The following is a 144,179-nucleotide window of genomic DNA, read 5'->3' as shown; positions in this document are numbered from 1 at the left end:
GAAAACCAAAGGAGCCCTTGGATGGCTTTTCAACTAAAGCACTGTCTTGGTTTGAAAAGACAGGCGTCTGCTAAAGACAGGAGCGTCCCTTGAGATGGAGAATGTAAACCCCCTCCCTCCAAATTATTATATTTTTGAAATTAAGGGGTTCTCAGGCAAAGATATGGCAGTAGGAAGAACAGTTCTTTATTAGGGGAAGAATAAAAATAAAATAAATATGCAGTAATACAAAACAACACTGACAGAGTCAGAATTGCACCTGACACCCTGTGGGTGAGTGTGTTGGTAGCAGTCCAATTGGGATTGTGGCTGCAAACCTCTTGGAGGGTCAAATGTGGTTCTGTTGAAGCAGCGAGCCTGTAGAAGGGTGTAGTTTTCCTCTGAAGATCCAGTGGTGGTGTAGATGACCCTGGTCTTCCTCTGAGAATCCAGTGGAAAAAGAAAGCTGTTCCTCTGGGAATGCAGTGGTGAAAGGCTGCTTCTGATGTTCGATGTTCCAAGTCTCAGATTATATCCAGGTAGGATGCTTGGCTTCTCCCCCTGGGTGGAGCATGTCACAGTGGGATGATGTCCTTTTACCAGTCATCCGGTGACACTCAATGGCCCATTAACAGAAGATATCTCCCCAGAGGGAGGACTGGTTATGGAAGATGTAAAGAAAACTGCCCCACCTGGTTTTAGCAGGTGGTCCAATTAACAGAATATAACTGTCCCACCTCTAACAGATGGCAATAGAATACATGCCCCCAACCACATTTCCAACACAAGATAAGCACCAAGCAGATTCATGGAGGAGTGCTGAAGCTTAGGAAAATCTCAGTCTACCACTGTGTCTAACAGGGGCTTAATTGTTGCTTTTTTGGGCTACTTTTCTTATGTAAAGATCTCAAATATTTATAGTGGTGTTTATTCTGTCAAAAGGAAGAGAACAGGTGGTAGGAAGCATCTACTGGTTCTCATATATTAGCTCTGAACTTCATCACACATTTTTAGTGTATGCAAAGATTGTAAGAAACTTATTCAGAGCAAAGAGAAGGTGAGGATGCAAGAGATGCCTGTTACCTGTCCTTGCAGCATACAGGAGTGCAAGCTGCCAGTGGAGCATATTTGTTTTCATCTAGTCATGGTTGTGTTTTCTACCAGCATATAGTGGAACAGCTAAGGACTGATTAATATCTCCTGGCAAAGGCTGCTGAGACCAGCTTAAAAAGCAATGATATTTGAGTCATCACAAAATGCTACACAAGCAGAGAGGACTCTTGTTGCTTCATAGCAGTGCATAAGAGCAAAAGTAATTATTCCTGAAATAAGTTTTAAACAGTATTCCTTTTGCCATCTTCTGCACTAGCTTGGGTTGTTTGGAGTTGGGAAGTTTGTCTTGAACTTACAGTTGAGTGTTTTTCAGTGCATGGGTACTGAGAACTTTCAAAAAACTCCCAAGACCTCAGGCTGAATTCAGTGTTGAGTTTTCCTGCAAATACACTTTTATGTCTTTATGTCACTTACTTTATTATGTTTGGGGACCAGGATCACTATTTTACTAATTTATGAAATGTATTCCTGGTGTATTTTTGTTTTGCAACAGTTGAAACCCTACCAGATGGCTCACTCTGTCTCTTGCTGCATAGCTGGGAGAGGTTTTTGAGATAATCTACTCCCCACGTTTTCCTTTTCAGGTCTACAAAGAACTGCTATTTTTAGGGAGGATGTGAGAGAGGACAGGTTTACATGCTATGCATGGGGACAGGTTGTTAAAAGCATAAAATTTTATCTATCATCCCTTGTCTTCATTTGGTGGCTGATGTCAACCTAGTGATTTTCAAAAGGCCAGAGATCCGTGTCAGTGTCACCTCCTTGTCATTTCCTATGTCCCAGACACTCTTCCATCCCATTCACCATTCAAGGCGCTACTGAGGCTGAAGAGGGAGACACCACCAAAAAGGAGGAACTGCTCCCAAATCAGGGCAGTTATTTGATGATTTCCAGAAATTGTGTGGATCGTGGTTCTGCTTTGCCAGAACGGGCTTCTCTGGCTGAGCCTGTCCAACTTTCTCTCCTTCATTGCTGCTGGTGTGTGTCTCTATTGAAACACCATGTGAATTCTGAGACCTTGTGCTATTCAGGGCACAAGATGTAATCAGGCTTAAAAGAGAAAGAGATTTTCCAGTTTCCTAAAATTTGTCTGTCGAGACCCACACAGCAATTGTTAAAACTTTGCATTGTGATTCTGGGCTATGAAACAGTTGTCACTGTGTTAAATGTGGCCAAGAAGAAGGAGCAACTGCAAGAGAAGCATAATAGTGTGTTCTGTAAAAAGGTGAGACTCATTTAGCATAGCCGTTTTTTATTCCATTTAGCATAACCATTTTTTATTCCATAATGAGGAGACACCCTGGGTTACAGAACTATGAACTTATTCTTTTGAAAATAGAGTTAGAGATGGTTCTTTTATCATTATTTCCTTATCTTTTTAGGGATGCCTGATGTGCCTGTGTATAAAAAAGATAAAACTGGTTTTACCTGCCCCAACAGAGCTAGCTGCAAGTATGTGAAATAGGTGGTGTTTGCAATGTGACAGCAGATCTTTTTCTTGCCTTTTGTAAACACGAAAAATAAGGTTCTACTGGTTTATCAGTGCTAAATATAAGTAAATTCCTGATTCTGATGTATCTCAAAATCTTCCTTGTGTCAGCCATTTTTCATGAGAAAAACACATGTACAATCCAGGTGCAGTTCCTAAAGAAATCATGTTTTATAGCCTTATGTGTCTATGTTACCTTGTGCAAGTGGATATTTCCAGCTCCAGTAAAAGTTCCTTAAGAACACTCTAGTCACCTCTTATTTTGGATCTCTGAAGTGAAAATGCGAACAAAAACTAAAATAATGAAAAAATCTGAATTCCAAAGTTCCCAATTTGGGATTTGCATTAAATCCCTGAATAAAAGGACCCTTCCCCTTTACTTCAGTAGTGTCTAGATATGAACTCTGTAATATATGGCTGTTAGGGTATCTTTTCCTGTGTCAAATAATAATATTAATAATGAATAGTCACCTCCAATACATATTGAGGTGTTAGAGGATGTCACCATAAATGTGGATGTTATTCATAAAAAGATTTAGACATGCATGTGTGCTGTGGGCTTCAGTTCCAGTAAAAAGAATGAAGGAACTTCTATGTGATTAGTAAATGAATGTTGATATTTTTTTATTTAGAAAATGTTGTGCAATTTCCAGCTCAGGCTCACTGATGTCCTAAATAGTTGCAAACATTTGAAATGCTGTGTTAAACAATCAAATACCACTTTAATATCTCTGAAGTTTTATAGCTGATCACAATCAATGTACTAATCACTGTTAGAAAATATAACATTTCCTCTTCAAAATGTTACCTGATTATTAACATAATCAATACCACAGGTAGCTGTAACAACTGATTATAATGAAAGAACATCTAGCACTTGTGGAGTAGTGTGTAACTGCAGATTTGGTGCAAACATTTGCCTCTTGAACTAAAGCACTAGTTCTTTTGAATTTTGTTGGGGTTTTTTAATTAGTTTATTTTCCAAAGGTCATAGCCCTCCACTTTTCTGCCTCCTGTTCACCCCAGGCAGAAGGGTAGAGAGGAAAATAAAAGCTGATATGGAGTTTTTTACCCCTTCTCATTTTCCAGCACAGTTTCTGACTAACTCATTATTCATACTTCCTGGGACTGAAACATTAGATTTTGGGAGGGAATTTTTCAACCCTTGGGCTTTCCACAACAGGTGAGTTTTGATTGAAATCATTAAGAGAAATCCTCGCTCTCTGTATGGCAATAGCTGGTAACTCCCTGTCTGAACTCTAGTGCCACTGGGGCAAGGTCCATACAAATAGAAGATTTGGTGTGTCCTAGAGAAACTCACAGACTTGTCTGGATAGTTCAGACTGAAGTCAATGGCAGCATTTTCCACTTGTGTCTAACCTAAAATGTGTTGAAACCTTAGTATTCTTTCTTCCAAGCATTTAAGAATTATCAAGAAAGACATTTTGTTTACATGCAGAGATTAAAATATTCTTTTCCTGTTGTTGGACTTGCACTTTGGAGTCTCTGCTTCCTTCAGTGAGATGATATCTGATATTGCCATGTGAGCAGAAGCATAAAATCCTTTCATGAGATCAAATAGCACATATCTGTAGGTAGCATTAGGTTTATTGGATTTTTCTCAGTTAATACATTTTCCTCTCTCTTTCCTGTTGCTTACTGTGGAGTGGAAAATGCGCTGATTCAACACCCATTCACGTAATGGTTGTTATATTCCCTGATATTATAATTGGCAAAATAATTAAGTTATGCTTGTTACAGAATTACACCAGGGTGAAAATCACCTTAAAATTTAGCATTAGGATGCAGGAAAGGAGCTGACACTCAATGTTCCTTCTTCGGTGGAACACCTACCTACCTCTGCACACCTACCTTTGCACACCTACCTCTGCAACACTCGAAAAAGTTCTCCAAAAATGCATGGTACTTTTGAGGACTGTGGAGAAAATTAGGGACTGTATCCTGTATTTGTTTTGGGATTCATGAAAGCATAGGGGAGGCAACAGCCTCATGGTGCCAGGGAAGGGGGAGAGCCTGGTTTCTCCCCACAGTACCTGCTAGGGGCATGGAACTTCACACCAGTGGGACACACTATAGAGACAACTTGCTCAATAATGGATTCAACATCCAGGCTAAGGGTAGTGCAGGAACAGCAGCAGAGAGGAACTCTCTGACCCCTTCCTGCCCATGATTTTCCAGCAGGTCTCAGCTCCTGCCTCAGAGACTCCTCTAAGTAGAGAGGTCTTCATGAATCACCAAGTGTCAAGGGCATGGTTAGAGCTCAGTAAATAATAAATGGTCCTTGTAATATTTAGATCATTTGGGGAAGTCTGAATATTTTGTTACACTAGGGATGGAAATGGATTAGTAAAAGGATTTAGAGGACTTTGAGTATTTGATTTCTCTGTAGCCCCTGTAAAATAAATGCAGTAGTCCCAAGAGGCGCATGAATTCCCACATGATTTCAGTTTCAAATGTTAGGATGGTCCTACATTTGATCTGTAAAAAAACTATCTGATGTCCTATAGTTCCTTCTGCGACTTTTAGTGTTAATGGCTGGAGGACATAAAACATCTATTTAACCACATCACACTTGTAATAGACCTCTGGCTAAAGTTTAATTCTGCATGAAAGGAATTGCATTGGACACTCCTCGCATTTTCCAAATTGGTTTCTTTGTCCTTATTAAATAATCATTCTAATTTTTCTCAGTAGTATCAGAGGTAAAACTAGGCACTATTTGGAGGTATCAAGAGGAAAAGGGATGGTCTAGGGTATTTATATAATGTAAATTTGTGTAAATAACAGGATTTGAGTCTTCCTCTGGCAATTTTGCTGCATGCTTTCCAATAGCTCCAGCAGGAGAATGTAACTGAGTTAGGAGAACTAGGAGAACAATTTGCTGCTTAGAAAGGGAGTCAAGAGAAGTTACAAGCCACCAGGCATTGGCATCAGATTTGGATAAGACTCATGAAAACATTATGATGATCAAAGAAGCTGCAGAATGAACCACTCATTCCTCTCAATTTCTGCAGCATGGTGGGTGAGGCACATTTTTTTCTGTATAGGCAGCAAAAGTTTTGCTTTCCTACATGGCTGAGTGGGTGGAGAAAAGACCTGGGTGGTGTGACATTCAGCTCTGTGACTGTAGCTGCCAAATACTTTAGGTCAGATACTCTACCTAATAATTCAAAGTCTTGCATTGCTGTGTTCTCTGAAAATAATTCAAGCCTTGTTGTATGGGGTGTAACAGCTGCAATAATAGAGTCCTTTCAATGAGCTCAATTGAAGATGATGACGGTGATTAAGTGAATGCAATAGAAGAGATGAAGCAACTCTACTCAAGATAGTAACATCAGCTACAGACACCAGGTCTCCTGGCTCCCAGCCCCAGCCCTTCTCACCAGACACCAGGCAATAAATGTCAGTCACGCAGGCAGGGCTAATGGCTGGGATAAATTAAATGACTGTCAGAAAGAAATTTTCATGCTGAATTTGCATAGTGTTGAGGACAAACAATTGACAACAAAATGGGGCAACACAACCCCAGTCTCAGAGACTTTAAAGTTAAAAAAGTAAGCTAGACCATTGAGGCTTACTTGCAGAAGACAGACTGCTACCTTTTCATGTAGGTTACCCAGTATGGAGTTTAAAGTTAGTTTTGATTAATTTTCAGTTTTCAGTTTTAAACTTTCATTTAGCCATCCCAAATTTGAGTTCTCCTTTTGGATCAAAGCAGAATCTGTGTGATTTCTTAGAAAGACATACAGATTTCCCTGTCTTCCTGGTGATAAAATCTGTTCTTTTAAGGAGCATGACCCATTTACAAACAGAGACCTTCCACAGTGATGGTGAGAGCTTAGCTGACTTTGCAGGTCCTGGCTAAGCTGCAAGTTAATGCCTTGTTCTCCTTGTGCCTTGGAGCAAACTCCTGAGTGTACCATTATCAGTATTCTTCTGCCCAAAGGCAACAGATAAGGATTGTCTGTTTTCTGGGATTACTCACTGTCTGAATAGCAAAAATATTTGGAACATTTTTCTTCTGCTGCTGGTGAGCCTGAGTTGCCAGAACCCAGTCAGTAAGGAAACAGAAATCAGATTTCTAGAGAGCAAACTCCACAACATCAAACCCTCAGGTAGCCTGATGAAATAGTTAGAGGGTGTTGCATCCACATTAGTGTTTGATGACTGGGGAGATGAGTGGGTATTGGTTAATCCTTGTATCTGGCTTCTTCTAAATGTTCTCTGTGGATAAAATCTTGACCTCAATAAAGATGGAGCCATCTTTGCCTGATGCTGAATGATGTCCAGCCCTGCATACTGATCAGTGCAGAGATCACCCTCAAATGTCTCCATCTTCCTGCAAGACCCATAGCTGGAACATCACAGTGTGACAGGAGTGCTCTCATTAGGTGCGTAGAGCATGGATCCTCAGTAGCCAGCTCACACTTAGCAGTGGTCCAAGGTAGTGCCACACTGATAGGAACAGGCAGGTGCCTGTGAAAAGCCCTGCATCTGCCTGTTCCTCTGCTCAACAGACACTCTTGTCTCCACAGCAGCTCACCTTCCATGTTCCAGCAAAATCCCTCTTGTTTCCTTCTTTGCATGAAAAACCCTGAGACGTTTTTCTTGGAAACTCAACTTGTTTATTACTTTTCAAAATGTCTATTTATTTGGTTAAATACAAATAATAAGTAATCTCTATAGCAAAGAGAGAAAAGGCATTCCAGCTTCCTGAAAACCCTGAAAAGGAGTAAAAAGAACTTAAAGTGCTTTCTTAAATTGCATTCGTGGCAATGGATCCTTGTGCATATTATCATGGGTAACATAATGCAAATTGCCAAGGCTGACAAAGCTGCTGTAGAGCCAGAAGCTTTGTGCTTTCAATCCTCAAGTGGAATGGAGATTGATCTGAGCTCCCAGCTTAGCAATTAAACAGATTTTGTGAATCTTTTTGTTCTTATCAAATCAAAATGAGAACGACACATTCCATTATAATAATTTAGAAATGTAAATATATATAAATTTCAAGTATAACCAAATTAATTACTCTAAATGGAAGCATAATACCAAGTAAATACATAAGGAAACAAAATCATTAATTGATTTGGCTTCTTATTATAGTGAAACTGTTTGCAAGGATTAACAGCTCCTTTCTGAAACACTGAACTCTGACACGATGTTTACATTTCCATATATTTTTAATGATCACATAGTTTATCGTTTGAATAAAACAGCACCATATGCTTTAGCTGTATTAAATTCTTCAAACATTGAACACTAAATATGGAATAAATTATCATATAAAGATCATTAATATTGGCAAGCCCCTCTAATATGCCATGTCACTTTAATTTTAATTTGCCAGGACTTTGCCAAAATGAAATGCCTCTTTTTATTTACTACAAAGTAAAACTGTTTAATAGAAACTCATGGAAAAAAAGCATAGACTAGACACAAATGTCTTAATTTTGTTTAAAAAAGAGGAAGAACTTTTATACTTTCTAATACAAATAGAATCATTTTCATAGCTTGGATATGCAGCAGGATTATTTTTTTTTTCATGTAAAAGTGGAAAACTATGTTATTTAGATCTACTTTCAGAGCAAGGAAGAGAAATATGCAATAATGAATGCAGCATAGACTGGCTGTACTTTGACAGCTAGGATAGGCTCTCTAGGTTCACTGAAGCATCCGAAGGAGTTAACCTGCTAGAAAGGTACTGAGAAGCCAGTTTCTTTAATAGCAGGCTATAAATGGAATTATTTTTCTTGACTGAGTCTAATAGTGATAGTGCCTTTAATTTTAGAGTTAGCCAACACAGCCCAGAAACTATTTGCAATAGATGATCAAGAGACTTGCATGTCTACAGGACTCCAGGGGCAGACTTTGGTGAAAAATCATTTATCTGGCACTCTTCTGTTAATGACTTTATTCTTGTCAATCTCCTGGCTTTTGTGGTTTGGCCCTTGGATCGCCAGTTAGTGAGAACATTTTATGGGATGGGTTAGGAAGTCTGGGGCTCTGTTCAGTTTCTTCTGAAACCTCCAAGCAGACCTTGACATCAAATATGTCTTTCAAAGAAATGACACTTAAACCAAAAGCTTGATCTGTAATGGGATACTATCTAAATCCTATAATGGAAGTAATTTACCAGATTGGTTTGGAGGCATATTAAGGCAATATAGGAACCATGGTCTGCATCACTGATAATGTTATCCATGCACTTGCTAGTCCATTAGCAGAGTGATTCATCTGAGACCTGCAAAAGGGCCAGTCCACACTCCCAAGCATGCAAACATCCAGACAAAATAGATCACAGAAGCAACTGAGCAGCTGTTCCCTTTCCTGCCATACCTGCTGCTGGTGTATGCTGGAGCAAATGGCCATTTGGGTTCCTGCTTTTAACAAGATTGTATGTGCCTCTTAGAAAAGTGTCTTTTGAGATGGATGTGTTTTCCTAGTAGATACTACATGTAGCTGCATTCCCCAGGCTTGCTTTTCAATTAAGGACAAATCTCAAACAAACTATGTAGCTGCAACCTAGTGAACTTAACCTGGCATTAGCCAGCATTAGAAAGGCACGCTCTGATAACTTCAGCAAGCAGAGGAGGTTATTTAAGGGAATGCCTTCTCCATCTCACATAATCACTGAGATTATTCCTTGCTATCTTTTCTCTGTACTCTCCACCCAGAATCCAACTGCAGCTGCCGAAACACCAGCTGTGTTGGCAGGGGCAGGCACAGCTCGGGGCTGCTGTGAGGAGGGGGGTGCAAGAGGCTGAGATGGGGAGCAGGGTCAAGGCTTGCATCACCAATTCCCTGCTGGACTAGCATGCAGGTTTTAAGGTCAGTGTCCAGTTCAGCCGCGGTTCAGGGGTAAGTAGCCTGAAGGAGGCTGATTTCTTTCAGTGCCTGGTTTATAACCCATTGTGTCAGTGCAATATGAATTTGTGTGTAATACAATAAACAAGTTCAGTCTGTTCAAAGTGAGGGCTTTTTAAAGGTACAGTCAGAAATAAGAACAGTTCATCAGCCTGAGTACATTTTTAAACTCTGCTTCAAATCCATATAAATAGCAATGCTCAAATAATCCCTGAAGTGCCTGTAGTTTATTGAGTCCTCTTGAGTATCACCATCCCTGTGGCCAGGTAGAGATAAGTGGATTAGTTCTGGATATGAGCATCTGAACTTATATTTCACTGCTCAAATTCATACCTGCTGAATTTGAGTTTATGATCCTGTTGTAGGGCTCAGCTATCTAAATTTGCTATGGTTTAAGATATGGTCTAAGATATTTTAAGTGAACAAAGAAAACAAATCCAGCTGGGGGGGAAGAAGATGTTCTTTATGTTTGATAGAGCGAGGCACCCTCCTCTAATATCTGGTAATGTTTTTGCTGTTCATATCTGTTTTCAACTATCAAGAAACACTGCCTCATTTGGTGTGGTCAGAGTGCTGACTCTCATATTAATAGGTTTTGTTCTGCCTGTCTCTATTCATCTGCATGCCCCTGGTAATTCTGACATTGGTTTCAACAGTGTGGGCAGGTTTTCTATCTGCTTCTCATGGAAGAAAAAGAAGTGACAAACTGCCTTCATCTATATGGTTCCACAGAACTATTAAATGCAGATATGGATCTGACTTGGTATTCTGCATTGCTTCACTTTTTATTTTCTACTAAATACTTGGGTGGCTGATAATGAGCATTTCCTTGTTTAATCTTTTTGTTTTCCTGCTAAAAATTAATATCTAGTAAATTTAGCACATTGACAACTGTTACTATGTCGAGAATATGATATCGAGATAAAATAGATATGATAATCTCTATTTTTGTGCCAGGTTCTTCTTCTAATGCTTTCTCTTAACGAGAGGTAAATTCGTACACCAAAAAAAGTACATCTCTGCCTTGTTTGGTCAAAAAAAGTTTTGCTTTGCCACCAGACAGAACATTTTTGCTTGTTTCAGATTATATCCTAATCTTATTTTCTTCCTGAATACTGGACATAGGTTTGGCGGTTGATTTTCTCTACAGTTGTCTGCAAATTCATCTTCTGCTTATTGTGGAATCTGCCTTTGATTTTGCATATTTGTCCCTGCTTGCTTCTTGCCTGTAGTATGGAATCCTCTGTCACATCATTCACTGGCCTCAAGCTGGATTACACTGCCCTTCTGAACAGGAAAAGCCTGAAAGTTGCTTCAAATTCTAAACCACAACTTTGTGTGTTTTGAGTCATCTGGCCATTTAGGCCATGTCAGCTACAAAAATAGCCAGTGACCAGATTTGAGGAGAATGAAATCTGTCATGTCCTGACACAGCTCTTTGCATAGCGATACAAGCAGCCCACAGTGTTGCTCAAGCAGGTGCCATCAAGGCCGAGGTGGCCCTGTGCACTAAGCTTGACCTTGCCTTCTGGCCAGTATCAGCATCAGCCAGATGTGTGCTAGGAGATGCTTTGGGCAGGATTCCTTTCCAAGGCAGTCCGCCTTCAGCAGCACCTCTGCTCTCTCAAAGTGTGCAACACAACAGGAGGGTTTGGGGCACATGAGCCCCACACGCAGTGAGCAGTGCCTGGCAAGGGTGCAGGTCATGCTGGAAACCCTGTGTTCCACCTCAAGACAGGTTTGAGCTCTTCTGTCTCTCTTCTGGTACCTGCCTGTTTTCAACCACACCTTGTTCACAACCACACCTTGTTCACTTTCAGGCAAAGTGCTTCAAATTCTTGCATTAACATTTCACCGTCAGTTACACCTGCCTTAACTGGAAACTGTTAAAAACAGTAACTGCTCCAGAACCTGCTATTGTCATTTATCAAGGTACTTCCTGGCAGTACTCTGTGGTATTCCCATGCCCTCTGAACAGAGAGAAGCAGAGAAAAGAATGATCAAAACAATTCTTATCTCATTTTCTGCTCCTGTGTTTGTGCACAAGTAGAATGTATTCTGGAGATTGTTTACCCGAGGTGACCAACTGGATCCACATGTGTGGGTCAGGACTGTCCGCTGTCATTCACGACTTGTTCATTTAGTTGGAAGTTAGAAATAAGTATAATATAATATGTATCTCTTTAATATAGTATACTATAATAATGTAATTAATTAGCCTTCTGATATCATGGAGTCAGATGAGCATCATTCTTCCCTGCACTGGGGTCATCATAAATCCAACAGTCCTCCTTTTGGCAGGTCTCTTAGGTCAGCAGGTACTTACAGATTTCCATGCTGTTTCAGCTCTGGGTTAGCTTTTAAAGGCTATGCACTGTTTGAAATTGCTTGGAGCAGCAGCTGCAGTGTCTGGCACACAAGCCTGAGGAGGCTGTGGCTGAGGCAGTTCTGATGGCTGATCAGCTGAGGCACCACCCCAGAGTGAGCTAGCCCACAAGGAGGAGGTTCTGGAGCCTGCAAGGCTATTGGCAGCTCCTGGTTTCTGTCTGAGAACAAGCTGAGTGCTTTGCGTCTTCCTCTAGTTTCTTTTCTAAAATCCCAGCTTTGGTGTCAGCTGTTGTGTGCATCCCACACAATGGGAGCCCTCATGCAAAGCTCCAGCTGGTTCTTCTGGGCTTTGGATGGATTTCCCTGAAGATAAAGCTGCTCATTGAGAGATATGTCTTTACTCAGGATTTGGAAAAGTCAATAAAAGAAATTTCTTTCAGAAAAAATGCTTTTGGTTATAAGATTTCCCAAAAAATTGGAAACAAAATTTTCATTGCAACTCTACAGAGGTTGAAAACAATGTGTTCCACCATCTGCCCCATGTTCCCTTCTGGAAGGAAAGATCCACAGCCTTTGTCACACACGAAGATTCTATGTGGTGCTGCAGCCAGTATCTGTAAATGCAACTGTAAACAGCTGAGCTAGTCCAAGGCTGCTTCTCATTGGCACCAGCAAAGTTTACGTGGAGAGCCCAAGGAGGACATGCCATATGAAACATGGGGGAAGATAAAGGGTTGATGGGGTGAGAGAATTAAGGAGCAGCAGGACTGTGTTCATGTGGTGATCTCCAGCCATTTGCTTCCCAGGTGATGGCCAGGTCCTCAGTTTTAGTGAGGTATGTTCTGTGCACGACCCAGGAACAGTGACAGAGAGAATGGAGCAGTCTCTACAAGGTACTTTGTCTCTTCATTTCAAAGAAAGGACGAAGTGGAAGGGGGATGGTCTATATGATTATTCTGGATTTTCCACTGTGTTGTGATGACACGGGCCTTGCAGGTGCCAGAATCTGAACAAATGAGAAAAAATTTCTCACTGCTATCAGGATACCCAAACCATCTGTCTGAGCTGTGGGGTTGAGAAATAATGTGGGGTTGTGATTCATCAGAATCACAGAATTTTTAGTTTTGTAAGGGACCTCTGCAGCTCATTGAGTGCAAGTCCCCTGCTAAGGCAAGGTCACCTGGAACAGTTGACACAGGAATGAATTCAGGTGAGTTTTGAACATCTCCAGAGAGGGAGACTCCATGATCTCCCTGAGTGTTCTGCCACCCTCAATGTCAAAAAGTTCCTCCTTACACTGAAGTGAAACTTTTTGTGTTTTAGTTTATGGCCATTGCTCCTTGTCCTGTCATGGTGCATGAGTGAAAAAAGTCTGGCACCATCTTCTTTATAAAGGGCCATGCCCGTTCAGCTTTTGTCAGCACTCCTTCTCTCTCTAAAAGAAAATGACAATCTTGATATCTTTACACTTCTGGGCCTCCACTAATATCAAGATTTCCAGAGAGAAGATCAAAAATATTAATTGAAATTAATTCTATTGTGTGTATTTAGCCATCAAAACCAATAGAGTTACTTCAGATTTCTGGGAAATAGATATTCTGATTTATTTTAGCTGTCTGGGCAATGATTTACTGGCTGATCACAATTGAATGATTCTCAGCTTGAGCTACTGATGGGAATTTCTCATTACAGTCACAAGTCAGGGAGGGAATTTACATTCTTAAGCATACTGATATTAACCAAGCCCAAAGCTTGCATTGGTATTAGAGCAACAGGGCTGACAGCTGCCTGGAGATCCCTTTCCCCAGCAGCCTCCTGCCCACAGTCTCCAGTGCTGTCTGGAGCACTGCAAGCCCAACCCTGCCACGCTGTGCTGGGAAGCTGCCTCTTGTGAAACAGGAGCACCTGGCAGGAGCTGTGCAGGCACATGCAAACCAGGAACCAACATGTGAGAACTTGTTAAACCACCGTGAGGTTAACATTTTTTCCCCTTCCTCTTAAGAAAAACAAGTTTTACCTTTTTGTGAAGTCTGATGGGTAGTAGAGACAAGATGTCAGTTTTATCCAAATGAGAGTGACAGGTGTAATTGTAGCTATGGGCCATGATTTTCCTGTGCAGCACTGATTACTGTAAATAATGCAGCGTCACGTGTAAGCCTTATGTTTAGTTGCTGACACTTAGATCTGTGCACTGTGAACACTATGAACATGGTGACATTAGCACATGGCAGAGTGCTGAGAGTACGAGCATTTCTGAATTTTTATGTGCTGAAGTGTAAGCATTTTTGCCCCATAGATTTAAAATAGATTTACCTGTGCTTTGGCTTCTGAAGGCCCAAAGATTGCTTTTATGGTTGAATAGGAGGGTTTTGGTAATCAAGAACTTTCCAAGGCTAAGTGTATTTGCATTTCCACATGGTATTTCAAGTACAGTAACTAACCCAGAGTAGTTTGTTATTGCTGAGACAGCCAAATGAAGGGCCATCATGCTGATGGTCAGATAACACCCTGTGGAGGGTCACCACACATATGTATATTAGTATGTGTATTGCACATAGTTACCTTTGGGAAATTTGGTTACTTAGTTGAAATCCAGTATTGCAGAGCTCTTGTACTGTTTTAAAATGGGTATTAGCGCTGATGCAGTAAATTCAGCCATATGCTCTGTCCATATGTTCTGTCTGTAGTTTACAGCTGCTTAGAGTACCTATAGGATTCAGTCATTTACTTTTTCATGTCTTATAACTTTTTTGATAACTTTGGTAGTGAGATGTTTTTGGGTTTTTTGGTTTTTTTTTTCTTTTGAAGTCTCAGTGGCAGAAAGAATTTCCTCCTCACTTTTGGAAAACCAGAACAACTGAGGAGTTGGGTTTTTACCATTTGGCAGGAGAGCAAAGAGCCCAGCCACCACAATTAGAAACGGCTGTAGTCAATCTTGTCGAAGGGTGATCCTGAGGAAGATCCTGGAAGGTCCAAGGCTGTAAGTCTCTGTTTCTGTCAATACTATGAACAGTTTTAGCATTAAGTTTCTGATATTGGGTTTTTTATTTACCAGCTAATAAGTAGCTGTAAAGGGTAGCCCAAACTCTCCAGAAAGAAAATTTCTATCTAGAATACTAAGCTCTATGCAAACTGCAGGGCAGTGCCATGTTGAGGTCCTGTGCCTGGGTGCAGCACAGGCTGAAATCATGCATTTCTAAAATCAGAAAAAGAGGATGTGTACTTGACAGCTGTGCACGTCTGTTCCTTCCCCTGGCAGCCTGACCAGAAAGCATCTGCTGAACAGAAAGGTAGCCCTGTGTTGATGCATCCCCCAGCCTTACTGTCACCAAGCCTTTACTTTCTAGGAAGACTCACCTGCTTGCCTTTCTTTCTCAGTAGTTTTGCCACTTCTTGCTGCATCACACCTTTCTGCCCCTGCCCACTTCCTATTGCCCAAGTTCTCCTCTTTGGCACTCCCACTTCTTGACAGCCTGAGCCTGCAGCTCACATCAAAGGCCCTTCCTGAGGCCTGAGAGGGGCTGGTGTCACCACTGTCTCGGCCCTGCTGTGACCTCCCACTATTGCAGGGCTTAAAGTGCAGAGAAGGGGAGGTGACTGGGAGAGATGAAATCCAGAGACCACTGTTTTCCCTCCATTCACAAAAAGCTCCACCTCTAAATAAATGAAGAGTGGCCTTGCAGCTATGGATCAAGGTTAAAAGGCAGAGTATGCAAATGAAAAATATCTCAACTTAATGCTTTCCAGCACTGACCAGATGCTCTTCCTGTATAGCACAGAGTTATATGAAGTTTCTGACCTGTAGGGAATAAAACCTGGCAAAGCCATGAACCAAGGTTATTGGGTCCCTGAAATTGAAATCTTGTTTGAAAAGGCTTTTTCTTAATAAATTCTTTTGAAAACAAGCAAGAAAAAAAAAATTCATAGTTCAATTTACAAAGGTTCTAGTGTAGCTCTATGTCTGAAATTGTGATTTCTTTGCATTGGAGAGGCACTGTTCACTGCAGTTGTCTAGATGTAATGAAATACCAATGAAAATGGGCAGCGTTTGGAGTCTGTTCCTCCCCTTGTAAAATCAGGCAAATGATCTTCAAGAAATGCAAAAGTTAAAACTAAATTCTTAACTTGCTGTTATTTCCAGCAATAACAACGACATTAAGAATAATCCCAAATGCCTTCAGAGGGTCAGTTCAAATAAGCAACCAAAAGTTCATTTGATACAATCTGAAAAGTTTATCTAAACCTCTTGTGTCTGCATAATTGAGTTTGAAATCTTGCAAGCACAGCCTTGTTCCATATAACATATAGTATATCTTCTACATGTCTGTAGTTTCCAAAATGTTAATCTCCAAGGACCCAGAATGAGTCAACAACATTCACAGTCATGTGTAACTCTAGCTCTGTTGAAATGTGTCATTCCTGCTGCCTTTATAAATGGCACTGCCACAGCACAAACCTGGAATGAGGATTCAAGATGCAATAACCTTTTATGCTTCTTGGCTTAGACAGTATCTTCTGATGTCCTGCATAGCACATAACACCAGGTTTCAAGTTACTAGTTTTAATGAACTGATCGATGGGATAATCAAAGTTTGGCCTCAATTCAAATACCAGAGTATCAAATATTATATTCACTTCAAACTCCAAACTCATATTAACCTCACCTGTTGTTTTGTAGAGTTTATTTTCCCGAGTTTCCTTTGGAAACACATGGTAGTTTTTTGTCTCAAAGAGCTTGAAACTAATTAATTCTTTCTAGCACACACATCAATAAAATTAATCATAACCTCATCTTACAAAGACACTGTTCTTTTCATGATCACAGGTCTCTATTGATGCACAAGTGCTAAACCAAGGGCATACACATAGATGCATAGAAGGCTTGGGTTGAAAGTGACCTTAAAAATCATTGAGTTCCCACTCATCTGCCATGGCCAGGGATATCCTCCACTAGACCAGGTTGCTCAGAGACCCATCCAAACTAGCCTTGAACGCTTCCAGGGATGGGGCATCCACAGCTTCTCTGGGCAATATGTTCCAGTGCCTCACCACCCTCACAGTAAATAATTTCTTCCTGACTTCTAATGTAAACCTACTCTCTTCCAATTTGAATCCATTACCTCTGGACCTATCACTACATGCTCTTCCCAAAAGTCTCTCCCCATTTTTCTTGTAGAAACCCTCTTCATGTGCTTGGAGGCCTAAAAGTCACTCTGAAACATTCTCTTCTCTAGGCTGAACAATCCAAATTTTCTCAGCCTTTCTTCATAGGACAAGTTCTCTATTCCTCTAATCACTACCTGGCCCTCCACTGGACTCACTGCAGGATGTCAATGTCCTTCCTTTGCTGGGATCCCAGAGCTGGATGCAGCCTTCCAGGTGGAGTCTCATGACTAAGTGGCCTTCCTTCTCTGTGCTCATAGACATCATGACCTCTCCCTTGCACTGAAACTGGATAGTTTGGAACCAAGATATTTCTCAAATGGGCAGAGGAACCTGCCAGTGCCCTGCTACCTGGTGGAGGTTTCTGCCTTTGATTAGACAGCATCATGTTGCCTGTGCTTCCAAGAGATTGCCAGGAGACTGTTTGCTTACTGAAGTGGTACCTGAAAAGGATTTCCACAGGCCAGTCAGCAGAGTAGGGGGTTGCTAATGTAAAGGAGGAGGGAGGGAAAACAGGTTTCAGACTGTTGAGCCCCTGCCTTGCCTAGCTTGATCAAACAAGTCTGCCAAAAAACCCATTTCGCAACACCTGGAACTGGCAATTCTTCCAGGCATGCCTTGTGTTGGTCATGTACCATCTCTTTTTGTCCCTGCATCCCCAGTATCCTTGTGCCAAGCTCTGTGTGTCTGTCAGTGGTACTCTGCCTTCTCTTATCCATCTGCAAGGTGAGACAGGCATTTCAAGTGCATGCGGTGTGCTTGACTCCTGTGAGACACTCCAGTTTTAAAACCCCTTTTGGCAGCTTCAACAACATCCTCCTAAACTGTTTATTAGGTGCTGAAAGATGGTGGCATTTGTGAAGCTGCTTTTAAAATGTTTACTCACAGCAGCATAGGCGCCTCTGCTTGTTATTATCATCCAGCTCTCAAAATGGAAAATGTCAGTAGCATCTGCTTGATGGACTTATCTGCCTGATTCTGTGCCTAAAGTAACAAGCAGCAGATTTAAATGGAATTTAAGTGGTGCATAAAGAAAACACAGCAAGACCACTAATATTTGCAGGAATCCTCTTCAGTTACCTAGAGAATTAGAGCCTTTTGATATGGGGAGAAAGAACAAGTTGCTGTGCACACCTCCACCCACACCAAGTCCTTTGGAAGGAAGAAGGCAAGTGTGCCAGTGTATTTGGGCAGCTTGCAGTAGGGACAGTGTATTTACACCATGCTGGGTCGCCCTCTGGCTAACAGCCCTGAAGAAGCAGCGCACAGCAGAGCTGTGGCCTGGTGAGGCCCTGTCTTGTCACAAGGAGTGATTGCCTGCTGCTGTTGGATGACATCTTCCTCCTTTTCAAAACACTCTACCAGAAGGACTGAAGGACTGGAACTGGCTGCACCCTGCTCTGCCACCTTCTTTCCACCAGGTGTAGCCCAGGACTCCCATCCTCCCTCCCTGGTTCTGCAGCCAGGGTCTGCACACATTCCTCAGATATGTGTTCAACCTTACTAGCTTAAAAGCAGGGTGGGAAGAGGATGCTACAAATTTTTTCCACCCTTCCTTATAATAAAAGCTAGGAAAGGCATAGAAGATCATTGAGCTCATTTCTACTGTTTAGTGAAGGATGTAAACTCAGATAGAAAGTATGTCAGCTGATATGAAGCACACCTCCTGACACTGAGTTTCCTCTTAACAAGGCTGACTAAGAGGAACTGACAGCTACGCAGAAGTATGCTCACTCTTTAAATTAACTGAGAAGTATTTACAGGAAGAGTGGAGTTGTATAAATAACCTGGAAAAAGTAGTATTTTTTTGTTTGTTTCTACCAAGTATAAGTCATATTTTCTCCTCTTTATGATTTTTTTAAAATTCAGATTAAAAAAGTGACATTTGCAGGGACTTTTCTTTTTCCAAGGGAATGAATACATAAGATATTGCCTAAGTTGGATCTATGGGTGCTACTGACTAGCCTGAAAGTTATTTTGTTGTATGAGGCAGAGAATTTCTTCACAAAATGCTGTTTCATAAATCCAGTTAACAGCCAGCTAAGTTACTCTCATGTGGCATGAAGATTCCGATTGGGGTTTGCTAGCTGAAGCAAGTTAGGAAAGCTTGGATATTTTTAAAGGACATGAAAGGGAGTAGAAGATTACTGCATTGCTTAAAATCCTAATTGATTTTACAAGACTGAATACCTTTTTTCCTGTTTAAAGATAAGTGTAATGTGTGGAAAGTCACAAAGGAAATACAGTGATAAGGAGCCATTTTTACAAGATGGGCTCTTTTATTTCCTCTGCTGAAAAGAGAGCTGAGCAATACTATTTACAATATTATAATTGGTATTCCTGTGTTATTTTAAAGAGCTTTAAAGGATGAAAGCTGATCTGCTAGAGAAAAGTATTGCACTTGCCAAACAGGACACACATGCCTTAGCTTTGCAGAGAAGAATTTGCCTTTGTATTTTTGTTAAAGGCATTAAATATTCTGCGTGTGTGCTGGACACAGCATTACATTTAAGGCAGCAATTTTCAGGTCTTGATCACACCATCTAGTGTATAGCTCCCAGTCCATGTAAAGCAAAGGTGAGATTGTCAGAGAATTGGCACAAGCCCTGGGGCTTTATATTTCTCCAGGGGGTCCATCAGCAAGGGGAAAGGGAGGCACAGTTTATACACCAGTTTTCCATCTGGGAACATGGTGGTGGTAAATGCAATACACAGGAAAGTCAAGTCTCAAGCTAATTTTTCATCCAGAGAAAAGACTGCACCATGGCCCCATATTTGCAATCTTCTGCTCTAACTGATAAGTGGCTATGGTGGCCTGAAGGGGACAAGGACCCTTTGTGAGAGCCCTTCCAGGTGCCAGCTGGTGCCCTGAGAAAGCAGCAGCAAGTGGGAGCCGTGCCTAGGGCAGAGGGAACCACTGGGTTTGGCAGCTTCCCAGGATGGCCATGAGGCTGAACACAAGCAGCAGCTCTGCTTTCCAACCTGTCCCTGGCCAAATTCTGCATGTACAGGGCCACTGCACAGTAGTTTGGGCACTTTTCCCATGTGCACTGAGGTATCCAAGGCAGCTGATGCCTTTCTTGCAGGGCTCACTGTGCTCCTGAGTAGCTCTGGCCAAGGAGGCCTCTGCTGCCAGCGCTCCTGTGCTCTCCCAGGGTTGTGTGTTGTTTGGTTTGTTTTTTTTTCCTTTCCCTCTATAACCTTAAATACTCTAGAAGGGTGGAGCACCCCTCGTGCCAAGACAGTCTGAGGGAGTTGGATTTGTTCTACCTGGAGAAGAGAAGACTCTGGGGAGACCTTAAGAAGCCTTCCAGTACCTGAAGGGACCTACAGGAGAGCTGGAGAGGCACTTTTTACAAGGCCATAAAATGATAAAACAAAGGGCAGTGGTTTTAAACTAAAAGGTGAGATTTACATGAGATGTTAGGAAGAAATTCTTTACTGTGAGGGTGATGAGGCTCTGGAACAGGCCACAGCACAGAGAAGCTGTGAATGCCCCAACACTGGAAGTGTCCAAGGCCAGGATGGATGGGGCTTTGAGCAGCCTGGTCAGGTGGGAGATGTCCCTGCCAATGGCAGGGGGTTGGAAGCAGGTGATCTCCAAGATCCTTTTCAACCCAAGACATTCTATGATTCTATTAAACACAAGTTATTGTCTGGCTCTGTCCTATATATAAAATTACAGTAAAGCTACAAAGAGAAGAGAGGGAGTAGAATAAAGAAGTGAGAATACTAGAAAATATGGACCTCAAAACTGCCTGGGAGGTCCTTTAGTTAACGCATTTTATGCTTTCTGTTACCTCATGGTTAAGAACTGGAAGTTTTGATGGAGTACCTTATAAATTAGATCACTTTTTCATGTGTAATGGAGAGAAATTTAGATCTAAAAATAAGTGACTGACTGAGTAGCTCGAAACCGTTGAGCTATGGGCTGAAAGGACCTCTGAAATGTAATATATAATTAAGTCTTCTTTCTCTGACATGTTCCAGTCCTTTTCCCACAGACACTTGCACGTTTAAATGATAAATTGTAAAGTATGCTTCATTCTGTAACTCAGCCTTATTTTTTTCACAATCAGCAAAACCAGTAAAAATATTGATTAAAAATGCTGATTAACCTGCTGCTATGATAAGGATCTGCAGGTTCTTGAACGTGGGGAAGGGGACCACTTCCTCGTTTATATCTAAAAACAAAAATGAAAACTTGTGTTTCAAATTGTAGCTTGAATTACTTGTCATTATGTTTCTATTTTTTTCTCTTGCCTTTGAGATCTGAACTCTTTATGAAATATCAAGTAAAAGGAACTTGGTGTAACTGCATCATATAAAGCACTCATATTATCTTATGAAAAGAAATCAAACTATGACCGACTAAAGATACTTTAACTTATAAAATAGAAATGTGTGGGGAGAAAAAAGACATGGTACTTAGATATTAATTTCCACCATTGCTTCTTTCTGTACATTAGTCTTCTTCTTGTTTGTTCAAGATTGCATGCATGTTTTCCATTACTATCTGTATGGCTGATTACCTTGTCAAGTGGGCAGTTTGCCTTATCTCTCTCTTTGAATGACCACATTCACACCTCCATCGGGAGGGGACCTCCGCTGATAACAGACTATTGAATATCACTGCATGACTGATAAGAACTATAACATCCCATTGTGAGATGCTCCGCCCAGAGGGAGGAGCCAAGCACTGCTACCCCGATATAGTCTGAGATTCTGAAACTCCAGCACGGCTTTTCTCCACGGGATTCCCCAGAGGAACAGCAGCTGCCTCTTCCTCCACTGGATCTTCAGAGGAAGACTACATCCTTCTCTACAGATCCTCCTTGCTCCAACAGAACCACACCTGATACTTCAGAGGACTGCAGCCACATTTTCAATCGGACTGCCACCAACACCCTGACCAACAGGGTGTCAGGTTGGGTTCTGACTCTGTCAGTGTTGTTCTAGTGGACTGCATTGTTTATTTTATTCTTTTTTTCCTCCCTATTAAAGAACTGTTATTTCCTGCTCCCATATTTTTGCCTGAGAGCCCCTTAATTTAAAATTGCAGCAATTCGGAGGGGTGGGGAGGGTTTACATTCTCCATTTCAAGGGAGGCTCCTGCCTTCCTTAGCAGACTCCTGTCTTTCCAAACCAAGACATTGTTTTATCCACTGATTACAGAAGTCAAACATTTTAAAACAAATACAGAAATTTTAAAGACAAACCTGCCAAGTTGAACAGTTGGAGGTCTGGAATTTGATTCCAAAAATAATGATATTTGTTTAAAATTCCAGCAATTTATAGGCTTTTTTACACCTGCACCCACACTGTGCCATAAGAAAAAATCTTTGTTTCAAGATATTCAGAATGGTTCACAAAGTCTGTGACACTTCAGCTGGTAATTGCCCTTTGAGGTAAACTAGTTGATCAAATCAGTGAGGGAACCATAAGATTCTAAAGATGATATTTTTATGAAGTCCAATTACAGCTCTGATTCACTCTTGTTCTTAAGGAAAATTTTGTTAAAGTCTGTCTTTGTCATCTGACAACAAACCAAAGCATACAACAACAGACATTTCCAGAACATGTGTAAGGTGAAACAGACCAGTCCCAGGTACTGATGAAAGACCTGGATTAACAAAAATAAGCACGCCATCAGTAATGCAAAGCCCTACATTCCCAAGATATACAAACATATTTGCCTCATGGCATTAGAACCCTGACCTGAAAAAAAATCTTTCCCTGGGATTTAGCATTACATAAGTAAGAAAATTATTAAGGCCTTTGAGGGGTCTGCACTGGGGTAGGCAGGAATAGCAGAAGTGAAATCTGTGGAGCTACCTGAACAGAAATTGGTATGAGAACTGGGGCATAGGATCCTGAGGGTATGTCTGTACCACTAAGGAGAAGTGCTCAGGGAGGGAGAGCCTGCACTCTTGTTGTCCCCGCTCCTTTGTTAGCCAGCTCATCCCCTGGCTCCCCTTTGAACTATTCCAAATATTTGTTTCCAAGACAAATCTGCCACAGAAAGCTTTCTGCCCCTGGGGCCCGAGATCTGTTTGTGGCTGGCTTTTATTTAGTCATATCAACATAACCTGATTGACCAGTGCATTCAATTATGTGCTCTTATTTATCCCTTGCCAAGGAAGCACTCAAATTCCTACCTAGCTTTAGGCACAGAATTCAGTCCTCCTGAAACTTTTTGCATGCAAGATAAAAATGCATTCCAGTAACCTGGAGTCAAGACATGTATGTTTTAATGTATATATGTATTTTACATATGTAACATATGTTTGAAGTGCTACTCAAGTTGTGATATTCCTTAATGAAGGCAGAAGCCAGAGGTCTTAAACATTTAAAGCAAAGCAGATGTTATTTTGCTAACTCAAGATCATTGTTTACACTTTCCTCTGAAGTATTTAACATTAACTGGTATAAAAAGAAAGATACTACGATATATGGATCCTGGCTTGTTTGGGTAGAAAATTCCTTGGCTGCTAAGGAAACTGTCCCACTGCCTTGCAGACATAAGGATTATAGTGTTCAATGAAAGTTCACCAGTGGGACTGTGGTGAGCTGAGCACACAGGATAGTTTGTAGAGACTGCTACACCTTTCCAACACACAGTAATGCTACACGTGGCATTTCCTGAAGCTGCTTCCTTTTTAACTTTCTGGAGCACGGGAGTGAATCTTAAGGAAGGTCACATGTGAGACAGAGGATACCCAAGGCTGGTAGCTCCTGCTGTGTTAAGTCACAAGAGGCTGTGGAAAGGAGACAAAACTCACAAATTCAGAATGAATATTAAAATTAATCTCAACTCGACTCATTAAAAATGCTTACAGTCTGGTTTCCAATGACTGTGGGTTTTGGAACCACTTTGATTTTTTTTTTAAGCTTAAAAAAGGTCTTACATGTATGCAGTTATTCACAATATTTTGTACATTTTGTTAAGTCTAGAAAAAGTTGCAAGTCTGCTATATAGGGATTGTATTTGAGAACCTAAAGAGGATGTCTATTTTTTTAAAATCCTGAACTATAGCAAAAGGTGATGTGTACATAAATCATAATTAACATGGTTTTGAACAGTGGAGTAATGTAACTGATAATGGGTCAGAATAGAGTATTCTCCCTTTTCCCTCTAACCAGGTTATTTTTACTTCTTTGGAGGATTGTGGTTTTTTGGTTTTTTTTCCCCAAACTCCAAAAATATTATCAACTGACATATAGTTTGGCAATACTACGAATTTTAGTTTTGATACCCTTGCAGATCTTGGGAAAAGACACATATCATCTAAAATTTTGAGGGACATTTTGGTGGATATATGTATTTGAAAACATGTAAGTTTATGCTTCGGGTAGATTATTAAAAATCTACTCCTATGACAGAAGTAACAGAAAAAGCAGGAATATTTTGGATTCAAGGAAACTGTGCTAAATTCATTGTTTGTCCACCTGGATGGATCAAAGCTGAAAGACAGCAAGATAAAGGATGCCCAGCCAGTACACGATCCCACTGGAGCAGTGGGGTGGCAGGAGGCATTATTAGGATTATTCCAGACAGCTGCTGGAATAATCACATGAAATCCAGAGGGAGAGAGGGTGGCAGACTCTGTCTTGACTCCCCAGCCCCTCTTCCCAGTGCAACACTGGACTCAGAGGGGGTATGTGACTACACTCCTAACACCTCAGTATTAAGAGAAGTCTGGAAACTTCCTTGTTCACTGTTACAGTGGCTCTTGGCAGGAACGATGCCCCAGGTTATCAGATTTGTTTGAGTTAGGGAGGACTGTGCTCATTTAAATCCCTGAGGGGAATTCCTCCCCTGACACAAGGATGTGTTACAGAGAGGCTACAGGACAAAATCAGGCAAACAAATTCCTAACATATGATTCTCCTCTCCTTTGTATGGTGGTAAATAGTGATGTCTAGTGATGTCTTTTCATTCCTTGAAGAGGACTTGGGGTTCTCTCCTTACATGCAGTTGAACAGCATTACTGGGTAAACTACACGAGAATAAGGTCTCTATGAGCATGTCATAGGTCACAGGATGCTTGGGGTTGGGAGGGACCTTAAGAATCATCTAGTTACAGCAGCCCTGCCATGGGCAAGAATGCCACCCACTAGACCAGGCTGCTCAGAGTCCCCTCCAGGGGGCATCCCCTTGAACACCTCCAGGAACGGGGCATCCACAGGTTTTCTGGGCAATCTGTGCCAGCCCCTCACCCTGCATATGGTCAAATTTAGGGTAGTGAAAAATGCGTTGCCATGTAAAACCAGACAAACATCTCCTCAATGCCACCACATCTTGAGAAGGTGGAGGAAGGCCTCCTTTCCATCCAAAACATACATGTGGTGAGGCATTACCTTTTATCTCATGTTTCCCATGTGGAGTCTTTTTGTCCCCAGGTCTGATTGCTGTCGGGGCTCTGCTTCTCCCCTTGGGCTGCTGGCTGGTGTGGGGTGGCTGAGGTGCCTTTGCAGTGGGTGGTGGCTGCAGTCCTGGGGCAGGGCTGCTCTGGGACCCCCAGTGCCCCGTGACACCACCCAGGGCTGGGCCAGGCTGGGCCAACCAAGCCCGAAACCAGACTTGCTTTGCACTTCTGGGATGCCTGTGCAAGAATGGGCATGGAAACACCCAAGTCAGTAAGCTCACAATGAAACCAGGTAGGAAGAATTCTCTGCCATTTTTTTTTTACAGTATCCTGGGGGGAAATGGTGTTTTAGAGGCTTCAGGGGCATTCACTGTGTCCTGACATCTTCCGTACTCCATGGATTTATATCATTCTGTAAAAATGAATTATTTAAATCAATCTTCCCATAAGTTAATCGATGAATTTCTCTCTTTAAATATTTGAAGAACAGTCTTGAGCCTTTATCTAGCAAACAAAACATAAATTGAGATATTTACCTTTCCATAAAAAAAAAAATAAAGGATCCTGTAAAATCCAAATAACAATTTTACAAGTTCTGGTAGGACAGCAACCTTGAAACCAAAATGCACAATAGCATCTGTTTTTCATTAATCCCTCTGTAAAATGGGGGAAAAGGAGAGGATGGGGAAAATCCGAGTGCTGGGGTGACTCTCTCTGCCTGCATGCAGCTGAGGGTTGTAAAAATTTGTCAGGTGCCTCTGACAGGCAAACATTTACAGTTTTATAACCTCAGTATTTGCAACATTTAAGGCATTTCCTGTCTTAAGTATTGGGAAGTACAAGTAAATATTACCTGTTCTGAGGTTAACTGCTCTGCTTAGTAGGCTTTTCATGGTCAGAACCAAAGAGCAGGGAAACCACAAAAATCCCAAAGCTGCTGTCACGTTTTTAATTCATTAGTAACAACTCATACCTATTCCCAGAGCTACCTTTAATAGTGGGGCTTTTCTGAACCACAGGGAGTTTTGCTCATATGTAGAAAATCTGAGCCCGGTAAGACAGTCCTGGCTTGATGCTGAAATGCTCAGAACAAAATTTCTCCAAGTCTTCCCTTTATAAGGAAAAGGGGAAACTCATTTGTTTTGTTCCCTTTTTTCCTTTTGTTTCAAAAGCTATGCTGAATTTCCCTATGCTACCTCATATGCAAATTTAGTAGATATCTCTGAACCTTTGCATTTCTCATCTCAGGCTGGCAGCCCAGACAGCCTGCTGGAAAGCAGGGAGGGTGTGAAAATGGGTGGGCTCAGAGCAGCGGCTGGAGTACGTCTCGGCAATTGCTCCATTGAAGCCGGCAGAGCTTGATCGATTTAAGGCCAGATTTGGCTCATGATTGAATTTTTTATGTCTTCAGAGCCAACATTGTGCATAGCACATGAAGAAAAACAGATTACGGTTGCTGCTTTTCATCTCAATCTATTTCTTGCTCTTCCAGAATTAAGAGATAATGAAAAGCAAGTACATATGTGCCTGCACACACATACACACACAAATCCTTTTCTTATAAAATTATCAATGCTTCTTTTTTTTGCACACTCAGGAGTTCTGGATAGTTCAGATAAAGCATCAGAGAAGTGTATTGAGATTTAGATACTTATTTTAACCAGCCTGAACTTGGATTTTTCCCATGGCTCAGGGAAAGCTTTCCCTGGGGAAGCCTGCTTAGGGGGCAGCATCCATGCAGGGAACTAACTGGGTTCAGAGCTGTGGCTGTGAAACATCCATTACTTTGGGGAAGAAAGCTCACCATATGGCTGTTTTGTTTCCAGTAGCTATAATGTAATTGAATCAATTGCCCTCACATGATATGGGTGTACTAACTGCACATACATCATTTCTTTCTGGGTTTTGAGGCTTGTAAAGAGTGGAGAGTAAGGCCCATGAGGATAAATCAGTCTAGTTTGTCTTCAAGAAAAATGGGTTTAAATCTGACCTGTGGTACAGGCACAAATCAATTCAGTGCTTCTGACAGTCCCATGTGGATACTTTCCTCATTTGGAAATTATCCTCTGATGAAGGTTGCTGTCAGTCTACACAGCAAGGCTACTAAAAGCAGATCTCTTCTGAAGTGAAGGTCATCAGTAAATAACATGCAAAATTCAAGTACAGCTAACCTAAGCTAGGTAAAGGGATAGCAGCAATTCTCATGATACCGCCAGAAAGTAAATCATGACGTGAGAGGAAAGAGAAGAGGAGGATGCCAAAGGCAGATTTCTCATGATGCTGAGATGTCCAGCAACTAATGCAGTGGGCTGTGCCTCTCTCCCATTTTCCCATTGCAGCAGGACCCAGGTCAGTGATCAGTGTCTAAACCTGCTGTGCCCTAGTTCTCCCAGTCCTCCACTGCTTCATCTCAGCTCCTCTCAGTAGGATAACTGGGGTCTGTGGTTTTCTGCTTTGTCTCTGCTCTCCTCCAGGTCTGTACCAAGAGCTGGGGTAAAAGCATTGCTCTGATCTCTCTGGCCAGGCATCGATACTGCTGCCTGCTTTGTGTCTGCTTCAAGCTCTGTGAATCATTCCAAGCAAAACCAAAGTGAACTTCACTGATTTTTCATTCATTGAAAAGACAAAATTTACACCTGCAGAGAAACAAGGCCAAATCCCAAGAAAAGATGGGACAGCTTTTGGAGGGTGAAGAAATGAAATGTCTAAACGTGTCTTATCTAAGCTAAGCACCTGGGCCTTGGGCAGTAGGCAGCATGGGATGAGTTTCTTCCTGCAGGTGCATTTTTATTGAGGTGGGACAATGTGCCTCCTGGCAGTGCCCATTTCTTTCTATTTACAATTAATCCTGGATGGCTAGCTTCACAAAGTGCTGGCTAAACAGTTGGGCTAGTTGCATATATCTTGTGGTTGCTGATAAAGAGGTTATTCTTTGAAGTCAAATCATGATTTCATGGAATTTTTGTTCTAAAGGTGAAGAAAGAAATCTGGGCTTAAATTTTCATATCCCCTTCTTTAGCATTTAAGGGACTCCAAATTTAGAGTGGACCATTTCAGATCTGGAGACCATTTATCAGCAATTCATCACATTGCCAGAGTTTAGAAAATGTTTTTCAGATCTTTCAGCTATTTTTGTGACCAAAGGACTGTTTTCTGCAGAATGTATCCTGAAGTAGAGTTTGAAAATCTGTTCTTTCAGTGCTATTATTGAGTCTGTCCTGCCTTTTAATTTGTTGGTATTCTTGCTTTCATATATGAGATCTGGCAAAAACCCATCTTATTTTTCTCAGCTCTTCTATGCACCTCGCTGTTTAAGTACACTTCTTCCATTTCTTGCTTCTTTCCTGCCCTGGTTAATTCCTTTCAGACCTTTGAGTTTTGTAGCCCAACAGCAGCAATTTGCCAACTGGCAAATATCTGTACAGCACAGAAGTCCTTACAGAAAAAAAAGTTCAAGGTCATTGTGGAGAAGAGACAGCATTTCTGAAGAGATGGGATTGAAATACCAGCATATGGACAACCTCTGGCTTGGCACACAGCTGGTGCTGCAAAGCTGCAGAGTAGGAGAAGACAGAAGCAGGGGAAGACAGAGCCAGACCCTCTGCAAGCTTGTGGAAGGCTTAATTCCAAGGTCATACCCTACTTCAGGTCAAGCTAATTTTGGTTGCGCCTTCTTGGTAAATTTATGCCTTCACACTATTTCTTACTTTTATTTCTCCATTTCACTTTCCACCAAATTGAATTTTTTTCCTATTTCTGCTTCTTGGAAACTTAATTTTCTGCAATCTAATACCATTTTAGTGCAATCTCTGTACAGACACATTAGGTCAGAGTAGAATTACACAGATGCCAGACATAAAACCTATATCAAAAAATTCCATTCTAGCTGGCTGTGGACAAAATATGTTGATTTAAGGAAACAGAAAAGAAGTCCAGTACCAACTCATGGCAGTAAAAGGTGTGTTATTACTAAAAATTGCACACTGCAAAATTTTCTGATTTTGTGCAATTTGTTGGTTGTTTTTTTTTTTTTTTTTTTAACAAAAGGCAACATTTTCCTTTGAAACACCTTCCCTTTTCTTCATCTTTTCTGTCCTGTTTTTTGTCCAGAGCAGCTCAGACTGTATCTCTCCTAATAGGCCTCAAACCCATCCCCAGTCTCACTTCAAGACACTCACCTGAAGTGTCATTGTTCACAATCACTTATTTGAAGCTGCACTCTAATTCATCTTTGCTCGTTTGTTCCCTACCTATTGATAAGGAGTAGAACAAGGGGTGGCTTCTTTCCCAAGAGCAAGCAAATAATACTTCAAAATCAGGCCTGCATGGCTTCAAAGTCTTTTCTGGCCAGGGATCCTTGATGTGCACCAGGGTATTGACTGCAGACTTGAAATGTAGAGTTTTCTCAGAGGGGTGAAATAAAAAGATGGATTCATTGTTTTTTGGGGGGATCTGAGTGTTAACTGGCTCCTTTAAAACATAATCTAGTTAAATGCTATATTCATGCAATACTACTTTGCTTAGTAGTATAGCAATGAAATGTAAGAATTTTTGAAGGCACTCTTCTAAGCTGACTGTGCTTCAAGATCATTAATTGAAATTAGGAAAATAACACATACCAAAAAAATTTTAAAAATCACAAATTTTCAGCTGTTCTTTATAGACAAAGTTACAAAGATTAACTCACCTGATTGGAAAGGAAGTGTCCCACTGAACAATGGGTTTCTTTGTCTGAAGCATCAGGTTTGGCAACCACTTCCTTTGGAAAGCCTCACACTTCTAAAGCTGCAAGGAACAATTTTAAAACTATTGAAATATATTGAGCAAATATGTAGTGGTTTTATGTACATTTTGGTGGGTTTATAGACATTCTAGATGGTTTTATAGATGTTATAAACTTTTGGAAACATAGTTTTAAAGCAAAACACAAACATTCCCATTCTCTGCTGTTTATTTTTTGCGGCTCATGTTTGGCTTTTGTCTTCATGTACAGCAGTTCTTTTGACATTGATCATCCCAGGATCACTTAACATTCTGTGTAATTGTTTTCTAAATGTTTGTATTTATCCCATTCGTAATCCTGTGCTAGAAACCCTTGTCCATACTAGGTTATATTCTAATATTGATTTTGTTTCCCTTTCTTGTGGTCTTAGTTACAAATTACACCGTCCTTTTTGCTTGGAATGTTTTAGGGTGATTGATTACTGAATTAATCAAGCGCACCCACAAGTTGAAGCTTGATTTAATCCCCTTAGTGCCAGGGATTTCAGAGCATACAAACTGAAATTATAGCACCCTCTGTAAATAAAGGGCAGTGGATGTTTTTCCTGGATGTTGGAGAGCTGTGCCTCTGAGTTCACCACTTGGGCTCAAGTTCCCTTCAAGGGAACAGAGCTGAACCAGAGTTTCTGTCATGTCAGTGGATTTCTGTGGCTGTCAGAAGAGAATGAGGTGCTTGTTTGCAACTCTGTGGGAAGGAAGGAAGTGGCGGAAGGAAGGAAGTGGCGGAAGGAAGGAAGTGGCGGAAGGAAGGAAGTGGCGGAAGGAAGTGGCGGAAGGAAGTGGCGGAAGGAAGTGGCGGAAGGAAGGAAGGAAGGAAGGAAGGAAGGAAGGAAGGAAGGAAGGAAGGAAGGAAGGAAGGAAGGAAGGAAGGAAGGAAGGAAGGAAGGAAGGAAGGAAGGAAGGAAGGAAGGAAGGAAGGAAGGAAGGAAGGAAGGAAGGAAGGAAGGAAGGAAGGCGTATGTATATGAAACAGTGACTTGGGATCAGTGGGAAAAACTTGGCTCCAGTTCTCGTTGAATTATCCCCAGAAGTCCCTCCCCAAAGAAAACTCTGCTTGCTTTTATGCAAAGGAAGTCACTGTGACCTGGACATTGCAAACAATGCATTTGGAAGCACTCAGTCTGCTTCCAACCTTTGTTGTGAGGTGGGGGACAAAACCACTGTGTGCTGAGGAGGACTAGATCAGACACACAGGGATATGCAGCTCTCTCTGAACCTGAGCTCACAGGGAGGCTTGGATGCAGAGGCAGGAATTACCTGGGGAATCCATTACTGTGGTTTCTGTGCTGCAGCGTGTGAAAGTAGAGGACTGCAAACAGCACAGCTTGTGGGGACTTGTTGCTGATATCCCTTTCATTCCTGTGGCTTGGCAGACTCTTAAAAATGTCATGTAATGTGCATGCCTTTTCCTAGCCTTTGGCTTGTTGTAACCGCGTTGTACTGAACCTTCAGTTGCAAGTGTCATAATTATCTCCATCTCCTCCTGCTGCTGCAAATGAGCAGAGAGGAAAAGTTCATTAGTCAATTATCTGAATTTTGGAGAAAACCAGAGCTGTGATAATCTCCTGTTTCCTGGAGATTTGAAATACGCCTCCTTCCTTTGGAAGCAGATGCAGCCCCAGCTTAAACAGGGAGTGGGCAGAAAAAGGAAGGGGAGAGCAGAGGGTGACACACTTGACCTGGCGTCTTGCAAAATGCTAGGACAGAGAAAGGCCTGAAACTACCCTATTGTGAAATATATTTCTCACAAAAAATCTGATGTGTGGATACATGGATGAGAGAAAGATCTTAGGAAATAAAACATCTCTGAAGAGCTTTCATCTTGTTACACCTGATGACCTGCCTTTGGGACTGGTTTTATGCATTTTACTTGCCAAAGCCTCTTGAACTTGGTGGCTTGGGAAGCTCAGCTTATTTTACTGGTTCTGTGAGTACTTTATACAACCATTTCCCAGACCATTTCTCTCCTCTCAGCTGCTTTCTCTACCATTTGGCTTTGATGTTGTGTTCCCACTTTTCCTTTGGTGCCCATTGTTGTGCTCCAGCCTGGTTGTAATGTCCTGGCCTGCTTTGGCTCCTCCACAGCACCCCAAGGATGCATTTATTGTGGAGGGTTTTGAGAAGTTGGAAAACTGCAGCTAAAAATTCAAATGGGCAATCTCAACGAAGAAGTTAGGAAGAATTAGGATATTTATGTATCTCCATTTAAGAAGAACATACTAAAGCACTTCAGTGGGATTTCTGATTTTAGAGTAATATTTAAGGCCACAGTCCAGCACACTGGGACTGGAGGCAATGACAAGTACATTAATCAATACTAACAGCAACAAGCTAAAGTAAAATACAGTGATTACTACTTAGTCCAAGTTTTAATGCAGCAAAATGCATAAGTTAAGCATGTGGTTAAGCCCTGTAGGGCTTTAGCCAGTGCTAAGATAGGCACATTTTAGTGATAGGTTGAATTGATGGCTATAATAGGTACCTGCAGATACCAAATTCTGCTTTTTTGTCTCTCACTATGTTTCTGCAGAGTCTAAATCCCCTTTATATTACATATCAGTAAATGTGATTAGGCTACACAGTTAGTTACAGAGAAGTTGTAGAGAAAATTCTCTTTTTTCATCCAATCATTTTACTGTTACTGAAATAGGAAGAAATACAGTGCACTATAAAGTGACAAAACATTATGTGCCTTAGTACTTTATATGGACTAAGGAACAAACTTCAAGTCTAAATACAAGAAGAAGGAGCTAGTAGAGAGGGTGCAGTGGAGGCTACAAAGATGATTTTGGGAGCACCTCTCTTATGAGAAGAGACTGTGGCAGCCGGGCCTGTTTAGTCCAGAGAAGGGAAGGCTGGGAGGGGATGTCATCAGTGCATATAAACCTCTCAAAGGCATTTGTCAAAAAGGTTGTGACAGACTAATTAATGTCAGTGGTGCCCAGTGACAGACAAGGAGAAATGGCCATAAACTAAAACACAAAGTTTCACCTCAACGTGAGGAAGAACTTTATGCTGAGGCTGGCTGAACACTGGAACAGGCGGCTCAGGCAGGTTGTGGAGTCTTCCTCTCTGGAGACATTCCAAACCCTCTTGGACAGCTTCCTGTTCTAGGTGACCCTGCCTTGGCAGGGATGATCGCCAGATCCAGCCTTAACATTTCAGTGTTTCTGATTCTTATTTTCATAAGTTTTAATCTCTCTAGTTCCTAAGTTTATCTTATTTTCATAGAACTATATGAGAGAATGAAAGTAACTAATTTAAATTACATAAATATGCATAGCTATTAACTAGAAGACTTTTTGCGGATAGAGCTAAAATATCAGCCTTAAATTTCAAATATTTCATAAGTGTACAGTAGTGAGTTCATATAGGGTTTATTTTTCTTATGTAAAATTCTTCAAATATTTTATTCTCTCTATCAAATAGATCACTACATCTTCAACACTTAATTATTTGCACTAAAGAAAGAAATCCCACTTAACAGTTGAGAAAATATTTAAACAGCTTTTTTTTGTTGTTATTATAAATGAACCAAAACACAATGTATGATGTATAAGGTAATCTATTGATGTATACATGGAGGTCCAAATAAGAATAAGAGAAATGTGCTTTCTCTGATCTTTGCAAATTTTCATTCCATTTTTGCATCATTTTATGCATGGTTTGGGAATCCAGACAGATTTAGTTACATGAATTTATTTGCAGAGTCACGCCATTACAAAATGGTAGCTACATTTCTTTATTCTTACAGAAGAATATAGGTCTGTTAGACCTAACATGAATACCAGTTTCTCATTCCTGAAGTCATAAGCAGAAGCTTTTGAAGTTGGTGAGAATGGGATCCTTACCTAAGTCTGTGGTGAGACAGGAGAGCTTTTTCAGTTCAGATATTCTTGGAGGAACCGAAGCTGTTTGCTTCCCCTGGGAAGCGGAGGAGACTGATCTGAATAGGAGTAGGACAGAAAAGTGGAACTTAATTTTTTCTATGTGAAATCTATTGTTAGAGATATCTTAAGGAGACTGTGGTAGAAATATTTTTTTGGGATGTAGCTTAGTTCTAGTGTTTAAGGTATTTAACATATTTAAGTTAGATTTGCTAAGAGTCTGAGATGAGTGGAACATCAGCGAAACTTCTGGGAAGTTTCCCAAGATACACTGTGATTGTTCAGCCAGATTTCTTTGTTTCCTTCAGAAGTGAATGACCTCTCCATGCTGAGTATATCCTCATCAGCAGGAGAAGGATTTCCTGTTTAACCTGCTGTGTAACCATTTCTATAGTTCCTGGCATTCCCTCTCCTTGGCACAAACCTTTCCTGTGTAAAATGCAAAGCACAGGAGTGGGTCACAGGGAATCACTGGTGGCCCTTTCCACATTTCCAGATGTGACAGAGGATCCCACATTGGCTTGGAGTGGCTGTGGCGATGTATTTAAAAGAAGTGCTCGCTGTCCAACAGGATGTCAGAAAGATAGACTTGCACACACCAAAGAAAACTTTTAAAAAGTTTGGAGATGAAAGTATGTGAAATTTGATCTGTGGACAGTGAGAGCAAGTGGGGGTTTTGACATAAATTCAGTTTTCCAAAGAACCATGCATATCCTCTGAGAAAAACCTGCCTGTGCATATGAATTTTGATTTCTGTGCTTTCCTAGTTCTGCATAAATCAGGTGTCAGTTTATCTGGGGTAGACAAGAAGAGAAAATGCTAGAAAGAGGTTAACTGTGAGAGCTTCAGGCTGTGTCCTCCCAGTGCCTCCCACAACAGCACCTGTGCAATATGGGGAGAGGCTTCCCACTGCTGCTTGACTCGAGGTGTGGGCAGACAGGTAAAGATGTGCCCACAGCAAGCTGAGAAAGTGGTGGGCATTCTCCCTCTTCATAGCTCTGCATCCCACTCTGTGGGTTGGGACATGTCCCAGCAGAGCAGAGGCTGCTGGAGGAAAGGGATTTCCACATTCTCACACAGATTGCACTCACTTATGGGAGCAACCAGTGCCCAAATATAGTTCTGTAATGTATTATGAAGTTGCGTGGGGGTTTGTGTTGGAACACCCTCCCCTGGAGAGCTCTGAAGCACAAACTATGAGTGTTCTTGAAGACCTGTTACTGAGCAGGCTTTGCTATGATGTCTGATGACTCCCTGGCATGTAATGTGTGGGGCAGACTTGCCCACATGGGGTAACACAGCCCCCTTTTCTTGCCCTATAGACTGGTGCCCAGGAGCAGGAGGCAGCTTTATTAAAACACCACTCCTTGCTGTGGGACATCCTTGTGAGTACTGAAATACTCTAGGTAGATTTAAGCCACAGGGAGCCTGACACATCTTTTACTACACAGAGCATGGGGGGCAGCCTGGGGAGTCCTCTGGGATGCTTTTCTCCTCCTCTCTGCCTCCAGTGGTGTGTGCTGGTGTGTGTGACCTGCTGTTAATGCCCCTCCTCAGGGGACAGCAGGAGAGGTAGGATGACACTGGGTAAAGCTGCCTCAGAGGGAAGCTGCACTTGGAGAAGTGCTTTGGCACAGCACTGGCAGTGAGTGACTTGCTGGCCTGGAGACAAGGGAGAGTGGAAAAGGCAGGGGACTGGCAGGAAGGGAACAGAGAGGTAAGTGTCATGCAGCAAGGAAGAGACTTGACAGATCTGTGCTGGCATTTTGTGTTTATAAGCCATACTGTGACTGATGAGCTCCACAATAAAATCCCTTCTGACTGCAGAGGGTGCAGAAATGACCCTTTTTGTTGGGGGAAAGAAAGCACAGACAAAAGAAGGAGGGGGTGAACTAATATTTCTCAACTTTTCATGTGAGAAAAGTCTCCAATGCATTCTTATGAAAGAAAAAGCTCTCCATCACTCAGTGCTGCAGTGGCTCACCATGACACAGAGTGAAGGTGACCAGTGCAGGAAGAGCCATTCAGCATTTCAGAGCCCCAAGGAATTTCTCTATAGGCCATTTTCTGTGTAAGGCCAGAGAGGAAGGGAAGGGGAGGGGTCAGAGGTGAGCACAGTCTCATTTCCAACAAGCTGCAAGGATGGCCTCTACCAGTTGTATCATGATGGGATTTAAATTGGGGAGTAGCTCTGGGATCTCACATCTCATGATCAGCAGTGATAGATCATCCCTACTCACAGGGGCATTTCTGAGAGAAATTAAATTTGTGTTTGTTCAAACAAGTACCAGAGAGGGAGGTGTTACTGCCATGCTGGAGAAGACATCTTCACCTCCATCTTCACCTCCATCTTCAGTGGCCATCCTGAAGCATCATCCAAACCAGCTGCTCCACTCCCAAATGCAGGGGTCATTCTGAGGACCAGGGATTCAGGGAGGCATCCTGAGGAACCAGTGAAAGAGCAGCAGTCACAGTTCCTCTGAGCAGTTGATCTGTCTCCCAGTCACTACCCTGGAGGCAAAATCCCCTTCCTCTGACTCCAGGGCAGAGCTAAGTTACACTAATGCCTTTGCTCTGCCATCAGAAGGGAAAGAACTGTGTCAACACAGAAAATGCTATTTGCTGACAGGTTGTTGGAGACAAAAGAGATGCAGTCAAGAGCAAGAATAAAAATAGAAGTTCTCAAGTAAAAATATGTGAGAAAAGAGAGAAGATTGATTGTTTAAGTCACAAAAGACAGAAAAATGAAGGGAAAAGTAAAAAGACTATTAAATCAAATATGCCTGCCCTTTAGAATAGCATTGATAAAGACTGTGGATGTGAAGTGTAAAGGCTGAGACACATCTGAGGGTCTCATCTGATAATTTATGGTTAGAGAATAAATAGATCATTTGGTTGAAGTGGATATTGTTTCTAGACTAGCAGATATTACAGGGCTGGAAGGAACACATCACTAGAAACATGAAGCAGGTGTCTGAAGACATTCCAGCTATGGAAAAAAACCTTTTTGCTTTTATTCCTTTGCTTGCTTTCCTGCCCCCCCCCCTTGCTGCAGAGAAGTCAGCTCAAAACTAAATAATGCAATGCAGATTTTGCGTTCCCCATTACAACTGGCAATATGAGAAAAAACACTTTAATGATGTCTTGGATTTCTAATAAAGATGCCTGTTAAGATTTATGGTATAAGTGCAAAAAATATATCGGGGTGTTCCTTCTTCAAATATAGCAGGTCATCCTGGGTCAGAGAAGACTGAGTGCAATTAAAAGAAGCAAAAATTATTGGAAAAACCTGGATAGAGACAGAAGTAATCAAGAAAAGGATGATTATGCTGAATGAGCAGACTCCTCTATATAGATATATTAATATTGTAAATGGTGTCAGCCTGTGCAGTGGCCCAGCCTCTTGGTAGCTGCATCTGTTTCTTTTCTGTCAGCTGCAGAATCAAATACTGTCATCAGGAAACAGACACATGCACTGTCATTTCCAGAGTGCATTGTACCATACTGGCTGGAGCCCACCAAAATAGCTGGATCATTCCCTCATTTTCTCACAGTTCCCTAAATCTCCCCAGTTTTTTTGCCTGCCCCTATTCAAGTCTGCACATACCTGCTCTCCAAATCAAACACAACTTTTCCTTGGATTGCTTTTTTTTTACTGGAGTGTTTTCTTTGAGGCCTATTCTATGCAATCCCTTCATCCCATCAAATAGAGAGAAAAGTGCAAACCTCAGAGTGTAATTTACAAAGACAGACTGTTGAATCCTTCTCTAAGCTCTTTTGCTTGAAGCCTATAATTGTATTCTCTAGAAAGCCAAACTGATTTTGCTCACCCTGCCCTGGAGAGCACTGTGTTGTAAAATATCAAATCAGATTTCAGCAGTTGATAAGGGGAATAACTTTCTTTACCTGATGTAGAAGAGATTTATATTATGTAATGCATGTGATTACTATGAAATTATGTAATTATAATATGGGAATTCAGAGCCTTCTATGAGACACTTCCATTACAGCTTTTCCAGACTCTCTCAATTGTTTGTTTTGGAGAAAGTATTGAGCATGTTATTCTTTTAGCCAAGGTCCCAGCATCACAGAAAGAAACAGACTGTAATTAAATGGAAATGTGTACTCCTTGTCATCACTGAAGACACTGGGGTGGTGTTGGGGATTCTGCAACAGCTTGTCTTTACAAACTCATGGAGGAAAGCCTGATGGATATGTAAAACACATGACCTAGTGGACTGAACTAGCCTCTTATCCAGATACAGCAATGATTCCCTATGTGGCAATATTTGTGTGTAATTACACCTCTCTAAATTGGTACTGTGGTTTCTCACCTTCTTACAGCTCTGAGAAGGACAGGGAAACACTCTGACCTCTACGAGTGCTTGGTGTTATTGATAAAGGCAGAGCCTCTACACTCCTGAGTTAAGGGCTCTTCCCTAAGGCCCTGAGCAGTAGGTGATGCTCATGATATCTCTGTCTGACTAGCACTGCACTGAAGGGTGCTATAGCTCAACACTGCACATGGGCACCCTTCTGCATTGAAGGATTAAGTGTTTGCTACCATTTATACCAGTTTGATCCAAAGAAACAGAAGTGTGTATGTATAAACCCTGTATTAGTTTGCAGATTCGTGCATGCATGTGTGTGTAAGACAGAGAAGTGAAGTTTAGCACATCCTTCTTCCTTGGATGACTCTAAGGGTTTTCTGCATAATCTTCTGGAGTGACTGTGAACTTTCACATTTCAGAGTTGGGATTTACACGGTGGTCAGTGGCTTTTACTTGTTAGTCCTCTGGATTTTCTTTTCTCTTTTCATTAGATGGCAGACTCTCTGTTCTCTTTTCTTTCTCTTCACTTACAAACAGCAGGGCTAACAGCCAGAAATTGCCTGAAAACTTGGGTCTTCCTGAACTAGTCCAAAAAAATCAATGTATTGGCTAATCACCACTAAGGTATATATATATATTTTTTTTTTTTTCCATTCCTTGAGGCCTAAAAGTAATCTGACTTCTCAGCACAGGTTAATTCTCCTAGCACATAAACTTCTTACTTGATCTTAGCTCTGGCCAGTTTGGTGCGACAGATATTTGTTGCAGGAAAAAACCCTTGGTTTCCTGGATTTTATGAAGTTGGGCCAATTTCACTGAAAATACCTCCCAAAGGAAATTATTCTCTTCCTCCTGAATTCTTTATTTCAGCTATGACTCGTTCACCTCCGGGAACCCATTGTTCCCAATGTTGGAAATTTTGGCATCTTTCAAGCTATTTCATGCTTTCGAAAGCAGCAACTCCCCTTCCTTCACTCTGCTTCTAGGACTTACCCTGTGAAATTCCTAGTGGCTTCGTCCACTTGCATCATTGTTGTCCCGTCGCAAGGGAGTTCTCAGCTGCTGTGTTAACTTGCTTTGAGTTATTATGTGCTTCCCAGTATGAACTGGGTTTGTGTCTCAGGGAAATAGTGCAAGACCTCTAGAGAAAAGAGGAACCTGCCTAAGGCATGATGCCAAAGTCAGTGGCCTTTATTTCCAAATAAATAAGAAAAGGAAAGAAAACAAACCCAAAGCCACTGCAGAGAAACCACAAGCCAGCCAGCTCTGAACTGTGTGAGAAAGAGAACTACAATTTCAGAGGGGGATGGAGTGACACCCTGACTACTGGTTGCAGCTTCTTTCAGCATGGGAGGGAGGTGTTACTTGTCATTCAATCATAAGTGATAGCTCAAAAATATATGTTGCAGTTTCAACTCTTTTGTGATGAAAAACTCGTGACTGAATAATATCTCCTGGTGATACAAGCCAGGCACCAAGAAGCTCCCATTATGTATTTGTGCTCTGAGGTCAAATGTTTGGGTTATTTCATCCTTGAACTTCTTTACCACTTTCAGTACTGACAGACACATTTTTCTGCTCAAATCTTTGTCCTCCTACAGCCTTTTCCCACAATATGCCTGTCCTCCTCTCCATTCCTCCTCTTCTGTGGCCTTACCTCTTGCTCACCACTGGAATCTCAACAGCCCTTCACCCGCATCGACTTCATGATATCCTAGTACTGGAGCATCTCAGACCTCTATGGGAGTGCATTTCAAATTACTTTCCCACTTCTGCCTCACTCCCTCCCTAATGTCTGCCTTTCTAGATGCTCTGCCTTTCGAGTTACTGTTGCCAGTCACTTCATTGTGGCAAAAAACATGTTCCTTATTCATAATCCTCACACTCTTTACATGCATTACCTTGATGTTTCCCCTCTCTTTAACTCTACACCTTCAGGACACTGCTAAATCCTAATCCCCATTTTTTTACAACTAAAAATTGCCTTTCTGCTCCCTGCTCCCCACTCTACTTCCAAAACTCACTGTTTCAGTCTGGTGTTTCTCAGGGTAAGGATTTTTAAGCAATATTTTTTTCTAGAAACATAGAACAAAGTGTTTGGGTGTGCCTTTTGTGGAACCCCAGAAAGAATCTTCAGATTACTAATTAGAAGGAAATTGTAATAAAATAAAATATAAAACAGAAAACTTTTTCATTTGAACACAAATTAAATATAATCCAGCATTAGAAAAAATCCCACAATGTAATTTTGGAGTTCTTCTTTATAACACAGGGTCTTGTAATAGTTACAACCCCATTCCCAATAATAAACTGTGCAACAGATGGATGTACCATAAGAAAGAATGGGGAAGCTGCTTTTTCTCATTCACACTAGCTCAGTTTGAACTGTGCCCCAAGGCCTCAGTTCCTATGCCAGCAGATGTGCAGGTCACTGCCAGATAGCTCTGGGTCTGGTTGCTTGTTGCATTGTGCCATATGTCAGCTGCTGTGCCTGTGCAAAAGCTGATGCAGGCTTTTGGTCTCTCTTAATGCCTCCAAGGTAGTTCTCCCCTTATGCCAACTATGTTTAGCTGCTATTTCACTGTTGAGCTTTGCAAAATTGTGCGGATGAGAAGGAAAAAAATTAAAAAGAAGGTGGTAGTCAAGTCAAATGGGAAGTAGTAAACAACAAGGAAAATATCCCTGTCTCCTATTATGTCCAAATGCAGATGAAGGCTCTGAGGCTGGTGTAGAAACAGGAGTGAAATTAATGCCTGGGGATTATGCTAAAGGCCAGCAGTGCAGCATGCCTGTGGATGCTGTTCTGAGCTTCCCAGAGAGACAAATCTCTGATAATCACCTCTGCTTTGTACTTTCAAGGTCAGTTGTTTGGTCTTGAGATGGGGTTTGAAGCAGAACACGAGGCAGGGTTTGCCAGCAAACAGGTTAAGGTGGGAACTGCAATGTACTTGGCTCTGAAAGGGACTTGAACATTCCTGGGGCTGGGAGATGTGAAGAAGAGGGAAAAGCAGCAGTTAACTGAGTCATTACTGCTTGGAAAATGCTTGGTTAGGAGAAGGCAATCCTCACTCTGCTTGCTAATGTGTTGTCAGTGCATTGTTACAGACTTTGGGAAACTCAAAAAAGAAATTACTTCTAAAGCTGTGGCAGTGCTCCTCGCATGCAATCTGCATTTCCTTTCAGCAGACCTTTTGGATCTATTTTCCTACTCTGCCAAAAGGGGGTTTATTTCCCTCATTATGTTTTATGAATTCCTCAAATCCCAGCAAGAATCCCAGCAGTAGCCAGGGCATAACAATGGTCCTGCAACCCACTTATGCAAAAACAGTGAGCTGCATGGCTGTGTGCCCCACGTTGCCCACAACCCAAATAAACCAATTCCTGTTCCCACTTATGCAGCTCTGGCTGTATATCCCCTTTTGTAAACCACACCAGCTCTCCCTTACAACTGCACCTGTTAAGGATATTTCTATTCTTGTAGTCCAATATAAGTCCTCCATCTCCTGCAGATATCCCCTTGAGTAGATCTGTACGTCCTCCTCCATTAATTCAGTTTTATTATCTGCATTCATCCACAACTTTCAAAAGCCTGATGGTAAACTCACTTTTCATCCCTCCTACTCACACAGCTAGGTGCTCCTAGAGAGGGAAAAATTTAGATTGACAACTTCTTCCTGAAATGCTTTCTATTATTTTGCTTATCCTCCTGTAAGTGTGTTCAGAGCAAATGTTCAGTATGGGGCAGATAATGTAGTTACCGATAATGGATCCTTGATGCTGGGGGACTAGCAGTGATTTACCTCCATCAAATTAAATCAGAACAGGTGTTGCCAGCTCAGTTCCAAACCAGAAGGTGAGCAGGTGCCACTAAGTTGCATCTGGCAGTGGGAGCAAACAAATCTCAGCCAGAGAATTGTTGAATGAGATGGTTTTTAATTTAGGTACACAACCTAAGCTATTAGAAGCAGCTTTTCCAAGGTTTCTTCTGCACACCCCTGTTGAACCTATTTAAAAAACAGTGGCAGAGAGATGCTAACAGAAAACAGTATTTGGATTAGGGAGCATTGCAAATATTGCCTCTGCCACATGAAGAATTTTCTCTCTCTTTGGTAGGGAGACATTAATGTAGATATGCTTCAAAGTTTCTTCGTGTTGGAAAGGAGGGCAGACCACTGGGGCAGAGAAGGGAGAACACTGATAAGCTGCAGTGATTCTACAAATTGTTGGATGTAAGTCTGTTTCTACATTGCAAACCACCTCCTGTAAGAATGAAACTTCATTGTAGAAATGGAGCATGTTACTTAGGAATGCTCTGACACTCTGTCATAGCCTGTGGGTGGTTTCAGGGCTAGACCTGAAATGAGACATGTTTCTTCCTCAGAATACCTTGGGCCATTACTTTGGTGATGAGCACAGTGTTTCCATATTTGGCTAAAATCAGTGTTTTTGAAAGCATGGATTAAGTCCTCACCCAGCTGTATGTAAAAGCATTTTTGACTAAGTCATTTTCAACCAAACAGTGCTCATCCAGGGCAGCAAATCGCGCAAACAATGTTAATCACTTTTTGTCATGTTAATGGCCTTAAATCTCCTCAAAAATTGCTTCACTTAATTTTATTTCACTGGGGCTCTACAAGGGGGTCCAGCTGCAAGTAACCACTCTCAGAATCAAGACTGAATTACTGCAAATACCCCAGTAAAGGTGAGAAGGCAGATCCTCAGATCATAGAAATCTGTGCAGTCCTGCTGATGTCTGTGATGTTCTGGTGATTGATACAAGCAGGGCTGGTTGATACAGGTAAAGTAAATGGTCTGCACTTTTAAATGCCTGCTGCTAATGGGTCCCATGGTAAAGCAGTGGCTGACTTGTTAGTTTTTCTGTAAAATGGACTCAAGAGGTACCCTAATGGGAAAAAAAACCCACCAGCTTAGCAAAGCAGTGGCCATCACAGGTATCATTGCAGTCATTAGAGTTCAAATTTGCATTTAGACACAGGGCCTGATTTGTGAGCAGAGAGATGCTTGTGCCAGTACTCCAAGGGTCTAGATAAGGCCTGACCCCTACACGAGCCATGTCCTACTCTGGCTGACCCAAGCTGAGGGTATGACCTCCTCTGGTTGGGATCTCACCTGCCTATCTCTGGTCTCCTGAGAATTAAAGCCTGCAATAACTTCATTCTTACTTTTCAGCCCTCTTGAGAGTCAAGAAACAGATGGCCTTAAGCACCCTGCCAGTGAAACTGGCGCACAAGAGAAATCCTGAACCTGGATGGGGGTGAGCTTCCTCACCCTGTCAGGGTTCTCAAGAATTCCAGTATTTTTCTTATGTCCAACCAGGGATGAAAGGTCCTTTTTAAACTTGGATGAAAATTTCCAAAATAAAATCAGGATGGGGCCAAGCTAAATATTTTACTTTAATAATGTTCAAAGAGTTTATTTTGATTGTGACCTTTCAAAGCAGTTGCCTCTTTTTAGTACAAAAGGAATGTGGGGTTTTTGCTTGTTTCCTTCAATTAGAAAATAAAACTTTTCACTTTTAAAAATGTCAAAACAGCCATCCTTCATCATTCAGTGGTCCTTTTGCAGTTTTTTAAGCCGAGAGACTTGTTAAGATCAAACCATTGCTATCAATCAGATTCAGTTTTGACAGATGACTGGATTTTTTTCATTGTATGTGAAGGGAAAAGAAAATTTTTGTCCTAAAATTCCCGACCATTGCTAGAAATGTTTACCTCACTTTTGAAAATCTTCTGCCTTACATAGGTTTCAGCCTAGTTAAATGTGGCTGCACTGGGCAGTGGAAATGCAGGAAGTGTAATTTTCTTTTTCTTTAGTTCATTTTTAAATGAATACTTTAATCTTTTTCTTTTTCTTTTTTTTTCTTTTATCAGTGACCAACATGATTTATAGAATTGCTAAGTGATTTATATTCTGTTTGCATGATTTAGTGTCCTGCATGAATGCAGTTTAGTTGAAAATGGCTTAATGAAAAATGGTTGCTTTATAGCATAGATGGAGCTTAATCCATGTTTTCAAAAATCATTCTGATTAAAGCCTTATAAGGATCAGACCAAGACAGTGTCTGTTGCCAAGGTATCTGCTACATATATGGCTCCTAGGGAAAAACTTAAAGGCTTTATGTCATGAAAGAAGAAAGACTTTCTGAAAATGTACTTACTTTCTGAAATGTAGTGTTGATGAGAAAACTTTATGGATTTCTAGCTCAGAAAGCAACAAAGCAAGGGCTTTAGGGGAAAACAGGGAAATAAAACCAACCTGATTAAAAAATTAAGAAAGCCTCCAAAGACCAGCTCACCTGATATTTTATGCCAACTATTATCACTGCCTGTATCCTAGTTTTTCAAATTCTGTATGCTTGGCCCTGAAGACCAATGGATGTGAAGGTCCTGACCAGAGTTTCTGGCCAGCTGTCCTTGGATGGGTGTGTGAAATTTTCAAATAATTTTGGGTAAAGTTTTGTAAAATGGGTTGCATATCCAATGACTCTGTCAGGGGGTGGTGATTTGTGACACATTTAATTTAAAATTGCCTGATCTTCATTTGAGTATTTGTTTACACCACTTCTCTGCTAAATGTCACAGATATCGAATAGATTCTTGAAGGTGTTTAGGCTCCATGAGGTGAAATGGAGTCAGAGTATTTATGGCTTTCCTTCAGTTGGAAGAAGGAAAGGATTTTCAGACACAAATATATCCTACACTCAATGAAGATTCTACTTTTTCTTGGTAGTGCAAGCCAAAGTTTAAGGACATCTAAGTAATTGCAGTTCTTTGGCTGTGTCCACTGAGAGCAAGTTTGATGCAGGGGTGTCAGCACAATGCAGTGCTTCATGCTGGCAGGTTTTGTGATCATCCCCCATGAGCAAAGTTCTTTACCTGCTGGCTCCATTTTTGTACAACTTGATGATGCAGGTAGTTGTGGTTTTTTTTTTGTTTAAGTTGTTTTATTGTTTCATTGTTTTCAGGTCAAACACGCACACAAGGATGTTTTAAGCGTGTATCTGATTTTGTTACAGCCAATATAAGCTGTAATTCAACTGATCTCAAATAAGCCACATTTCTGTGTATAGTGTGATGGCAAAGTAGCAGAAGGCTCTTCTTAAGGGATGCTGCAGACTGCCAGGATGCAAATCTTCCAGAACATGGTTCTCCAAAGCAAGAGGAGCAGTATTCCCACAGTATTCCCAGCTTGCAGTGGCTGCCCTGCTTTGCAAGCACGGTGCCCATTCTAATGCCACAACCTAAATATTCTGCTTTTTTCTGGACTTTCCTACAAGACTACTACTACAAGACCCTCCTCCCTTCCCACGCTACTGGTGAACTTCTGGGCCCACTGAGTACAGCTCACTGAACATGGGTGTGTTGTTCTGACTGCATATGCCTTTAGAGCTGAGCTGATCTGCCTAGATGCATAAGAGAGATCCATGTTTACTGATGTTTAGCAAACACCACTGAGTGTCCAGAAACCATTAAAAAAAATGGGCCCCATCTGCTTTATCTCAGAATTTCAAGGTGGAAAACAAGATATAGCAGGGGAAATGTGGAAGAATAATGGTACCTTGTCCTACTGCACCCTTCTGCTGGCCGTGTCACACAAAGGAAACCTCTGATCCGACTTGCCAGAGCTGTGTCACAGGTAACCAGGGTGTGGCTGCATGTCAAAGGCACCAGAGAAACAAAACACCAGTGATCCTGCCCAAACCCCGTTACCACTCTGCAAATAAATGCAATAATGCAATGCTCTTGAAGCATCTGTTGGCGGTCTGCTGCCCACTAACCCAGTCATCTTTAAGTCTTACTTCAGCTCCAGGTAATGAAGGGCATTCTGCCATCCGGAGCACAGATTTCTGCTCCTGCAGCAGTCTGGGGAGGGGGCAGCACTGCCAGCTGCAGAGGGTGCCCACCTGCCTGCCAGTCATACCTGCTGCTTTTCCAGCCAGTGCCTTGCTCACCCAGCTGCAAATCAGAGTGGTTCTGCCAAAGAAGAGTAATGTGCAGCAGGTAACAGGAATAGACCAAGGCTTCATGATTATTGTATTTTCACAGCCTTATAGCTTACTTTGCCACTTGCATCTCTGCAAAGTGATTCAGAGCAAAGCTTGCAGAAACAGTGTTAATTCTGTGCATTTAATGAGGTGATGGTGCGAGTGATTATGCAGGGTGCAAGTGGTAAAGAGAGGCTGGAGCTTGTATTTGCACTTGGTTTGTGTGGTTTTCTATTGTTTTTACAGTCCCTCACCCTTCAGCAAATGCAGCTGGGTGGCCCTTGGTGCACAGTAAGGAAAAGTCACAGTCAGACAGTGGAATTACATTAGCAGGTCAGACATCTGAGCCATGTTTGTGTGGTCAGGGGAGGACAGTCAGGCACACAGGTGAGTTTTCCATAGGTAACCAGGATAAGCAGCAAATAGGAGGGATTAACTGTCAAAGAGGGCATTGTCTCCTAAAATGGGTAGTGAAAAAAAAAAAAAGAAACAGTAAAAGAATTTTAAAGACATTTAGGTATGGGCCGAAGTTCAAAGGAATGCCTTTAGTTAAGTTGCACGCCTGCTGATCTCTAAGCACATGTTTAGATGTTCTCAGTAAGGACAAACATACCTGCCTCAGTGCTGTCCTGAGGAGAGCATGGGATGATGAAGGAAATGGTGAGATTATTTTCCCTGCGGCAGCAGAACTTTGATTCACTTTTCACCTTCTTTTTCAACAGTCTGTTTATTTTCATTGAGCACTGGTTTGAATTCTTGTGTTTTGGCAATAACAGTCATGACCGTTCCTCACTCCTTGTGCTGTTCTCCCCCTCCACTGCCACCTCTGAAGTTAAGTCTGTTTTTTGTACTTTCTGTGTTTGGAAGTGGGGGAGTGGAGGAGTTGCTGACAGAAGTAGCCAGTGATGGTTGCTAAATGTGTCTGCTTGGTTGGAAGTAAAGAAGTACATAACAAATGTTAAAGGGAAAAAAATGGATTATTTGTTTTTCCTGGGGGGATTCTACCCTTAAAGTGATGTCCCAGAAATCCATCTGGAATGTTAAATAAAAGCCAAAGGCCCCCCACAATTGTGTTAGCAGAGACAAACTCCTCACAGTGAGGGCCTTTGAAAATTAGAACCCAAAAATAATATTCCATAAAGGAAAAATTCCCCTAAGAAAACAGAAAGCAAGGAAATTTAAGGCATAATAAGGACTGGTCACAGTGCTTAGGTTCTGTAGGATCTATCAAGCAAAATGCTGTTGACACAAACCCCTGACTATTTTCACTGTACAAATACACATGCTCACACTTTATTTGGAGTGGCCTTAAGTTTGCCTTGAGATCTCCAACTGAGCTTTTAAATTAACACAGGATGTTCACACTGCCATGGGCCATCCTAATGGCCTTCCAGAAAACTGCTCTTTACATACAGAGATGAATATGGGAGTGCTTTCTATTACCCTTTCTGTCTCCTTGAAAGGCATCAAGAAAGTTAAGAAAACATTAGGGAGAGGAACATGCACCAGTCATTATTCTGAAAAAGTTATATTTATTAGTTTTTTGGGGGGTATTTTTCCTATGCTCTTGAGATTACTCTATCTATCTTCTTCTCCCTCCTCCCAACTGATCCTCACTGTCCTACATGTCAGAATACTTTCTTTAGTAAAGAATAATCTTGATGTGTTGATTTAACACCAGTGAGGCTCTGCCCCATTAAACTCAGGGAGAATTCATTAGTAAGATACAAAGGACATGAGTCTTTCCTTTACAGGCCAGAGAATTTGCATGTCCTAAACACAAAGCTGTGACAGAACTGGAAAGTTATTCTTATTCTAAAAGCAGACAGAACATTAATAGGAGTTGTACTGACATCACTTTGCTGATATGCCTTAAATGTCTTACTGTGTGTGAGAAAATGGACCACCTTTGTGTTTGCTGGGTCACAACCTTCTCTTTTGAGATTGCCAATGAGTTTACCCAATGTTGACAATTCAGATGTTATGTCAGTGACCAGATAATTGGATTGGCCATGACAATCCTCACATAATGAAGCTTGTCCCAGTGCCCTGAAGTCTTTCAACACAACCTTGTACTGGGTTTTTCTTCTGGATACAGCTCTCTTCTTAACTATTTTCTCTCAAGTTTCCATGAAAAGCATTCATGCATTTTCAGAGGGTTGCACAGAATGATGGAAGGCACATAAACCACTTGTCTCAGACTCCATGTCAGGTCCCACAATGGGGAGGTAAAGGGGACAAAGTGCATTCTTCCCATCATATTATCTGGTGCCTCCCATCTATGCCTTTTTAGAAAGACTTAGACTAGATTTGGCTCTGTTCCATTAAAAATATCTATTGTACATGTTTGATTTTGAAAGAAAAGGAAAAGGTCCATAAGATATCTGTGCAGTGGCTGCCAGTGACTGAGTGTGAAGGGGGTGCCACATCTGCAGACACACAGATTCTCTTCAGGCTGGAGTGAAATTCTCTCATCAGATGAACCATAATGATCATGACAGTGGATTCCTACCAAGCAGTGAACTGACACCATCAATCCATTTTGTGTGAGTCATGAACAAGTCTTCAGATTGCAAGGATGTTTCATTATGGACTGAATTGAATCAGGTGGCAGAGCATTTACAAGGCCTACTCTCCATTTCCAATCAGCTGATGACTAATCTGGACCACTAGAATTTGAAAAGTAACAAATACTTGCATAGTTATGAGCTTAGTGCCCTCAGTCCAAAATAAACAAGGGGCATATGTGCTAATTACTTGCAAGTAATGCTATAGTAATTTATTAGTTCCTCAGATTTGCAAATTAAAACAGACATTCCAGAGAGAAAAACGGATTATCTGTCCACTTCATCATAGCTACTTTTAAGAGCCTTAACCAGTATATTATGGTTGTACTGTGTGGAAGACACAATACCCCAGAGCCATAATGACACTTTATATGAAATTAAGTGTACTTCAAATTCTTCTTGTACATCATCTCAAATCTGTCATAGAATTTGACAGAGAAACTATCCTGAATAGTAAAATGCCTTCAGTAGTATAAAATTATGGTACCATTCAACAGCCTTTCAATAAGTCTAAAGAAAAAGGTTTTAATCCACCTTTTAGTGCTCAAAACTGAGTTGGTTATGCATGGCTTTTTGTTCATAAATTAAAATCAGAGTGTCTTCGTCTGTACAACTCATAAATGGATCAGAGATTTCATAATAAAATAAGATTTTGGACAGTAGATGTTAAAGTGCTTAAAGAATACTTGTTGATTATTCAGTGAAATGCATCAATACTCTGCCAAATCTGTAAAGAATCAACACCTCAGCATGAGATTAGGAATATCCGTATTCTACAAAGCATGCAGTGTGCTGTCCATTGGAGTAGGCATAAAATCCGTGAACACATTGACTATTGGTCATTAAAGAACCCCAGGAAACTTTAAGCATAAAGACCTTGTAACAGATGGTCTGGGTAAAAAATTCTAACTCATGTCTGATATTCATCAGTCAGTATAGATCAGCATTGTTGCTGTGGCTTTGGTAAATCAGCAGAGATTTTCATCAAAAGGTTTCCTGGCCCTGGCTGCCTAGAGTGCCTTGTTCTTTTAATTGGATATGTTACTTCTTCTCCCCTCCTCTGCTGAAAACAGAAAGCAGCTTCTAGTGTCTGCATTTATGGATGATGGAAATCAAGGAGTACATATTTTGAATGCCTCCTAATTCATTGTGGTCAAGTTATCTCCGATTTTCTTTATGGTGTAGGAACTTGCACAGGAAAAAATAGTACAAATACAAAGGCATAATCATCCAAGGTTAAAGCAAGCTGTTTTCCTTTATACACCAGCAGGAAAATAGAGGCATGAAGTGAATGTCAAGTTCTACAAAATCACAATGTTGGGCATTGTAATACTCAGTTATCCTGGTGTATATAATTCAAAAAATTGCAGTACAATGCATAGCCAGTCTTACTTAGTGCTACTGAAAAAATTGTCACTCATAAGGAGCTACCTAGGTGCTGGATATTTTGCTGGAGTATTTAGGATGTATGGTTAATTTCAGGGTAATAATTATAGACAGTATTTCAGACACTATTCCTGATAACTGAGCTCAAATTTTCAATAGCTGGTACATCTCTGATTAGGTGATGCCCAACTACACCACTGAGAACCATCTGAAGATAAAGCCACCTGCATGTAATTTGGTGCTAAACCATAACTTAGCAATAAAAGTATTGCCTTCTGATGTTCCAGCAGTGTGGCGTCATCTGGAATTGTCTGCCAGTGCAGAAGTTCCTAGAGAGTTTTCCAGCACTTCCAAAGAGAAAAAGCAACTTAGAGGCATTTCCTACAGCCAAGCTTAGACCTGCTGCATAGCACCAAGGGAGCTGACCATTTCACAAGCATATACAAGTTATAGATTTATGTATGCTTAATCTATTCCTTTTCTCTTGAGTTTGTTGGAACCCTGGGGACCCTTCTTCTAAGGAAGCAGATTCAGACACAGCCATTTAAATCAGTAAGATAATGGACTGATGTTTACCTCTAGATTCTAGACAGGAATTTACAGTTAAATTAATCATAAGTAGTATCAGTAATATCATCTTAGCATTTCCCAGGATAATGAGTTGGCTCACTTTAAATCACTGATCCTGTTATAAAGGCAGCATGTGCAGCCACAGCTGCAGTGGGTGCTTCCCATGGTAGGGCCTTTTTCATATGCCCTTTGGTGATTAGGAGCAGAACACTGTCTCACAAGGGCTGCTTCCAAACAAGCAAAAATGGGAAAACAGTCATTCCAAAAAAGTGGAAAATCTGCAAATGCAATCCTGCCAGTGTTTGGCAGCAGAAGGGAAGAAAGTTACTGCCTTCACTTTATCATACTAGCTTTTATACCTAATTATTATAAAATACATCCCAAGAGCTGCATCACTAGCATAGATGTTGCTCATGCCATTCTTTTCTTCATGTATGACAGTGTTCTGTTAGGGCCACTGCACCTTCTGGAGGAGAGATGCAGTTCACCCAAAAAGACTCAGCATTAAATAACTCTCACAGCATTATTATTTTTATTACTGTAGTGCATGGAAGTTATAGTAATAGAACAGACTCCCACTGTGTTAGGGACCTTAAAAACAGAGTATAAAAAGACACTGTTTTCCCGAAAGAGTTTCAAATTAATTATCCTTCTTCATTCCGGACACAGTCTCTGTACCTACAGCAAAGAAAAATCTTGTTTGCTTATTTATTTTGCTTGATTCAATTTAGAATAGACAGCTCAGTTTATTTTTCCATTAAAAAGATGATGCCAAGCTGAGTGCTAACATACATGAACTACAACCCCTTTGTTTTTAATAGGGGAGGAAGGAGGTAAATGCTTGTGATTAATTTGGCTCATCCTGGTTGAAAAACAATAGAGATTTGTCTTAACTGGCCATAAGTAGAGTGGATACTTTAAACACAAGCAAGCTACCTCTCAAGCTGTGGGTGACAGATTATCTCGGATATGGTATGAAAAATTAGCCAATACATTTACCATACCCTCTAGGACGGCCTGTGATTAAATTTAACATAGCTGACCTTGTTGTCCTAAGTCTAATGAGCCAGAATGGATAGAAACGTCCTTGATCCAGCTGGTGGTTTTTAGTGTCAGGCTTTAGTCTTATATAATTTATCCACTTTAACCCCAGCACTGGTGCAATTGCTTAATGCACTGGCCTGTCACCTTTCAAATGGAATTTTTGGTCTGCTTGATGTAAAGTGAAATTAGACTCAACTGCTTGCTGAGGCAACGATACATGGCTTCAGCCTAAGGCAGCAAACTCAGGGTTTTACTCTGAGACCTGTGCTGGTACAAAGGTGAGGGCTGAGCACTACCCAATACACTGACATTTGTTTCAGAAGTGGAGGGAAGTATCTTGAATACAGCTTCTGCAGGAGCTGCCTGTTAGAGCAAATGCTCACTTGTGCTGTGATAATTCTCTTTTGTGACTGCTCTTTCAGATAATGTATCCAATTTCTACAAATTTGTGCACGACTTAACCTAAGTATTGTGCATCATGTATCCAGCACATGCTACCCAAAACAAGCAGAAGAAAAGAATTCTCAAACAAAAGGATTACAAAATGCATTTTTGCTGCCTGAATTACATTTCCAGTCTAGAGCTGTAGTCTTCAGTCTGTTAAATCTGTCTCTACAACCATGAAACAAGCATGCAACTTTTTGTAGCAAAATTTTATGATTTTTCTGGTGTGTCAGATCTTTCACCATGAAGAGAGATTCAAGCCTTCCTTGTGCAGATCCTTTCCCTGAGTTACAGGAGATAGCTGGCTTTGCCCAAACAGGCTGTGTTTAGCTGAGGCTCACAACAGCACACACTGGGGCAACTCTGGGAGGAGCTCTGCAGAACTGTGAGGGAAGGAAATCAAATCCCAGCAGATGCCCAGCCTTTCCTCTGGGCAGCTGGGACACAGGAAGGGGCATGAAAGTGCCACTTAGGCCACCAGGAAGTGTCCCATGCTGACACTTTCTTGTACTCAGGGGCCAACAGACAGCAATGCAGGACGTTCTTAACTCACAGTGTGGAGAATATTCCTTTTAACAACAGAAGAAATCACACCTGTGTTTTTACAGCCCACAGGAAGCTAGGGGAGTGAGGCATAGCACTATCATGGCCACTTATGCAATTTCTTTTGCTTCCTACACTCAAGACCAGCAAAAACCTTTAATGAAAGCCTTGGTTTCTGGGGTTTTTTTCCCTGTTTCTCATACCATGTCTTGATAGGCTATTTCCTGAAGGTAAGGGTAGTCTTCCAAAAGGTTTGACCAAGGAACCCTTCCATTAGATGATGCAAAATTGCAAAGTTTTTTTTTTTGTCTCAAAGCTGGAGTGAGGATATCCCTCAGTTCCTTACACTGAAGCAAATTTTAAATGCCTTCTGAAGCTGGGGACATTCATATTTAAAGCTAAAGCTGTTCACTTAATCATAAGAGCAGTTGTAAATTTTTCAGTGGGGTTGCATTTAAGCCATAAGCCATCCCCTGGACACTTTGTATACCAGATGAGTCACAAGGGAAAATTTGACAAACTTTTCAGCAGGGTGAATCAAAGCAACAGTAAATCAGCTGGCTACTAGAAATAAATATAGTTTCTCAGTGTACCTCTATGCTGGAGCATTTCACAATGCATACAAAATGTTCACACATCCTTCTTGCTATTCCACATCTTTGGACTCAGAGCTGACTCAATATTAAAAACAGGTTCTTCCTAATTCTTACACCATCTGTAATTAAGAAAACAGATTCCAAGAGAAAAAAATAAATCTGTTTACTAGAATAATAAGTTAGTTGTTTTATTAAAAAATCAAATTGATTCGAAAGAGTTTACACTTAAATAGTTGCATGTTTTTCTGCCTGCTGCTGATCCTGTGATGGTACAAGTATGCATGTGTGTGTGTATGTGTATGTGTACATATATATATATATATATATATATATATATGTGCATATATAGGTAGCTGGGTTCTTTTTCCCAACTATTTGGAAACCTTCCCTTAGATTTCTACAGAGTATAATTGCCCAGATCAGTGTCTAGATGCATTATTACATAAAGCAGGGAACAATAACATAGCAGAAGCTACAGGGAGCTTCCCCTGGCTGTTTCCTGACCATGGAGCCAGCATCTGCCCCTGAGAAGTCCCTCTACACTCAGCCTTCACTGGATGCAATATAAGGCACCCTGTGAAACAGATAATTAAAAGATCATATTTTTTGCCTCAGGGAATTGTACTGTTTGAAAGCAAAACAAGGCAGAAGTGGGAGTCTTCACAAATCTGAATGGCAAGAGAAACCTCTGAGAAACACCAAGGTGGCCCTCTCAAGCAATGAAGGTGGTGATGAAATTCTCACTGATAGAAGTATGGTCACCAGTTCAGTTGAGACAGAATTTCTTCCTTGTCTTGAGGAGATGATCTTCATAGAGTGGGCTTGAGGCATTTGCAGAATGTTATTTTAAAGATATTTAGGTGTCTGATTTAATTGTTAGATGTAGAAATGGCTCTGCATGTCTCTGACCCTGCAGTTTTGAAATCACCAATGTTTAATCATTGATTTAGTGACTGTGAGATTAAAGCTTTGCAGCAGAAGAAAGATGAAGCTTCCAGTATTGATATTAATGTGCTATCTACTCTCCATTAAGTCAAAATAACACTTGTAAAGTGGGTTTGCTGCTCCTATACTTTTTTGTGTAACAAAGTTATGGCAGGAACAAGTTTGTTCAGATCCTTCCAAAAGTATAAAGGCATAGGTGTTATTAGAAGAATTTGTTTTCTCTATTTTTTGGGAATAGAAAATACTCTGAACAGTATCATGTCTAAGACTTTGGTTTTCAGACAGTCTCAGGTTCTGATAACTTTATTTTTCTATAATTTCTTTTAAAATTGTGTTGGTTATGGGAATTCAAGAGTGACTTTTTGTTGTTGTTATTCTCATTGTCTTCCCTTGGCTTGTTCATTTTGTTTTTTGGCAGTCAGTAACAGCAGTGCACATCTTCCCAGCAGTTTTCTTGAGCCTGGGTTTAGATAAAGCTTCAAGACCCTGATCATTTTTGTTTTTTGATCCAAGTGGGATTTCTGTCTGAAGCTGAAGAGCCTGTTCTTACCCTCCAAGTCAGACTCTAAAACACTGCAGTAGGGTTTCCATTCTCTTACATAAATGGCAAAGGACCTGGCCAAACCTCCTTGATTCAGCAGAAAGACTCTCTTTGACTTCACCCAGATCTGGATCAAAGACAAATGAAGGGGGTATTTTCCTTACTAGGCAGCGTTTCATTGTTGATACTGGAACTGTCAGACTGAAGGAGTTGATGGAAGGAGGGGTACTGAAAGTAAATGTCAAAAGGATAAAATATGGTATTTTATAGGATAAAATAGGATAAGTAATTTAATTTTCCTTCTTTGTTGGGTCAGTTCATTTCATCTTGAAACTGAATACCAGCTTAGCTCACAGATCTTTGCAAAATCTTCCAGACATAATGTGATTTGGGAAAATAAGTGGTCCGCATTTGCTTGATGTGACAACATATGGGTATTAGCATTTTTTCATTTCTCCAATCAATATATGTAAATCATGCAGAAAGAAAACAACTCATGCAATAGGACTTGGATTATTTTTTAATACTGTCAAGATTTTATCAGTCCGCAAATAAGATAAAGAAAGGATAAGTCAATTTGAAATGACATTGGACAGCAGTGAAGCAGACTCTCTCCTCTCAATTTGTATCAGATTTTGGATTTCTTTTGTAAAAAAGTCCTAGTACTTTAGTAAGCACATGGAATGGAAAGACAGAAGGACTCTGAATTGCTTCTCTGGAATCCCTTTGCAAGAGCTGCTCTTTTAATTTCCCAGCATAGTAACTTTTTTTTTTTAAATTTTTATTTGTATTATGAAGAGTAGGAGCAGAGGGATCTTGTTCAAAAATCCTTTTATTTTGCTCCTTGAAAAGAAAGTTCTTCACAATTAAGAATGTCAAATTAAAAAAGTCCTTTTTGGTGTGTATGTGTGTGTCCATGCACGTGTTTTTTCCTTTCCCTTATTCACTTCATACATCAGTTTCCCTGGCATTGCCACAAAAGATAAAATTTACTGTGTAATTGGATTGTGGCATAGGAAAAAAAGGCAGTGGTCTGTATTAAGTTATTATTTTACAATGTTCCCAAGCATTTGTCCACCTGAAATGGTCCAAGAGTGGCAAAAGAATTAAGAGAATATAATTTGACTTGTATATTCCCTTGTAAGGGAATATAATTTGGCTGTAAAGAAAACATTAGAACACTTTCCTGCTCTCCAGCAAACAGTACAAACAAAAAACAGAGCAAAAAATACTAAGATACAATTAAGGAGATGCAATACATGTATCTCAAACTTGTAGTTAGGGCTGACTTAAACAGAATTTAATATACCAGACACATTGCATTGCAAGTGAATTCTCATTTCGACAAAACACTAACAGATGTTTAATCAATAAGATGGACCATAAAGGGCAACACAATTAGTAGGTCTGAGAAATGTTCTCCTGTGATGTTGGAAAGCTGTAATTATGGACCAGATCTCATAAGTGTTTTGCACAGATGACATATAGTACCAGTATTCTAGCATATAGAAAAGGCTGCATGGCACTTTTAATACAATTACAGGCACAAAGACACAACAACCCTGATCTTAGAGAATCTTTTCAAACAAATATCAAAATTGTCACTGAATTAAAGGAGAAAAAAAAAGCTAAAATGAGCTCCTTTGATCCAGTTCCCTGCTGCATTTTTGTCACATTTTTGCTCAGATGGGCACTGAAAACAAACCCACTTTGCCCAACATGCCTCCCCTTATATCTTAAGGTAGGAAACTCAAAACTGTGACATCTCCCTCCTCAGGATGGGAGGTCATGTACAGCTGATGCAAGCCAGGGTCCTGCCAGCATGAGATGAGACAGAAGGAAGTAGCCAAAGCAGATGAAAGCATTCTGAGGGAGCTCTAATTTTGCTTGAGGAACAACACTTCTAGGTCTCACCAATAACATGTTTTTATATTACATATTCCAATGTGATTGGGACCCCAGCTGAACAGCAGCCCATCATAGTCCCTCTATCTGTTACTTAGCTTCCATGGTAGGAGGGAGAGGTTCCCTGCTCCTGGAGAAGCACAGAAAGGAGAATTGTTGAAGTGATTTTTTGAGTCCTTGAGTCCTTGATTTTTTGTCAGTGCAATCATAATGTTGAGGAGAATGGCAGCTGGAAACATCACTGGGTTCATGGCTGCGGTGAGATTTTTTTTTACCCTATCTTCCCTTCATAATTTTCTGCCTTTGTCAGAATATGACTAAAAACAGTGGAGGAAGTTAAAAAAAACAAAACATTATCCCTCTTAAAATAAAATAAAAGTCCTGGTTTTGCATCCTGGTCTTGAGTTTCTCCAGCAGAAAGAAGCCATTAGTTAGACAAGTGTTCTCCCATCCATATCACTTCCAGAAACGTAATCCTCCTAAATTGCTGGGATTTCAAAAATGTTGCTTTTGTGCATGAATTTGAACTTCCATATTTAATGGTTTAAAAGAATCAATACAGCAATGTTGAGCAGTCTGGATTTGCCATACTTAACCTGTAATTACAGCTCCTTACTGAAAGTTATAGCTGGGCTGGAGTCCTTCAAATCTTAGATTAATCAGACTCAGCTTAGTGTCCCTGCCTATAAATTCCAGAAAGTTAGATTTATTTCAATATAGTGAATCATGAAGGTTTTGGCAACAACCCGAAGAGTGTATTTTTTTCCATGGGAAAGTGAAGGAAGAAATATGATTGGATGGATTATGTAGAAGGGAAAAAAGTCCCCTTCAAAAGCATGTTCTACAACTTAATTAATAAATAGTCCACTGATTGGCTGGTGCAGTGATAGGCTTCATTGTAACTAATGAAGCTTCATCAATGTATGCCAGATGAGAATCTAAAAAATAATTCTTCATGTAATATTTATAAATAGCACAGAGGAAATATGTTGTCAGAAAATGTGAACAGTAGCCTTATTAATGCATCCTTTTAATTTAGTTATTCCCAAGGAGCATACATCTATCTCATTGCTCCAGGCCTGACGTAGTGGGGGTCATTTTATCCCGTGATGGATGTGCCAGGCACATCCCATAATGTGTGTCCCACGGAGTGCAGCTGCAGGGTAACCCACAGACACGCAAGAGTGTGGGCAGCAGGGCTGGGACAGGTAACAGCACCTGAACCTGCTGGACACAGGTCCCTGGACTGGACCCTTCTCCTGGCCAGCAAGGACCCCCACCAGTCCCTGGGATGAGGATCTGTCACAGACATCCTTTTTATGAAAAATCCTTTCTTTAGGATTTTTCCTTCTGAGAAGCTGAGGCCTCAGAAACAGAATGTAAACAATGGTTATCTGCTGCTGTGGAATGCAACAAGTGTGTCTGTGATTGGGTCATCTTGGATGTTTACAATTAATGGCCAACCACAGACCAGATAGCTTGGACTCTCTGTCTGAGCCACAGATCTTTGTTATTCACTCTTTTCTTTTCTGTTCTTAGCTTAGCCTTCTGAGGAAACCTTTCCTTCTTTTTCATTGTAGTATAGTTATAATGTAATATATATATATATATATATATATATATATATATATATCATAAAATAATAAATCAAGCCTTCTGAACATGGAGTCAACATTCTCGTCTCTTCCCTCAACCAAGAACCCTTGTGACCACTGTCACAAGGACCTTCATTCCTACCTCTTGTAAGAGTAGCACCTGAAGGAGGGGAGACCTCAGCCATCAAGTGGGTGTCTCTTCATACCACGAGACAACAACTGATACAGGAACAGGTGGGGAGGAGGACTGTGAGTAGAACAGGGGGAATAGAGTGCCTGTCCTATGAGAGCAAACTGGGAAATGCTTGGACTCTTTAGCCTAGCAAAGTGAAAGCTGAGATGGGATCTGATTGCTACCTATAAATACATTACGAGGGTTAACACCAGGGTGGGAGGAAAGAAATTTAAGCCAAAGGACAATACTGGGACAGGAGCAAATGGGTCTAAACGGGCAATGAATAATGTTTGGCTGTGTAATAGAGCAAAGTTTCTGAGCATTGGAAGAGGGAGACTCTGGGGCAGCCAGAGGGGACAAGTTAGAGCTTAAATCTTTTGGAGACAGCGTACTAACATGGCACAGAGACATGTGCCAGCTGTGAGCTGGACCTGGTAACCCAAATCATCACTTTCCGCCCTCTCCCTGCCCCTTCTGAGTCATCAGCAGATGGAAGGATCTACCCCTCAGCTTAACCCCTTTGTCTTCTCAGAGTCCTGTCCCATGCACTGCTGTCTTTCACTGGGAATGTCAGTAATCTTCAGGTGTGAGGCATGCTTGCTTTGAACAGGAACTGTGCTGTCTTTCATATATTCCCTGTAAGTCAGGAATTCAACTTACCCTGTGAATGTATATATATTTTTTCAAATAGAATACCTTTTTAAATGGTATCAATTTTCTTCAAATTGAAGTAAAAAAGCAGTGGAAAAAGTCAGAAGTTTGAAAAACTGATGCAGAATTTGATGTAATTCTGATGCTGATTTGTTTTCATAAAAGCCTTTTTGGAAGCAGTCAAACTAACTACAAAAATATTTTTGGGTTATTTTTGATTGTTTGTTTCATGACCTTGCATTTTTTCTTTCCAGTTAGTATATGAAAACATAATCTAATTTGATGTGCCTCATGAGAACAGACTTAAATTCAATTTTTGTGTATGAAAGCATCTTCTAATCTTCTAATATTTGAGATGGCATATAGTACTTGAGCAAAATACCTGGAATTTTCTTACCTCTGTTTTACTTCTTTGATAGGCTTTGCTGCTCTTAACTACAGTGTAGTTTGTAATTGCTTATGTGTAAATATATTTGTGTACATATATTTAGTTAGATCTTATTTTATGTGTTGATCTTTTTCTGAATGCTTTCAAGGAGACACAAATTTGTTCTCAACTGTGTTTCAAATTTTCATCTATCAGCAAAAGATACCAAAAACCAATTCAGACTTCAGCACTTTCTTAAGGTCATCAAGTCCCAGTTTTATTCAGTAACCCTCTGTTTAGGACATTTACCTTGTAGGATGTAGGTACAGATTAAGTCCCTCTCTGCCTGAGGGCTTCTTAACACCCCAGCACCTCTTTTCCAGTAACATGTCCCAAGGCATAGATTTGCACCCTGTTCAAAAGGCTGGGGATGGAGACCTGTTCTCAGTCCTTCCTGTTGGTGTTATTCCATTTTGGATAAACAACTGGGTCCCTGATGTTTTAGCATTCTGACCAGCAGCTGCAGAATTGCTTGTGCTCCCTCACCAAATATTTAAGTATGCTATCCAAAGTGGAGCAGTTTGAGAGAACCAGCCTGAGGGAGGCCAGCTTCAGAGTGCACTAATAACTTAGCAGCTGAGAGAGAGACCTACTTGAAAGGTAAGAAACCTTGGGTCAAATCATTGCTTTGAATCTGTAAAGTGCAAAATAATAATGAAATGACCTACTTTAATCTGGTCCCTATTTTCACCTGTCGTAAATGGGTATTATTTATTATTTTAAATCCATTTTATTTCATTATTATTTAATCAAACTGATATTTTTTTCCTGGCTCAGCTGCCAAATCAAACATTTCCTGCTGATGTGTGGTGGGTTCACATGGAATATTTCATGATGCTGCAGGACCATTTTGTCCCATCGACTGCCTAAGCACAGCAGCTCTATACCACTCCATACATTGCAAATCTCAGGACATGCAGGCAGTACACCACATTGTACAGTAGACAGACATTTGAACTGGTTTTAGTTATCTTGGGTGCTGAAGCAGAATAGCCACATTAGCATGATACAAAAGTAGAGTAAATTAGCCCTGGAAATGTTGCACCCATTACTGTCACTACCAATTACAATAATTAATGTTATTCATCTCTAGGCAGTGGATTAAAACTGAACTAACCCATTAGTAACTGAATGTCACTGCGACTGGAGGGTTGTTGGATTGCCTGCGTGAAGGTGGTGATTTCATTTCAGTTCCTACTGGCAAATGGCCATGTTCTTTAAATGAATAATAAATGAATACACAACAAGCAAAATCTTGGCTCCCTGGAGCTCTCCATTAGCTGAAATGGTGCAGGACGCAAACACATCTGTGTCAATTATTGAAAACTTTATCATGATACCAGATATTTCTGGGGTTTAGCACAGAAGGGAGCCGAGGGTAGAATGGATCATGGAGACTGAGGGGCTCTATTTCTCCTTGAGAGAATCCCTCAAGAATAAGGGTGCTCATGTGCCATTTATAAGTTTTTAGTAGATGAATGAGTGCCTGCTCCACTGCTGCTTGTTTTCACTATTTCCTGTTTGTTTATTAAATGATCGCTTGCAATGAAACACAGGACACAGTCTGGGCAGAAATCACCCCTCAGTCACATTGCATTACTATAATGAGATTATTTTATGCATTTCTGTGTAAGTACACACTAATCAGTTCTCCGGGACTGTTCCAAAAAATAAAATAGAGCCTAAGTTTTAGAGACCCATTAATTGCAATTTGCTAAGCACGAGAAAGAAAATCTTATCTTAAATTCTATAAATAGCTACTACAATTAGACAATAGTTAAGCCTCTTCAGCTGATTTACTTCATTTGTCTGTAGGGTGTTTTCCAAATCTGATGTTTTCTGATCCTTATATTCTTAGCTCCTGTTTAACATATCCATTGGCAAGATGACACACTTTGACACTCAACCTCCCAATATCGTTTCTTCTTGCTTGCCCCTTGGTGAATGAGAAACAAGCCAGGAGAATTAAACCATCAAAGGAAGAAAACAAGACACATGCAATTTATTAAAGAGAACTATGAACAATCTCCGTCTGGAGGGCGTTTTTTGTTGGGGTGGCTTTTTGGGAGGGTTGGGTTGGATATTTTTGTTGTTGAATTTTTTAACATGACTTTCTACGCTATGTACAGGACAAGAAATGGGCCAAAATTTTAACCCTAGTGTGGAACTGACAACATCTAGCTGCCAGTCTGCAGAAAAATAAATATTTGTTGTGTCTGTTGCTAGAGCCCATAACGAAGATGAGAAGTTAACTCTGTGGTTTTGAGAGAGGGGTGCTGAATGGGAAAGAATGACTTCTCTGAGTTACATAGGATATAATTATCATGTTTTGGGTGATCCCAGAGCAGAAGCAGCTTCCTCTGCATTGCACTTCTTGGATGCCTTGCATGCCATTCCTCTGGGAGAAGATAAACTCATATGGAAGAAAATGTAATTTCCATTTTCTTTCCAGCTGTGACACCCAATTACTGTGTTTTTTGTCCTCTTCTTTGAGCTCCTCAGCATATAGCTATGTCTTGTTCCACTCTAGGCTGTCATGTAAACTGAGCAAGACACTTTCAGGTGTGGAATTTGAGGGAAAATCAATCATGCAATGATTAGAGCACAAGCCTCTCAAATGCTCAAACTTCCAGGTTATAGTCCACGAACTCCAGCACAGGATAAAGGTGTAAATAATTATTAGACTCCTACTGCTTCTCAGAAGCTTATCTCTGCATTTTGCCCACAGCATTAATAGAGACACAGCTTTCTAATTGCATTATATACATTATGTTACATTTCAGTCTTAGTAAAGCAGATTAATCAGCCATGTCTAAAAATAATGACCGTGGCTATTTAAGCTAACTGTGCATCCCAGCCATCTAAAATCTAACTCCTACGTGGTTTGCAATATCGCCCATGCTCATAGACAAGCAAGATGTTCATGCTGCAACATTTAGACTCTGTAATTCTTTCAGTATGTGAGGTGCTAATCTGGTAAAATGCTCCTGATAATCATTTTTTCTATGCTTTATTTGTCCTTATTAAATTACTGAAACCCCTGGGCTGAGACTTGGGAATATTTGCCTCTGTCCTATACAATCCTCTATAGCTCTATGAGCTGACCCATGGAATGGGACTTTAGATCAGAGCTTTAGATACTGAGAAAGATTTATCTGTGTCAGTCAAAGTAAGGCCTATAGGTCTGTCCAGGGGACTACACAAGAGACAAGGGCCCTATAACAGGCAGCTGCACGAGGGGCAGAGAACATGATGGTGACAAAGTTACACACATCTCTAGCTCCAACCAGAGGAAGAGGGCTTTAAACTCTTTGTGGGACCTCATTTGTGGAGACTGCCAGAAAGGAAATGGTTTGTCTCCCATGTGCCCTACATTCATCATCTCTGCACAGGTCCTGTGAACCTTCAAGATAGATCCAGCTGGTAGACAGTGGCTTTGCCTGTGCCAGTAAGTATATATTTCATTGCTGAAGGAGAGATTAGAGCAAAAGTGTATTACATTTTCTCCCTGTGTTGCAAGAAAAGGATATGCTTCACAGTTTGTGCCAACTGGAGAAGAACTCTCCTGAGACTGCGTTTTATAAAGGAGTTTGTTTACTCTCCAGCAGAAGAGTTACCCAGCAGTCAAGACTCCTGACTCAGCTCTGCTCTTAGTGCTGCCGATTTGGAGCTGCAAGTTCAGTAAGCTGCAGAGAAATCTCACTGGAAAGATATGGGTACAGAAAGGCATACTGAGGCTCTGTCAAAGACAGGGAAGAAAGTCTTTTGTTCTTAATGCAGCAGTAAATCCCTCATTGTACAAACTGCAGTAGCAATAACAGCATCCCATATCTCTACACAGGGCAGTGGCATGACCTAGTAGGTGGGAAGCTCTCAGTAATCCTTTTAACTGTTTTCTTCCCTGCAGACCCCAAAATGTAGCTGAACTCACAAAGTCCTTGTTGGATTTTCTTTTTCTGTCACCTCTTTTTACAAGACACAGCTGGCACTTCTGTTCAGTGTCCACCACTACACCAGTTGCAATGCCTTACTGCAATCTCTCTGTCTCCATTGTCACCCTGTTTTCTGTTGTGCTGCTGTAAATGAATCCATTTGTGCAATTAGCACTGGAGCTGTAAAGTGCCTAATAACAGGGAAAACGGGAGCCTGTGAACTGAGGAAACTAGATGCATGACCAGGGTGGGTGGTGTCATGTTGCATTTTCTTCATGAAAAAAGCAGAACATAGTCATTGCATCTTCAAGGTATTTGAAAGTATTATAGCATTAGAGGTCTCAGCCAGATCATTCTGTAAGTAGCTGAGAGGTACCACTGATAGTAAACTTAACATAGACTTTTCAGGGTGTGCCTTTTTACTTCAGTGTAATGTGCTTGAGAATCAGCAGAATTGGTGTTCAAAGTGGTCATTGGCTAAAATAAAACTTTACATAAAACCAAGACTGTCCAAGGACTTTTGTATCAAAATAAATGGAAATGTTCAGTCTTTCTCCCAGTGAAATATGGCAGTCTGGGCACTTTGCTAGCACAATGGAAATAATGTGAGAGGACCCACAGAATGCAATTTGACAGTGACTAGGCTTGCTTTTGAAGCCTGCAGTAACTGGAACTTAAAGGGGCCACAAGCTAAATGTAAGTTGTACATGAATGATACTAATAGCATGTGTCAGAAACCTTCAAAAACACATGCAGAAAATGCAGGGCCACAGCTCAAAGTGAGAGAACTCAGCTGTATTTTGTCCAGTTTGGTGAGGATGAGGAAGCTTGTGCTAAAATGGTGTCCTGACCTTTAGAGAGGATCTCAGACTGACACATTCAAGCATGGCTGTCTGCACTTAAAGGATACAGCACCAGTATCCACTAAATAAGATTTTCCATGGTTTTCCATTGAATTCAGTGGAAATGCACAAGTGTGTAAATGTTACTCAGATGTATGTATAGTGTCAGGACCTCAGACATGATGGACAAGTTCATTATAAATAGATCAAAATATTGATGAAGCTCAAGTTGCAGTTGTAAATTTTGCATTAGTTTTTAAATATTCAGACTACTCTCATACTTGGACTAATTGCTCTAAGGTAACAAAGCAAGTCTAATATTGATGACATGTCTGTTCACTTCTTTTTGACACTGTGAAGATGAACTGATGTGAGACAATGTGATGGATTTTTTTCAAGCACCTATTACCCTTGTATCTTAGTGTTGGTATATTGCAAACATGGAAAGCAAGAATTTGAGGACATCCACTTTAGGGCTACAAGGTTTAGAACCAAACAACTCTTACTTAGTGGTAGAGATACACATACTCCACACAGTGTGAATACTCACTCACTACAGAGTTGATATCTCATGCTGTAATACATGACCTTTTGAGATTTTCTTGGCTCCTCTTTTCCTCTTTGTCCTATGCTATCACACAAAATCCATTTAACTACAGATAATAGGAGTGAATGGGAGATAGAGTCCTGGATTAAGCCATCATTTTTATGCCAAACATCCATCCTCTTTCAGCTTGTAAGAAGAGAAACAACCTCATGTGTTTAGCCTTGTACTAACCCACAGCTGACACACACTGCCCTGCCCAGCACCATCAGGGTAAAAGATGTTCTGATATTTATGAATGCACAAAATCACATGTCCCATTTATCTCCAGCCATGAGGCCCCACTATCATGTCAGCTCACTTGCTCAACCCGAAACCGTTATGGAGAGAAATTAAAGAAAAAGTTGTAACAGAACAAATATCCCTTAATCAATTGCCCTCTGACACCTCTCACTCAGAGGTTGGCGTTTGCAAAATGAATTAGTGTAATAAGCTCAATATGTACAGCAGATGGCATGGACATTATAATAAAAGTAGATGAAATAAAACCTCAAATAACTTGTAATGATTTATGACTATTGATCCCACTAAAGCATTTCTCTTCCTTCAGGGATGGGTGTAAGGAAGGAAGCATTAGCTAGGTTCTTTCATATATATTGTATTTTTTTTCCCTTCATACTGAGGTGTAAAAAGCATTGAATGTAGAACACTTCTAAGCATTCAGGTAAAAACTCTTTTATATAAAAGTTTAAATAAATTTTCTATCTATTTGAAGGAGTTTAAATAGGATTTCAATGTTATATTTTAAATAAAACTGCATTATGAAGTGATTTTTTCAGGGAGAAGCTACATATCTAAACGTCTCAGCTTTATGGGGCATATCCATCTGCATCAGTCACATTGCATTATGTTGTTTCACAAAATATCATAACATCTCATAGGACATATTTTTTCTGAAAACCATTTTTACCTAAATGGTAGGGTATGCTATTCACAAGGAAAGTGAGATTAGCTGGCAAGGTATGACAATATAGAGCTGAAGGGAAAACAGAAAAGCCAAAGACAAGAAACTTAATTCAACTTTCCCATAGAAATAATATATTCTGAAGAAATGAAGGGAACAAAATCTAAAAAACAGTGTTCCTGCACATGTATTAGCAGGCGATAAAAAATGCCTAAGCCTTGATTTATGCAAGTTCAATCTCAGATCCCAGCTCAGAAAATATTCTCTCCTAATGGGGGTTGCACATATGTCATTGTGATTGCTACAGTGAGGAGTTTAATTTCCAAAGCCCAGAAGATGAAAGAAATAACATCTATAAAAAGTTTAAGTATAACTGAGTTATCTGCTGGTTACGTGCTTCCCAGTTCAGGGAACTATTTGCACAGCTTAACTCTGTCTTTAGGCTAGCATTTGTTTAATACAACTGACCTCGAAACTACTTCAGCACAGAGGGAAAGTTATGCACTAAATTAAAGCTGTCATGCAGACTTAGGACCTTGTTAAATTATTTAACCTATTAGTGTAGCTGAGAATTAATTTAGGTAAAAGCAATTTACCCCTGTTAATTTACAGACCTTAACAATGTCTCATATTCAGCATACAGGTAAGTTACACGTGGCGCTTTTACTGAACCGAATACCACTGATTTACACAAACAGCTGTAATGCTTTTCCTTGGTGAGAGGAGAAAGCCTTTCAGACCCTTAGTGAAAGGAGAGAGCCTTTCAAATCCCTTGGACAGGTCACACTGACAAAAACATGGGATTACTGATTACTGGAGATAAAGGTTGTATAAGATTACATGATTTGCCATACCATTTAGGACATGTGTGAAATTGGGTGGTGACTGAAAATTGCCAAAATTGGTATTAGTGGGTTTATTAACAGTTTCAATAACCATCTGAAGTTCCTAACTGAAAAGCAGCACCTTGTTACACTCAGTGCTGTACTAGCCCCTCAGAGGGCCATCTGTTGAAGGACAGTGCTTGTCTGAAATGAGTTTTACACTCCCTGGTGAAAATGAAGGCTTTTTAAAGGAGGGAAGCATCCTTTCTTAAGTAATCTTTGGAGCTGTTTCCATCTGCCTTGATAAAGAATGGTCTCATGTTTAAAAAAAAAAGCATCTGTACTATTTCATCAGTTTTAACCACAGGAGGATTTCAAATTGTTACAGAATCATTCTGCTTGTTGTGATTAAAAATAAAGTATTGAGAAAAAAATGGCATTTTTTCTCACCTGAAACTATAGTGAAAAACCTTTCTTAAACCTCCCTACCAAAACCAAACAAAAAAAAGAGGCATGTGACAGGCTGTCATTATAGCTATATAGGAGAGGAAAGTGAATAATCAAAAGAGGCTACAGCACAGGAAGGTTGAGGCTTTGCTGTGTTCACCTCCTGGAATGCTATTTTTACCTCACCGCATGCTGTAAGCCTTGTGGTGGGGGTAAGTGAGTGTCCCAAACAGACATGTCAGCAAGGAGGGCAGCAAATCCAGCTGCTAGCACTGCCCCAGAGGGAGGGACTGGCCGGGCTGGGCACAAGTGGGGCAGGACTCTGGGGCTGGGTAGGGCAGTTTGTCTCTGGATGGGTGTCAAGGTCCCCACCCTGTGCACACAAAAAGCAATATCAGCACAACAGGCTCCTCCTCGATGGGTGGTGGTGCAGGTGAGCCTCCCAGGCACACACAAGGAAGCCACAGCCACTCTTTTATCTTCAGGGTGGTTTGTGAGACACCCTCTAGGCCTTTGTGGAGAGCTTTGCAGAACTGTTTACAGTATTCTGCCTCTAGAGATGTTTAGGTGTCTTTAAGAGCATTTAATTTCATGGAGTTGTATGCACTACAGCTTCCAAGCCCAAACACTAAATTCTTTCAGCTATCCACAAAATTTTGTTAATAAATTAAAAGCCTGCCCTTCCTTTTATGATGAGTGGAGTGAAACCTAATAATGTCTGTCTTTTTTCATGCTCAGATATACATGGATATATACAGACCTCTTTTTTCCCTTACAGTCCCTTAGTGGGCCCCAGCCCCTTGCCAGCACCATGTGGCACAAAGTGGCTTTATAGGTGGCGCCCTCAAAAAACATTAATTGGACTTGGTCCAAGCAAAACTTTACTTCAAGTTGAAATATTATTGAGAAATTTCAACATATCATTTCAGAAAGTTCATTTGGAAACAGCTGGGAGGAAACTTGCTCAATCTATATCAAGCAGGCCTGTCACACCAGTCAGTCCCCTTTCAGGAGGACTTCCATAGATTTTTAAGTGACTATTTGAGTGAGACCAGACTACCTCTGTCTTAACCCAGGCCAGCTTTCCATGGCTGAACCTGGATTTTGCAAGTAGATTTTTTTGTAGGACCTCGTAGTGTTTGTTTTTTGATGCATCCCCAGGCAAGCAACAAAATACCTGCTGTCTCATTTGTCATGGTATAATTGCTAACCATGGCATAGCAGGTTATGCAAGGTTTGCAGTGTGAAAGGGGTGTCCTCCTGAAAAGCCTTTCAACAGTATTTCTCATTTAGAAGTCATGGTGTGAGTATAAGGGGGGGGCAGAATCCTTTTCTTTTGCTTTTGAATTAGAAAACTAAAAAAAATCTAAGCAACGCATGCTAAATTCTGCCCCCAACCCAACAATAAAAAGCAGCTATAGATGAATCTATAGGACAGAAAAATTCTCCTCAAATTCTGAATGAAACAGAAACTTTTTCATTTTTCATTGCCATTTTCTTTTTCTCTTTCATCAAACATTTTAACTACATTTCCTTCCCCACATATTTAGCCTTCTATTTAAAGCTTTTGTTATTGAAGAATTTTTTTTAATTAATGCATTAGAGGAAGGCAAAGAAAACAACAAAAACCCCCACCTTAACATAGCCACATGTAGTCACATTTTACTGGGGCTGAGGGATGATGGTTTTATGAAAATCCTAGAAGAATGTCTCCTGAGATATTACTCCCAAGAAACATGGTCACTTTGCAGTATGATAAAAGCAAAATAGTTTAGGTTGAGTGCTGGCAGTGCTCTGACTGCATCCTCCTGCCTCACCTGAACCCCCAGCACACCCACTTTACACAGGTGAGCTGCACAGTGATACAAAAGGTAGTCACCCTGAGATAATTCCCACTTTTCCAGAAGGGGATTAAATAAAAAGCTCCTGTAGCTCAAGTAAATGAGAAAATTGTTTCTGTGCTTTGGGATTCTTAAAGGTTGGGGAAAGCAGAAGACACCAGCAGCTAGGAACAACTGAAAATAAAGCCATTGGAAGAGAAAAAGAAATAAGAGAAAGAAATGGAATCATGGCTGGGTCTTGGATATTGTTTAGATCCCAACAAGCTTTCATGGCTGGTTTTACAATCTTATTTTTCAGACCATCCCCCTGCCACTGTGTTAATGAGGTGGGAACTGACCTGCCTACTTATTTTCTGGCTTCATACTTAGCAGTGGGGCAACATGATGAACAGGTGACTGCATGCACTGCATTGTGGATCAAATCTATGCTCTTTTGTGATTGGTTTGTTACATCTCTAAAAAGTATACACCAAGTTCCACATTTGTATTTGCTTTGGGTAGATAATGGCATTTTCTCTCAAGCAAACTTTCCTTTCTCCACAGCATGATCATCAGTCATCATGCTGAAGTGGCATACATGATTCTAATTAACTCCCTTAAATTTAAGGAAGAATGCCTCTGTAACTGCATGGAACTCCATAGAAATTCCCCATGAACTCCATACATTTCATTCAGTACTTGCAAGCTATGAGCAACTCGCAGATGTTCCACCTCTATTTGCAGGGCAGCTCTGCACCCTCTCTTGGGCATGGAGTTTCCCCCTCACCTCTCTTTCTCTTGCAGCCTGTGGCCTTGGTCTCCTTCCCATTTAGGAATGTTACAGGGAAGCCTTGAGTACAGCCTGAGGTGGCATTGCCACTGGTGGTACATGTAAGAAAAACTGCTTTGCATGTCAGAGCTGTGAGTTGACAGCACTTATGTGATTCTGTGCCCTCTGCAGGTGATGTTTTTTCTGTCCAGCACATGTTCATCGCACGTTTCAAGAGTAGCCCACATTTGCCTTTGAAGTATCTCTGAGACACAGTAAATTGAGAGAAATGTGGGACTGCTGGTGGGAGTTGCAGGCAGCTGATGTGGACACAGGATGAGGGGAGCTTATAAATGGTGTGAGCCAGGAAGAAGAAGGAAGTAAGAAATTGAGAAGGATGAAACCCTTGATTTGGAGTGATATTGGATTTGCCCCAGTCTGGACACAGCTGCATTTTCTTTTTCCTCTCTAACAAAATCCCACAGGGATTCACCTGGAGAGCACAGTGGGCTAGGTAGAAGTAAAGCCTCAGCTGGAAACCAATTGCTTTCCAGTTTTATGAGCTTTCCAGCTCCTTTCTAGATCAACACAGTAAAACAATACAGCTGCATACCTGCAGACAATATAATGGCAGAGCAAATTGCTCTCACAGAATAAAAGCTGTGTTGCTGTACCAGAAGACGCTTTCAAAACTCTGTGGGAGAGCTGTGTGGATCGCTTTGACATAGACAGGAAAAGCATTTCTTTGTGCAGAAGGTGAAATGACAGCTTTTAAACTATGAAAGCAGCTACAAGTTACATGTATAAGTTTCCTGAGACGTAACAGGCTTTCAAATCAAATAACAAGACTTAAACTGGGGAACATAATCAGACACAGTTGAGACAGGAGCTGAACCTAATGCAGGATTTCTCTCCCTAGTGCATACTAAGTTATGTTTCACATCCACATAGCCTGAAGCTTCAGCATTTCTCAGGAGGAAATATATGTACAGGTGAAGTTCTGGAAGAACACTAACTTATTTTGATAATTTTATTTGAAAATATTAACTATTTCCAGACCAAGTTTTGTCAAAGGATGTGTACTGGGTTGTGTATAAATGCTCAGAGCACCATGTACAAAGCAGAGTATACTCCTTTGGCTACATCAGACAGGCTCCTGAAAGTAGTTAATTTCTGTTCCTTGCTCTCACTGTTTTGTGTCACCTTGCAGAGGGCACTGGACATTTTTATCTCCTCAAAGGTTAAATCCTTGGAGATACTGTGACTAACTCAGGGGAACTCTGATCTCCCCTGTCACACCACAGTGATGCTGTAATCTAAGTAACAGCAGCCACATCTCTTAAATAAAAGGCCATATTGAGCCATATGGCACTGCCACACATCAAACTGCTGCCATGTATAACTCTGGGTGCTGTGTACCCATGTATGTGCTGCTTCAGCTTTTCAGCCTCCAGATTCTGAAGTACAGCAAAGTTGATGACTACATTGAATCTTTGTTAAAGACCAGCAGAAAAGATCCCTGAGGAATGACAACTTCATGTGAAAAATGAAGCATCCATTGTGTTAATTTAGTTCAGTTTAACTGTACATTGGGAAGGCATAATTTGAGTTTTTTCCCCAATTAAAGGGTTCCATGTGCAGTGCACCCAACCAGCCAGGAATTAGGAGAGCTACCCTGGGACTTCTCACAGACAGTGAAGGTTGCAAACAGTTCTCATTAGCATGCAGCCTACTAAATGAAGTGTAAGTAAGGCTTTGCATTAAGAAAGGAAAGAGTCTGTGCCCCAGAATACTGATTGCTGTGAACAGCAATGCTACAGTGGAGGGCATTAGATGGGAGAATGCTTTTGAGAGCAGAGTACAAAGAGGGTTTGGCTGTTTCAGGTCAAACACTTGATTTTAAGAGAGATTCCTAATCAGTTTATGCCCTAAAACTGGAGTAAGCATCTTTCTACTTTGTACAATGAAGGCCCCTTCAAGACAAATGTGGTAAAAATCAGGGGCAACCTTGAGCTACCAAGATTCTCTATCATGTAACTGAAGCTGAACTTGCCTTGCAAAATCTCTTCAGGATTTTGGTGTGGCTCTTTCAGAATTTAATGGGATGGGGACAGAATACAGGCAAAAAACTGCCTGCCAAGCAGGCATGAGGTTCAGATCTCAGCTTTTTCTCCGGAAGCTCACAGCCTCAGGGGCTTAGGCTCACCTTCCTCACTGATCTCCAAGGGGGCATGACCATGTTGCTCTCAGTCAATCCACAGCTTTCTCATGAAAGAAATCCAGCAAAAAGGCAGTCACCACCTCAAACCTGAGATCTGTAGTCAATAAATACAACTGCATACAAATTGCTTCCCCTCATGCAGTGTGTCCTTGCATCTGTCAGAACTGAAGCCTCTCCTCAGATAATGCTGGAGCTCCCTGGTGACACCAGCTCCCAAGAGAACTGAAACAAAGGGGAAGGCAGTGGAGGGAGGCATGCTACACACATTCCCACTCTGCCAAGCTCTCAGACTCTCCTAGAGCCACCAGGAGTGTCTGTTGCTTGTTTCAAGACCTAATAGACATTTTGGATGTCATTAGTTCAGTGCTGAGTCTCAAAATACACGTGTGAATGAGGTAATATATTTGAAGAAGTTGTGATAATGAATTACCTTCTGCATTGTACTTAGTCTTAAGGTTACTCAGGCAACCTAGATATCAATATGCACATAACCAACTCGGTACTGGAACAATTACTGTTTTCCACACAGCATTTGCAGTCTGTACATTGTTATGAAAGTGATCTTCTGGCACCATCAATCAGTACTTGCCTTGCCTACATAACCCTGTTACTAGAAATAGAGTCTTGTAATTATTACCTAAAAGCATAGGTATTTGAACTACTTTCTCATTGTAAGGCTGGTTTTTAACTGGTATGTTTTTGGTTCTTATTGATATACTTCTGTAGCAGAGGATTTTCAGGCCTTCCTTTGGATGTACTATCTAGAGAATGCTTTTATAAGAATTTTTTGTATGGAAAAAGGAGAGTCTGCAAGTCTTGCTCAGAATTTGTTCTCTGTCATTTTCTTTAGGAATAATGCTGAAATGGAAAGATATAGTCCTTGAAAATGCTCTACCCCACTCATTTACAAGGAAAAAGTTACACATGTTATGTGTGGTTCTTCACAGGCCTCTTACAATCGCCCTCTCAAGCTTTTCTACATACCAGTTTCCCTCAGAGGCCACGAAAAATGTGACAGTGGTTGATGTTTGAAGAAATCTATCTGATTTTGTCCTGGAGGTGTCCCACTCTAGGATCCAGATAAAACAGGTTGCATTTTTTAGTTTCATAGAGTCATGGGATAACAGAATGGTTTGAATTGGAAAGGACCTTAAAGATCATCTCATTCCAATCCCCTGCCATGGGCTGGAACACCTTTCACTATCCCAGGTTGCTCAGAGCCCCAACCAACCTGGCCTTGAACATCCAAGGACGCAGCATCCACAACTCTTTTGGGCAACCACTTCCAGTGCCTCACTGCTCTCACAATAAAGAATTTCTTCTGTATAAACCTAAATTTGCTCTCTTTTATCTTGAACCCATTACTCCTTGCCCTATCACTACAGTTTTGATGAATAGTCCCTCCCCATCTTCCTCTCAGGCCTCCTTCAAACACTGTAAGGTTGCTGTGAGGTCTCCACACAACCTTCTTCTCACCAGGCTGAACACACTCAGCTTTCTCAGCCTATCAGATAGGTTTGTTTTTCTGTGACTGAGAAGTGCAATAAAAATGTAATAAGGTGCCTGTGTGGTCTGAGATGCAACAGGCAGCTGCAGACACATCAACTTAGAAAGTGACACCTTCAGCTGTCATCAGAGGTGGGGTCTGTGTTTTGTTCAGCCCCACAAGAAGTGGCAGAATGGAACACTCCTCTGCCAGAAGTGGTAAGGGCTGCTTACCCATGCCAGAGGTCCTGTGCTTCTCCACCTGTGCTCCAGGGGAAACAAGGTGTATTATTGACGCCTAGGCGTGTTTGTTCATCTGGAGCACATTACTTCCTTTTTTTCTCTCCAGAATTCAATAAGAGACAGGTTTATAAGAATTACCACTGCACCCTGCTTGTGCACATTTGCAAATCTCTCTGGGTGTCTATTTTGAGCAAAATATAGTAAGATAGAGAAACATTGTCCCAGCTAATGTTCAGGACAGGCTTGATTTTTTGCATGTGAGCAGCCTTACTGTGTTCAGTGGAAGTACAGAATTCTTTAAATGAAGCATTGAGATGAGTTTCATTACAGAATCTGGCCCAGAAACCTGTGAAAGTTGACCTGTGAAACTTTGACTGCTAATTATCAATTTTTTCTTTCCCTGTTAACAAAAAAACAAAAAAAACCAAAAAAAAACCCCAAAAAAAACCCCAAAAAAAACAAACAAAAAAAAACCAAAAAGAACCCCAAAAAATACCTATTTAAGAAAAACAACAATTAAAACTAAAACTAAATTAATCTAGTACTGAGATGTGTTTTTAAAGAGGATTGATAATGTTTCAGGGTCATAGATTGGTTAATGCATAAATAACTTCTTCATCCTCTACTTTTCTGAGTAGAAACTAAGCTGTAACTTAGTATAACCTGGTTTCTTTATTTGTTCACTCTTTGCAACACAATGATTTGCAATTACAACAGTCTGAAGACTGTTTGTAGGCCACCATTGATGTGCATGACTGATAAATGGCTTTGGAGGTCACAGGTTTTGTCAGTCTAACACCACCTTTGAGCAGACCGATTTTCACATGGCTGGCAGCTTCTTAACACTTTCCAAAACTGGATTTCCATCACTAGGGATTTTAGAGGGTCTCCAAATGGACAGTGTGGAGCATCAGGGCTTTCCCCACTACAGCTAGAGCTACAAACTGAAACAGATGAGAGACAGCTATAGACAGAACAATTTCTTCAGCTATATTTATCTTCAGAGGCTTCCTAGATATTGCCATCTTTAAATCTTCCTGGTGCTAGCATTTTTAATAGTTTTTGCCTTGATTAAACCCCTTGAATAAAGGAATTATTATAAATGTATCAGGAATGACCAAAAAGAGACACCATGCTTTCATGCATCACAGTTTTTCAGTCTTAAATTTAGTAGGGATTGAGTACTCAGGTTTTGTTCACAGCTGTTAAGTCACAAGGAAAGCAGTGAAAAACAAAGCAGAACAACAGAAAATAGCAATGTGGTGGTGAAGCAGGTTAGCAGGTAGGATAGGAAGACCTTGGTCATTGGGAGAGTGAACTGTTTGATACATTGAATTGTTTGGTTCTGAGCTGCGCAGTGCAGCTCAGAGCTAAGATGGTGCTACAGGAGGACTCTGCTGGTCTCACTTGTCAGCAAGAGGTGGTCAGGAACACCCAACAGAGCCAACGTTTGTACAATTGATTACAACTAATCATTACCAACGTTTTTTGCTGTATACCCTTTCCATCAACCTTTTTCTAGCAGTAACAGAGGAAATTATTGCCCCTTTAGTTTTGTACACATACTCTGGCAGTCATTCATACTTGAGGGACACAAATCCATAAAGTGTCTGCCTGACTCAGTGCTGTGAATTCAGGGCTTGGGGTGTACCTTTCTGAGGCTGAGTTGCCTTGTGTCCTTAAATGCTCAGAATGTGTAGCCCTGTTCATAAAGATCAGAATTTGTAGCTGATTGATTTTCCTAGAGCTGGTCAAATTAGTAGTCTCTATCAGTTACCCAGGCAGGAAATTACCCAATATTTTGTAATTTATATCTCGTACTCCACTTGTATAATACTTTGAAAGTAATAATAATAAAAATCTGACAATAATTTATGCAAAGAAATATCATTCTGTGCAACTTGATTTTGATTACTCACTGCTTGCTAATATTTTTTACAAAGTACATGTATCAAAATCACATCCTACTCTTTTTGCTTCCTTATTGGATACCTAAAAAACTTTGTGTGTTTGGTCTGAATTTTCAGGCTAATCAGCATAAATGTCCATAATATGGACATTTCAAAGGTTTTACAAACATTTCCAGAAAAAAATATTAGAAACTTAGAAACTCTAAAGTACTGTGATTATAGCAACTCAAAATTCTGAATTTATGTTGTAGGAAGTTCAGAAAGAGTGAAAAGTTTGTTCTTATTTTGGAATGAAAATCAAAATATTTACAACTGCTGAATGAAGAACTAACACAAAATATCTCATCTGAGAACTGTTAATTATGAAAATGAATAATCAACACTTCTTTACTTGTGTTGTAACTTTGGCTATACTGAAAGATTAAAGAACAGCCTGAAAAGCCTGCAAAGTGAAGTGAAGTGGCTAAGTGATCTGGAAATCTGAGACATGACTGCAGTTTTCTAGGCTTCCAAAATTCCTTCCACAAAGTCAAAAAAATCAGAGTTTCTGAAAGCTTTGGCTGAGTAAAGACTGATTGAAGTGTCACTGATTTCAGCTGTGTTTTGTATTACAAAGTTGCACATGCTTTATTCCATTTAAGCAAAACAATCCCAAGAAATGGAGATGACAGGATAAAGGCCAATGGTCAAAGATGTGAGCTGTTTAGTGAAATTTACTGCAAAAGGAAAAATTAATGATCATATCTCCATGCTTCTCTTTCATTTATTCATTTTTTTAAATGAAGTAAAATGTCCTGGAACAAAGAAATTTATTTGCTATATTGCTTGGTGTGATTTGGCAGAGCCCTGAGATAACTGGCTTTCTACCCCCTCGTTAGCTAAGTGAAACTGAGCTATGTCTGCAAACATTTTACTTTCAAGTGACATTGTTTTCCTTAAAGAAACATTGAAATTGTATTGAAAAATATATTATAAACTCTGATAAGTGATGTCGATCCATAAATAACTATAGATAACAACTTTGTTGACTTGCATAAATATTGACTGTTAGTGTAATGAAAAACTCTAGTTTTGAATGTGCATTTTAAATAATACTTGATTGATTTCTACAGGTTCTTTAGAATTTCTACTGCACATTTCAAACTGTGTGCTGCATTTTGTGTGGAGAAACAACATGTTTTCTCCAGTAAAAGAGGATGCCCTTTGCAAAAGATCCATTTTCGCTTCTTGAGGTAGGGTGAATGAGTATACTGTTTAATTATTTAGGAAGTGAAAGCTAATGGATTTCCTATAATGTGGGTTATTATAATTTCCTAGAGCATCCTTCTCTGTATACCTGTGTGTGGTTCATCTCTGTTCTCATAAACCAAGTCTCATAACCAATTACAGGAATATTTGGGAATCAGAATGCAATGCTTTAAAGAAATTTCTTTGTGCCAGGATATAATTCACTTCATTTAAAAAAATAAGTAAATGAAAGACAAGCACATATAATGTACAAATATAATCAGTAATTTTTTCTATTGCAGTAAATTTCACTAAAGAGCTCACATCTTTGACTATTGACCTTTATGCTGTCATCTCTGCTTCTTAGGATTGTTTTGCTTCAATTGAGTAGAGCATGTGTAACTGCAATGCAAAACACAGCTGAAATCACTGGCACTTCAATCAGTCTTTATTGTGCTGAAGTCGCAGTCGGGTATCCCTTACTTAAACTGTAGTGTCACAATAAAGCAGAGTTGATTTTAGCATAAGAAGGAATGGCAATCATATGCAAATATATAAATGTCAGTGCAAACAAAGGGCAATGTGCAAACATACTTGCTCTTGGCAGAATCTGTTTTAATTTTCAAATGTAATAAAATAGAGTAGATGATAAGAAACACAGAAAAGAGGCATGATTAACTAGTCATCTCACCTCCTGGCTGAAGTCTTCAAAGTCCTGCTGTTCAGAACATTGAGATAAGTTACCTGAAAAGTGTGAATGCTGCAGCAGAGCCTAAGTTAAGCTTTCTCAAGACATTTAGAAAACATATTTAATCCTAAATGTTCCTGATCCAAATGTTACACAATTGAGTGGAGATCTGTGATGTGAAAACAGTATGCTGGCTTCCATCCACAAAAGAAATTAATGTTCAAACAAATCAGAGTGTTGTATAAAATGCATGTTACAAAAGTAAGTAGCAGATGACATTAAAGCACTCCACAAATGTATGTGATCAAATAATTTCAGAGGAAGCCTGCAAGCACCTCTAAAAATGCTAAATTAGAAGCATAATAGAAAAATATACAATGAAAATAGAAAGGAAAATGTGAACACGGTCACAGTCCAAAAATGGAAAAATTCAAATAGTATAAATAGGTGCAGAGGGCTCAGCAAAGAGCTCAGTGGATTATTCTCAGATTACTTTTAATTCTATGTTCAAATCCTCATTTTTACTGCAACTCAAATAAGCAACTGATGATGTGAAATTTGTCTGCAATGGAAAGTAATCCGTGTGCTAAAGACTTCAGGAGTCAGAAGAGGTTCTTCATGTTTCTAGGTGGTTTACAGCATCCAGGATCTACATCCATGTGCAGGCTCAGATTCTTCATCTGTCTTTTGACATATAATCTCACCTCAGTAGATAGGCAAACCTGACCATTTTTACTGACTTACAGCATACAGAAAAAAACATGTAGAAACTGAAAAATATTTTCACATAACCTGGACAACAATACAGAGTCTGTGAGGATGTTGAATTTCAGATTTGAAGGGTGATCCAAGGTGTGATATTTACATGCAGTTCCTCATGTCAGAATGGCTGCTCATATCCATATGTGTGTGTATGCATTCTCTTAACATATCCACACACATATCCATGGATACTGAGTCTCCAGACTTTCAGAGCAACTGTGGATTAAGAGCTCCTCATCTCTGAGATGGATGCACATCCAGCCTGCCAAGTGGAGCTGCTGCTGTGTCTAGGCAGGGATCACACATGGGAGGTCCACTGCATGTTATGGGATATATTTCAGCCCAGCCCTGGGGCCATTCCCACTGGAACAGCACTGGCACCCACACTGCTCACAGGCAGAGATATCTTAGAGCTTACAGCTCATTCCAAGAAGTGATACATCTTTTTCAGCCAAGTATATTTCCATTTCGCCTCACCATTTCATCAGGATGAGACTCACCCTCTCCCAGGGACATGCTGCCATTTTCTGGGTGCATTATCTTGACCGACCCAAGTGACAGAGGTGCTGTGAGGGCTGTGGTGCATGAGCCATGAAGCACACAGGACAGCTGGTGGCTGTTGGCTTGGTGACTCCTGCAGAATGCGCCCTGCACACCATTTCTGGCTTGAGCAGAGCCTCCCTGAGCCAGGCCTGGGCCACTCCTTCCTCCCTTCCCTGCTTCTGGACAAGTAAGCATGACACTCCCTGAGCGTTGTGCGGGCCTCCAAATGTATTTACCTCAGGGGATTTCCTGACCCTGATGTTGTTGGCCTGCAACTCCCAGCAGCTCTAATCTCCAGTGGCTTTTCTCATATATGTCCTTGGGATCATGCCAAGTTTTGCATCCACAGACTTTTTTGCGTCCTTAGCAGTGTGGCTGTTGTGTTTTGACCCTCAGCTGTGACTGCTTCCTTTGATTTGTCTTGTTCTGGCATTTTTCTGTGACCTAGCATAGGTTAGAAGCTGTAACAGGAAAGGCATAATTAAACAGAAACCTTACATGTACTGACAAGGAGTGGTGGTAGTACCGAATCCTTCATAACAGCTATATGAGGCCAAGAGGTAAAAGATCGTGTAACCTCAGCTGAATTTGGCTTAATATTTGATGGAGTCTATTCAAAGCAGTGTAATAAACTCAGAACATCTGCTTTTCATTGTCACTATTAATGTGGATTTTATATGTGACTGGCTCATAAAAAAAAAGATTCTGCTCTAAGGTGTTGTTTGTTCAGCATTGAGCTGAGGCACATGCCAGCACTTCTACCCCCTGATGCAACAAGAGCGTGACTCCTTAGCAATGTAGTATTTGGAACTTAAGCAATATTTGTTTATAAGTGCTCACCCATCTGTCGGTGTTTCTTAGCATCTTAAAAGTTGCACAATTTCAGGGTTTTCTGTTGGCCGTAAAAATTATTCATTGTTCTTTTTCATCTTTTTGCTATATTAATTGAGTCAGTCATTACACAGTTATGATTACATAGTTATTTCTTTTACATTTGCTTTCAAAAGTACTTTCCTTCTTCTTTCTTTCAGGAAGAATTTCTCCACTGAAAGGATTGTCAAGCATTGAAACAGACTACCTAGGGAAGTGATGCAGTCAACATTCATGGAAGCATTCAAGAAATTGCTGGAAAAAAGCAAAAAGTGCCACGATTTTGTTGCCAACGTGATGTTCAGTCAAAGTCTGAACTCAATGATCTTGGAGGTCTTTTTGAACCTTAATGATTCTGTGATTCTATTCTATAACCCCCTGTCTCTTTTCTTGAACTCTTATCCCAAATCATGCCAGGGGTCAATATTTTGTCTCCTTCTCATCAGCAAGCTTTACCTTCAGCATTCAGCCCGACCTCCCTTTCCAGCTTTCATGTCAAACACCTGTGTAAATGCCTGATAAAAACAGGGGACTTCATGTTTTGAAAATGAAGTTGGTTCTTAAAACAAGGATTTGTAGCTGCCATTGCCACCCCTCCCATTTTGCAGAGGCAGACTTGCTGTTGCCTTCTCTGAACGTTTCACACCTGTTGGCCCAGCTCTCTCCTTCCCCCATCAGTACATCCCTTGTACCTCCCTGGTGGTCTTGGCACAATATCAGTTCTTGTGCAAGTAAAAATAAGCAAGCTGTGTGACAGAAGAGACTCGCGGCTGTATGTCAATTTTATTTTGTTGTTTGCTTTCCTATTCTTTAAGAGGGAAAGGGAGTCAGAGTTACCCTAGCCAGGAATGTGGGGTTAAAAAAGCACTTGCTTTTCAGAGGAACATAGTTATTCCTGTATAGTTTATGGCTTTGCCATTGCTCTAGAAGCACTCTGGCACCACAGCCTTCTCCTGTTCATGCCCCTTGTTCCATATCTGCATACTTTAAGCCTTTCAGCGCGCATCATCTGTGAATTGCCAATCTAGCAGCAGAAGTTCACAGAAGGGACAGTGTATCTTAGCAAAACTTCTATCTTTATTCCCTCTTGTAAAAAACATAGCTAGCTAAATCCTATCCAATATCCTTTTCAACATGGCATGCATACCACGTAGAGAAAGCTAGGCCATTCATTCCTTGGGTGAACAGGATTTTATGGAACAGAGCTAGATGATTCTTACAAATCAGTAAGAGTAACAAGATGAAAAAAATGAAATCTCATTTAAGTTATCTGTTCAGTGGAAAAAAATGAGTCAACATTGACAATGTATTCTTCTTAATGAGGACAAATATTTATACCAAACAAAATTAACATATCAGAAACTGCAAGAGAGGCATATAATTAACAAAAGGCAAGGGAATTGGCATAACGCTGTTAAATTTTTCATTAATAAAATAACTGTTTTAAAATGTCAAAATGAGTATATTTTATTCATAAATTGTGTAGAATTTAGCACACTAATTAAAGACATAGACACCATAGATATTTACATGGCAATTAAATCCACAATGCCAGTGACCCAACCAAATTAATGTTGGCCCCAACTTAAAAGTACACTGTATAAATAAATAATTCACACCATCACCAACGTCTTTGCTTAACCAAACAGTTCAGTGTAGAAAATTCTGGGAATTATGAATGACTTTGATGTGCATTAAAAAACCACAACAAAATAAAATGCAAAATAAAACACTCAAATGTTTTATTAGAGACTCGGATTCCAATCTAAGTTATATCAACAGTGATGGGAAGAACGCAGGCACAGCATGTGACAAGACTCCAGCGGTCTTTTTAAAGCAACTAAATCTGCTTTACAGATTCTTAGGCAGCAGAAGGTCTCTGCTTATAGTTGCACACAAGAGTCCTCCAGATCCTCAGGCATTGTCATTGGCTTTGACTGGGCCATTTATCACATAGGAGTTATCAGGCTTGTGCCTTACCCTAATTCTTGTTCCTAGGAAGAAAGGCAAAAATCACCAGCAGCATGCTAAGAACATGAAGAGAAAGGAATAGGCACATTTTAAATTACCATGTGATGGTGCATGTTCATGGGGCATGTGGAGTTCTCTCTTTCCAGGAATTCAAATTTGACTGTCAGCAAGGAACAGCAGCATACAAAGGAGCTGTATAACAGTAGCTTGATCACAGCTTCCTTGAAAGTAAAATCCCACAAGGAGATAACCACCCTGGCAATGTTCCTGGAGAATCAGCCACTTGCTTTTAGAGCTGGGTGCAAAGTAGGGCACTGCTTCATCCTTGGTCAGGTTGAGAAAGAAGTGAACAGTGTTAGCTGAAGTCCTGGCCTGTGCACCCAAAGGTAGAACTGCTGTATGCTGATGCTCTGTATCTGCCTATGTTTAGCAAGAACCTCAAACAGAATCACTAGTAGATGAGACTGACTAACCAAAGGAAGTGTATGAAGAGAAGTGCTCTGCCAAACACAGGTCCAGAGCCAGGTCAGGATGAGTTCAAGGTGATATAGAAAAGGAGGGGCCTGGAATGATGCATGTGTAATATTCTTCCCATTACAACATCCTGGCTTGCTCCTTCCTGGTGCCTGACATAACTCATACCCCATAGGAAACATGCTACAAAAGAGGGAAGAAAAGAACCATAAAATTTAATTAAAAAATCAGCTTTATTATATGCTGTAGTCTGCTTGCACAGAGGTGACTAACTTTTGTAAATATTAGGGGTAAACATAGTGTAAAACATGCAATCCATTCTTAGAACATCTGCCACCTCAAAACAGGTCTCAAAATGAAATTTAAGTGTCATGTAGATTATCTGTACAGAAGTTAATCTCACCACCATATGTATTCTGTTGCAGCCTGAATTGCTGCTAGTTAAGTCCCAGGTAAAGAAGCAAAAAGGCCTTTGCATAATATCCATAGATGATTAATTCAGCTGCCGGGTAAGATGTTCAGGGTCCCAGGCACACTTATGTGGAGGGTCCAGGTTTCTCTGTGTCCCCCCAGGTACTGGTTCAATGGTGCTGTCAGGCAGTACAAAAAGGATGGACAACAGGGAAATAGGGAGGGAGTGGCTGAGGGGCATAGGAGCAGGGTGTCGCCGGCCAGGGGCTATGTATAAATCACAAACAGCACAGGACTGCTGTGGAACGTGCCTTGAGCTGTTTTACTTTTCAGCATCAGTCTCATTACATGGTTATGACAATGGGAAGATGCCAGCAGCTCACATCCCAGGCAGCAAACCAAGAACTTAATGTTACAACTTACTTTATAGGTTTTTTGACCAATCATACAAAGCAAAAGCATATTGACAGTAGTTCTATCCAACCACTGTAAGCACATGTACCTTTGGTTAAAACAATGCTTGCTTCTTTCAAATACAATACCTGTTTGTAAGCCTTAAAACACAACTCACAGAGCTCCATTATTAAGCTTCAACCTTCCTAATATCTTGCTAGATAAACTTTCTGTAGCTTAGAAAGCTATTCAGACAAGCGTTAATACACAGACCATTGTTCTATTTGTCCCTGCTTTTCTACAGTTTAAATAATTTTTCTGCTGACCTATCTCATGGCTGCTGCTTAGCTCTAATCACAGTTCTACTGCCTCTGGGGCCTGCCTTTTGCAGCTTTCCCAAAACCCTCTAATTTTGTGGATTCCCACACAGGGGAAGGAACCAGGGGGGTCTTTACAGCTTTTTGAGGGAAGCTTCTTGTGTATCCCTAGCCTAGGGGATGCCCCACAGGATCTCCACAATATTCAGTATCTGGTTTAAAAATTGGACTAGAAAATATGGAGGAAGTGTTTATAATTTTCAACCAGTTAAAAAGGCTGCAGAGGACCATGAAGCAGGTCCAGTTTGCTTTGAGCATCAGGGCTTTTGTCCCTACCTATGTCCCGTGTGAGGTACACAGTGTTATTATACATGCCATACAGAACAGACCACCAACATCTTATGGCTTGGGGTTACTGGAATGTAGCTTTTTTTTTATTTTTTGCAATTACTTACAGGACTTAATAATGAAAAGTCCTTCTGAAGTAATGATTTTCCTAAAATACTGGATATAATCCTAGGTTCTTCTATTCCAGAAAGATATTGATAGGTTGGAAGATGTTCAGAGAAAAGTAACAGATGTGTTTAAGGCACTGGAGGGACTGATTTACGGAAGGAAATTGCCAGAAATAAAAATGAACATTATATAGAAGCTTTGACCAGCCCAGAATGAAATGGGAGGTCGATGTGATATCAGTATGCGGGGTTTATGAAAGGTGCAAGGTTCATTTATGGAAAGGAATTTGTATGCAGGTCATCCAAGGGCTAAGATAGTAGGACGTAAAATCATGGATAGAAGTATCAGGAGAAAAGAAATACAAATGCAGAGTTGCAGAGAAGCAGAGTTGCATCCCACGAGAAGCCACTGAATTATTTTAAACAAGCTTTGGTAATACACTGGGGGCTGTATCATAAGGGAAAAGCCCTACATAATCAGGGAGAGAGATTTAATAATGTTTTCTCTTTCTAATTTCATTGACTCAGCACCTCACTTCACAATGTCTGCTGTCGCAATTATCCTTTCTTTTGCTTTTTCAGATTTTTTCTTTCACTCACACATGCCACTCAGCCAGTAGTTACAATGATTTCATAAATTATTCAGCAAATGGCTTCACATCTCCTACACACAAATGTCCAGTTATCTGTCATAGCAGTCCCTTGACCATGAGGAGTTACACCAAGTCTGTGGGGAGAGTGCCTGCAGTCAGATCCACCCCTTCCCATCCAAGCTCTCCTCTGCAAGTTTGATTATCTGAGATAAGCTCAGCTTCTGGGCCCACACCATTGAAATGCTGAGTGTGCTTGGTTTGGGTTCATCCTTCACTTGTGGCCATAGTTCAGCATAGAGGGCAAGTCACTAAATCATAATACATGGAGTCTGGTACTGAATTTGTTCCATAATAACTCTTCCTGATACAACTCTGCTGATCTTGTCTCAGTCTTTCTTGGGTTTCAATACTTCAGCTGCATGATTGAAAGCTCTCATTTTTGGGGAAGAATTTCCAGAATAGGAAAGTGATCCTGATATTGGCTCCTTCTCTGCTTTCAAGCCATTGCTGCATGCAATTTTTCTTGTAATGTACTTTTCCAGTAATGGATTCAAGCAAACATCACTTCAGCCAAGGTCATAATTTTGGACTGAGCAAGGTAACAGATCTGTTTATATGCAATTCCAACAACAGCTCTTACAAAACCAGCAGTTTCTGGTAAGTATTAGTAGGGCCAGTTGCGACCTGATCTTGCAAGCTCATCCAGACACTATGACTTTGTCTGGAGTTTTTGATACACAAGGGAATATTTCACTTCACAGTCCCAGTTAAAATGAGGATCCAGTTCCTGAATGGATATTTTGAACATTCTTCCAGGAGTAAAACATCAGTAACAGTTTCAAATTCAATTCTTTATATAAGCTTTATAAAAACATTTTAGAGAATAAATTAATATTATTGCTTCTATATCCCCTTAAGAATTCCACTTCCTGTCCTGAATGAAAGACCAGTGGTATTTTTTCCCTTCATCACGCGTATTTTTTAACATGTCCCTAAAGACCTCCAACAAAACTCATCTCCAGGAAATCTATTTTGTCATTTTAGTACTCTCAATTTTAAAACTTTTTTTAAATTACAGCTAACATGAATATTTCTGGATGTAATGTAAGACTGTTGCTGCCTGTCTGCCTTGCTGGGGACTTTGAAGAGTCAGCCATGCCTTTGCTCTCTGCTACAATCAGAACTCATTCAATCTGCTGCCAGAGATTGTGCTTTTCTATATTTTTTTTTCATGAACTCCACTGCATTCCTTTTCATTCATCCCTACGTTTCTTGAGGTGCTCTGCCCAAAACTGTACAGTGGTTCTAACATTCATCTAAAGCTCTATGGAATTCTGAATAGAGGTCAAAGTCCATTTCACTTATTCCTAGCTATACCTTCTGATAGAGCATTGAACTTTTACAAAACAGCATGAAAATACTGACTTTTGTTGAGTGTTTGGATCCCCAGATCTGTTCTGTGGAAATGCTACCTATAGTGTTATTTTTGAGCCTGAATTTATTCATGGTGATGGTTCCTCTCCATGAACTATCTACTTGGCCCTACTGAATTAGTCTCTTTTTATAACTCCAGTTCTATCCCCCTTCTAGGGCATTCCAGATTTATCTTGCTTTCAAACACACTTGCAGGTCCACCATGCCAGATTTTAATAATCTCCATCTTAGTAGTCATTGATGAAAATATTATCACTGCATCACAGACAAACACTTTTAAAACTCCAGAATCACAGTGTAACTTGTCCAAAACCACTCATGTTTTCTCTCCAAATACAGCTTTCCTACCAGCTTTATTACTCCCTTGTGATATGTTCATCCATTCTATACTTCCCTAGCTTGTTCATGTGGTCTTCCTGAGATACCCCACCAAAAAATGTGTTAAACCTAAATTACATGATGTGTATATTTTCCCTAACCACAAAGGAAAAGCATGTTAACATCTTCCTGAAATGAAGGAGTTGCTTGATATGGTTTCTCTCTAACAAATACTCACTGGCTGTTGGCTCATCTTCTTGTTTTCTTTCATGCGTTTACAGATAGGTTCTGGACTTCTTTGTTTCAATAATTTTCCTTCCTTCCCTTTCTGTAGTGTTAGATGCTTTGTTTGCCTTTCTCCTGTCATTTGCTTACGTTGTTTTCTGTGAATTGTTCCTTCCTACAATCTCTTTTCTGAGTTCCTTTATACCTTTTTTTGTCAGAAGATGTGATTTGTTGTGTATAGACAAGCAGAGATGTTGTATGACTTAGAGCATGTTCTGTGTTAAATCAATTTCTGCATGATTTTGAATAAGTAACCTTAATGGAGAAGGCATCATAAAGCTGATTTGCCAGGGTCATTCTGATTTTCCCGATATTTTTATACACTGGCTGAAACAGAAGCATTTAAAAATAATGATCTTTTAAGCCACAAGCATAATACTTCCAGATTATGCTCAAGCATAGCTAAGACTCTCCAAGTGTTCTGGTATATCTTGGTTCTTTCAGTGTCTGAAACAAGGACAATGATTGTTTCCAGGAAAATGTAGACTCTACATTAAAGACAACTTTCTGCAATATTTTGCTTCCAAGAGTTCACTAATTTCTAGGGAGGAAATAAAAAATCCAGTAAATTGTAATAAAGCATTGCCCTTTTGACAATGAAAGTTGTCATTTCACCTCCAATGTTACTTTTATAGTTTCAAAACTTGTTCTTGGCTACATTTCAAATATTTATAGCTCTCATATAATGTGTCTCAAGCAAATAGCCAGTCTTGCCAACTCTTGCACATGTGCTAAACTCTGCTATGTGAGGTAGTTAAGCATGGGAGTGTTAGCAACAGCAGAGCCCAAACATTAGAAGACTACAGCTTAAATCACACTGACAGACCAAAGCAACTGCTGCATGTTTCACAGACACATGTGGAGATCTGCGCAGGACTGAAACCTTTACAAGGTGAGAAGAAAGGCAGATGATGCAAGACCACATGGAAGAAATCCAGCATAAAGATGGGGCACTAGATAAAATGACTTCATAAATTAGTTAATGAAGTCTGTACTAATGTTGCTGTTTATATTCCCTTATTTTCAGTGGTTTAAAGTAAGCTTGTCCTCTTTCAGCATCATGAGGCACTCAGAGAAGAGGAAGCTCCATTTCTCATAAGCCACTGAGAATTTTGGAACAGACATTCAGGACAGTCATATCTCTGAAACAGAGAAAAATAATAAATAAATGCATTTTTCTTTCTTACACATTTGTGACATTTCAAAATTGAAGTCTTTTCAGCAATCTTGGTAGTTGAAAAAAAGGAAAACGAACAAATGGTGGCAATTTGCTTCCTGTTGATCTGGGGTGAGTGTGAGAAAGGGTAGCTGGCTGTCTCAGCTCCATGGGCTTGAGGAGAGTGGAGCTGGATGCCTGGCCTGTCCCTGTCTCAGGGGTGTCAGTGGTGAAGTTACTGCTGCCTTCAGCACTGAAGGGTCAGGCCTGCATGGCAGACTGCGACTCCATCGTTGGGGGGATCTAATCCCTCCTGGCAAACACACGGAGCAGGTCACCACCTGTTAGCCTTGCCATGGCCGCTGGCTGTGGTCTGAGTGTTCATTGATCCATGCTCATTTTGTCCAAACAGCTGCTGCCCTCTCTTGGGATGTGGTGCAGCTTGGCCTGAGCACTGTGTGAACGGTGGACACATCATCCTCTTTTGGCCTGGAGGTCTGTGAGCAATGGGCCATAATGCACTGGTTTACTTCACAGCTGCCCAGCTCAGTGGCAGATGAGACTTTGCATACCAGCTTTGGACCTCACTTTTCTGCCCCTTTACACACCTGCACTCTCCCCTGTGTTTCTCGTGTTATCCACCTCCTTCTCTGCTGCCATCATGTCCCCTATCGTACACCTCTGTATGCTCTGCTGCTGCAGACCTGTCTCCCCAGCTCCCTGCAGCCTTTGTCACAGCCTCTCCTGCCTCCTGTTGGTGGGCAGCCTTGTCTGAGATCCCAGGCATGCAGCACAGCCCCACGGCAGGCTGCAAGCAGAGCAGGTATCCCCCAGCCAGCCAGGCTGAGCAGGAGAGCCTCCAAGCCAGCCCGAGACAAATCTGCTCCTACTGCCTGTCAGGCTGTGAGACATGCTGCCCCTCAGCTGCTAGCACACCATCTCCAGACCAGATGCTCTGCGGGTCTGCTTTAATTTGGTCTGAGCTGTGGTGCAAGCTTTAGTTTTGTGTCTATTTTTCAAGTGCTTCTTCATCCAGCTCTGTGATTTTTAAACACCAGTTTCTGTTTTAACCCTTAATTAACCAGTTACTGTTCTGCACATACACTGGAGACTCCTGCAAACACTCTTACTACACTATTTTCCTGCATGACTCTGCTTTCCTTTCTGTTAGTTTAATGTCAGTGTATAGCAAATTTCCATTTGCTTTCAAACCATGTCAGAGGAAAAGCAATTCCTGCAAATTTTTTAAGGCACCTTAGTTATATAGAAGACTAAGCCTCCCTTAGATGCCCAGGGACTTGAGTGAATTTACATGAGAAAAAGGAGTCAGCTGCTTAAGGCCAAAAATCTTCAAGATGTGTAAATAACTTTAGACTAGACTGAAAAAGAGCTTTTTAAACCCATATCTCACATCACCTACAAAACTTCCAATAGATATTTTTAATCCCACTAGACATTCATTTTTATGTATCAACCTTCATTTATAAACCCTTCAATTTTAAATGATCCCAGGATGCTTCTGAAAATGTTTTCCTTATACTTTTTTTTACCCAGTGTTTGAAGCATGACTTTTTTCCCCCCAGTTGGTGGCTTCTACAGATGTTTAATATTTCTTGGGTGGTAGAAGACTAACAAGTCTGATAACAGCAGGTTCTAACCTAGTTATTTAATGTTAACCTCTTGAGGTTAAACAATTTCTTCTGATATCATTAAAAATGCCCCAGGAATCCTAATATACCCTCCTCACATTTGCATCACTTGTTTAAGGAGAAAAATATTGTAGTTCTTCCCACTCCAGACACCTTGTGCAGAGCAGTCAGACAAGAAGTCTTTGTGCCCTTAATTTATTTTTTCTTCCTGTTCTGACAGGACCCCCTGCCAGAACTCCACAAAACTCCCCAAACTGTCTGCAGTTTGCAGGGATTTGAAGGTATAAGGCTCCAGGAAGGCCATCGTGAAACACGTAAAGCAACCTCACTTTACCAAAACTTAGTTCAGAAAATCAGGGCCACTTTCAATCCTTCTGCCAACAGTCCCATATCAAGGTGTGCTCCATCCCTGAACAGTTAACCCCCTCAGAGATTTTGGAAGAACTGCACCCTGCAATATCAAGAAGCATTACAGCTGCTTGGTCTTTATGACTGCTGAGCCATTTATTGATGTGCCTGTGTTCAGATTTATGTGTCTCACTCAGATAGGAACAATTTAGCTTATTACTCACCCTCCCCAAAATGATACATCTACAGACTGACATTTAATGGTACATTCACCCAGAAGAACGGATGAGATGTCCAAAGCAGTTAAAGGAAGAGACATTTTCATTTCTAATAGCAGTCAGGATATTGGGAACGGATGACGCATCCATCAGCTAAGTCAAACTGCTGGATTTTCCTGTTGCAGTACAGACTTCTATTACAGCCTCATTGATGGTGCTCAGCAATCTCTCAATGAAGTGCACTGTGTACAGTAATTGACGTGTAACCTTTCTTTAGGACAAAAATGAAGTCCATGAATAAAAGCTGCCTGTTTAGGGCTGCACACCAAGGTCTGGGGTATAGTTCTGCTATCTCTCATTTCTCTGGTGCATGCAAAAGAGGAAACACCTGCAACTGCTTGGCAGGAGGGTTTTGTGACTAAAACGTTCTTTTCATGAAGGTGAGAAGCATCTGAGTTAAAAAAACTATTTTTGCCCTTATGTAATGTCCCTCAGTGGACTGGCATCCTCTGTAATTGCTTTGGTTTGTGCTGGGTTCCTTTCCTACCATGCAGTGGGGTCACTGCCTTCCTTCTCCCATCATGGCATCATGCCAGAGCCAGGGCAATGAGGAAGGCCACATCTCCATGCCTGAGTACATGAAGGTGTCAGTGGAGCCTTTGTGAGCATTTTGGGCCTAGCCAGTTTATTTCCACTCACCTTGTTTCTGTACTAAGCATTTAGAGCACACATTGCCTACTTCAAATCTGCAGGAATTAGCCTTGACATGCTGCAAAAATTGGCTTGAATTCCTTCCCTGGGATTTTCTCATTGCTCCTTTCTTAATCAAGGATGTCTTTTGTCTGTTTTTCACCCAAAAAGAGTGTTGTAAGCTGCAGATATCATAGCTGAGAAGAGGACTGTAACAGAAACATGCTTTTTGACCAAATGTAGGATTGGAAGTCAGCACAAAAAGTATTATAGAAGTGTTGTTTGGCTGTCTGACAGAGAAAGTGATCACTTTTTACTGTTGCTGCAAAAATGCCATATAAGGTTACTTTAAAGTTGTGTACTACATCTAACTTTCTCTTTAAATAACCAGGACATAGGGAGAGGAAAGCTAGAGGGTGGGGGGACCGCACCAAGGCTGTCTGTAATAACATGTTTGATGATGTTTACTTTCTGCTTTTGAAAGAGGAATGAAGTATCTTCTCTTTAGAGAGAGGCAAGAAAACACTTCTTTCTAAAGTACCTGGGGCCAGGATCAGCTTCTGTTCACAGACACTGGCACGCCAATTCCCTTGTCTTCAGCAGGAGCTGCTCATGAATCTGAAGAGAGCCCCTAGGCTCTACAGGTTTGATAACTTCCCAACAAGGAGTGCATGTTTCTCCCTTCTCAGTTTTTATCATTTACTCACTATCCTCCAGACACATCCTTTGTTAAACTGAAAGCCTTGAGAGAAAGCGCCCGTCTCTCCAAGCCCCTGCTCATGTGTGTAAAAGGCAATTATGATTCTTCCATGTGGAAGATTTTAATAGACATCTTCTGCCTACAGCTTGATTTGTACTTTTTGCCTAGCTTACCTGAGAAGCCCAGAAATGGAGAGTGCACAGCTGTGATTGCATTCCTGCATGGGTCTGTGCAGGGGGGTCAGCACACTGTGCATCAGACTCCTTGCTCAGCACTGTCAGTCTCCGCTCCTGAGGGACCTTTTCCCCACCTTTGCCTTTGTAGCTCTCTCTGTTACCTAACCTCTGAATAACCATTAGCAACAGCCAGACCCTTGAATTTTCAGTAAGGCAGTAGGGTACTTCTCTTAGTTGACAGCTTTGAAGGCTTCTTGCATGTCAAAGGGCTTTCTGCCAGAACCACCTGTGTGAAGGGTGGCATCAGCTGAGAGACTGGGGGTTTTCTCTACAACAAAGCCCCAGAATTACCTGACATTAATGTGGCACTGGCGTTTTGCTTCTGGACACAGGTACAAGTACACCTCTTTTGACAGTGCTGCAGAGTTTGTCACCTACCCTACAGTTGTGTCCTGGTAGATATATGTGTGAGATGCTCCTCTGTTTAACCCCCCTGCCAGCCTGTAATGTGGGAACTGCTCTTTTTACTCCCAGCACGATAAGTTCTTCACTACAGGCCATCCTGTCTACCCTCCTTGAATACAAGAGAGAAAAATTATGATCTTCACAACTGAGAGTTAAGAGCTGTAAATCATGAATGAAACCACACATAAATCTTAGGAAGCACCAAGATTTAAGATGCATCTTAGCTTTCCCTTTTCCTGTTGTCTTTCTTAAAAGGTTTCCTGCTCAATCTTCTGCATGTCTCAGACCCGTTCTGTGGTGAGGAATTCTCCCTGTGCACATACAAGGTTCCTAGTTTGGACATCACAGAGCCCACAGCTGCTGGAGGGGACTGGATATGATTAACAACATGGGTGCTGCTTTTCCCAGTTTCTGGACACAAAGCATTCATTGTGCCATTAATACTATATATCCTTGTGTGTAGTATAAGCCTGTACAAGTTCGTACTGCTCTGGGATTGAAGGCATAGACTAATGTTTCAGTCTTACCACAATAATGTGTGTTTCAGCATACTTTAATACCTTCAAAATTTTGTCAACATTTCCTAGCTGGGGGATCTTTTCTGCTTCACTTGTTATCCGTATGACAGTAAAATAAATAGTTAGTTAGAGGTGCACAAAGAAATTTTAGACTTAAAAGTTGGAATGCAGTTTTTTTTTTTCTTTGAGAGAACACTTGAATTTTGTCTTAGAAGATGTGAGGTTTTGCCAATTTCTTGTTCATATTCATAAGGTATGAAGTCTGAGTAATACATGAAAAATGCAAGTATCCATGTAGCTAGGAACTGCCAGTCGAGAGTTATAGATAAGAATATGAATAAGGATCCCAGTAAAATGTTTCCATGTTGTTTAAACTCTGGCATTAAGTTTCTTCTAGTGAAAGATGCTGCAAAGTTTTCCAATTTTTGGAAGAAAGAGACACAACACAGTCAGTGACAAAACAAGCCTCCTACAGATTCTTCTTTCAGGCTGTCTTCACCAGCTGTAAAAAACTAAAATGATATGGAGCTGAAAATCCTGTTAGCCCATCGAGGCCCTTTCCCACCATTTCTGACAAAAGTAGTGGCAATTGTGATTCTGGATCCAAAGAGCAGAAGAAAATGTTTCTTGCATGTTGGCTTATTAACAACCACCATTAACATCTACCAATGTCCCATCTACTGCAGAATCCAGAATGAGAGAGAGCCTGGTCATGTGTAAATGTGTTCAATAAACATGCAGCAAATCAGGCACTTATTCTTTTTTTCAGTGAACATTTTGTCAAGGATGCTTACAGATCTGACTCAGACATAAAGGTCTATACAGTAAGCATGGCAAAGGCTCCACTCCAAATATTTTCATATTTTTTCCAACCCAATCCTTTTGGGGTGCTCAATAGCAGCCAGCATCATAGTGTTCATTGAAGGTTACAACACTTACAAGCAAATACACAATCTCCTGGATTTGGGGAAATCTGTCTGTAACCCAGGAAAACTGAAAATTGCTAAGGGCCTAATGCAGGAGCAAGGATTTTCTTTAGAAAATCATCCCATAAGTAATATGAATTTTTTTTCTATAATAAATATTTTTATTATAAATTGATATTTCTATTATTTTTAGATAAGACTAAATCCTTTCAGTGGCTTTTTTTTCCTCTCCCCTCAGTTTTGCTGAGGTCGGCAAATATAGGAATTTTCCCTTTTATCAGTCTGACACTTATTACCTTTTTTATTTCCTCCTATTCTATTCTTCTATTCTTCTATTACAAGATAAAGCAAAAAAAAAAAAAAGGGAGCTCCTGACCTTTGTAGAGCCATCCAGTATTTTGTACACTGATATCTGTATGGCTGCAAGGGCTAAAAAATGCCTATTTAAAAATATTTATATTTTGTTGCGGTAAAGTCAAACATCAGTCAAATGTGATGCGACTATTATGTGTAAAAGTGATTCTGGTGGAACATGGCCATCAACTGGAAGAAACTCAAGGAGTTTCTTGCTCTGTATTAATTCATTTGAATGTTGCTAGAAGAACTTTATCAGTATCGTGTCTGAAAAAGGTCTATGTAGATTGTAATTCATTTCTAGATGTGTAGGAAAGAGTTGTCCCTTTAACTGTTTGACATCCAGCCATGGCTTTCATGCATTCTCAGCATAAAATACTTGCATGTTCTGCAAGTATTTTTGAAAGACACACCCTCAGCTGTAGCATTTGTCCATTCCTCTGAAGTATGACATTTTTAGAAAAAAAATTACTTCACACATATTAGACAACCCCCAGCTGGAATATATTATTAAGAACATTCTGCAAAGATAATATATCCATTAATACTGTGCCAGATTGATCCTTCTAGAAGCTAAGTATTTTTCTTCCAAGTTTTGTTTTTAAATTTCTCTGAGCTTTCTCAATAGCCATTCACTCATCTGTCTCTCACCAAGAAAAGTCATACACTCAGTGTCTACCAACACCAATGACTTTCAGAAGCCATTGTCTTGTGGGTGCCATGAAATATTCACTAGACAGCTCAAGCTAGTTTCCAAATATAAATATCTGTCTGTGGATTTCTTCCAGAGGCAGATGGGGCATAAATCAAAATTCATATGAATCTTATTAAAAAAAATAGCCCTATAACAAAAGAGATTATTTGGATGAATTAGAGAATAGATAAAGGAAGTTATTACTGCAAATAAAGTATTCATTAAATTAAATATTTTTCAATTATTAAAAGAAATTTACGTTAATCTACTAGGGAAAAGTTATGTGCTAAGGCACCAATGACATTGATTTATGCATAATTGGACATAAAAGAGCAAAATAACATTGAGCTTTCATATATAAAAATGTATCTTAAGAACAAACTGAAGGGTTCTTGGACACTTTTACAGACTAACAATAGTCAGTGCCCTTACATTTAATCTTTAAATCATAATATCAAAGGATGCAGTCTACTTCCTCGAGCTTCGGGAATCCAGCAACATGGCACATAGCCCATGCTTAACAAGGAAAAAATGTGGGCATTTCCAGAGGATAATTATTGCTTGTATTTGAGACTCCTGTAATGAGGTGGAAGAAGGTGGTTGCCTTTTCTTGAGCTCAGGAATGCTGAAAGGTTACACTGGATTACCAAATGGGTGCACTTCTAGTTCATGATGGAGTCACAGAGAGAGGCTGTGCACCAATGAAAACATGGGCATATTCTGAGGATTGGGACATCTCAATTTTACTGTAAGGAGGGAGGTCAGAGTATCAGAGGAGGGGGAAAGGATGGGCCCTGTGCAGTGGGAAATGGGCCTGATTACTGGTATTGGTCTGGGAAGCTAGGAGACCTTATGTTAACAAGTACCAGTTCATGATGTTCTGGTCAAAAAAGGACTACCCTTTAAGGAAATCTAATCTGTGTTTATGTGTGTATGTGTTGTGTTTAGGGGAATTTGGGTGGTCCAGAGTCATCGAGAGCTGCACTAAATGTTGAGCTGTGAACACCAGAACTAGGGACCCCCAGCTTCAGTTTCTCTAGATCCCCTCTGCTCTACTCTGCGACAAAAGGAAAATAGGAAAATGGGTGGATAGGGGGCTGCAGGCAAAGTATCAAGCAGCTAAGACTGAAAAACTTGAATTTGTCGATCTAATAAGTACAGCCTCCAGAATAATGCTGTGTATCAGTAGGAGCATAACTGGTATCCTGCTCTCAGATGAGAACCATTTTACCATGCTTTCATAAATCCCTCCCCTTGAGAGGATATGGATACTGGGTGACAGTATCTTGGGTACTCAGATAATGGTACTGGGTGATAGTGAATGGTATCCAGTGTATGAAGCAAAACATCTCTAACAGACATTTTTATCTTGTTTAAATTATGAGAGATAATGACAAGAAAACATCCTCAGTTATTTATCCTCTACACCTTAATCTCAAAGCTTGCATTATCTAATTTCAGAGCCATTTTCACTTGCTTTTTTAGTTCATACATGTTCAGGGCACATCTTTGGAAGGCAAAAGAGTCAGTTAATGGCATAATGTCAGCATCATTGGTGGTACAGCTAGAAAGGTTAGAAATAAATAAATCCTTTCTGAGCTTCATTTGGGTATTGTGTGAGCTATGAAAATCACCTCTTGCAGAGCTCGAAAAACCCCAGACATGCTTGTGACTATCACAAAGCACAATATTACTTTTCAGCCTGCAGGAGGGACTTGGTATCCCCAAAGGTCTTTCTTGTTCCTCTGATTATTTAGTACCTGCCAGCCACTAGCTTAAACATTGGTGACTATAGGATGAATAACCAGAAGTGGGCTATTTTTCTAGGGAGACAGGGAGAGAGTGGCAGGGATTTGCCTGTATCTAGTTTTCCTATCCTGTTTCCTACTATCTCAGTGTTAGGGTTATATGGTGTTTACAGACACTGTTTCAACCAAAGGGAATGACAAAAAGGAAAAAAAAAACATAATTCATGGATGGTAACTAATCTAACACCAGCCTGCATAAACATATGTCAGGACCTGTGGCTGTGGGAGTACAGATCAACTTCTCAAATGAAATGGTTCCACCACCTACCAATCATGGTTAGAAAGCAAAGGAGAGATCAGAGTCCCCCTAAATGGAAATTATAAATGCCTTATTATGCCACAATAAAATGCCCATACTCACCTATCCTTTATCCACAGTAAAAAGCCTATACTCACCTACCTAGTCTTTTCCCAGCGGGAAGAATTTTTTTCCACATGTACACTATACACACACACATACATACACACACACACACACACATATACACACACACACACACACACACACACACACACATATATATGGATTTTGAGGGGGGTTTGTTGTTTTTCAGCTTTTTGGAGTTTTGTTTTTTTGTCTTTGAAAGGGATAATTGCACCAGATTTCATCACAGTCCTCCTGTGGCGGCTTTCTTTGAAGCTGAGCAGATAAACAGTGTCTTCAGGGACTCTGTCTAAACTCTTTACACACATTTGTTCAAAATGAAAATGTGAGCTGGCAGCAAGCCAGACTTCCCTGTCTTCTCCTGCTTTCTTTCTGACCCCCGAGAGACACCACGGATGTGTACACACACTGCACATGGGCTTTTCCACCCAGAATTCTGATCATCTCAGAGCTGGGCTACTGCTAGAGAGAGAGAGCCTAGGTTTTCAGCTGATCCCTGGATGGTTTTGCATTTTATGGCTACTAAATTTATTCAGAATTCACCTTTCCTTTCCTAATTGCATGGCAACGTAAGCCTGTACATTTTAGGGGGTTATGTACATCGCCTTCAGAGACGATTTGCACAGCTTCTGTTTCCTGTCATTTGCTTTACCTGTAGAGCTCGGTATAAATCCCTGCTGCAGGTCCACTCAATTATTGTGGAAGGGTCACTGAGCAGGCAGAAGCAGGAAAAGTTGGTCATCAATAAAAACAATAAAAATTCAGCACAACTTTTGAAGCCCTCTGCAAATCAGTGACATTGTTCTTTTAGATGTCAAACAAAAATGTGTTACCATTTACAAGATAAGCTTAGAGAACAGCTAAAAATCAAACAAATTTCTTTCTCCTTGTCAGCTGAGAGCATCACCAAGACCTTGTTACCAGCATATCTAGTAAGCTTGCTGCATGCAAATAGCACTTGATTTATTTCACGAGCTCCCAGATAAACCCAGTGATCATTTGAATTGCTGTTAGCCTGAAGCATACTACAGAAGCACGGGGAGTACTCAGGAAACAAAAACTCAGGGAAATATGTGTGAAATGTAATCCTGTTACCATTTGCCACATACTGAATGTATGTGTCATCAGCACAGGAAATGAATAAACTATAGATCAGGAATATCCCCTGGACCTAGGAGACAAGCTGTAGATGATTTTTCATTGAGCTAACCTCATAATCTAGACAAGCTTTCAAAACGTGTAGACACTGCTCTCCTTATCCTGGCAATACCGCCCACATTTTTTTCCTGGCTTCATGTTTATTATTGTGCTTAATTGGCCAAAATGATTGACATGTTTCTGCTTCAATACAAATTCTCCTGGGTCGAGGGTTGGGGCTTAGCAAGGGGATTAGAAATAGGACTTACTTGATGTTAATGGATTCCTGTCGCATACAAAGCAAGCAAGGATGAAAACAATAATACTACATTTTTCCAGTGGAATCATTCCTGCTTCTTTTCTTCAGTTCTCAAAATTAGAAATGTTCTTTATATTTTCATTTTTGATGTGGCATCAAATAATGAGCATTAATGTTTGCCGTGATGCAGTTTATAATCAGTTTATTCATTATTTAATGGTGGAGTTATTGCTTTTTTCTTCACTCCTATCTAGGAAACCATTTTATGTTGAATTTTTCATTTCTGAAGATATAATTGATATAAGCATGTGGTGTACAAAGCAAAAAGCAGATGGGGTTGTCACCTGTGAAGAGATTGAGAACAAGTTTTATTTCCCTCAAGAAATCTTCTGTCTGTATGCCACTATCATGAAAATGTCCATTTTCTGGCTCAAAACTTAGGCCAAAGAAGCTCATGCCAAGTGATTACCTGCCTGTTTTGGAATTCACTGCCTGCTTTCTATCTCAGCCACACATTCCTGAAGGTGCAACAGGAAGTTCACAGGTTGGGATTATCTAGGGGACTGACAAAACCAGTGCTGTGATGGTCCTTCATGCTGCCATTATTTCTCCTTAGCAACTGAAGCTGTGACTCTCCCTGTGTTCCTAAAGGGGAAATTCCAATGGCACTACGTGGTACAGTAGCAGTACTAAATCCACTGCTAGTAAAAGTCATCCTTGAGCTGAGGGTGCCTGAGCTACCTGACTCCATGGGGCTTGAAGTGTAGAATTTAGTTACCAAAGATATCTCTATCTACTATGATCATCAGCAAACCACTGTCCTAGTTCTGCTTGCTGCTGTTCCCTGCCCCTCCTACAGGTGCACGAGTACAGAGGTGAAGGTCCACTGCTTAAAAAGATGCCCCAAATCTGAGATCTCATAATGATTACAAGCTCAAAATGTCTGTTTTCTTTGAGAGTCGTGCTGTTGTATTTGAAATTCAAGTGAAATTGTCTTTGGCCATCTTGAGTCTGCACACATCATGTGCCAAGCAGCAAAGGGTGCTCAGGAAAGTTGGAATTTATTTTTGAATTATCTTAGCACAGAAATTTCAAAACACTCAAAAGGGAATTTAAAGCCCTTTTTGAGTGTTTTTCACTTTTTTTCTAAAGTTCACAGTATCAAAATCACATATGTGGCAGTGCTGCCTTCCCCCTCCTCCTGGTCATTCTTCCACTGGCTGTCACAGAGCTTTCAGACAATAATCAGTTTCCAGCTACCTTGCCTTGCAGTCCAGACTCCCAGGCATGGAAAAGAGCTCTGACCTTTACATTCAGAGGCTAAGGAGAGTCTGTAGTAACAACAGCTCTTTAGGGAAGGTAAACTATAGGTAGGGAAATCCTTCGCTCTTCTCCACAGGTAAGCTGCAGCCTCAATGAGAGCTCTGTGACACAAGCATCATCCCTCCTAAAGGAGGAAGATTTGGCTGAAGAAATCCAGAGCACCCCCTTCCCTTGCTGTAGTTTTCTCCTCTACTGATTTTTTTCCCCTGTGTTATCATGAGAATTGGTCATGGGGCCTACATTGCTGAGACAGAACATTAGGGCAGGCAGCATTTAATCTGACTGGGGATGGCATGTATATCTGTTCTCTCTTCTTGTTTAAACTGTGCTGAGTCATTTGTGATGAATAGCTCTAATGGCCCTGCAGATCAACTATACTGCTGGGTTTTGGTGTTCCAGGAAGGTAGGGTAAGGATTATTGAGGCTTTACAGAGGAGATTAAGTGTAACCCATGTTGAAGATATAGTAAAGAAAGCAGAAGCAAAAGAGAAAAAAACCCAAACAAAATACCAAAAAAAAAGGCCAAAAAAAAAAAACCAACAAACCAAAAACCAAACCAAACCAAACCAAAACAAAAAAAACCCCAAAAACAAACCAACCCAAAAGCCTAAAAGAAAAATTATTGTGAAAAAAAAGTTGGAATATTTCTTTTCATTTTTTGATTCAGAAGTGCTTAGGAAGAATACACCTTATGGTTATACATTTTAATACTCATTGGCAGCAAGACTAGAAACTCAGAAACTCTCTGGAAAATGCCTGTGGCCTGAACTTTGCAAAAGACACCAAGAAGGGTTACTAAAAGGCCTCATCGTACTTGATCAATTTAAAATTTGTTTCTTGGGACTGAACTTTTGTGTCACTCGATATGTCACACCTGACATGCATTTTCTTTTACACCATCTCTACATTAATGTTCAAGTTGCAAGCAGGGGGAATGAAGGAAGAGATGAAGGCAAACAGCCAGGAGTCCTAGTCTTTGAAATGACCCTCTCAAGAGCTTTAAGTGAAAACATGTGTAGCTTTTTAAAAAATGTAAATAAATCCTTCACAACTGATCTAGAATTCTTACCCATTTTGTTCAGCTTTGCTTCTAGCCAAGAAAATGTCTACATTCTTAGTCTAAACACATCCTCCTTGTCTTTAATTTTTCATAATTAAACACATTTTCCATAGTGTGCAATCCAACTGGGGCAAGTCTAGATGATTGCCTTTCCATGTTGTTATAAACCGAGGCCCTTGCTAGAGAAGGAGGAGAGAACTCTCTGAGCATGCCCAAGTAAAACATGAATAAACACAAGACCCAAAACAGATTTTAATGTCTCTGCAGTTTGCCAACTCTTTCTCTGACCCCACAGCACTTGGCTGGAACAATAAACAAGTGCAGGCACATCTGCTGCATTTGCTGCAGTCCTGCATGTGCCTGGAGGAGGTGCATTGCTTGCAGGTTGTGAGCAGCCCCAATGGCTGCAGTGCATATCTCTTCATTTTGAGATGTGTGGGAGTGATCCTAGAATGTCCCAAAAGAGAATGGTGGCTTGCAGATTCACCCTGTTTTCCCCATGTGATGTCAGCAATGCTGCAGCTCTCTTCTACATTTAAGTGGCAGCCTGCATATGTCAGAATTTCTTCACAGTCTGTGACAGACACATCTGAATTGCCAAGGCTTTTCCTGTAACTCAGGAACTGCTGACCAAGAATCCTCCCAGGACTGAAGCAGAGGAGGGCTAGCATGAGAAACCTTCATTTGTCTGCTTTAAAGGTCTGCCTTTGATCATTGACCATGATTTCAATATGAGTGGAGTTTTGGTTAAGGTTTGGAAAAATGCAGCACAGACTCCTAAAATCCTGCCAGTAGCCAAGGAGAGTTTCCCTTTGCAGTTAGATAACTTCAGTGTTCAAAATTTTCAAGGAATTTTCTGTAGAAAGTAGAGAAAAGTACAAATTATACTGAAAACTTGGACACAGCTGTATCTGCTTATCTTAAGTAAAGCTGAGAAGCTTTCAAAGGATGCTTTTCTTTGTGCCTCTCTACATCTGGTCACCTAAACACAGAAGTTGCAAAATAAAGATTTCCACCAAAACCAAAAAGGATGTTTGCTTCATTTCAGGGTTGTCTGAAAGCAGATCAGTTCTACAACAAGAATTTAAGAAATATCAGAAGACTTGAGTATCTATATAATTTTCAAAAATCTCTCTAGTTCAAAAAGTACCTTTCTGTTTGATCTCTTTATCTTCAATTGAACAGATTCTCTGTATTGCTTTTAGCCCCCTTGCTATTTAGCTCACTCTTTTTCTAACTTAATTACTTTGCTGACATAGAAGATTGTCTTGTGAGTGAAAAGGTCTGAGACCCATTCCCAAGTAGTTACTCATTTCAGATGCTCCTCTTTCAAAATCATTAGATGTACAATTTGTAGGATCATAGTCCTCTGAGGAAAATAATGCCAGGCAATGCACAGCACCTTAATCCTGCTAAGAAAATGAGCAGCATCCTTCAAGGGTCCTGACACAAGGATCCAGAGGCTCTGCTCAGCAGAACATATGAGGGACAGAGCAAACTTAGCCAAAGCCTGCTTTCTCAAGACTTCCACTTATTTAGGACAACCACAACAGCAGGTCTTTATGTATATGTGCTGTGTGCTTTGAAAGCATCTGCTTCACTACGTGACTGAAGACCCCTGTGACCAATGTTATAGTCAATAAAACAAACAAATACAAATCATGTAAATTCAGACCACCATCCTTTTGAGATTATGCCATTTTTCATTTCTCTTTTTCAGATTATGATCTCTCTCCTGATATTTTCTTTGATTCTTAATTTTACAGAGAGTTTTCATCTGGAGTTTTACAGAGATTAATTTTCCTGCTGAGTTTTCTTGATTATTTGTCCTGTCCCACTCTAACTTCACCATGATTCAGCTTTTCTGTTCTGCTTCTGTGGAAGTTACAGGGTATATAGTCATATAGCCTATTTCTAATATTTACCAGTCATGTCTTCAGAGTGAAGGGCTTTGCCTTCTAAATTTTGGATTATTTATGTTCTTGCTTGCTTCTCATATATCTTTTATAGTTTTCTTTAGGAAAAAGAAAAAGCATCCATGATGTATAGTTTGGCACGCTGTGGACAAACACTAGATATAATCAGGTATTAAATGACGCGCTGTTTCAAATTGACAAAAGGAAAAAAAGAACCTTGTGAGTGGAAAATTTACCATCCATCATGATGTCTCTGCACAACTGCAGATGTTTTGTTACTCCTATTAGCAACGCTACCATCTAGCTAGGTAGAGGTCATGTCTCTCTCACACTTGTCAGACTTGAGACCATATTTGAGATATAGCTCATATTTGATGTCCCTGTTTGCATTGCTTTCAAAATTTTCAGTGCAAACACAAGCTACAATAAATGCCTTTCTTTACATGCAGCTCCCCTTTCTACCGGACCGTGCTGCTAGGAGAGCAAACAGCCACTTCCCTGCCCCATGAAAGGGGAAAAGGCTGCTGGAGCAGCCTGTGGCCATGTGAGAGCAAACAGGAATGACTCACCAGCTGGCCTGGGTGTGCTGTGGCAGAGGGATGTAATCCCACTTTGACACCGTGTGATGGATTTGAGAGAGAGGACCTTTGTAGATCCCTAGGTGATTTCACAAACAAGCAGAGCGGGTTCCACCCTTGGTGTGAGCTAAGCATGCACCTAAGTGTGTTGAAACCAGGGGGCTTCTGCTTAGATCCCAGCCCTGATCTAGCTTCCTTTCAGCACTGGCTATTAAACTGAGCACAGTCTCCTGTGCAGGAGGTTCCTAAACTGCTCCATGGCAGCAGAGAGAAGTGAATACCAGAGGAAGGAATGTTCTGTTGTGCCCTTCTCATGTGCTTTCATTAAACTGATTCAACATGAATGACATGACACAGGGCAGGATTTAGTATGCCATTCCTAAAGTGCATTAAACCAAACTACATGAATTAGGTAATAGAATAGTCCTCTTGGCCACTGTAACGCTGGTTCTACCAGCATAAGGAGACAGAGTGAAAAATCAAGTCCACTGATCAATATTTACTTGCTTTGCTGATCCAAAAAGACAATAAGGAAAAACATGGCTAATGTAATGGTGAAGAACAAAGAGAAACTCAGGACAAATGGACATTAATAGAATATTTTCCAGTCCGTCTTTGTCTGTACAGGTGTTAGGTGTTCCCAGCTTTCATTCTGATGTGTAAACAGAAGAGTTCCCACCTCCACAATTGCCTCCTGCTCCCATGAAGAACCCTAAAAGAACCCTGTAAAACAGAGTCTGGGGTCAACCTTTGAGAAAGTGGCTGATGATGTCAACAGGCAGTACTAGCTTTCCAGCCCAGAAGGAAATATAGGAAGATGAGTGAAAAATCAAATAAATACAGCACAAAGACAAAGAGGGGGAAAAAACCCAACCAAACAAACAACCCACCCACACAACAGACAAACAAGGAGCAACAAAAACACAGAAGAAAGTGTCTGAAATCTGAAAGGCTCCAAGAGTGATCTTGTTAGAGATATAAACCATGATTCTGTTTTCTTTAAAAAAGAAAGGAAGCAAAATCTTTAAAACTTTCAAAAATTTCCCTCCTTTCAAAAAAATTACCCGTAGAGAAAGAATATATCATGTATTTTCTCTCTTTTTCATTTCATTTGTTAACTGTAGCTTTCTATGTCCTTTCATTTGCCTAAATCTTTTCTTTTCAAGTCCAATTTAGTGGATTAACCTTGTTGCTCAGATAGCAAAGTTTAACTCCAAGATAAGCCTCACAAGGGGATTTATGTGAAAAATAACTTTTCAACCTCCAGAGCCTCCTCCAGCTCTGACTTAGTCATGGAGAGTCCATACCAGCTGACCCGAAAGCCATCCTGGCTTGGTGCCTGGCTATAACTCAGAGGTTTCTGAGCAGTGGCCAAAGGAGTCTGTCAGAAAGCAAAACATATGTAAGCTGTTTTTCTCTGAACTGTGCGGCCTGAATACTGAAGTAAGAGGTCCAGCAAACAGCAATATGGCTCATCTTCAAAGCAGGAAAGGAATAGTGTCTCGGCATGCCTGAGAAATGCTGTGGTAGCAATTATGCAGAGAACAAGCATCAGGAACTGTGTGATTCATTGTTATCAAGCTGGTCCACACAAAAGACCAGGCTGCTGAAATGAAGGTGACTATGAATGAGTGAAAGCTAATTTGTGTCTTGATTATGATGGAAACAGGGGTTAGTGTTCCTCATTCATGGTGAACTGCAATTGTTTTGCCTAGATCTGTTGTGAGTTCTGAGTGAGTGGCAACCCAAAACTGCATCACAAGCTAAAGTAACCTAGGATGGACATTGAAGAAAGAGCTCCCACAAAGACCAGAAACAGAAACACACAATTATGTGGATATGTGAATTGTATTTTTTAGCATATGAAACATCCCTGAACGTCCCTGGGTTCCAATATTCTGTTATGTCATGACAGAACAGCCCAGAGATGCTGGTGTCAGAGAATTGGACAATTTTCTGGCTGCAGATGGTCTGATTAAAATGGTGTTTGCCTAAAATTGCTAAATTTTGTAATGGGGAAGAAGCAGGACGACCTTCCATTCTGCCCAACTCCAGCATTCAGAAACCTTGAATAACACCTTCCCTTCCTGACACCCTCTCCTTTCTCAATCAATCACAGGACTGACTTAACACCATGAAAGCAGACAATTTCATTTTACAGTCTTTTTATGTGTGTTCTGGTGCTGGAGCATTTAGAACTTTCATTTCCAGGCACTGTGGGTGAGAAACATACTCCTTTAAAAATAAAGTGAGATTTTCAGGCAGTAATCTCTGTGAGGCAGCTATAGTTTTCAGAAAAAAAATGTTCAGACTAAAAGTGCAAAGCCTGTGACTGCTCATAAATCCCTGTCTGCACCGGGCCTTATGCAATAAAGCCCCAGTCTGGCTGAGACCCCAAAACTCACAAATTTTAAGTTATAATATGATAAAGATATAATGAATTTTTTTCTCTCCTGTTCAAGATAATCCCGCATGAGCACAGTTACCAAGCTAAAGAGATCTGTCTTAAAAACCAACTAAAAAAGACATTGACTCTCCTGCACACCAGTTGCTAACTGGCATATTTCCAGGCTTTCTTTCTTTCACCAGTTAAGAGAGCAATAAATGGGAGATATTTAAGATTTCAATTTCTGCTAAAACCTGACCATGTGGGAGAAAGTCCTATTTTTTCAGTGATGTATTCCTTTTATGTGAAAAAGTAAGATCAAGTTAGTGCTGGAATCTTTGCAAAATGAGTATACACTGGTGAGCAATTCATATTTGCAATATCTGCATGATATAAAAATACCATTAAAATATACCTCCTTAAAAAGAGCAATTGCCAAATGCTGTCTTACACATGGCCTGTGGGCCCAACGACTTTATCTAGTTTTTGGTAAATGTTGTTTATGATTTGGTCTACGCTGCTGCCACAAGCCCATTTGGCTGTCTCTGTCACTTTGGATGATGCTGGCCTGAGCTGTCCCATTGCAGCTGACCTGAACTTCTCCTCAAGGAGCTGTGCTCACAGCCACATCCAAGTGTGCTCAGCGAGGAGCTGTGCCCCAGCTGGGCAGCCGTGGCACAGTGCTCCTCTTGGCAAAACCAAACCCTCCCTAGGAGGAAAATTCACACTCGGTTTGATACAAGCCTTAACTCTTGAGAATTACCAGTGGAAATTGTCTACCAGTGTGACTGGCTGGACATTCAGGAAGTGCCTCCAGGAAAGGCCAGGCTGTGGACACCTGATCCATGTGCAGATATTTTTTTCCCAGCACATCCATTCACATAATGTGCACAGTGCAAGTGCTGCACGAGGTCTCAGAGCTGGGTGGTCAGCTATTGATCCTGAGCCTTGCCTGGTTTTCTTGCAAACTACTGAACTGATAAAGACAGGCTGAAAGGTCTGTCTGCCTCTTCCAAGAGTGAGTGTGTGTGTGTGTCTGTGTGTCTGTGTGTGTATTTTACGGCCAGGAATTTTCTGCAGACTTTCTTATTTACTTTTGTGATGGGCACTAGGCCAGGATGACTGTCTGCCTCCAACCTAAATGGGCTTATAACTTTATCAAGCATTTTTCACTGATGCTTTGGGGATGAGGAAAGTGGACACGCTAGGCAACTCCAGAGACCTCCAAAGAAGTGATGACTTGGGCAGTTCTGAGTGCCTGTACATGCTATTTGCAGGCCAAATATATATAGGATTTATTACTGGTTTTTCAGTGTGACAAACTTACGAGGGCAATTTTAAGAACATTTCTATGTTCTTCTGATAGGGGGAAAGATTGAGTACGACTTAGTTTCTCAATTTTCCTTCCATGCCTGAAGAGCCTGAAGCAACCCCATGGCCTGTTGCACCATTTCCCCAAACAGAAATTTTAATTTATAATGTTGTCCACAGGTTCTGACAACAAGGCTAGTAGACTGCATCACTAAATTAAACAATGGCCTGTTCCCCAGCAGGAAAATTGATTAATAGAGAAAAGGGCACAGAAGTAAAAGAGTAAAAGTACATAGGAATCTTACTCTCTACTCTTTGCTATTTCTTCTGTCACAGGTAGGTCCCTTGTATAGCAATTTTATTTTAACAAGGCATGCACTTCACCTTGACTACACACCTACATAATTCACAAATATATAAGCATCTCTAGAATGAGTTCCTGTACTTTCTCATGCAGTAAATAGAAAAAAAAAAAAGACATTTAAGAAGATATTAAAGACCTGATTTAAGTAAAAAAAGTAGGAAAATTTGAAGATAATGATATCCTTACTTCACCTAGAGGTCCAGAAGATTATAGAGATTATTTATGGTATCCACTATTGCTGTGTAACATGCTACAATAAAAGAGAACACAAGATTAATTGGGTAGTGGCAATGGATTGATTTAATCAAAAAGTCTGAACATTTACTCTGAATTTCATTCCCTTTGGCAATTTATAGAGAGAACACAGGGCCTCCAGCCAGCTTCTCCCTCTATGCAGTGTGTACAGAGCTGAGGTTGTCTCTTATGTATAATGTATTTTAAATATCAGATGTCTGCCTACCTGTCTGCTTAGGACTGCCAAACCCAAGCACTTAAATAAAATTTGTGGACTCTTTTTAGTTCACACACTCCCCATAAAGACAACCAAGATATTAGGTTAAAGTTCACAAGGGTTTATAAATTATACCCTCTATCGACCTTAGTCTCCAGCTGAGAGATGTGCACCCATGGCAGAGGCTGCTCTCTGAGAGATCTGCAGTGCTTGGAATTTGCTGTGAAAAAAAAGGAGGTGAGCTGAATTTGCCAGGAAAGTTGCCTCCTTCCCACAGCTGAAGCCTAAGGAGAACTCCAAACATCATGGAAAGTCTGGGAAGTCATGCTGCATGCTTCCAGATGTGCTGAAGAAAGCCCCACACATGGAAGAAGCAAGAGGGATGTATCTATACAGACAACTTCTCCCCTTGCCCCCTGTGGAGCTCTGACTTTAGTTCTTTAATCAAAAATTAAGGAAAAAAAAAGCATATAAAGAATATGTCCTGCTTTTTCATGTTGAAAGCTTAACAGCAGGCAGAATTATTACTGCCATGGAAAAAACAATTAGACCACACAAAAAGCTCTTGTGCTAAAGGTTAAAAACACCTTTGTGGATTTGAATGGAGCATGTTGAGGGAAGTGAGAAGAAGGAAGTTTCAGGCGCATGTGCAAATGACTCTTGTGTTGTTACATTTCCAGTCTATTAAAAATAAAATCTTTTTCTTTCATATCAGAAACTTAAAAGAAAGACAGCATTAATATAATGGCATGTTTTAACACAGGGAGTGAAAAAATAGGATCATATTAGATTTGAAAAGTCACATTTTCAAATCCTTAGCTTATTTCCACTAAATTGAAAGCAAGGAGGGAAGTTAACATCTGATTTGGGTTGACAGCTTTGCAGCCAATAAAATTTCCCTTTCTGCTACTATTTTCTAACATATCTTTTGCCCCTGAGAGTCTCTGTAGCAGAATGCTGGCAGCAGCAGAGCCCAGAAGAAGGAACTTGGCTGTTCACAGCAAAGGATCATTCTCATTAGGAGATGTCAGCTGCCGGCTGGCTGCTGAGATTTACAAGAGCTGCTTCCAAAACTCAAATGCTAAGTGCCTCTTTCTCTCCTCTCCATCCTACTTCACACTGGAGCAAGGAAAGTTAAGAATTAAAATGGAGGAAGAAAGCTCTTCCAGTATTGATTTGTCAAATAGAGCTGAAGGCATAAGCATAAACAGACAAGCATGCTTTGTCCTGCCTGGTAGCATCAAGAAAACATTCACTACACAATATCCTCTTTCATAATGAAAGTCACTACAGTCCTCACTAATGAGTGCTGTTCCAGGAGCCACAGCTACAAAAATGGATGTATAGTTGTGATCTTGTGGCCTCTGCAAGTCTGGTTGTGACCATGACTACTCATTCTACAAACTTACATTTCTCTTCAGGCCATTGAAGGAACAGGGTTAAGGTCATTATATTCCACAATAATCATGAAGAAATCATTCCAAGGGGATATGGAACCAGAGCCTCAATTACATTTAGTATTTATCCCCCAAAATACCTGCCTGTTTTTCTCTCCTGCAATCAAGGTTTTTTTGAGAACCAGATCTGAATGGTGAAGTGCTACTGGTGATGCTTTTGTGATATATGCATTGCAGTGTGTCTGTCAGGTTTTCAGTGAGACTGCAGCTCTGCCTGGGGATGAGCCAGCTACTATATTCCAGACTTATGCCCTTTGGGGTTTTCCTGGCTCAGAGGCACACAAAGTGCATCCTGGGGCTATTTCTAAAATTATTACTTATAATTTTCCTTCCCTCTGGGTCCTGTAATTGGACTGATGCTAGTGAGGCGACTAGCTTTTCAGGAAAGTACCCCAGAAGAAAAACCCTAACAATAATTTTAGAATTTTTAATTATATTCTATTACCCAGCACCATGACCCCATGAAGGGGTTGAGTGTATGGCAAAAGAATTTTGTTCTGACTTGAGAATGGGTTTATTACTTGTCAGGTAAAGGGCAAAGACTGAATTTTTATGCAGATCTTTTGAATGCTAGATCACCAAACATGCAAAAACAGAGACATATAAAAAAGTTTATTTTCTGTACTGCATAGTCCATATGCGTGTGTATGTGCATCTTAAGGGAGCTATTCTGCCCTGCTAATCTGTCTCTACCTGCAACATCTAGTGCCTCCTATTGAATTCAGTGGACAGACCTAAAGGCATACAGATTTTCTTTCTGTTCACCACTTCAAATGATTTCTGATACCTCTTAGAAATAAAATAAAAAAACTGCCCTGTAATTAGTTATATAAAATAACAGTCACATCTGTAGCCAAGTGAGAAAAATATAAATAAGCCCAGAAAATGGAGGCCTGTCTAGTCTGGGCTCCCATGCACTCTGCTGTGGTTTTATGTTTTTGTGTGACCCTACATCCATGAGCCACAAGAGGTATTTTCCCTAAACAAATCATGCAAAATCTCTTTTTCCCCAAAATCATCATGCAGGACTTCCATGCTTCCCAACAGCTGCTGAAGATACTTTTGAGGGCCAAGTTGCTCTGGTGGTGAAAATCCTGCTGCTGGAGATCCCCAGTGTGGCTTGGTGTGAAGCTGCCTACACCTCAGTAGTACCAAGGGCTGAAATTAAGCTCTGAGGTGCTCTTTCCCTGCAATTCTCCTCTCTTTTTCCTAAACATGCTGGGTGTGGCAGGGGAAGTCTAGTATCATGGGCATTGGCAGCAAAGGACTGTGTTGTATAGGAAACCGAAGCAGAGATAGAAACGCTCTTCTGGGAGCCCCTGGTTTATCACCTGGGTTTCAGCTCTCTTGGATGAGGGATCTGACTAATTAGCCATGAGATGCCAGCTCTTACAACTCCACATGCATTTCATACAGCTGAGAGGCACAAGACATGTACAACACAATTCAGTGAGCCAAGAGAGGAGGAGGTCCAGCAGTACACTGAGATTGTTGTCTCCTCAGGGACCCACCTTTCCAAGAGAGCATGGAAATGGCTCAATCCTGTAGCACTGAGTGCCTGGGCAAGCTAATGATGGCTCCCTTGGCCCTCTGATCACTCTTTCCCTCTCCCTGCCAGGTATACAGATTAAGCAGCATTCACTGCTGGGAGTGGACCCAGCAGTGTTAGGTTAATAGTTAAACTCGATAACCTTAGAGGTCTTTTCCAACCTTAATGAACCTATTATGTTTCTACAAGTCCCGTGGCTTCATAATATAATGAGGTCAGACCTGTCAGACCTGCATTAGAACTGTCAGAGCACTTAAAATTGGTAACATCCCTCCTCCTTCCATTTCTCCCTGGTTGCCTCTAACCCAGCATAAATGTATGAAATGCCTTTCCAAATTTCAGATCTAGTTGCCAAAGGAGGGGCAGAGGAATTGTCCCTTATCTCACAGAGTTGTTCTGAGTACTCAAAATATTGTGAGGCATTCAGATAAGAGCACAATGGCAAGATAAATAGCAAGGAATCAACATAAGCACTGCCAAACCCTCATGATATGGTCGGAGCACACGGCTCCTGAGGTCCCTATTTCTTTATCAAACACTAATACAGTACCTAACGTCGTCTGGAAATTTAGGGTGGGTGGAGGGAGAGGGCATGTCTGTTTTGGGAAAGGAAGGAAATTCTTCTTTGATGGATAGCTTGAAAAGTGACAGCTATATGACACTACCAAGATGTCAGGAATATTTGAGTTGAGCAGGGAAGATGGATTATTGGTCAGGGTTTGATGAGCCAGCTAAGAGTGCTTGACAGATCTGTAAACTATATGATGAAAAATGTATACTTTACACATTTTTTGATGAGCTTTTCATATAAATATATATGGGGAGGGGACTTTTGAAAACTTCTGTAAATATTCATCTGTGATGGTCAACTATCAGTCCAATCAAGTTCACTGTGATGTGAAATTTCTACTGTACAATACTGGTGGCACTTGTGTTGAATTTAATTAGAGGTGTGCACCAAAAACTTTCATGTTGCTTTTCCACCATTTTGGAAATTAAGATGTTAATAATAACGATGTTATAAATAAATTTAAAGTTGAGTCCTTCCAAATTTGCAGAAGCATTTGTCCTTTAAAGGGTGTCGCAACAGATATGGCTCCAAAACCTGATCTATTATAGCTCAGGGAATCTGAAATCTTCAGTTTAGCTCCTTTTATAACTGCAGTTTTTAAAGTTATCACCAGATGTATGTAATTACTCAGAGTTGCTGTAAAATCAGTCTCTTGGAATCTATTATTATGACTGTAATTTTTTTACAAGATATGGAAGGAAAATTAGGCTTATAAGGTTCTGTTCTTTGATTAAACTCATTGCTGACCTATTAAAGAAATTTGACTTTCTTGTTTACTTTAGGAGTTTGATTGTGTTTGCTTAGGCCAGGACCTCAAACACTAGATTTTGCCAGTTGATTCATTTGGATGGTGTTCGTGTGATTGAGGTCATGATTTTGTTTCCTCACACTCGGCTCACCAGCCATACCCAATGATTAAGCTGTTGTACTTTGTCTCAAAAACCTAATGGAATTAATTCCCTTATAGTGGGTTTGGTAAGGAGGTTACATATTTTTAGTCCTCCATTTAAGTTTTACAGTTAAACCAGTGGATCTTATTCGTAGAAGACTGGAAAGTATAGGGTTTGAATGTCTTTTCTTATCTAAGTTTTTCTTGATAATACCTGAAGTTGTTACACATATAGCTCTGCTCGAAAGCATTTTCCTGGAGCACTTGGAGGGTTTTCAAAGGCACTTAGAGTGGAAGGGGATAAGATATTACCAAGAGCTATTAAAAATATCCAGACATGATTATCTAAAAAGCTTCACTCACACTAAAATGAGATTCTTCAGTATGACTATACTTCATGAACAGTTATTCACACACAAGATAAACATGACTGTACACATGTTTTCCCACTTTCCCTGGAAAAGCTCAACTTAAAGGCATGACAGGGTCTCAAATGCTCCACAGTTTTATTACTCAGGCTGTATGAAAAAATAAAATATCAACAGAACACAAATGCTAAAAGAATGCTCTGTATGTTGCCTCCACTTCACAAACGCTGTTTCTCTTTGACTTTTTCCTACTTTGCTGTAAAGTTCTCAGGAGTCTGCATTTCAGTATTGCATCCCTATGAGCTTGGCATTAAATACACACACTTTTGAATTGTGCTACACACAAACCAGACGGTATCTCTCCCATAGATCTGAAGAACATAAGCAGCGTGTTTTACATATTAAAGATCGCTTATCGACTCATACACATTTCCCCTTTCTATTTAACACTCTAGAGTTTAATATATGGCACAAAGGCCAAATGCATCGCTTTCCTTTCCAGATCAGAAGAGCTAACACAAAACTTATAAAGAATGCATGAAGCTCTAAATATAGAACTGGATTTCAGCTAGTTTAATGCTGCTTCCTGTGCAATAGAAGTGTGTTTGACCTCTGGTATGCAAAAGCAATGTGTGCTGAGGGCCCAGATACAGCATTTAAGGGCAAACAAGTAACTGCCAGGCACTGGAAAAGCATGGAAGCACTTCACAAAGGCGCTAGCTTGGCTGTTAATGGCAGCTTTACTGTTAGCTTTGACCAATATAAAAATAGAGTAGATGTCCGTGGAATATTGCAGTCAAGTGTTCAGAATCTGGTGCACTTAGAGACTATTTTAATAAAATGACGACAATAATGAACTGTGGTTTGACACAGTGTAGGCAATAAACTCAATGGAGTCTGAAGCAAGCTCCCAGAAAGGAGGCAGCCAGAGTAAAATAGAGTGACTAACTGTTATATGGCCAAAGCAAAGTACCCAGGGAGTAGATTCCAGTGCACTCAGCAATGGGAATAATTCTAGATAGAAAGGATTCTCTAATCCCTTTCCCTGAATTTTGTGTACTTTTGATTCCCCTGAATCAAAAGTACACAAAAATAACACAGAGGACAGAAAGCCAAATAGGAACCGCTGGACAGTCTGGGAAGAACCCAAAACTAGATTTATAGGAGCTATTTTTCCCTGGGTTCCACAGGCTGGACCATAGACTTGTGGCCAATGGGTGCAACGTAAATGAAATCAGAGTAACAGTAAAAAGTGAGGATGGCAAAACACAAGACCCATCAAGGTGCTACCCAGTTAACCACTGTCAGGTTTCATGCTGGAAATAGGCATAGGAAAATACACCTTCTACACCTGGAGAAAAGTGTGAGTTTTTCCCCAAAGATAACTTTCTACATAATAAATACAAAGCACATGAAAGAAAGAGAATCTCAAAATTTCAGAAGGCCACTTAGAGGGGAAAAAAGGGACCGTGTGTTGTATCACCATCCTTAGATAATGAGCTTAGGTGATGATTAGCATCATCACCCAGACAGACCTTGTCACTTTAATTCAGTAACTGGAAATTTCAGAGACAGAAATTGGGGTCTGGACTCTGTACATTGTATTCTGTCAGCTAAATGGATTTCTTGTGCTTAGGAAGTCTCAGAGCTGGATTCCTTTTCATATCATTTCATGGAGACAGGGCAGTGGCTGGATTTCTGTGAACAGAAAAGTACGAAACAGGGCTTTTCACTTAAATTTCACTCTTTGCAAGCAATGCCAGCATGCCAAAAACAACTGAAGAGATACCAAAATGAAGCTGCCAAACTTCATTCTTAACAGAGTTTTGGTTTAACTCAACGAGAACCAGCTCTGCTCATTGTGTTACTACAATGCCCTTTTCTTGTGTTTCTTGTGTTTTCCTATTCTTTTAAGGAATTTTCTCCCATCCATGTTTTGCAGCTTAGCCAGGCCTGAGAGGGGTTAGCAAATCTAAGCACAAGGGCAGGAAAATTAAAAAAAAAAAAGATCAACCAACTAAAAATCTTTAGGAAAATCTGAATAGGAAAAGGGAAGTAACTGAAAGCAGCTTTCACATTTCAGACAGCAAATACCTCATGAAGCTTGTCTGCAAGAGTTGGGTGCCTACATAGATATCTATCCACACAGATATCCATCTACATAGAAATCAATATTTGACTTTTACAAAGAGCATCTCTGAGACATGCTGAGCATGATGAAAGAATTATTTCATGCACCTGAGAATATTTGTGTCACTTCCTGGGGCCCCCTTGTCCTGCTGACAGCATTATTTGGGAGTCACAGTTAGCAAAGGCTGCTTGAAGATATTATTCCACTGTGACTCAAAACAAAGAAGGACAATACTTCCCCTCATAACCCCATTTTCTTTTTTTCAGCAAGGAAAGAAATACAGCCTTGATTTAAGATGTTGGACATTTCCATCAGAAGGAGAAGTCTAAAAGTAAAAGAGATCCCAACAGTGGAGTTCAAAGGAGCCAAACTCCAAGACTCAAGAGCCGACCTCCAACCATACATAATGCAGTGTCTTTCTATAGAAGCCTGCTATTTCTGACCCCTCAGTAAACATCATCCTAGCACAGGGGGGTGTGCTGGGCAGTGAAAGAGCTACTTAGCACAGCAACAGCAGTTACACTCCACTGCTTTGTATCTAACTGAGAAATAAAATAGAAAACAGACCTCTTCATTTCAGAACTGGAGTGTTCATACCAATCGTCTATTTAGGTATTTTTAGATACCCTTTGGGAAATTAAAGATGCTGTTCAAGAAAAAAGACCTTGACATACACAACTAACTGTGGCAGACATGACTAAAGCACGGTGGGGCAGGGAAGAAGCATTTCCAGCTGACCCATTCACCCATCAGTTTTCCACCCCTCCATATCCCTAGAAATGTGCGTGCTCTTTGACCACATACCATGACCTGGCACGTAAGAAGTTAAGTACCAGCTCAGGGTAGCAACACACACTCAGGCTAACAAAAGTCTCTCAGATTAGTAAGACTCTGCAGATGACTGATGATGATGAACGTAATTGGCAGCAGGAACCTGATTTCCTGCAAGCAAAGCATGTAAGTGAGCAACAGGGAAGATATTCAAGTCCTGGAGCCATAAACTGCTCTTCTGGATCAAGTGAAGGCTATTCTTGGTATAGACTTCAGGATAAGACAGAAATTGTATCCCACTTTCTTCCATGTCCTCAGTCTTTAGATTAGATTTGGCTGCTAGCAACAATTGAGAGTGGCTGGAGATTTCTTGGCTGAAATATTGCACTGCTTGTTAAAGGAGAAATAATGGGTCTGATATATATTGCCTGCATTCTTTTCCAGACCTAAGAACAAGTGGTTTGTTTTCTTATCAGTACACAGTGACACTAACTATGGATAAGGACATGATTTCAACTTTGTATTTTTTTTTTGCACAAAATATTTTCAAAAGGTCATTCAGGTATTTTGACACATATTTTCCCTGAACTGGGCCATGACATCAAAATCATTCCTATTTTTGCAAATTTTGTCAATGTTATTTATTATTTTAAAGATAAAGATGTGTTTTGGCACTGCTGACTACAAGGCTTTGTTTAAAATAGATTTCATTGGCTTGCGGTTCATTTCTGTACTCAATCATGGAGGTGATAGGGAAAATTTTGGCAGCTCTTTACACTGAGACAACATTAAGTGCAATCAAGAAGTGTTTGTAGTCTTTTCAGTTGCATGAAAAATTTCATCTTCTCCTAATCCCCTTCCTAAAAATACGAAGCCTTTTTTATAGAAATCAGTTCTTTTCATGAATATATAAACTAGCTGAAAATCCTGTTTTCTCTCAGTAAAGTGTCAAAAAAGTTTTGAGCAGACCTAAGCTTTGTCTTGTTTCAAAGTGTGCCCAAAAGTCTGTTCTTACCCTTCTTTCTCACCAGCTTTCAAGAAAGCACGTGTGTTCCAGCAGCGGTTTCCCTTCCCACAAGGACGTGATGAGCTGTGGTTGCAAACACTTGGAGCTCCCTGTGCACACGAGGTGCTGTGTGGGCCCACAGCTGCCGGGCACAGCCCTAGGACTGCATGCCCTCAGCAAATGGTGGGACAAAGCTCAGCAGAAAGCACATTGCCACTGTCATCACTTTTGGAAAACCTTCCTTTGATACCTTCAGTCCCCCTTCACCAAGTCCTCTCTCTTTAGGTTATATGCAAAGCAGCTGAGCCTCTTCACCTTCCTCTGTTCTGTTTTTCAGGAATAGATGCAGGCAGCATGCTCAACTCCTTTGGCTGCTGTCATGCCATTGCATTCCTGTCAAGCTGCTCCTCTGAATTCCTGCTCACTAGTCTTTCATCAGCAGTGACCTCTGCACTGCTTGAGTCAGCTAACACCTCATTTGCTTTCATGTGAAGTGCCTCCTGGGCAGAGGATATTGCCAGTGGCAGGTGGGTGAACTCCTGCTCATCACTGGTGTGCTCAGGCTGTCAGTCTGCCATACCTGCCCCCACCCCACACCCCCTACATCCAACTCAGTTTGCAGGGTCTGGGCTATGTGTGTGAGAAAATGCACTGTAGATGTGTGGGCAGCATAGTCTTGAGTAGAAAGTGGTTTTCTCACGGTGACTTTGAAGAGCTCCTTCAGCTCTGTGTATCTGGATCTTGTCACTGTGTCTTTTGAGATCCTCAGACAAAGCTATTCTTTTTTTGTTCCTCAGGTCTCTCCTTTTTTCCTTCTTTCCCTATGCTTCCTCTCTTTTTAGATATGTGCTTTAGTATACAAATTTCAGTCATTTCACTCACTGAAACACATCACTGAACACATCAACATTTGGAGGGTTTGTGTTTTTCCTCTCTTTCATTTTACTTCAGTGAGGTCTGAGTTTAATGGCTTTTTTATTATTTTCTGCTAGATAGAATAGCCTGGTGGTTTGTAGCCTTAGGACACACATTGTGGAATATTTGCCATATTCACACGGTCTCTAATATCTATATTTTTAAAATAATCCCTTAAACCTCATTGAGAGCTTAGAGACAAAGATGCTTAGAGACAAAGATGCTTAGAGACAAAGATTTCAATAAGGCTGTGTCTCAAACCACTTAGAACAGTGCTGTGAAAATTATTTCTTAATTATATAATTTGTTTAGGATTGCAACTTGCTCTCTGAATTGAACTTTCCATTGCAGTAGACTGGGAAAGTACATATAGTCAGCTCTGCTGAGGGAAAACTGAATTTCCAGATATTAAGGGGCAATGTACTAACTTGATTGATAGCAGCCAGCTCAGAATATGTTGGCTTTCTCTGCTACTGCTTCTGCTCCTGTCTTTGTATTTTCTTCTTTTATTTTAATCAGTACAGTCCCTGAAGATTGTAACTGCTGTCCTCTGGAAGGGTGTTTCTTGTGGAATTCAGAATATGCAGCATTTGTTTGACCTCTGCCTCCTGTTGTACACGGTCATGCTCCACATTTCTTGTCCGCCTTTCTTTATGGCTAATAAATTCAAATATTAGAGAAAATTATTCTTCCTTTCTGCCAGCTGGTCTTGCTTTATGCAAAGATGTTTGTGATGCCCCAAGGATTGTGCATCAATTGTATGGATAATCCCACAGGCTTCTTGTTGGTCTTATGCTAAGTATTTCCTAAACTATAAACAACTGGCCTGCAGTTTAACACCAATCTGGCACTCCTTGAGTGTATCACACTCACTCACAGACACACACAGACACAGAGCTCAGTTTGCTGAGCACTAATGCTGTCTAAACTAGTTTGTTTGTACTGTCTCTAGGTCAGATTGATAAGTTTGATATTTTTCACTAATATCTCAGCTTGCTGGTTTATGCATCTCTAATTGCGTGGCTCTCAGACACAACAAAATGATCCCCTTTTTTTCCTCATATGTATTTCTTCCCACTTCCATGTGTAAATGCATTAGTGTTTAAGGAGTCCTCACTCTGTTTCTTATCTGTTAGGGTTTTCTGAGATACTTACCTTGATTTTTTTTTTGGTCGAAACCACATAGACTCAAGTTTTTTGATGGCTCATGGCCAACATTACAAGCTCACCTATCATTTACTTCCCATATAGTATCATTTACAATGGGCTCATGTAGTTCAGTATTATTCAGAAATAAACTGCTGGGTTTGACTTATATAGAAAATTAATCAGCCCATTTCTTCCTTGGATGCTTAGATGTGTATGTAAGTCTGTACTATAAGTTTTCAAATACTTTAAACAAAAATAATAATAATAACAATAATTAATTAATGTGTTAATGTATGCCCTTTTATAAATATGATAGTCTTTTTGCATAAACTGGCTACTGAATTTAGTAGATTGTGGAAAAAATAAAACTTCATAGGCAGCACAAAAAATGAAACCTGCCTTTCTCTGGCTTTGTTTCTCAGGACACACTGCATCAGTACAGACTCACTGGTGCCTGATATGGTTTGTGCTCCTACTGCAACAAGAAGACATTAGCAGGGAGCTCTCTATCAAACTGTCTGTATGCAGTAGTTGAGTAGGAAGAGAGCATATCTGAGACCTCTGACCCTTTGTCAAAAATCACCAGTTGATTTAAAAGGCAAGGCATGATAACAGAAAAGAAGTAGACAATCTGAGTGTTTAAACAACATTTCGTTGGGAAATCCAGCTTAAAAACAAGGCCAAGAGAAAACACCACTGCGTAGTGTAATCTTTTATCTGAGATCAAAAATATGCTTTAAAGTAAAATCTCTTGCTAGAGATTTTCACTCAGCTGGGCTAACTTGTTCATTGAACTCCCTTATATGGATAACTTCTCTTTCACTTCTTGTCCAACTTATATTTCATAAATTGTGCAGTCTTTTAGGTAATTGACAATATGTCTATTCGGTGTCCTGCAAGCATCAAAATGATCAACTTCCATCTGGTCTTCTTTTAAAAAACATTTCCCACTTCAAAGTCCAGTAGAAGCATTTTCCCCATATTGTCAACAAATTGCTCTCTCATTTAACTTCTGACCCTTCCTGTTGCCCTAAAGAGATGCTACAAAATAAATTGTCCTCAAAAAAAATTTCCAGAAAGAGTTTTTTTTTCTGACTGCCAGCCTAAAGATATGCCTATGCCTGGTCTTGCACTTTCCTTCCTGACATTAGTTCTGGCAGCTGTCTAAAAGAGGCTGATATATTCCGTGTGCTGGAGATAGGTGCATTAAACAGAGGTGTCATGCAGCTAGCAGGACATAAAGGAATGTGGCATTGCCATCTTATTCCCAGTTTGGCTGAGTGTTGGTTGTAAAAAACACCTAAGAAAAGCAGTAAAAACTTTGCCTTCCTTATCACCATCTACCTCAGCATAGCATTAATATTGGCACTCGTGGAGCAGCTAAATGCTATCATTATCTGTAAAGCAGAAATGCTTTTACTACATTTATTAACCCTTTTAAATACAGGAAAATTAATTTTTTAAATGCATCAGTACAATGATTTTAAATCAGAGGTTGTCAGAGAATTGAAATAAAACCCCTTTATTTTCTCTGTTGTAGTTCATATTCTAAATTTATTTAAGAGTCTAGCTAGGAAAAAATATGAACTAGGAATCTGATTAGACTCAGTAGAAAGCAGTGTCATTAGGTTTTTTCCTTTCTTTCTTTCTTTCTTTCATTTTTAACAGGAACAAACCACACCTTAGAAGTACTGAGTTCTGCATGTGTAATACATCTCTATCTCAGGACAAGACATGCTGGAGCAGAAAGGATCTGTTAAGTGCTTAGTTCCTATCAACTTTCAGTCAGATTTGGGCATCTCTCTGAGATTTTCTCCACATATACATGACCTGACACTTGTCCCTTTCTGCAAACACTCTGCTGCCCACTGCTAGTAAAGGCTGGCTCACCAAGTGCTCTTGGCTTTGGATAAGAAACTTTTACAATTATAATTATAGCATAAATATAGCTGTTAGAGAACAGCTTGCACTCTACACCTCTGGGACCACAGATGGAAAGAGGCTGGATGGACAAGGAGCCCAGGAGTGAAGGGATGCACCCACTTTCTTCTGGGAACCCCAGGTAACAGCAAGTTCTTCCAGCAGGGCATGGGGATGAAGGGAAGAGAAGCAACCTACAAGAAAGACCAGCAGAAGTGTGGCTGTCCTCCTGTTGGAAAGAAGGTGACACATTTGTTTGTGCTTCAAAACATATTTCTTTTTGTCTTGACCTAAAACTAGTGGCTTTGCTGATCAATTTAGTTGGCTAGAACAACTAGGAAGAAGTCTTGTTTTGAAATAAAAGAGGAGAAAACCACCTCTTACATCTTGAGAATACAAATTCCTCCCCACTTGCCACTGGAGAACACATGACTCATTCTTGCAGCTCTCCTGAGCCTATTGCTGCTGCACAGCTGTCAAGATCCAGAGCAATTCTAACCTTACCTGAAAGCAGAATGGCTAGGGAAAAATCCCTGTAATGGTGCTATCTGTAAATGAGAGAACCAGGGGTATAAATCAAAGGCTTTTGACTCTCATTTCGGTGAAGCAGAAAATAGAATTGTCCAACTTAAAAACAGAGAAAAAGAAGAACAGTGCATGGGTATAGAGAAGATGGACAATAGATTAGCTTAAGGATTTAAAGCATCACTGCAGGAGCTCACACATAAGGCTTTTCAGTACACCTGTGTGTGCTTGAAGGTATATCCTGCTCCACAAGTATTCCCTGCCCTAAGATTTCAATAGAGAAAGGATGAAAATAATAAAGGATTCAGCTATGAAGACCAAAAAATAGTGCCAAGAGAAGCAAATAATTCTCTCACAATACTAATTTCTTCTGCTGCTTTTCTATCAGTCAAGAAACAGACGCTTTGAACAGATTTTACCTCATTAAAAACCAGTATTGTATGAAGAATATCAAATGTGCACTTCACATTTAAAAAGTGTAAGAACAAAATCTTTCTTTTATATTACATCAACATTGATATTAGCTTTTAAACCCCTGTGGAAAAGCTGAGAAGTTTTGCAAAAGCTACTTCAATACAGTTATACAGTAATACACTTGTTCTTACATACATAGCAGAAACTATGATACAGATTCATATGCCATCAAGATTACATTAAAGAAGCATTTTTCTTTGGCCCAGCAATAGCCTTCTGATGGGCTTGTGGTAGATTATAATTAATGCATAATAAGTCCTATCTTCACCTACATACACTCATGATAAGATCTTTTTTGAATCAAATTTCAGAACCTCCCAAAGAAGAATAGGAAGTAAGACATGAAGTCTGCCTATGCTTCCTTTGATTTCTGAGCTCATGCTTTCACAACAGGTATTTTGAGTGTTATAAATCAAGAGCTGCCTTCCTTAACCCTTCAAGTGACAATATACATTATTAATTGGTTGAATCAAGGTCATTCACTTAATCTGTGTAGGCATATCAATATATTCTTACATTCCTTTTGTTCTGAAGTAAAAAAAGGTACAAGGAGTATGGAACAAAATTCCAATGTATTTGGGCATACATGCATTTGGCTTAGAAATTAAACTCAACTGCCCCCAAAGCCTAGGCATTGGCTCCTTATAGATATTGTGGTAAAGGTATCCAAGAAAAAAAAGGATACACAAGTGTCTGAACAAACTCAGACAGAATTTCTTTCCCTTCAAAATCTATCTTTCTCAAGCATCACTTATCACCAGTGAAATATTACTTATGACTATTAAATCTGCAGCATACTTTAAAACTCCACTGTCAGCACGAGTCATGTTTCATCAGGAAAATAGCTCTGTTCTTAATAACTGCTCAATTTGTTCCCTCATTTTTCCTTTCCTTTAGAGGTTGTAGCCATAACTCTCGTAAAGTCCACACATCGAGAACACAGATGGTGGAAGGGCTCCAGTAGCATGACTTTAAAATTAATTACAGGGTTCAAGATACCAGTTCTTGTAGCCAGATTACTCTGTGCTTCCCTCACATGATTCAGAGCATTCCTTAAAAATTTAAGGATTTCATACTTGTGAAAAAGCTTAAAGAAAATTATTTAAGTCTAGCCTAAATTCTCGCAAGCTTAAAAAAAAAGAAATAAAAATTAAAGCAGTGGAAAATTAGGACACAAAATTCCCTGTCTTAAGGAATTTTCATTACATTTTGAAATAATGTACAAGGCAAAAGAGGAAAAAAAAGAGAAACTTTTCAAGTTGCCCCTTCTTAGAACCACAGGGTCATTTAGGATACAAAAAGGCTTCTAAGATTGAGTTCAACCATTAATCTTGATCTGACCCAGCTTTGGATCTGGCTAATAATGTCCCATTAGATTATGGTGAAGGAATTTCAACTGGACATACAAGACCAAAACAAAACAGACTGTAGTTGAGTACATAAGATTACTTACAGACATCAGATTTTGCCTTCTTGAATATCAATGAACATGATAAGGGACTTTCTCTCCTGTTAAATAAATGTTTAAGTTGCTTATTGTGGCATTTTCATTTTTCTCCTGAAATTAAAATAGTTGCTTGTGAGTCTCAGACTGACAAGGGTACTGGACGCTTCCAAAATACCTCTGATAATGTTAGGCTTCACTATCAGTTGGAGGAGAATAATATTTCCAGCACACACCACGATTTTTATACTGCCTAATATCAGTGTAGGATGTTCTAGGATAGCTTTTTATATTCAGTCTCTCAGGAACTGAGCTAGAAGGGCTTTTCTGGCTCACTTGTCAATACAATGGTGCTCAACCATGCTATAACACATCTAGGGATTAATTTATTGCCATTAACAGATCCATGAGGGAAACACAGGTGGCTAGGAACAAAAATTACCTATCAGAAAAGGAGGAGTATTGAAACCTTTTTGAGTAATGAAAAGAGAAAATAGATTGTAAGTGAAAATGACAATACTGCTAGAGAAGACTGTCTGTTACGGGTGACTGCTGACAAGCAGTAGTGTGATCCAGCCAGTGATGAAGGAAAAGCAGACAGAGATATATCTCTGATTTAAGGAATGAAATCACCATAACACAAGAAACCTCTAGGGAGAGTAAATTTTGCTATACTGGAGTGACTTCAACTTGTGTAACCATAAGTAAACGAAATTTAAGGTAACAAGGGCAGGTATTTGTAGTAGTAGTGTAACCATGGCAGCAAAGAACTCGGTCTAAAAAAAGACTCCACCTGCTAAAGGACTTGCATAAATACTTGCCATTTGGCCTCAAAGAGCCCTTGACTACCATAATTACACCTCTAATAATATCCAAGCTAGAAATGCTGCACATAATAACCACAATATAAATGCTTCTTCAGACTAAAACTGCCTTAAAAGGATCCAAAGCCATTTGGTGTCCCTAGCATACTCTCCATTGATTTCAGTGAACTTTTGTCTCAGCCCTTTTAATGTTAAAGATGAATGTAACATATTAAATTATTGAACAGAGTACTTGGTCTTAATAAGAGCAAATTATTTCTTCAGGATAATAAAACTGATTCAGCTGTAGTGGGATAACAGAGAAAACAGACTCAAGGAAAACTAATTAAAGCATCTTGAGTATAGAACTAAGTTTCTTCCTCCCTGACATAAGAAATTATTTTCAGAACTTTTATAAAACATTTATTCTCATGTAAGGAAGGTAATAAAAGTGATATGCTGTAGCCTTCTTCCCTAGCCAAGATCAAACTACCTACCTTCTATGAAAGGGAGCAAATTGCCCAGAGTGTGCCTCTTGAACACAGAAAAAAATTGTTTGCTATTGAAATGTGAAAGTCTATTAAGTGTTGGGCTGTGATTGCTTTCCAATTAGCTTTTCCAAAGTTCTAAGGAAAAAAGAAAGCCAAGGTGGATCCCCAGCTTGCAAGACAGCTATTAGATTTCTACGCAACCAAGGGTCACTGGATGGCTGTGCTTTATTCCATCATCCAGACATTTTTCTGTTAAGGAGAAAAGGATTTCTAGGAGGAATCGAAGGGCAAAGCTAGAGAAGGTGAGTTGTTCTTTAATTAGTAAAGGCATTGCTGGCTCTACTGAAGGTCAGCACTCCCCAGCAATGGACACAGGCAATTGCAGTAAATATGTATGGCTACCAAGGAGGTGATTGAAAGGGTTGAGTGGAGATATTTAGACTGAGGGGGATAAATTTGGGCCAAAGAAGTTTTGGAGCATGAACCAGAGCAGTGTGTGGCAGTCAAACAAGTCAGTAGAAAGAGAAAAGTAACATGTTAACATGATCAACAGAAATATGAAACAGGGCCCTCTCTTACAGTGACTACTGTGGGTACTTCAAGCCTTGATAGAGAGGGGTTAGATCTAAATAATCATTTATGCTGGTATTTAACTGCAGATATGTGAGAAGCCCTGTTGACATTGCCAAGCCAATTTCAAAGAGAAGAACAGATTTAAGTGCTTTGCTGGATGAGGGCCAGAGACAGCTGAAGTTAGCACTAAGATCACTTTGGAGAGTTCTTTTTATTTCTGAATTCTCAGAGCACCCAAACCTCTTCCTGGATAGTCTTGGGAAGGATTATCAAGGTAAAGCAGATTTAAAACATGCAGATTTAAAAACACCTGGAACAGACCTTTGCATAGACAAGAATGAATTTCCTTTAGCTCTTAAACAGAAATTTTTTATTAGGCTTTCAAACAGCTTTAGGGGCTATTTGTTGATTGAGACTTTTAAAACAAAATATCCAGACAAATTTCTATTTCCCTCATTCAAATTACTTTATAATCTTCATGATCTTATTTTTTCAGGTAAAAAAAAGGACTATGTCCAAAAATATTTCCTCAGAAACTAGATTGTAATAATAAATGCCAGCCAGATATACCAGAGAGCCTTTCTTTTAGATGCTATAGCTTGTTTTTAAAAGCTATTTGAAATCAATTATCACACTGGGAAGGACTGAAAAGGTGGGCTTCAATTCAACAGAATTGGCTTCTGTGTTTTCTAATATCTGGAAGAGAAATTTTCTTCTTGGTTTTACAGAACTTCTTTCAGACTGTGCTAGTTGCTTTAGACAATCAAGAAAATCACACTCCAGACATGGCTGACTACAAAAGTTCTACTAAATTCACAGGAGTCTAGAATTTTTTCCAGTAGAGTTGTTTCCTAACCCCTGGGTCAAACTAATAGAAAAGGACAAATCCCCAAACTTTAATGTGGTCTGAATTGTTATGGACAAATCCTTGAGAACCAAAGGCCCTTTCATCCGTTCAGATTTGGAACAATGCACATTTCCAGCATACTAACTTTTACAACTTGAGGATATAATGCAGTGCTAGAACGTCTTTTTACCACTCACACTTGCCTGAAATTGCATCAGTTCTTACTTGGTTGGAAGCAAGGACTTTGCCTTTTTTCCTTCAATTTCTTAAAAAATTAGGCTTCTACAGGTTCTTACTGTTCTTACTTGAAAATAAAGTATTCAATACAGACTTCACAAATCAATTTTGTTCATGACTGAAAGACAAGCACAGTATCTGGAGGACTTTTTGGACACTGTAATGGAGCACTCTCTGTTTACTTGTGCAGTTTATAAAGAGTTCAGGATATGGACAGTGCATATGCTCAAAGCAAACCCTCACACAGGGAAAAATGTAGTGCTCCTGTTCTCCAGTACAGATTTAGAATGTATCCAAGTCTATTCTCCATCACTGCTTAGCTAGCACTTCAGGAATTCCTAGCTAATTGACAGTGATGATTAGAAAGAATAGCATTATCTCATATTTAGGGGAGCTGCAAAATTCCAGCCTCAGCATTCCTGTGACATCTGTGTGCGAAAACAGGGACAACAGATGAAGATGGCTCGGGGAGCCTGCTCTGAATATCTGTATTCAGGGGAAAGGTTTTGGATTGGTTTATCTTTGTGTCACGATGAAAAGCTTTATGATTAGGGTAGTATTCTTACTGGGACACTATTTCTCATTGCTTATTGCTGCAGTAAATGTTCAGAGCCCCAACAGCAGCACAATTCATTCACTCAAAGGGATGGAAGTTGTTTTATTTTTCATTGGGTGAATTTCCACAGGTGTCAAAAAAAAAAGGCTATTTAGAAGTACTACCCAGTTTGTCAAGACATTAAAGTTAGATGAATCTTCCTGCCACAATTGTATTAATGGGGTTTTATATTAGCAATTAATTCTATAACAAAGAACTTGTTCTGGAGAGGTGTCCCTTTGGTACACAAAACATTGCATCCTGCCAAAGATCCTAGTTGCAGATACACTGAAACTTATATTCCTTCCTGACTTCTGAAACTTGGCCATGATTTATCCCCAGGGGGCTTGGCACCTGCCAGTGTCTCTTATTGCCTTACAAATTACAAAGTTTTCCAACAAACATTCTTTCCTCCCTTTGAAATCTGTAAATACTATAATATATAAACATTTATTTTAATGAGTATTTTTAATGCTCCATTTTCAATTAATTTGTTGTGTTACTTGGTTAGTATTTTCACTGATTTTCCTTTAAAACTGCTCATTTGGAATATTTTGTTCCTCTGGAGTGAGCTTTTCCCTTCACCCCTGTGGCTCTCAGCTCATGTCTATGGGTACATGTTCTCAACGCCTTGGGAGATGAGCTTACACAACTTATCACTGGATCAGTGCCCCAAGTGGGGTTTCTAAACTTATTCAGTCTCCAACATTTCCTTTCTCACAGAGCTCCTCTAGGCCTGAATCACTTCTGTGTTTATTCTCTTTAAAAAATAAGAGAATAAAATTTTTTAAATTATTAAGGTTTTGGTTGAGCACTGTGAGCAATGTGCTTAATACAGAGTTTGACATATTGCAATAATTTTTGTGAGGTGTTATGCCCTACAGTGAGGCCTCACCTTTAAAAACATTAAAAATCTTCCTAATTTTCACAAGTTCAGAGCACTCCTGGATTCCAGCAGCTTTGGTGGGAATGTTGTGTCAGCCCTGGCCTTCCCTGCAGTAAGGAGGATTTTTAGCACAGGGTGAGTTTGGCCGATACACTTAACAATATGATCAAATCACATTCTTTTTGAGCCTAGGTAAGGATTTCAGTTCCTCACTTTAATGTACTCCAGTCTGAAACACTTGCTCTTAACAACTGTGAAAAAAAGGAAATGTTCAGGAGAAAGTTGTGCTTTATGCTGGAGTGGAACTTGAAGTGATCTCCTGAGATATCTTTTATTTGTATGTTAAGCAGAACGCACATTTATAGTGCTGTATAAATAATAATAATAATGCTATCATCTCTCTGTATTCTGTTTATTGTAATCTGTTTATTCTGCAAAACTTGGCAATGAAAGTAAAAATAGCCTCACTATGTGTTTTCAGTGAAGATCCATAGCTATTTTTATTTCATACAAACTTGTTCTTCCCTAGTTATAAGGCACTTTGTATTTAAAGCTATCAAAGGAAAACAAAACCAAAAAAAATCTCATAAACAAATGTTCTGACATCATTAAGTAACTCAGCTCCATAAAAACACATGGCCATATAATCCAGTAATGTTCTTAAGTACTCCACAATCAAATCAGTGAAGAGTTCTACCTAAAAATAAGAGGTGGTTGATGGCCAAATGAATTTTAAAAATTAAAAAAATTAAGTGGAACCATACAACTTGAAGAATTAGTCATGACACAAGAAACCTTTTACCTATAAATCAGTGTGAAACCATCTCAGTTTCAGTAAGTAGCCACACTAGTTAGGGATTGATGGTCTGTAGGGATCAACATTAAAAGGCAATAGCTACCACATTGTGGTATACAAGATATTAAAGCTATTTCCCGTACCCAACCGAGGAAATCAAGAAAGCATTCAGATATTAATGTCAGCCAGCATTTGTGAAATGAATAGGCTTGACCTCAGTACCCCCTCTTTTCCAGCAAAAACGAGAAGCTGCAAAAAGTGTCTCCTTATTTGTGACCTCGAAATCACCAATTCTGTGAATGATTAACTTATTATAGAAGGAGAAGGAGGACAAGAGAACTGGTAAAAGGAAGAAACACAGAGTTGTGCAAAACTTGCCCCTCATAAAAACACCCTTTCCACGGATAAACAGTTTCTTCAAGCTTTTAGGCTGCCAATCCTGCTCTTTTATCACCTGTAAATATAGTAATGCATGTAAGAAAACCCTCCTGTAATAATTCAGGGAGAAAACATGAACTGACGCTCTGGGAATTAATCACAGTATTTTATATTACCCTAGTATGAAAGTCACCACCTTTAGATACTTTCACACATCATGCTTCCCTGTTTAAGCCGTTCCCAGAGGATTTGCAACAGTTTCCTCATTCCAAGTCTCAGAAATTGCTACAAATGCAGTAATCAACATTGGAAACCCCCAGCAGTACAATTTTAAAAGCAAGAACTCTACACTGCTGCAGGAGATTTTAGTGTGGTTTAATGTTGACAGACACCAGCCTCTCACTGAGCAACAAGTGCAAGAGCCAGGGGACAGAAGTTTACTCTGGGAAGAGATGGGGATCACATGTTTTTAAATCTGGCCACACTGATAATTGATCTCCTCCAAAATAAAACATAGCAAACTATGCTGCATTAACACCTCATTTGCATAGGGATCCTAAAGGCTGAATGCAAAGAGAGTGTAGCTGAAGGCATGACTTCCCCACTGCAAGCAGTCATCCAATGCAGCAACAATCCTAATGACTCCAGGAAAATTAAATTGATGCCCATCCTTGAACTGCAAAGGCCCTAAGGCATCTCTCAGGATGCTTCAGCTGTGGCTTGGGGGCATGGAATGGCCTGAATGTGCATCTCTCAGGCTGATGGTCACATGAGATGTTGGCTTATTCTGGGCTATATCTTAGCAAAACCCCTGGCTAACCCTGCCTCAGAATGGCCCTTCTCAGCCCTAAAATCTTCTTTATTGGTCAACAATGCTTCTGAGGACACCGCCCAAATGCTGAAACAGAGTTTGTCCATCAGGGAAGGTGTCTGGGCATCAGAGAGCAGTATGTGTGGCGCCCTATGAGCCAGTTCCATGAGCCAGTTCATGCCTAAATGCTGCCTAGTGGATGGCTCTAAAACCAGATTGTACTTCCCTGGGACTAAGGGAGGGGCTGTTCCTCTCCTGCCACTGTGCTTTCCATCCAGCTGCCTCTGCAGGGTGATGGAAGAAGCTGGGTGCCACGTCCTGTGGGTGGCAGCTTCTGCGTGGTCAGTCTCACACAGTGCTGGCCCTTCTCAGGTGCCACACTTTTGGGTTATCTGCACCAAGGGTTACACCTTGCAAGCCCTGCTCGCATGTAATGCAATTGCTGACCTGCAGTGCCTCATTTTTCCTCCCTTACTTTAACTTTATTAGCTAAACATAGCAAGACCACATCCCCCCATGTGACCAGGGGCTGCTTATTGCATCTTGCAGCATCTATCCAAATTCAATACCTGCATCACTTCTGACAGTTTTTGCTGCAAAGGCCTCTGTCTTTGCAGCCTTTTTGCAACCTGTCAGTCCTTTGTTTCTTTCTAGCCCTTCCTGGCCCTGGGTTGAAGTACATTATTAAAAATTCCTTGCAGACCTACATTAGTATAAATTAAGAGGTAGAGGACATTATCCTGCGTACTATGTGAATTTTTATTCAAATAATTCTATTAGCATAATTACCTTTTTCAGAAATTAAATTAATATTATTACACTTGATGTGCTACAAATTATAAAAGCAAAATTTCACTTGTAAGGTTGCACAGTTCTCAAGCAATTAGCCATATTGCACCCAGCAAACCAAAATTAAACACATAAATTAAACCAGCGGGGGGGATAATAATGTTAGAAAGGGGGTATAGGCTTTACGTGGTTTATTCATTCTGAAGCTCCAACTAAAGAGAGTTCTGACAGGAACAGGTCAGACAAGTGGGGTTAACAGGTTCCCCCACACTTTTCTAACCTGCAGTGTAAAAATCTAACTTGACAGAACAATTATGTGGACTACTTTCACTAGAGATAATAACATAATCTAAACAAGTCATCTCCTTGTGTGCTCCATGTATAATCTTGCAATCTGTCCCTAATTTTTACAATACATAGCTGTTATTGGCACTTTAATCAATAGGCACATTGGATCTGAATTCACACTTCTTTTATGATTATCAAGTGCCTGTGGTTACATTCATGTACAGCCACCTACACAAAAATATACAGCAATTTATAGACACACCTTGTATTCCACAGACATTAATTATTACAGCTGCCAAAATGTATCAGCATAAAGAAATATTTCCAGGATTGCTAAAGCATTTAGGTGACAGCAGTAAATTAAATAGCTTGGAGAGACATGTGAATGCTATTGAATGGTCTCAAAAGCGTCGCGCACACAGAGTTTGCTGAAATTCTTCTAGACCAGCTTCAACATAGGAAATGTCCTGTGTTTGAAAAGTACACATTTGTTTTACCAAACTTAGAGTTATTCCAGTCCCCCAGGTGAGGGACCCATTCTGTCCTTTGCTGTGCAAGTGCTCACCATGATGATGTGGAGGAGCACTCCACCTCTGCTGTCTGGCACATCACAGTCAGCAGGGATCAAGAGTGCTTACAGCATGCTCTGCTCTCTCCATCAAATGACAATTTTCTTTGAGGCCAAGCCTGGAGTGCTGCAATGGATGGCTATAAACTCTTCAGGAGGGACAATTGTTTAGCTTGGAGAAGGCTGAGGCAGGACCTCATCGATGTCTCTAAATCTCTGAAGGCAGGGTGTCAGGAAGATGGATCTGGTGGTGCCAAGCAATGGGACAAGAGGCAAAGGGCAGAAACTGAAGCACAGAAGGTTCCACCTGAACATGAGAATGAGCTGTTCACTGTGCAGGTGGCTGTGCATTGGAACAGGTTGCCCAGAGAGGCTGTGGAGTCTCCCTCACTGGAGATACCCAAAAGATGTCTGGACACATTTCTGAGTAATGTGCTCTAGGAAACCCTGCTTGAGCAGGAAGATTGGACTAGATGACATTCAGGGATCCCTTCCAGCCTTAACCATTCTGTAATTTTGTCATAGGCAAGGAAAAAAGGGTGGTGGAGTAGCCTTGTGTTTTGATTGGTTAGAAATGAATCATGTTGGCCATAGGGCTGAATGTTTATGTGCAGGAATCAGAGGGAAGGCCAAGAAGGCAGAATTCAGGTTGGGAATCTCTTCTAGACCACCTAACCATGATGAAGAGGCAGGCAAAATGTTCTATATGCAGCTGACACAGCTGGTGAATGAGCCAACTAGGGAAGGCATCCCACTCGACCTGCTGTGAATGGGGAAGGGCTGGTGCTTGGGGCCTCTCTTGGGCATAGTAATCACAATTTTGATTCTTGGAGAAGTAAGGAGAGGAGTTATCAAATACCTTGGATTTCTGAATGGCAGCCTTTGGCCTCTTTAGAAAACTAGTTTGCAGAGTCCCTTGGGAAGCAGTCCTGAAGGGGGAAGGAGTCCAGGAAGGCAGGACACTTCAAGAGGAAAATCTTAAAGTCACAGGAGCAGGCTGCCCCCAAGTCCCAAAGGGGAAGCCTGGCTAAACAGGAAGTTTTGTCTGGAACTCAGGAAAAAACTGCACCTCCAAAGAAGGGACCCATGCACTTTAAAAGAAAGGGCAGGGAACATGAGAAGACTACAACAATGTTATAAGATTACACCAGGAGAAAATTAGAAGGATCAAATCCCAAGTAGAACTTAATCTGGCTAGTGTTGTAGAAGACAATTTTAAAACTTTCTGTAAATACATTAACAACTAAAGGAAACCTAAGGATGATCACCATCCTTTATTGGCTGCACAGCAAACATAGAGACAAAAGCTGAGGAACAGGCTGGGGTGCTTCATAACTCCTTTGCTACAGTCTTAGTATTAAAGACAGTTGTTCTTCAGGCCCTGTGATCTGGAAGAGAGGGAAAGAGAGCAAAACGAATACTCCTTAATCCAAGAGAAAATGGTCAGCAACTTAATATGCCTCTTAAGCAGACACAAGTCTATGAGACCAGGCAGCATCCACCCAAGAGTACTGAGGGTGCTGGCTGAAAAGCCACTTTCTGTCATTTCCCAGCAGTCCTGGCTAACTGGGGATGTCACAGTTCACCAGAAGTTAGGAAATGTAGTATTCATCTACAAGAAGGACAGGGAGGAAGATCTGGGGAACTACAGGGTTGTCCACATGACCTCAGTGCTGGGGAAGATCATGAAGCAGATCATCTTGAGTGCCACCACATGCATGTATGGAACAACCAGGGGATCAGGCCCAGCCAGCACAGGAGTGTGAAAGGCAGGTGCTCCTTGACTGATCTGATCTCCTTTCATGACATGCTGATCCACCTGATGGGTAAGGGAAAGGCTATGGATGTTGTGTACCTGAGCTCCAGCAAAGCCTTTGGCACCAATTGCACACCATTCTCCTGGAGAAGCTGGCTGCTCAGGGCTTGGATGGGCGCGCTCTTCTCTGGGTAAAAATTTCTCTGGCTGGGCTCAGAGAGGGGCATGAATGTGCTGCCTTCGGCTGGCAGACAGTCACAAGCAGCGTTCCCTAGGGATCAGCATTGGGGCCAGTCTCATTTAATGTCTTTATCAATATCTGGACTAGGGGATTGAGTGCACCCTCAGTCAGCTGGCAGATGACACCCAGCTAGGTGGGAATGTTGATGTGCTGGAGGGCAGGAAGGCTCTGCAGAGGGATCTGGACAGGCTGAATCCATGGGCTGAGGCCAATTGTATGACATGCAACAAGGCCAAGTGCTGTGTTGGGTCACAACAACTCCAGGCAGGGCTGCAGGAAAAGGACCTGGGCTTGGTGGTCAACAGCAGCTGAACGTGAGCCAGTGTGTGCTCACGTGGCCAAGAAGGCCAGAAGGCACCCTGACCTGTATCAAAAATAATGTTAGACTAGCAGGACGAGGACAATGGAGCTGGTGAAGGGTCTGGAGCACAAATCTGATGAGGAGAAGCTAAGGGAGCTGTGGCTGTTTAGCCTGGAGAAAAGGAGGCTCAGGGAAGACCTTGTTGTTGTCTACAAGTACCAGAAAGGAGGTTGTAGTCAGATGGGGCATCGTTCTTTTCTCCCAGGTAACAAGTGACAACATAAGAGGACGCAGAGACAGGTTGCACCAGGGGAAGATTTAGATTGGATATTAGGAACAAATCCTTTGCAGGAAAGGTTTCCAAGCACTGGAATAGGCTGCCTAGGGAAGTGGTGGAGTTACCTTGCCTGTAAATATTTTAAAGATGTGCAGAAGTGGTGCTAGGGACATGGTTTAGAGGTGGACTTGGCAGTGCTGGGTTAATGATTGTACTTGATGATCTGAAAGGTCTTTTTTAATCTAAAATATTCAATAATTACACACATTGTATACAGTTCTTGCCTGAAAAAAGGGTAGAAATTCCATATTTTTCTGCCTGTTTCATAGTGCTTTGAAGAGGAAGCAGATGATGTGCTTACCATGAAATGTTCTGGAGTTTGGGTAGTTTTCTAGCAGAAGCCAGGTTATTTGCTTTGGCCTGAAATATACTGAATTGTTTGGAGGCTGACTGCTTTAGGGAGCATCTGTCTCCGCATGGTGCTGCAATAGCATAATGATATAGAAGTGATTTGCCAGTTCGGACAGATTTCAAGAGAGAGGCCTTTGACTTGTTTTCTCCTCATTCTTCTGTCTTTTAGTATGCCAGAGTGTGGTGATGTTTGCAGGGGTCCCAGGATGAGGGAAGAGACAAGAATGTTGACTCCATGTTTCAGAAGACTTGATTTATATTTTATTATATATATTATATTATATTAAAACTATACTAAAAGAATAGAAGAAAGGATTCCATCAGAAGGCTAGCTAAGATTAGAAAAGGAATGAATAACAAAGGCTTGTGACTGACTGAGACAGTCTGGACAGCTGGACTGCGATTGGCCATTAATTAGAAGCAACCACAGGAGACCAATCAAAGATGCACCTGTTGCATTCCACAGCAGCAGATAATCATTGTTTACATTTTGTTCCTGAGGCCTCTCAGCTTCTCAGGAGAAAAAACCCTAAGGAAAGGATTTTTCAAAAAATATCATGGCTGCACCAGAGTTTTTGTTTATTCAGGTTCTTATGTCACACTCTCATTATTCTCTTTTCTCTTAGTTGGAGTGGCTGTTCTAATATCCATGAAGGATTTGATTTATAGGGAATCTTTTACACATGAAGTTTACATTGTGAGTATTTGTCTAGTCCATATTAAATGGATGGAGTTTTGTATGTATTTGTAAATACATCTGGAAGAAGAGGAACTCCTGATAAAATAAATGTAAGTGCGTTTAAAATAGGTTAAGTAGTTTTGCACAATTGTTTGGTGAAAGAGACAAAATTAGTTCTTTCCAGTGTCAAAACTGAGTGTAGGAAGGAAGAGAAAGGAAAAATAATTCAGAATTTCTTTTAAGTTTCTCTAAATACATTAAATCCAAGATTACACAAAGTAATTGAAACAAATTGATCCAATCACACTTTGCATTACTTCTGTTTTCCAGCATAAGAAGGTATGCTTTTGCAGAAAAAGAAATGAGTATTTCATTTAGTCATACAGGTGTAAAGCCTTCTGGGCAAAGAGAAGTAGGATTAGTGAGTAAGACTGGCCTCAGTCAGGCCACAGGGCCTGTACAAGAGAAATGCACAGGGAGCTCAGAATATGCCATCATTTCAAATCCCAGTGAAGCACTGTCATGACAAATATGAGCATTTGCAGCAACTGCACTGAGTTTAGTGTTTACTCAGTGATGTACTTCTGCCTCAGGAGTGTGCCAGCAGAAAGAAGTGTGAGAAGATAATAAATTTGACCTGAAAAAGGACTTTTGTAAAGTCAGGAGGAAGATGTTGAGTCTCATTAGTGTGGTGACTCCTGAAGTGCTATATAAAGGGAATGGCAGTAGGGGTGTAATTTGGTTCTCACTACCCCAATTTGTCCATATCCCGAGTACATCAGCTTCCAAAAGAATTAATTTAGTCTTTTTCCCTTGTATTGGTGTACAAGGGGAAGGATGTAGTTGTTGTGTCTACAACAGTTTATCATCTACAACACTGTGTTCTTCTATCCTCCATCTACCCAGTATCAGAGATGGTGATGTACCCACTCACATCTATCAGTTCCTCTCTTCAGCAGTGACACACATTTCACCTTCACAGCAGCAGTAATACCTCCCTTGACTAATACCTCCCATCAGTGTATTTCCATGCCTGGCTCATGAAATATAAAAAAAAAAAAAAATAGAAGGAACAAAAACAACAGCAGTAATGCGAAATCAGAGGCAGTGCAATTTTGCTAGAGTGTCACATCCATCCAGACAAAATGACCAAAAATGTTCAAATCAGCCCTACAATTTTCACTTTTCTGCAGTGTTTTATGCAGATGAAACTTGAAGACTTTTACAAATTTTTACAAAGAATCCAGTGCAATCCTGTGGTTTGATCTATGCATTGAAGAACATCAGTTTGAATGTACAAGGGTTTGTATTCCTCTCATTATTTGGAGAAGACCTATTTAAAATCAGTCTGAAAACTATATATCCACTATGTTTTTGATGATTAAAGCATTAATGGACTAGGTACCACTAGTTCAATACAGCAGGATTTCTGTGTTCCTCTAACGTTTTTTATTGGGTACAATAGAGAAAGAAAAACAATTAATGAAGGGTGATTTTGTTCTGAAATCATACAAGGGGATTCACCAAAACCATGAGTTCAAGTCATGTAATTAGTATTCAGCAGCCATAATAAGGAAATGAAGAGGGGCAAAATAATGCATACTATATATAGTTGTTTCACAACACCTTGTCAGGTATAAATCTTACCTTAAAGAAGCTGTGATACAGAGGTTATATGATTTTCTGAGGGAATTTTAGTCAGGTGCAGATATTCCTGCCTTCTATTATATTGCTTTAAGCACTAGACTGTGCTAAGTTAAAGATGATCATAGTCTACTGAGATTTAACTGGGCTTTTTCATTTTTTTTTTCTTTTAATAAATAAGTGGGGGGTACGTTAATGGAGTTGTTGCCCAGGGCAGCTAGAACTGGAACAGGAATCAAGAGAGACTTTCAGAGTAAAGATAGAGGTGAAATGAAAATGAAAATATTAAAACCAAAAAACCTTAGATAATCATACAGTTTTTAAAATATTGGGAGAGTTGGGGAGAAGGGGAAGATCTTCTAAAAGTTCATCTCTAGTGGCTCCATCATCCAATGCTGGATTATTGTCCTTAGCTTGACCCTGTGGGGTATCACAATGGCTTTTTTGGACCCATCTTTTCTCAGAGTTTTTCAAGCTTGGGTATGTGACTGAGCTATAAAGATCTACCAAGCTGGGCTGGAGGACCTGGGAAGAAAGTACAAGGTATACCAAATATAAGGAACCAACTGGCACAATCTCATTTTAAAAAGTGCCTTCACTACACATTCTCCCTCAGGCGCTAATTTTAGGTAGGAGAATTATGATATCCTATAGTATTGCATCTGTAATTTCAGAGCAAATTGTGTTTTTATAGGAATGAAATACAATGTCTTTGACATACCCATCTTTCTTTGCCAGTTTTTGGCATCAGTTTAGATTTGGACGGGAGTGAAGTGATTAAAAGCAGCAAGTGGTCTAATCATCCTTCACTCAACCTTCTTAACGCAATTCACTACTAAGACAAAATTTGAAGATCATTTCATTATTTTTCAACACTGCTGAGAAGATGGCAGAAGCATAAGTTTGTCTGAAAGAACTACAAGAGTGTAAAACACTGCCTGTAGTCTGTAAAAAGTTATTTTAAAAATATTTTTGGGATGTTTTCTCAATACATAGATTCAAAGGATTTTTAAAATTAGTAGCTCCAAAACAATGAAAATCCATATTATATGAATGATGGTACTCCTTTATTAGCTACTCATTGTTCCTGTAATTAACTGAGAGCAACCAATCACACTGATACATCTTTTGAATAATTGACTGATTGAGGTAATGACTAGTTTTCAAACTTATTTGTCACTAATTTGTAATTCGCATAGGTAGAAATGCGCAGTAAAGTTGATGGCTGCTTGGAATCTGAAGTAAGAGAACAATCCTCTGTTCATGTCTGTGTCACGCTGCTGTGATGAAGCAGCTTTTTAAGTGCTCCTTGAGGGAGTTTGCACATTTGCCATTTTGTCACTAGCACACTCTTCCCTCACAGGAGATTGACTAAGGTGTGGTCGGCATCCTAAAAGGGGAAAGATACTCCTCTCTTTATCTGGTATTTTATTCATATGCTCTCTGAATTCCCCTCTGGTAAAAGATGCCAAGTTAACAGCCCGAGAAACTGGAATTTGTGTTTGTCCAACAAGACGATGGGAAAAACAGAAGCTATCTGCTTTATTCTATAGTTGGCTTTAACCTTGAATATTTTGACTGCAGACTGGTAACTTTGCTAGAAAACAGAGTTCCAAGGCAACAAAAAACCCTTCACAGGTTTTATCAAATAATTCTGGCCAGAAAAACTAGAGAGAAATGCAGCAAAATGAAATGTTGTATATCAATATTGCTTAACTATCAGAATTTGCTTTTTCATTTGATCAAAATGTTAGAAGATGATGAGAATAGAAAAAATAACTGGCATGAAAGATATAGAAGCATGCTCATGTTCAGGTGAAATTAGGGTGCTCACCAGCACTGAGTGGTTCATAAGCCTCAACATACTAACCCAGAAAGACAACTCCTCCAGGAGGTGACTCAAATTTCAGGTGCCCCTGCAAAGGCGTCTCTGCTTCCACTGATTGTTCAGTAGGCCCATGTAGACAGGCCAGCTAAATTAGACATGTCTCAGCTGTCTGAAATTCATTGCGTGACCTCTAAAACCGTGTCACTCTGCTTAAATTAATTATTGTAGGTTAATAGGAAAAAAAAAGGGGGGTGAGCTGTCTCGCTGAAATTGAAAAGTATCTCTGTTCAACTCTTCCTTTTAAGGGGAGGGGAGGAGAGGCAGAAGGAAGGAAGAGAAAGAAAGAAAAGAAAGAAGGAAGGAAGGAAGTGGCAGAGGGAAGTGGCGGAAGGAAAGGAAAGGAAAGGAAAGGAAAGGAAAGGAAAGGAAAGGAAAGGAAAGGAAAGGAAAGGAAAGGAAAGGAAAGGAAAGGAAAGGAAAGGAAAGGAAAGGAAAGGAAAGGAAAGGAAAGGAAAGGAAAGGAAAGGAAAGGAAAGGAAAAGGAAAGGAAAGGAAAGGAAAGGAAAGGAAAGGAAAGGAAAGGAAAGGAAAGGAAAGGAAAGGAAAGGAAAGGAAAGGAAAGGAAAGGAAAGGAAAGGAAAGGAAAGGAAAGGAAAGGAAAGGAAAGGAAAGGAAAGGAAAGGAAAGGAAAGGAAAGGAAAGGAAAGGAAAGGAAAGGAAAGGAAAGGAAAGGAAAGGAAAGGAAAGGAAAGGAAAGGAAAGGAAAGGAAAGGAAAGGAAAGGAAAGGAAAGGAGGAAGGAAGGAAGGAAGGAAGGAAGGAAAGGAAGGAAGGAAGGAAGGAAGGAAGGAAGGAAGGAAGGAAGGAAGGAAGGAAGGAAGGAAGGAAGGAAGGAAGGAAGGAAGGAAGGAAGGAAGGAAGGAAGGAAGGAAGGAAGGAAGGAAGGAAGGAAGGAAGGAAGGAAGGAAGGAAGGAAGGAAGGAAGGAAGGAAGGAAGGAAGGAAGGAAAAGAAAGAAAAGAAAGAAAAGAAAGAAAAGAAAGAAAAGAAAGAATCCTACTTTAATTTTAGCATGTAAAACATATTTTTTCCCCACACACACTTAGGTTGACACACCTGACTGTCTTACCAAAACCAAAACAGATGATGGCTGCAACATTTTCATCACCATTGCCCTACCATGGATATCTTCAAGCCATTAAACCTCATGTATTAAAGATTTTTTTATTGTTCAAATGATGCAACATGGAACTTCACTACAGGGCCAACCACAGTCTGGTGGGGAAAGGATCTGGTCATAGATTTCAGATTTGGATTTGCAACTACAAAGTTAGAGACCACTCTTCTGTAGGAACAGGGAAAGGAAAGTGTGATAAATATGGGGCTACTGTTAGTCTAAAGAGAAAACCAAGCATTAACCAGGAATAACTTAAGAGGTGGCTTCCTCATTTTGGGATATCAGGGTGGTTCCTGTGCACAGTCTCGGGGTCATGGTCAGCACTTCAGCAGGGCTGCAGGCACAGGGGTCCTGATGAAGGTAAAAGCCCAAAAGCTGACGAAGATCCCTGATCACTGCTGGCTGGTGGGACCTGCAGCCAAGAGACAGACACCTGTAACTACTCACTCACCCAGACAGGACATATTGAGTCTAGACTTTGTGTGGTCTAGGCTTTGTATGACATTTGGCACTCCTCAAGGCAAGTGCAGCCTAGCCCTCTCCACTCTTGTGCATTTTGCCCACCTTTGTCACACCGACATAGTACAAACTCTCTCAAGCCCCTGGTTCGAGCAGTCTGACCAGGTGTCCATTCAGTTTTCAAAATAAAATATCCAACTTTAAAGGATCAGAGAAAAATAATAAAACCCCATCTGTCTAACCAGACACCAATCACTGTGTTATCTGAGTGCCTCACAAATAAAGCCTGTCATGCAGAACATTTGTTGCCATTTATCTCAGGAATGGTGTTTGCATATCAGCCTGTATCTCGGGATTTTGCAAATTACCTAAAGGCATTTGAGTCAAGGCACAGAGAACAAGGTGAGTAGTAATTGCAGTCATTCAGACCTCATGACACTTCACAACTGTCAAATAACAAAGTTTACTAATGAGATAGTCTGCACCTCTGAAAAGGTTCATAAAGAAAAAGGACCCTATCTCCTGTTCCTACACTAACCATTCAGTTAATTGCCAAAAGGCTCCAGCTGACCATCACAGAAAGTCAATTCTGTGCAAGAGTACCTAAAGCAAAAAAAGCCCCACCTGCCATGGAGACACTGTATAAACTCAAGAGAGAGTTTAAGAGCATGGCTCTTGGTCTAACCCAAAGTAGGATTCAACAACAATAGACCATCCTCAGTCTGTAACAACCCTGCACCCAGAGAAAACTAATTCCACTTTTTCCTCCACATCTCTACATTGAAAATAGAAATAAGAACATTTGCTTTACTTCCTTTGACATTGTGAAGATTTTTTTAATTGCTTTCAGAAAGTTGATAGAAGACACTTTTGAGTTTTAATTGATCAGAAGCACTTTTTTTCAGATAACAGTACAAAAATAATGCAAAAGCAATAGGTGGCAGAAAAGGTTTTGAGTTTGGATTAAAGCTACATAATTTGGATTAAAAGTTCGTAGGGTGTAGACCACTGGGATGAGCCCTCCTGCGGGAGGTATTGCAGAAACACTTCCACCTCCAGGGAGCATGCTGTACTACTGCAGAAAATTTCAGACCTTGCTCAAACACTGACCTTTTTTTGTCTCTCTCTGACTCAGTTGCACCCCAAGGGGCCAGAAGTCTAAGTGTTTTTTCAAGCAATTATACATGATTACATAGTGATGCAGAGTGCCATAAAATGAATGAGTGAAGACATTTGCAAAGAAGTGCTCTTAAAATCCATGTGATGGTGCACAATGGAACATTTTATCCACACTCCATCTTCATATTTCCTAAATTTACATTATACATCATAGTTGTATTATAGGCAATACAATCTATTGAAATATGCATTAATTAGCTTGGCTTTTCTTCTAAACAGAGGTCATATAATTAATTATTAAGCAGTCAAAGGAGTCAGAGAAGTCCTTTTTATCATGTTCTGCTCCATAATCTTCATAGTGCAATATCTTCTGGGGAGGGTGCAAGGACCAGTCTTAGAGAAGTCAATAGGCATATTACTATTCTCTAGAAGTTACCATCGAGGTAGCCCTGACAGCTGTGAGCCAAGGTCTAAATTAGACAAGGCCTGTATCTTCAGGGACCCTGAAGGTGTCCCATCTATTCAAAAGGGACAAGCTTCTATGATATTGATGACACTTTATGTGGCAATACTGTTGAGCTCTGCAAAGCAAGGACAAAGGATTGGAGGTATCATCATGCAAAGGAGATACATTACTTATCCTCTTGGCTTGGCTACTCACTGAAGTAGGAAGGATAAGAAAGGAGATTCATTTATATTGCCTGACCTACCTCATATTAACTGCACAGCCACATTTTCTTGTTTGTGGTAAATGCAAGGTAATATTTTCCTGCTTATAAATTTATATTCCATCATAACCAATGGAATCTTGCTTGTAACAATTCCCTAAATGCCTGTTCCTTAGAGGCATCCTCTCACCCCTTATGGTAAACTGCCAGGGGTCGAGACTCTTTCTGGGGATTCTTCTACACCCAAAAAATACACACATTTCAATACATTAGGAACAAAAAAGTCCCACTACAGACAGAAAATTTATGTTTTTTTCAGAAAATAAAAGTAACAAAAAAAAGGACAAATCAACAACTGATTCACAGTTTATGACTTGCGAAACATTTTGCTTCATACCCACAATCTGTTTACATGAATTGCTTTAGTGTAAAAGTCAGAAAGTTAATTGCTCAGTTTCAGGAACCTTAGATAAAAGCTGGTTCAGTAACTATAATTCACTGCAGCCTACCAGAAGTCTGGAAATAAATAATTTTACACCAAAGTAATTCTACTGCTCTCTGATGCTTTACAAGGGTTTGAACCAAAAAGAGCTTGTTTTACGAAAGATAATGTTCCTGATTGTAATTTATTCCAATCAAAGCTCCCAAGCAGCATAATTTCTGAGCTCTTTATTTCTCTGAGGGTCCATTTCAGGAACATCCTAAAGTTCGCATCAGGGTTTTCAGAAAAAGTGCCTATGCTGGTCTGCTCCCCAGCCAGATTCAGCAGTGATATACTCTAAATGCCCCTACCTCACTTCTGACAGTCTATGTTTTTTCTACTTTCCACTAGAGTCCAGGAGCCTTTAAGATAATATCCAGAAGTGATTACATCATGTCCTTCTTTTTGCTTCCCATAAAGTGAAATGTCATCTCTATAAACTTCTACTCCCTTTTAGGCCCTCTGGGCAGCATCTCACTCACTTCCCTTCAGATCAAGGGTCTGCAGCAGCAGTAACTCCTCAACAGCCCTCTGCCCTTTGTCAGCTGCTGCTGCCAGACTGGACAAGGGCTTTGTGGAAGCTGCAGAGGCATCCTGCAAAAGCTGTATTGATGCATGAGGCAGCATGGAGATAGAGCCCAAGCCCAAGCAAGCCTTCTGCCCCCCCTGTTGCATGGTTAGGACCTTTTCCTTCTCTGCCCAAGAACAGCCTTTTGTGGGGACCTGTGGGGTTGCTGACTGTACAAGGTGGCTTCCAGCTTCCACAGCAGCCCCCCCTTGAAGCACACACTTCTCACAAAGCAAAGGCCCAAGGGCCTTTCTGTACCTGCAAGAGCTGGTACAGGAGCCTTGGATTACCACATTACAAGAATGTCATTCATATCCTCTTTGCCTTTGCAGCATGTTTGAACGGATCTAGACAATTTAGTTGTCACCTTGAGCTGGTGCACTTTTGTCGCTTGACAAATCCCAGTCTCCTCTGCCCTGGCATCACTGTGACGTGCAATAACTGTATTGCAGACCTTAAAAATAACAGTCTAGACTTGTTCATGAATGCCTGTTATGGATGTTGAACTCAGAAAATAGGTAGCTCTCACTTGTACTTGGCCTTTCTCTGTGGCTTCTTTGCTTTGACAGACATGTTTCCAATATCTATCATCTTGTGTGTTTGTACTACAGTCAGTAGCCATAACTGATTTACCTTTTCTCTAGCATCCACTGCTCTCTGTACTACCATCCTGCCCCTTATTCATCTTTTCTTCTGAATGAACAAAGACATTTGTATATAAAACAAAGAACAAGATTACTGCTGAAAATTACTGTGAATCTTTCTTCCCTTCGCTGCACAGCCTCCACCTATAAACCTTTCCTCAACTATCTACCTCCCATTTGAAGAAACCTTTCTAGACTGGACATTCTCCTTTCTCTTCCCCAACATCATCTCTCTAGGAGCACAGAGCCACATGTCTTTCCAGCACCTTCATCTTCACAGCAACATCCCACACCAGCCCTCTCCCTGGTTTGATTGCTTTGGGCCAAGTGGGATCCACAAACAGCAAGCAGCATTGTAGCAAATAATTGTTCATTAAATGCTTTCATCTTTTTAATGAATGCACTTTGACAACCAAAAACCCTGAAAAATGTCCATACCAAGTCACCAGCAAGATCTGACAAGCTGTATGTGACCCACCCAAAACTGTAAACTGACTATGAGGCCACAGGTTTAAGGAGCTGCATGTCAGTGAGACTCTCACGATGCACGTGATCTTTCCTTCTTGTGAAAAAGATCTTTTTCTTGGCCTTCTCTGAAGATGCAAAATTATCAAGCAGGAAGTGAAGACACTTAAGATATAGAGAGGGTTATAATTATAGGATTAGTACCATCACAGAGCAATTGTACTTAAGAAAAAAGTTACTTTGTGCAAATATGAATCCTTGCTAACTAAAGAATATAATTCACTAGGGACCAACTGGCTGTCAATGACAACTGTCTGTTTGTTCTCCATTTTTATTTATTTCTTCTGACTGAGAAAAATAAATCTTGTTTTGACCGTAATGCATGACTCAGTGTTCAGTACAAAAAGCAAGTTAGTAGCAGCAGTTGCCTCAGCTGGGAAGTACTCTCTCTATCTCATCCCTTTTGTAGCAGTAACTACTTGGTGTGGTGAAGATAAGAGAAATGCTATTCAAGAGTTCAAATGCTCCCAGTGAAACTAAAAATTAGTGCCGAAAACAGTCCCAAATTGAAGGCCAGATGTCAAAAAGTCTCCTTCAAACCATATGAGGGGGTAGAAAAGAAGCAGAGGAAATGAGAGATAAGAGGATGACCTGTTCTTTCTGTGCTTTTTCGCTGAATGATTCCAATAAACCTAAAGCTTTCTTTTTTTGAAAGTAAATAAAAAGTTACTTCAATGAAGGCCATCCCCTACAGCCACAGGATTCATTCCTTTAAAAAAAAATTAAAAAGTTACATCTTCCTTTTGCTAGTCTCTAAAGGTAAAGGAAATTAAAGTTACAGGGATTAAGCCTGCTGTGACATCTAGGCATTCATTCATTCATCTCCTGGCTGAACTTC

This window comes from Camarhynchus parvulus, chromosome 1 (genome assembly GCF_901933205.1).
Source record: "Camarhynchus parvulus chromosome 1, STF_HiC, whole genome shotgun sequence".
Classification (NCBI taxonomy): Eukaryota; Metazoa; Chordata; class Aves; order Passeriformes; family Thraupidae; genus Camarhynchus; species Camarhynchus parvulus.
The sequence above is the reverse complement of the archived record's forward strand: the minus strand, read 5'-3'. Positions refer to the sequence as shown.